At 41.0% G+C, this 143,792-nt stretch overlaps 12 protein-coding genes across 13 annotated transcripts in view; 5 read left to right on the top strand and 7 right to left on the bottom strand.

Moving 5' to 3' along the window:
• helz (helicase with zinc finger) overlaps positions 1-1,048 on the bottom strand; it is a 47,376-nt gene extending 46,328 nt beyond the window's left edge. The window contains exon 1 of one of the 2 annotated variants that reach the window (XM_079159457.1): positions 1,022-1,048. The gene's annotated coding sequence lies outside the window, so the exon portion shown is untranslated. The remainder of the gene's footprint in view (positions 1-1,021) is intronic. The other variant, XM_079159456.1, reaches the window with a different exon arrangement.
• Positions 1,049-4,713: 3,665 nt separating this feature from the next.
• On the bottom strand, positions 4,714-9,874 carry psmd12 (proteasome 26S subunit, non-ATPase 12). The gene is made up of 11 exons (XM_079159464.1): positions 9,676-9,874; positions 9,221-9,280; positions 8,654-8,782; positions 8,201-8,308; positions 7,803-7,907; positions 7,426-7,575; positions 7,151-7,285; positions 6,639-6,751; positions 6,183-6,357; positions 5,292-5,369; positions 4,714-5,150 (listed from the first exon to the last, which is right to left on the bottom strand). The coding sequence occupies exons 1-11, from the start codon at positions 9,781-9,783 to the stop codon at positions 4,941-4,943; spliced, it is 1,371 nt and encodes a 456-aa protein (XP_079015590.1). The 5' UTR covers positions 9,784-9,874; the 3' UTR covers positions 4,714-4,940.
• Positions 9,875-15,654: 5,780 nt separating this feature from the next.
• On the top strand, positions 15,655-71,619 carry LOC306695994 (cytoplasmic phosphatidylinositol transfer protein 1-like). The gene is made up of 9 exons (XM_079159466.1): positions 15,655-15,792; positions 57,800-57,948; positions 60,892-60,980; positions 62,345-62,352; positions 64,022-64,093; positions 68,184-68,279; positions 68,643-68,798; positions 69,155-69,218; positions 71,054-71,619. Exons 1-9 carry the CDS (start codon positions 15,745-15,747, stop codon positions 71,410-71,412), a joined length of 1,041 nt encoding a protein of 346 aa, XP_079015592.1. The 5' UTR covers positions 15,655-15,744; the 3' UTR covers positions 71,413-71,619.
• A 5,078-nt stretch (positions 71,620-76,697) lies between these two features.
• LOC306695999 (tubulin polymerization-promoting protein family member 3-like) lies at positions 76,698-81,315 on the top strand. The gene is made up of 4 exons (XM_079159471.1): positions 76,698-76,806; positions 78,885-79,076; positions 79,946-80,099; positions 80,598-81,315. Exons 2-4 carry the CDS (start codon positions 78,886-78,888, stop codon positions 80,787-80,789), a joined length of 537 nt encoding a protein of 178 aa, XP_079015597.1. The 5' UTR covers positions 76,698-76,806; position 78,885; the 3' UTR covers positions 80,790-81,315.
• Positions 81,316-83,868: 2,553 nt separating this feature from the next.
• Positions 83,869-91,089, bottom strand: vwa10.2 (von Willebrand factor A domain containing 10, tandem duplicate 2; the record flags this gene model as incomplete). Its single annotated transcript, XM_079159458.1, has 17 exons — positions 83,869-84,306; positions 84,703-85,026; positions 85,763-85,927; positions 86,251-86,360; positions 86,489-86,574; positions 86,781-86,940; positions 87,063-87,198; positions 87,287-87,490; positions 87,626-87,742; positions 87,908-88,020; positions 88,242-88,411; positions 88,785-88,971; positions 89,076-89,204; positions 89,726-89,819; positions 89,953-90,038; positions 90,166-90,373; positions 90,901-91,089. The coding sequence occupies 17 exons, from the start codon at positions 91,087-91,089 to the stop codon at positions 83,869-83,871; spliced, it is 2,916 nt and encodes a 971-aa protein (XP_079015584.1).
• Positions 91,090-95,343: 4,254 nt separating this feature from the next.
• LOC306695995 (ecto-ADP-ribosyltransferase 4-like) lies at positions 95,344-97,126 on the bottom strand. The gene is made up of 3 exons (XM_079159467.1): positions 97,094-97,126; positions 96,644-96,788; positions 95,344-96,389 (listed from the first exon to the last, which is right to left on the bottom strand). The coding sequence occupies exons 2-3, from the start codon at positions 96,779-96,781 to the stop codon at positions 95,541-95,543; spliced, it is 987 nt and encodes a 328-aa protein (XP_079015593.1). The 5' UTR covers positions 96,782-96,788; positions 97,094-97,126; the 3' UTR covers positions 95,344-95,540.
• Positions 97,127-97,194: 68 nt separating this feature from the next.
• LOC306695993 (ecto-ADP-ribosyltransferase 4-like) lies at positions 97,195-99,557 on the top strand. The gene is made up of 3 exons (XM_079159465.1): positions 97,195-97,585; positions 97,873-98,012; positions 98,147-99,557. The coding sequence occupies exons 2-3, from the start codon at positions 97,875-97,877 to the stop codon at positions 99,032-99,034; spliced, it is 1,026 nt and encodes a 341-aa protein (XP_079015591.1). The 5' UTR covers positions 97,195-97,585; positions 97,873-97,874; the 3' UTR covers positions 99,035-99,557.
• Positions 99,558-101,181: 1,624 nt separating this feature from the next.
• Positions 101,182-102,102, top strand: LOC306696558 (NAD(P)(+)--arginine ADP-ribosyltransferase 1-like; the record flags this gene model as incomplete). Its single annotated transcript, XM_079160212.1, has 2 exons — positions 101,182-101,247; positions 101,341-102,102. 2 exons carry the CDS (start codon positions 101,182-101,184, stop codon positions 102,100-102,102), a joined length of 828 nt encoding a protein of 275 aa, XP_079016338.1.
• Positions 102,103-110,218: 8,116 nt separating this feature from the next.
• Positions 110,219-111,025, bottom strand: LOC306696557 (P2Y purinoceptor 3-like; the record flags this gene model as incomplete). The annotated part of the gene is made up of 1 exon (XM_079160211.1): positions 110,219-111,025. One exon carries the CDS (start codon positions 111,023-111,025, stop codon positions 110,219-110,221), a length of 807 nt encoding a protein of 268 aa, XP_079016337.1.
• Positions 111,026-115,652: 4,627 nt separating this feature from the next.
• ftr84 (finTRIM family, member 84) lies at positions 115,653-118,547 on the bottom strand (the record flags this gene model as incomplete). The annotated part of the gene is made up of 7 exons (XM_079159463.1): positions 115,653-116,216; positions 116,463-116,516; positions 116,749-116,805; positions 116,906-117,062; positions 117,366-117,599; positions 117,727-117,822; positions 117,975-118,547. The coding sequence occupies 7 exons, from the start codon at positions 118,545-118,547 to the stop codon at positions 115,675-115,677; spliced, it is 1,713 nt and encodes a 570-aa protein (XP_079015589.1). The 3' UTR covers positions 115,653-115,674.
• A 4,044-nt stretch (positions 118,548-122,591) lies between these two features.
• Positions 122,592-124,566, top strand: LOC306696000 (tubulin polymerization-promoting protein family member 3-like; the record flags this gene model as incomplete). The annotated part of the gene is made up of 3 exons (XM_079159472.1): positions 122,592-122,782; positions 123,721-123,874; positions 124,375-124,566. 3 exons carry the CDS (start codon positions 122,592-122,594, stop codon positions 124,564-124,566), a joined length of 537 nt encoding a protein of 178 aa, XP_079015598.1.
• Positions 124,567-131,525: 6,959 nt separating this feature from the next.
• Positions 131,526-133,098, bottom strand: LOC306696556 (ecto-ADP-ribosyltransferase 4-like). The gene is made up of 3 exons (XM_079160210.1): positions 133,070-133,098; positions 132,854-132,965; positions 131,526-132,471 (listed from the first exon to the last, which is right to left on the bottom strand). Exons 2-3 carry the CDS (start codon positions 132,940-132,942, stop codon positions 131,682-131,684), a joined length of 879 nt encoding a protein of 292 aa, XP_079016336.1. The 5' UTR covers positions 132,943-132,965; positions 133,070-133,098; the 3' UTR covers positions 131,526-131,681.
• Positions 133,099-143,792: the final 10,694 nt, after the last annotated feature.

The following is a 143,792-nucleotide window of genomic DNA, read 5'->3' as shown; positions in this document are numbered from 1 at the left end:
GGTCTGTGGCTCGGAAATGGAAAATAGGGTCAAAGATGAAACCAAACATGTGACTGATCTTAACGCAGTACCTTCTCCAATTATCAGAGGTTATTTTAAAACATATGCATGCGTTAACACTGCTAATTTGAACAGTCAGAATAGCTGTTACCTAATGTTGGTGCTTGCAAGCCAGCCACATCATGGGGGCAACAACAAATAGTTTGGCGGGATACAGTGGGTGGACACCTGGCTTGTTTTTTTGTGTCCACTCGTGGGTTTCTACTACAGAGGCTACAGCTTCGCCTGAAGTACAGTGGAGGAGAAAGCGAATTTTATAGCTGGGGATAGTTGTAAAAGAACATCGATTGCTTTAATCCTGACATAACGTCGGCTTGACAGTGTCGTTAGCAGCAACGTGCAGAAAAAACACGGCTATGAAACTTCCACATTTCACAAAGCCCGAAAGGTAAAATCGAGAGAGATCACGCCAATAACCGCAAAGGTTAAAAACGACTCGTTTGGTCTTTCAGTAGGAAACGTTGGAGTTATAACGTTAGCTGTTGTTTGTCTACTGAACTTGACATGACTGTTGCAAGTCAGAGCGATGACGGCAGCGTTACAAAGCCCTGAAAAATGTCCCCACAAATGTTGGTTAACTTGCCGTTCGCGTTTGCACGGGGTAAACAGTGTTGCCACGAACCAGACTATGCGTAGCTAACAGTTAGCTTGCTAGCCAAAACACGGCCTTTCTTGGCACCAAACTGGCAAGCTCACAACAAGAATAGCTGGCTGGTTTGTTAACGTTAGCAAGCTAGCTAGCTAGCTAGCTAGCTTAGCTTCGCCGAAACAAAACGGGCTCGGGCCTGTAATTTTGCCACGGTGTTTAGGCAAATATAATTGATGTGACATCGTGCTGTTATCCTTGCGTGAACTCAAAGCATCCGTCGTTATCATAATGATTTGTGGAGGGGGTTTATGTCAGTGGCTTTACGGTGAAAAAGACAACTGAAAGGGCTGAAAATGGGAAGTCAACACTTACCTAGCTTTACTTTCTACGCCATCTTGGATCCACTTGTCAGACCATCGCAAAGCATAGTGGGATGTACTGATCTGAAGGTTGAGAGGACTGTGTGTTAGTGAGTGCGTGTGTGCGTGCGTGTGTGAGCGTGGCCTCTGATGGCAGGGATCTTCCGTGTCGAAAAGCGTTCGTGTTGAAAGGTTTCTGATATAGTTCCTCTCAAACATACAACTTGTGGTTGATATTTACGGTTAATTCCGATGAATTTAAGTTGAAATGAGACATTTTTGAAATCCCTATAACAGGGAGAATACAAAAAGGCACTTAATGTATACTTATTAACTTGCGTATTTGTATACAGGCATAAAAAACACAAACGTGAGACATTTGGCTCTGAACACGCAGAAATGCAGCAATATATCTTGGGGATAAACCTTGTTTTTGTTTCTGATTCAAAACAACAAAAGGGAATGATACCGTTGACAGTCTTTGCTATCAGGGGGATTTTAATCCATCCAGTCATCATCAGGCCTATCAAACTCCACATATGCCGTCAGCAGTATGTCGTTTGTATTATTTTAGCACAGCTGGAGAGTTTCTGGTGCTGAGGCTGGCATAATTCCAAACTAACTAAATAAATAGCAAGACAATATCTCAGAGCAAATGACAAAAGAGAATCAGTGAGGGTAAATCAAATATTAAGTCTAACTACAATAACTCAATGAGCATGACGATTATGATAGTGTGTCAGGTATGTGTATGCAGGATTAAACTATGTGAGGAATTAGAAATGTTCCGAACAATGAAGATTCAAGCTGCATGTTAAATTGACACATTAAAAACTGTGAAAAAAGAAAGACATCTCAGAAATGTTGGTAATAAAAGCAGGTGTGGCTGTTTCCTTTGGAAAAAGCAAGTGAGGACAGTTTGACCATATTTATCACAGTCTGCTATAATTTAGGAGATCTTACATTGTGATTGATACTCAATCTTTTCCGCTGTCTGCACTAGGGTCCAACAGCGGCTACACTTCCTTCGTAAGCTGAGGGTCTTTGGTGTCAACCAGAAAGTCTTGCTCCTCTTCTACCGCGCCATAGTTGAGAGCGTCCTGCGGTTTGGCATCTCAGCCTGGTTTGGCAACCTCAGTGTACAGCTGAAAGCCCAGATTACCCGGCTAGCACAAAGAGCCATGAAAATCATGGGAGTCAGACAGCATCCCGCACTCCAGGCCGTCTTTGATGAAACTATCATCAGACAGGCCCAGAAGATTATTTCTGACCCCACCCATGTCCGACACCCTGAATACCAGCTTCTTCCCTCAGGCAGACGCTTCAGAGTCCCCCAGTGCAGGCTCAACCGCTTTAAGAACTCCTTTGTCCCCTGTCCATCAAAGGCCTAAATGGCAAGCTAGCCAGAGCCTAACCCCTGTAACACCGATTTTTATTTATTTGTATTATCTTAACTATACACTACAGGTGTGTTGTACAATGGGCAGTGTGAAATGTATTTGTTGGCTGGTGGCAGTCTGTGCATGTACTATAGGTACTGTGTGTGCGACAGTCTGTGTGTGTATGTATGCAATATGTTATTTGTATTGGTTTAACAGCAGACACTGTATGTTTCCAAGACAAATTTCCTTCGGGACAATAAAGTCTATCTTATCTTATCTTACGTTAAGATCCATTGTAGACTTATTTTCAACCTGTCAGCAGGAAAGCCCCGTTGAAACTAATAACATTGATGACCGCTCTATTCCTGTGGTAACGCAAAGCAATACCGAGACCTGGAACTAATCACCTTTTTGGAATACAGGCATTATTAATGTCATGAATTTTTTTAATGAATGTTTAAATTAAGATTCTTGCTTAAGTATGTGCAGGTAGTTGACAGCCCACGGCTATTTTTTTACAGCATTTTTGCCTTTATTTGATAGATCAGTGTATAAATAAAATTGGGAGAGAGGGGGGTGACATGCTACAAACATTGCTGGTCCATCCCAAACTATGGACACCGTGTACTGTACCGTCCATTAAGATCCAAAAAAACCTAAGTTGTTAATATTGCTCAACAATTACAGTACTATTACAATACAACACAGAAGATCATACTATCATACGTTCCATTTAGGGAGTCACAGCCATTCCAGTGAGCCAGCGCACACATAGTACCAGGGTCCTGGCCCAAGTAAAGGGAACAGGGCCATCATTAATGTTATAATTACACCTGTGTTTACCCTGCAATGGCAAGTCAAAAAGGGCTGCTGCGAAAAGGGCCATCACAGTAGCAAAACTTTTAATTTTGAATTTAAGATATATATGCACGGTTTAGATCTGAAAAGAAACCAAGCAGGTAACACGATAGAGTCAAATGCTTTATTTCAAGTTCTTCATACAAAGGAATGTATTTACATTTCAAAAGAGGTTTCATATTTCAACCAACATTTTTGTCAAGCTAGTGATGTCATTTCCTGCCTGGTTTCCTCTTCCGCGTACTGGTCAGTGTTTGCTTTCCCAGAGCATCCTGCTGCCACATCTGCAGATGTGGAGGTTGGAGCTGAGAGACTTTTATGATGACAAGGATCCTTCAAGTAGGCTTTTCCATGTTAATTCTAAACTGTATTGTTTTGTTTCACTTAAATTGTCTTTAGTTGAAGTTCGTACAATAAACTGGGCTATCCATTCTAGATAACATCATAATGCCATCAACGTGTACATCCATTAAAATAGAATTCCATGTGTGTTACTATAGACTGTGAAGCCAGTCATTCTGGCTCCAATTAGTCAGGCAGGAGGCCACGTGTTATGCGGGGCTGTGCAGTAAAAATGTGCAGGTGGGAGCCAAATGAAGGGAAAAACCAACATGAGCCTCCACAAGCTGTCAGAATAAAGTCAGGTAGAACTCTCAATATTACCTAATTAGCTGGCAAAGAAGAAGAGGCGGCTGTTTCAAACCACACGGATGAGCTACGATCCATCACCCCAAAATCACAAGACAATATACAATTTGAAATTGTAGAATATCTTAGCTGCAGACACAAACAATTGTAGCGTCTCGCTTCGTTACTGTAGACCTGTAGTGGATTGTAGCTTCAGTGTAACCTTTGAGCAGAGGTTTTGATGGCGGGGGGGTTTTTCTAAGGTGGATGGAGGAAAATGGAAGAGTTCAAGAACACAAATTAGGGGCAGCAGAGCATGACAATGACAACACCAACTTAAACTGACGGGTAACATTGGGCAAAACTAGTAACAGCATACAAAATAGAAATCGGACTCTCAATATTCTTGCTTTTAACTGTATTGTATTACAACTTGCAAACATCTTGATTCACCATCTCAAGTTTTAGTTGAACAAAATTGAAAAGGGACGTTTCTCTTCGCCACGTCTGGTTATATGCGACTTGACTACCTCACACACCGACACCTGAAAGCTGTCTTCGTTTCACATTCCTGTATTTCCGCTCGTACTTTAATAACTTTATACAGAAAACACGTGAATGATGCGACTCTTATAAGAAGCTCAACATTTGTCGTATTAGATTGTACGCCGTGAAAACCTACATACAATTGTTAAGCACATGTGAGGAGGTTATGGTTTATATTGATAAGGATACAGAGAGTTTTCATACAGCAATGAATTTGAAACTACCGTTTATAATCCATTAAATGGCAAAGAGGAAGCACAATTAGGATCCAGTCACTGACAAGGATGCAAAGAAGAGAGGTGCTCATGTGTTTATTGTCACGGTTTTACTGGATAGTAAAAAAATGAACATAGTTGGGGTGCTGCAGATTTATCTTCAATTATATGACATTGTAATAACGCTGCATTCACAGTCCACTTATGTACTGTTTATTCAAAAACATTCCCACAGCAGAAAAAAACAAAAAAAAAAACGAACAAATATGAACCGAAATGTAAAATAACGCGCTGTGTTATTGTTTCACTGCAGGTTGTGGATCATCTCCTCCTTGGCAATGAGATGTGTGGTCTTGGTGACCAGAGACATGAGGGAGTTGAGTTTGTGCGACCAGTCGTTGAGCAGGTCGTTGGGGTCTTTAGGCCTCTGAAAGTTGATGATGCCGGCCAGCCTGTCCACCTTGGCATAGATGGTCTTGTTTACAACTAGGCTGGAGAGGAACTCCTCGGATTCCTGGTGAAATAGTTGAGCAGACAAGACGACATGTTAGATACCTCTACAGTAAAAATGTGTTTCAGTGAGACCAAATCCTGACAATCAAGTCAAATTATGTTGGCTGAATTATAGACAGCTAATAAGGCAAACGTGGCTTACGTCAATAGAGAGGTCGAGGAGTCCAGCCATCCTCTTCATTGTGATTCTGGTGTAATATTTGGCCATTATTCTGATGTTCTGGGGATAAAGGGAGAGTGTCAGGTTAGAACAGAGGTGCAACGCAAAATATTCACGAGTGAAATCCAACCAGCCATCACTAATCCAATTTGAGTGTACTTTAATATTGCACATAACAATCTGCCACTTTAGCCAATGAATCTGCACAAATATAAAAATCTGAATTTTACTATTTGGCTTGCATTGCACTTCTACTGCTCTCTGGTAATTTGACTCCATTTAATCCAATTTGATGTACATCCACTTAGATGAATCAATTTGAGGAGTTTTAAAAATGTGTCAATAAGTAAACAAAGTTTTATTCTGCGAGGTCCATTAGTTCATTGTTAACCAGACTTACATTTCCTTAATGGAGGATAAAGTGGTGGAATCATCTAGGCCGTAGCCAACATTACATTTAAATATATTTGTTCCGCTTAAATCTGCCGGGGATGAAACATGTAGTTAATTTCAACAGTCACTGATGCATTTAAAACAGACTGCTTTGTAGCACATAAAAGCGCCAACCTAAGAGTTTACCGAGTAACAAACTAATATCTAACCAGGATTTAGATTCTGACAGCAACTCAAGAGCTTTCACTAAACCTGCTTTCTAGACCAGGGCCCAGAGACAAACGGAGTGACGGAGGAGGCGGGTACACGTTACAATGTTAGGGGGAAGCAGCAGAAAGTGAAAGTGCCAGCAGACAATATATCTTGGCATCAGCCCACAGACTGTCATTGTCCTCGATGTTCAAATTCTCATCAAACCCATCCGACTATGTGCGCATCGGTTCCAACTGTGAAGAGCCTCCACTTGACTGTGGGACTTACATGCTCCACCACTCTGTTCTTCAGGTCCTTCCACCTACTCTCCCCCTCTTCTGAACAAGAGAAGACGTCTGTGGCAGGGCTGTCGGTTGAGCCCTCTCTCAGCTCCTTCCCATAATCCTCCACCAGGGCGGCCCAGCGCATCAGCTCCATGGTGGTGAACTGTTTCAGAAGGTCCCTAGGAAGGACAGAGGAGCATAGTGAAAATGCCTGCGTTCACAAAGGTCATCTCGCTACATGCACTGTGTACAGTACGTGTCCACATCTGCAGACACGGAGCGACTGGTATGTTGTACGGCCTTCACTTTGCACATTTTTCTCCTGGAAGCACATCTCTGGCCATTCGCAGTAGCTGAAGTGCTGAAACTGCATTTACAGAGGACGACGTAACTGGCACCCACATCACATTAAGCCTGGAGGCCGTTTGTTTGTTTTCATGGAGCACAAAGTTCGTCTTACTTGTATTTAGGAATTTCTTCCAGTTTCTTGTCCTCGCTGATTCTGTGCACGAGGTCCGACTGCTCGTTGTCGTACGGGGAGAGAATCACGTACAGCACCACACTCTTCAGGGCCTGAAATACAAATGCAACACCCCAATGGCAACAATCAAAGTCAAGTTTTGAAACAGTTTTTATTGTTATTATTGCAAACTATGCTGAGACTGTCAAGGTTGATAGAAATAAGCATAAATCAAAAGTATGTTTATAACCTGGTTAAGAGTAATAGTTATATTTTTATTAACATAATATACTACATAACCGTGGTACTGTGCTCCAGCACTAAGGCAGGAAAACGGTAAGAAAAACCGTACAGCACAATCCCTATTGTTACTGCATTCAATTTCATCTTAAGCATTTAACCAAAAAAAGGAAATATCAGCAGTTAATTGGAAACACACGCAGTAAAATCTAAAAGTATAAACGTAATAGTATAGAATAATATACTGTGGCCACAATAGAAAGCCCATGTACCTGTTGCCACTTGCTGCTGTCCTCCAAGATGCAGGGGGTGTCATAGATGGCCCGGTAGTGTTTGCAGATAGACACGTTGGAGCCCTCGTGCTGGTCTACATGAATCATCAGGTTGTAGTATTTCAGCTTGGCCTCCTGGGTTTGTTATTAGACAAAACGGAAAAGTTAGTGTTCCGGTACACCAACCTGCTCACTTCAGATCTGCCAAAAATAACAGTGCACACAACACATTGTAGCATGTTGCTAGCGCTCAACTCCTGGCTTCCTTATCTTACCTGATTGCTCTCTTCTTGGAAAAATTTGGTGTTTATCTTCTTGCTGATGATCTGGGTGCGAACGTAATCCTTGACGGCAATGCAAAGCCTCATCTGCTCCAAGATAAACTCCACCTTCTCCTTTTTCTCCATGGAGCCATATGTCTCCACCTGAGACGAAATATAAAAAAAAAATACATATTCTAAGGACTTTCCAAACAGCAGGCCAGTCACAGTTTGTGTATTTTTTTCTCCCCCTTTAGAAATGTGGTGACAAAGATATCCCAAATGATCAAATTCTTTCAAACCTCTTAAAGTATTAGACGTGCCACCATTTGTCTCCACAACAACGTTACAAAGTCTTTGTCATCTTAGAACAAAGGCCGTCCATCTCTTACCTGCAGCTCCTGAAGAATGGAAGCTGCTTCTTTGACATCTCCGCTCTGCTCCTTGATATTGGCCAAGGTCTTCGTCAGCCTGGCACGCTCAATCTCTACATAGATCTGTGAGGAGGACATGTTTAGTGTATTAGAGAGGAAACCTTAGTAAATGCCACTGTTTCCTCACTCTGAAGAGTGCCTCAGATAAACAAACAAACAAACTGAACTTCTAGGCTTGTACGTCTGATAATACACAGGTCTCTGGGTGCCTCAGTCATAGTTAACCTGTGACTTTCAAGCTACCCCAACATCTGTCACCAAGTGACGTGCAGTACTTTGACTGCTTAAATCGATACAACTTTCCGTGTGTCTCTAGTATAGAGCTCCGTTTTAACACACATAAACACACTCCAGACCTTGCCAGCAGTCACGGTGCGAAGTGTGTCGATGAGTCTCAGCTTGATCGGCTGATCGGTCACAGCATCCACATACTTGTAGCATTCTTGCACCATCTTGGCGACAGCCTGCAAAACAAAAATAGAGTTAGTCTTCCTTAGAGCTTGACAAAGAACGTCTGCAAGGTGTGCATACCTTCCAAAAAAAAGTGTATTTTCCATTCAAAACAGGAATCCGAGGCTTCAAAATATACTATGGTGTCAATAATGCAGAGTGTACACGGTGTGCTTGATATCTTGACTACAAACAACAGTGTTCGTTAGTGGGTAATTTAACTAGTCAGTAGCGTGCGTGGCTTGCAAGATAACCTCTGGTGGCACACAAACATGAATTTTCAGACTGTTTGGATTTATAAGAATACGTTTGGAGATAACTGGTAGAAAAGGGCCATCGGGGGAAAAGAAGTATTTTACCTGTTTTAGCTGACTCCTCCTTTTGGTGAGCAACATGATGTTTTCATTCAGTGCATCCCAGTCCTTGGCTTCATAACACATCTGGACCACAGCCACAAGGATTCTGGAAGTGGACAACATGTCGGACGCCTGAGCAGGCACATAAGTAAAACAAGACACAAAAACAACATAAATGAATTAGTTATTTCATCAACACAACTACTCTAGAACATCTCAAATGTGCATTTGTTCGATGCAGAGGACACACCCAATATAATTAATCCAGGAAAATCCCATGATTCAGGGTATCAGGAAGCTTGTTTTCCAGGACGTTTTGGTTAATTTGGTATTTTTTTTTCATGTCAGGAAAGCAGAACTCCTGAATGTCATGTATTCCAGAATAAGCCCTTGACACAAGTTTAACAAATCATCTTGTTTTGGGGATGGCTGAGAAATAATGCCAACTCATATCAGGGATGGAATACATTTATGACATTCACATTTGGGGCTCAATATCCCAGATGTTGGATTTACCACAACAGACTGGAAGGGAAGTAAGCTAAATCAGTAGGACTGTGTACAACTTACCGTTCTGGTTTGCTTCTCCAATGACAACAAGCTCTCAATGGCCTCCTGCAGCTTGCCCTCCTGCAACAGAAAAACACGTCCGTTTGGCGTTAGTAACGCTGGTTACTAGTGATACATGTTGATTTCTGTTTTTGTACTAACACTGAATTAAAGGCACTTTGCCTGGCTAACAAGTTAGCTTAGAATGTTGCCAATGACTTGGCCGCTAAGACTACCAGCATGCTAACGTTAGCTAACCTAATATCAAACATATAGCTAAGTGTATGTGACGATAAAAGTGTAGCCGAAATGTGTTAAAGTTAAAAACAAATAAATGTATGAGTAATTTACGCTCAGTATTTTAGTTATAGGAGGTTTCCGGGCAGTGCTAAACAACGTCGATGTTAGCATTGATGCTAACGCACCGATACTGATGCACCATGACTCAGCCGGTCGCTGGCCTCTTTCAGACTTACTTTGGCCATTTTTTCGCATTCCGGGAGACGTTGGTCTACAGTTGAACTGTAGTCAACCTCCATCTTCACAATCTTCCCATCAGATCTTTCAGCTCGGTCGTCAGACATCTTTGTGCTGTTCAGGTTAGGGTAGCGTACGGTACGGTTCTTTTCTTGTGAAACTAGCCTAGCACTATTTTGCTTGTCAAAGGAACGAAAAGGTGAGCAACCAATCAGAGGAGAGTACCAAACTGCTGTCCGAGGCGCCTTAAGGACCCAGTGAGGACCCCCCCTTAATATTTTAGGCAGGCGTTATAAAAGCCAACTTTCTGCTGAGACCGAGGGCCTCTTCGCACGACTCTGATGGTCAGTTTATTTAGGATGCATCATGTAATAAATAAATGTTCTTATTAAAATACTTCTCTATGTAGTTACACAAACAAAACTACGGAAAACAAAGGATTAGCGTTGTTCCTTGATAGCTGTAAAAATATATGAATAGTAAATATAATATTTTAATACATAAACTATAGATCAATAATATTCTGAATTAAATAGTAATATTGGAATAATATAGAAACAATATAGGTTCCTTTTTGGTAGCCGATTCAATTGAACCAAAATATCTTCAATTTCTATTTATCATGTCACGAAATCTGATTGTACCACAGTTATGACGTTCTATTACATACGTACTGAATGAATGAATACCCTTAATTATGACACATATTTTGATACTGGCAGGTTAAAAATGTGCTTAAATCTAGTTTAATGTTCTCTCTAAGTTGTCAGAACTGGACTTAATAACAATTGGCACCCCTCTCCAAAGAACTACTGAAATCCTTCTATTCAGGAAGTCATTTTAATTTGGAGCAGGTGCTATTCTAAAATAAAGTTGTTGTTTTTTAAATGCAGTGCCAAACTAAATGAGTCTATATTTAGCTGGAAATAACTAGGGGTACCTTTATATTGTTCAAGAGGGACACACAATTCTCTTTGACATAATTGTTCAGCCTGCAAGTCTAAAAAGTGACAGAAAAAATACACAAGAAGGCCCAAAAAAGATTGTGTGCTCCTTATAGCAACAACATAGGGAGCTGTGGTAGGCCTACAGGAGTTCATGTCATGTGGAGGGAGTGTGCTGAAGGACTGTTTCCTGCCTGTAGAACAACAACAAAAAGACAAACACAACCATTGGGGGATACTGTCACTTTTAGACTTTCACATTTAATCTTATTGATGACGGAGGTGATTAGGATGACATCCTTGTCATTGGGTGTATGCTTTTTGTCAAATTGAGCTGAGAGCTTTGAGTTCATACATATGACTCCAATGGAATCAAAAATCCAAACGTCAGAGTCGTGTTGGCAATAATGATCGTGACGATGATGAAGGAGGAGGAGGATGACAACAATAAAATAAGTAGAATGATGAAGATAATAACACAAATACATTTTTAAAAGTGTAAAACCTTTCCAATCAAATGGTCCGGGTGAATGAAGATCTTCGTGAATGGACATGAGCACATGAATGGACACTGAGTCCAATGACAGCAGTCCACCAGTAGGTGTCTCTTTAATGACTGCAATCCTGTTCTCACACAGTTCACTGCTTTGAAAGGCTCCAATGACACCTTCAGTGATTTGGGTCAGTGATTTTCCTGCGTGTGGCAGAGAAATTCCTCCTAAGACCTGAGCCAAAATCAGTTTGATCCCAGTGCAGGCTGAGCGCAGACAGCGCGAGTCCAATAAACTGCACATGATGATCCACTGAGAGGGAACAAGAACTCTGATTGCAGAGGCATAGAAAAAAGAATCTGTGTGCTTTGAGCACATGTTTCTGACAGCAAAAACACCCGGAAGAGCTCGGCTGAAGGAGACAGATTGAAGCCTCAAATCAGGATCATCAACATTAACCTCAATATCATAAAGGGTTATCTTATCTTATTTCGTTTTCATCTCATTGATGAATAACAGGCTGTGCCACATATATACATATTAAAGATTCTGAGTAAGCCTTGATTGACTACTTTTAGCTCGGTTGATGTGGACAGACTATCATTCCTAACACCTCCCCTGTTTCTTTGCAACATTGGGGCATTTGGCTATTTCAGAGCTTAGAGATTTGTTTGGTATAATTGACACGACACAGCAGCTCAGATGACATCAGGCTCTAAGCCCCTTTCTAATCATTGCAGACCTTATTGAAATAGTTAGGTTATTAGGTCACGGCTAGCTGGTTCCGCGACACCACTCACATGAAAGCCTGGCCCTGTCCCATGGCCCTCAAGCTAAGCTCCGGGGTTTTATGTAAATATAAACACAGACTGTCCGAAATGAAACACAGGCCTGACATTTTCAAAAGAGATGTTCCTTGTGTTGTGCATCAGATTAAACTGAATGCACAAAGCTATCATCATGCCTTGAGATATCCCAGGACACGAGAGGAACATCTATAAAACAGATTGACAGTTTCATGATCTCTTACTGATGATGTGCAAGGACCTCTCGGCTGGTTTTCCCCCTTTTTATTCCTTTCTTGAAGATGTTTACTCGCTATTTTAAGAACCTGCAGTGTATGTCAGCCTTTTATAAGGCCACACAAACGCCACAGAACTTATGTAGTGTGCGCACAGAAAGCCTTGACTGTACAACAAAGTCATTAGATGTGGTCTAGTAAGCCGTATGTTAGCCTATGTGCATCGTAGGCTATCTATAACTGATATGACAAGATAACTCAATAAATGTATATCACACCGGTTAGCCCATATGCTAACAAGCGATAGCAACTAGATAGCTGTATAAGTCGTCAGGTTTATTATTTCTATTTGATACCATGCTAATTGTTCTGATGCCAAATGAGTGCAGATGCATTTAAATTGAAGGAGCATTTGTTTTCTGGTAAATGTGGCTCTTTAGTGACATTATTTCTGATATGCTTCCTGAGATCTACAATGTACATACTGTGGCGACGGGGTATCATCTAGAATCTAGATGATACCCCGTCATATTAAATACTAAATTAGTCATATTCACAATGAGATAATCTAGATTCTAGATTATCTCATTGTGAATATGACTAATTTAATTCCTAATGCCCATTTAATGTGCTGCTACACATTGTTAGAAGAATACAAATCAGAAAACCTCAATGAGAGGTTAATGAGAGTAATCAATCAGGCCTTTACAACACTTTGCCTGAAGAAATTCACTGTATCTTCGTTAGAGACGCACCCAGAACAACTAATCTAACTAGTCTTCCTTCATAACACTTGCAGATTATGTATTTAATCAAATGTGTCAGTCATTCAGTCTTGTGATTCACCACTAGTATTACAAACATAAACAACTAGTTACATTTGGAGTGATGCCTTATTTCTGTTTACTCTGTATGTCTACACTTGAATACATCCCAGAGTCTGAGTAAAACATGTCGGTGACCCCGCTTTAAGGAGCTGCTCACGCATCAGTTTGGGGATTAAGTGGAGAGTTTAAATTCCAATGGCGTTTTGGACGGCTTGCCACCCTGCATGAATATATTTATTGGGGAAACGCTGAATGCGTGCTGACAGTGCGAAATGCTGGTTGTCAGCATCTTCAATGCAGAATTATGAGCGAGACTTTTGCTGAGCACAGACCCAAGTAAATCACAGGTGTCAATGAGGTCAGCAATGCCACTCCTCCCTTCATTAACAGGGACTGTTAATGAAGTTTGCATGTGTTTGCATAGTTGTTTCTCTCTACTTTTGTCAAGACAAGGAGTAAGTGTGACTAATTCTGAGGGATTTCACCACAGATAGGACTATCTCACTTTTCACCCAGCCGTCCTTTTAAGGACGTATTTGACCTAACAGGCAAGTATTTAAAGGGCATTGGCAAAACAATTCAGCAGACGCCATCTTCATTTGTCACCTTGAGGTGAACGACTGAAAGCAGTAAATAATACAGAGCGGGAATATTTATAACTATACTCACTAACTAGCTCTAACTGAAGGCTTGGCGGGGCTCTGCCAGGCGTGTGTAGCCTACTGGATATTCATCTTGCAAATGTTACAAGGGCTGTTTGCCTTTTCTGATTTTCAGCATAGATTCAGGTCAGGTGACTGATTTGGCTAGTTAAAAACATTTCACAGTTTGTCCATAAAACAAAAACAAAACAGTTTTTCGTGCCATGTCTACGTGTATTTTAGGGATGCTGCATTGTCCTAAAGCTGTGAGAGGACTACAGTGTAAGGCCTATCAAACACTACACGTGTGAACGCCCTCCTATACTGCCCGTACTTTAGATTGTAGCCCTGATAAGAACTATGTGTGTGTGTGTGAAAGGGTGAGCCAGTTGTATTTCCTGCGCTGCGGTCAAGTCGAGACCGATGTTTCCACCAAGTACCGCGTCGTATTTCAGTGGGCCGAGCAGAGGAAGGGGAGAGGGGAGGGGGGCCCGGGGCTACTGTTAACCGCTTACATTTTCCGATGCCTCTGCAAACAGCTTTAAGTAGTAGAAGAGGAACCGGATAAAGCAGAGAGCCTCTTTTCCTCCCACCCAAGGACTCAATTGTTTCGTCCTTACAACTTTGAAGACAACAACCTTGATGTGTGAATCTATTGCGCCGGACGGAGCTCTGCTTTGAAAAGCACATATTTCCTTTATCAGCGAATATGACATGTATTTGTAACGGTACGTTAGTGAAAAAAACACAGAAAAAAGACAGTGTATTGCTACCTGGCATAAGGCAATGTCACATCCGGTCAAACATTTTTCAAAATATTCGTCATTCGTTATTGTAAAAAGACTGAACATGTCAGGCACATAGGCCTACAATAGATAGATAGATAGATAGATAGATAGATAGATAGATAGATAGATAGATAGGAAGAAAGTAGTCATACAAGGACTATGATACCGGAAATGCTCTGTAGACAGTAAACGTAAACCTGCACATTATTTGACATATTTCAAACCAAACAGCAAATAGAACTTCAGAATACATCTGGTGAGATGCAAATCTCTGCATGCTTGGTTAATTGATCACGCCTGAGAAGATGTCATTTTGAAATTGTTGTGAAATCCATTGAGCTACTCCATTAGCCTACGGCAAAATACATAAATTATAAGGAAGGAATGTTATTTTGTCTTTTATTCACTCTTAAAAAACGAATACGGGAAAATTGTAAAGTGAGAATATTTGTCTCTGACACAAATGTTTTAATTTGTTGTGTCAGTCTCATCAACAAACCTGGCAATTAATTTAAAAAAAACTCAAGGACACATCAATGGCTGAATTGACCCACTGGGCAGCAAATATGCATCGCAATTTGCTGTTGAGCCCCTACCTGCCCCACACAAAGCCTACCCTCCGTACTGTTGCCTTCAAATTACAAGAAAGTCCAATGCCTGTCGTACGTGCCGGAATAATACTCAATTTTAGTTTGTGGTAATTTGACCGAAGACAACTAAATTACTGAACGTCTTACATTGTGTGCGCACAGTAAAAAAACAACAATAATAAACCCCCTAAAACTAGGTTTTGACACAGGGCTACCAAACAAATGTACAGTTAATTAAATTACCATACAATAACTGACATGTAGCCTATCTTTTGGGTGCCGCTGGATCTGAGGCCCCCAGGCGACCCATGCCAGCTTCAGTTGGTAATCCAGCCTTGGATACAGGCTATCATTTGGTGATTATCATTGACATATTTTTGTATGACTGTTGATAGACGACAGGGATATCTGCAGGGTATTTTTTCGTTTTTTCTTTAACGTGACAAGTTTTACACTCTTATTTTGAAGCCCTTCATCCTACATGTTCCGGTCCTGTTCGACTCTGTTTGCTGAGCTTGACTCATCAGCGCGTTAGGAGAGGGGACGATCCCAAACCGAGCTCATTAGTGCCCTAATCATTCCCAGCCGGTGAGAGTGTCCGCTGGTTCCAATGAGAGAACTCAGCCGTTACTCGGGACGTGCATTTCATAACCCGGGCTGACCGTCGTCTCCACATGCGCTGACACGTCTCCAGACATTACACACATCCCGTCGGCTGGCGGACACATTGCGAGTACATTCACGAGACGCGCGTACGGAGGGCAAGATGTTGCTGAAAGAGTACAGGATATGCATGCCTCTCACAGTCGAGGAGGTGAGTTTTTTTTCTTCTTTTTTTTATTTCTTTCATTGTTTAGTTTCTTGAGTGTGTCATTTGTTGCCACGACTGAGGTTCGCTATTGTCATAGAGACTCCTGACAGCTAAGCCGTTTGTGTTCGCTGTCCCAGGCATGTGGCGCGTGAGACATGCGTTTAATACAATTCAGATACATTTGAAGCACTTTGTCGGAGCCTTAACTTTTCCCTCACGCTCCGTCTTGAAGACTGGAGTCTGACGTGTTTTTCCACGGAGCTCCACGGAGAAGCGTTAGTCTGTGTACACAGACTAACGCTTCTCCGTGGAGCCCTTTGAACCGTTCCGCTACGCCTAAATGACTACTTTTGTTGGTCCACATGCACCACTTTAAGAAGAGGGGGGGGGGGGAAACTTATCTGAAGCATTTCTCAGAAAGATGCTAAACCAGCATATGCCTACACGCAACTCTTGTGTCACTTTTATCAAATGTTTGTACCGTAGATGTGATAGTTTGTATGATCACCTGTACTGATCACGTGAACTACCCGTAGAAGTTCCAATATGAGACCAAATATCCCCGTTTCTCCCTTTCACTAATTGCATTACATCCATGCTGCCCTATTGGTTGCACATGATTGCACCAACACAATGCAGAGCAGTGGTCTGTGCGCATGCTGGTGTGTTCTCCAGGACCTGTGTGCACGGCTAGATGTCAGACAGACAGGGCCATTGTCTGCATTCAGCCTCAGTGTCTGTCTTATTAGGTCTCAGGACTCGAGTCTAAAATTAGAAGGTGAAGATGATTGCTCTCTTGTCCTGGCAAGCATGCTAAATGGCACTACAGCAGCTTTTTGTTCCTCCCAATTATCACCCATGTCACTGTTGTCTTACTCCTCTCCATGGCTTGTGCTGTGGTGGTTGTTGTTGGGTTTTCTTGCACCCGTAATAATGGTGTGGCTGCAGCGCATCGTCTCCACTGACCTCTTGTCAGCCCAGATCTCAGCATCTATGCTCTTCTCTGGGAGAAACCTCTTTAAAGCCTAAACGAGCTCCGCCTTGGCCAAATAATCATATTATTTTCCTCTTCAAACATAGTTATTCTTAGGAAGGAAAGGGAGCGATGAAGGCCGTCAAAGGACTGATTTCTTTCTAATCTTTTACACATCTTTTCACATGTCACACCAGGTGTGTGTGTGTGTGTGTGCTCATTATTCACAGGAATGTTTAAGGCATTCTAGGAGTTGAGATCAACGTGGAATGAGGCGCGTTGTGTGACAGAGTGGCTACTCGTCTACATGAAACTCTTGCCAAGTGCATGTTCAAAGAACAATAACTTTGTTTTTCCCCTCTGGCCACTGCTAGGCTGCCAGTACAAGCAGTGAAGAAAGGCACTCCACCACACTGACTCAAGCAGAAACCTGTGGTTAAAAGGGAAACGCCATCTTGTAATACAAGGGTGTCATGCAGAGAGTGTCTGTGCAGGGCTTCATGCAAGTCTTCTTAAATACCTTTTTGTGTGTGTGTGGGTGGGTGTTTGCATTTTTCCGTTGAGTAACTCAACCTTGAGCCTTCACCGTCCGTTTATTTAAGCCCAGAGTAGTAGCGGGTGTGTTCGCGTTGAACTTGTGAACAGATGGTTGGCAGGAGTAGTGTCATTTATTTTTTTTAAAGGCTCTATCTGTAATCACAATTCAACACAATTTTTATCTGTTCACCAAAATAAAATGTAAATGCAGCGTTTGACTTCTTTCTTCCATCACCACCTGCTGTATGTATGCAACTTCCTGGTACTGTAAATGACTACAGAGACCAACGCAGGTCAAACCTAAAGCGTGATTATGTCCGTCCAATTACTAGTTAAAGTTGCTTATGGTTTTTTTATCAGCTGGTAGATTTGTTTTACTGGTTCTTGCTTTAAGGCCATGATGAAGGTTCATAAGGATGGGTCAGGAACTCGGGATACTCTTTTTGAGATATGATTAGAAGTGAGGTACATGTACTCGTATTATAACATTTAGAAAGGGAATGGATGCATTAGTGTCACATGGAGCTCATTACTGCCCAGACTGACTCTGCACTTTGCTTCCATTTGTCTTTTTGCTGGGATAAAGCGCTTTTTGGATCAACCCCAGTAGGCAGGGCGTCATTGTTTGTTGACCGGGGGGAAACACAGGAGTTGGTGGTTAGCTCTATTTAGAATTTTTATTTTATTTTTTTCTTATCATGGCTGCACACATTTGAGTGAGTGTCATCTCTCGTCTCCTAAAAGTTGCCTTAAAGTTTCCTGTCCGTCCAAAGGGAGAGGAAGGATGGATGGCGAGTAAGGATAAACTACTTGGTGCTGAGGGCTTTAGGGGATGAAGAGGGGAGGAGTGGGGCTAATGCGGGAAGTTCTGGGAGATATCTTTTTCTTTTGAAATTAGTTCCCCAGGGTCATGCACTACTGGAGGTTTTGTGTGCTTCGAGTCATGGGGACATGCAAGGCCATGTCTCTCTGTGTATTGTCTCTGGGAAGAGATTGCCTCCTGCTGTGTTGCGTCACCACAGTCTTACTACTGCAGCCGTTGGAGAGGCTATCCATGAGGTGTTTATACAAGTTTAACAAACGTCATACTCACGGAGGAAATCATTTAGCAACACCCGAGTGCGAGACCTGTTCTTTGAGCCTCGACTGTCCCTCTGAGTCATCTCTTGTCTGGGTGTGTGTGCCTGGCATGTCACTGCTGCCTCTTCCCTCCATTGTCTTCATTCATACTTCAAATGAAAAATGAGTCTAGCTCAAAGTCTGGAATCAGGGTAAATAAAAATGATTAACTATTAACCTTTCTAAAGCTCTTTAATCTAACATGTTATACTTTAAAAACCACAAGTTGTGGTTTTACGATAATTAATGTTCACATTTTACCAAAATAATATATTGTCCTCCCTGGAACTTCTGAAAAATAGTAAATCTCTGGTCTAGAAGTCACCGCACTTGAAAACATTCGCTGCTCATCAAGTTTACTGTTCACTGTGTCATAAGAAGGGCCAGGATGACTCGGTGTAACCAAATCAAGAAATTCAGGTCTGGATGAAGTCTGTAACTTGGGAGGAGTTCAGTCCCAGTACAGCCTGTGTGTTTATCAGTTTAAAGTTCCATCTCAGACGACATTTAGCTGTAACTCTAACCAGAACCACTTAGCCAAGAAATAATAATTTTCCCTCTTCAGTCCCTCGGGGATAACTCTGTTCTCCTGTGAGCTCGCCATTCATCAGCCACCGTTGCCCATTAGACGGATAGATGTGTTCCTTCTCTCACTGTGTCTGTCCGTTATGTCTTTCTCTGCTGCAGTAGCGCTCACTTGCACCTCTCAGTCTTTGGCTGACATGCCCCTTTTTCAAGCTCCCGAGGAAAAATGCTGACATCGCCCAACCTCTGGCTGACCTGAGTCACTGTGCGACTCCTGCGGTACTCCTGCCGTATTCACTAGTGGTGCAATGGATCATAAATGTCTGGTTATGTTCGTATCACGGATCAGCACAAAAGAAAATGGGGAGTAAATATAACTTTTACAGATCCCTGATCAAGTTTTTATTTTTTTTGCCGCAGATACTAATTGATGATCCATATTGGCAGATACAGATCCCATTTGTTTGTTTATAGCAGCTGGTCTACAAAACTCCAGACTTTTAAAAAAAAAAAAAAATTTTAATTAGAAAATGTTTGCGACTGTCCCAAAAATAATTTCAACCGTTCTGAAGTCGGTGTAAACCATCATGCGTTCTAAATGTTATGCTTTTACTTTTTTTTAATAGTGTTGTGTTTTTATAAAAGGAATTAAAATGATAAAGAAAAAAGATTGTATTTTTATGGAACAAATCTTGTCATTAGTAGTCTTATTGATGTATTATAAGCTGCTTAGAGCTAGTGTAAACGGCTCATAATTTATCTCTAATATCTATTTATGTTCCTGTGAAAACCTCTCGCTCAAACTATTTATTCAGTTCATCATTAACACTACGTTTTACGAGATTACGTTTGAAGGTGCCTTCCCCAATACTAATTTTCACTGAACAGAACCTGAACGAATCATAGTGTGTGTTCGTTGGCCGTTACTGCTGCTAACTTTACTATATCAGTCAGTTTAAACATTATCAGAGGTCAGCGATTAGAAAAGCATAAATATTAATGTCCTGGTTGCATATTTTACTGAATATTGGCAGTGTCAGCAAAACTGTATTTCACACTGTTGGTTAACGTTAAACTGTTTAATTAATCCGCGGTTCACATGTGTGCCGAACCGTGAGGGGGGGGGGGGGGGATCTGCACAGATCGACAGTGGTCCCGTTGAAAGCTTAATTAACTGAACATCCATGTGTTATCCACATTTATATATCCAATTTGATGTGGTCAAGAGACGGTCGTACCCGTTGGCCAAATGGCTTTTTGATGGCGTGTTAGCTCTGGCAATAACTGGAGGATTATGGCAGCATCTTTGATTGTGAATGACTGATATCTGCCAGTGTCATATATATATATATATATATATATATATATATTTTTCACAGTAACCCCAAAAGGTGTGACCATTTTGACCACCATGCTGTCTATTCAAACCAGTGAAGTAGCATGCGGGTACGTTAAATCACCTTTGAGATCCTGAAGTGGCTTTTGCAAAGGGAAGTTGCTTTTTTTTGGTGCTGTTGGCAGCCTGAGAGGATGGATGGTTTGACTCTGGACTGGACGGCCATATAAATGGGAGGATGTGGGGCAGGCTGCTCCAATGAGAGGATGGATGGTCACCTGGGTTGCTGGCTCACGCCGCGGCATTTCGCAAAGCATAAGCGCCTCTAAAAGTAATGGCCTTGCCAGAATTCCTTAAAGAGAAAGAACATCTAATATTTGCCTAAAACCACATGGAGTTCACACCCATCACTAAAGCGTCATTTGGGCTTGCACCGTGTGCTTCAAAGATGCACCATGTGCTTCAAAGATGCACATCTCCAAAGGTCAAAACACGCACAACCATTGGTCTGAAAGCAGCTGGCAGGCAGAAGGGTAGCCTGCACCAGATGTGCTGGTACTGTATAGTAGTGGGCCCACCAAGTACCGTAATAGGATTGGAGCTGCTTTGTCACTCATATTGTGCTTTCACCCACGAAGGATTATGTGCCTCAGATGTACACAGACGTGTCCATGTTGTAGAGACATCAGCTTAGCCCTCAAGCATGACGGTGACAATTTGAACCATTTCACGCACCACTCCCTTCCATGGCTTGAGGCATGGTGTAATAAGTGGATGAAAACTGTTTATTTAAGCCACATTTTCACAAAAGGAAGTAGATTTCATCATTGTTGGCAGTGGTGTCTTTGTCTCCTGGTTACTTCATTCATGTTGGAGAAAAATAACTTTTCGGCCGATTGACCCGCCCCCCCCTCTTTTTTTTTCTTTTTCTTTTCAATAAGGCTCTTTAACAAGATTGGTTGCCTTTGTTCTATCCTGGAGCATGTTTCCGTGACGCCAGCAGTTAATTTCATGTATCCACAGGCTGCTGAGAACAAATGCGCTTTGACTCAGCGACGCTTCGTTCCAGACAAATCAAACTGTTTCTTTAAGGCAAGGTAATAAAAGAAGGCCGGTGGTTCCTCGTTTAGAAAGCGTGATGCAATTAAATGTAATAAAAAAAAAAGTTGTGTTAAGTGAGACTTTGCTGACCGTGTAGTGAAATTCTCCCCTCCCGTTCAGAAGGAGGGCAGGGCTTATGGTAAATTAGGTGAATGTTTGCCAACACGGGGAGATCCACTCTCAGGTTTTCTCTTAGCTCCCTGCTTATTATACCATCTTGCTGCCCTGCATAGCACACCAACCAAGTCTAAATATGACATAAGATCTCTAATAGCCAAGCTAGTAACACAACGTCCATATTTTTCACAGCTACCCATTCATTCAGAAGAGTTTTTTTTCTCTCCGTGTTTAGACTCCTCCCTTCCACTCCAGGGTTTGTTTAGGAAATGGGCAGCCTGTCGGACACTGTTTGTTTCTTTGGTGTCATGGTAAGGCGCAATAGGCTTTCTTTTGCGCCATCTGGTCTACATGTCAGTGCTGTGATTCAATCAACATCCCATTTACTGCCATTTACTCTTCTAGAGGAAACCATCATGGGTTGTGATGGACCATTATCCACGGATGGGGCCCGTTGTCATTTCCTAGATGGCTGTGTGTGCGTTGATGCATCGGTCTGTGCGTATCGCATCAGAAGAGCTACATGAGATCGTTGCGCCATTCTGAAACTCATTTCTCTGCAGAGCATCCGTTTGTCTCTCTCGTACACACCCACACTTTGAGTAGAAGTGTGCTTGTGTCAATGTATTAATAGTAATGTGCATATGCACACCTCATCTTTGTCCTGTAAGATGTTGTGCGACCCTGTTCCCTCGATCTACCACTCCAAAATTGTAATTATTGCAGCAACTGTTCCACTATGGGTAATGGTAATTTTTTTTCAAAGTAAATTAAAGCATGAAACTGCCTTGTGTCACCGTGGATATTCTTCCACCATCTCTCCGCTGCACCAGCGAATCACAGGAGGGATAAGAGGCGTTTTCTACCATCGGTCTGAAGGCGGCTGTTAAATCTGTAACGTGTGGCTGAAAATAGAGATGAAGCGGCTGATTCTTCAGACCAAAGCCACTTCTTTTCTTGCTTTGTTCAATGTGGACATCTTCACGGATGCTCACTGTTGCTACTGCGGGTTCATGTGCTTGTACTGTAGCGCCGGATGCTGATATTAGAATAAAAAAAATGATGTGAGAGATGAAGCTTTGCAGCCTCTTCACAGTGCTTGACATTACAAACATTCATTTGCTGCACTCAGCCAAGCACCTAGAAGTGGACTCAAGCACATTTCTTTGTTTATCAGAGTAGATCTCAGGCTTCGGTTGCACAAAGCAGATGCCATGAATTACATGGAATGTTTTTCCTGCATGTGGACTTTATGTTGCTTCAACGTCCAAAAATGACCAAACACTGTCATTTGACATCAACCACTTCCTATTGGACTGTAGTCTTCTATCCAGACCAGAATGGGACCCTCTTTTAAAGAGGCTTAGGAGAAACATTATCACAAGGTCCACATAAAAACGTTGTGGTGCATAAACGTGATTTAAGGCTTGTAATATCTCCGTTACTGTAGCAAATGTCACATCGATAATGCTGTCACTTGAGCTTGAAAATGGCTTTGAAGTGTTTATTTGGCTACACTATCAGCAGCCAGCCATGTAGTGTGTGTGTCCGTGTGCGTGTGCATGCTCTGACACTGGTCAGGGCTTTGGTTGTATTAACAGTTTGCCTTTTTATTTCTGACGAAGAGTGAGTTGTCTGATTAAATGTAATTTAATGTCCTGGTGGTCCTTTCTAGCCCGCTGTAGTTTGTGTACGTGTTCACAGGCACAGAGCTGATGTATTTTTACAACCTGTACTCGTGCAGTAGCTGCTAGTCCCTGCTTTAACTCCGCAGAGATACTCTTATGATACAAGAGGAGACGGAGCAGTAAAAATGTGCCGCTTTCACTCTCCTCTTATCCCGCTTCTTCTTTTCCCTAAATTAGTCTGTAGAGAGATGAAGGAAAGATTTTACCAAGCCAGGATGAAGGCAGGCAGACAGATGGAGATGGCTAGAGGATCGGCAGATGCTTCCATGCGAGGTTACTGGCTGTAAAATGCATGCAAATAGAAAGACGAGAGGTAGACGGAGGTGGAGAGAAGCTTTGAGTCGCATGAAATATGAACAAGGTGGGAAGAAATGAGAGAGGGAAGTCATCTATGGTTTAATGCAGCCAGTGGTTTCTGAGCAGCTCTTTATTATTGAGGCCGTGTCTTGACAGACGCATTGAAATGATGTTACAGGTCGCCACTGTGGATGTACAGTGCATCCGGAAAGTAGTCACAGCGCTTCACTTTTTCCACATTATGTTACAGCCTTATTCCAAAATGGATTTAATTCATTATTTCTTTCTATTTAGAAAATCTATTAAAAATAAAAAATCCTATTGCAGCCTCAAGTCTTTCTTGAGTCTGATGCTACAAGCTTGGCAAACCTATTTTTGGGCAGTTTCTCCCATTCTTCTTTGCAGGACCTCTCAAGCTCCATCAGGTTGGCTGGGGAGCGTCGGTGCACAGCCATTTTCAGATCTCTCCAGAGATGTTCAATCGGGTTCAAGTCTGGGCTCTGGCTGGGCCACTGAAGGACATTCAGCGTTGTCCCGAAGCCACTGTTTTGTTATCTTGGCTGTGTGCTTAGGGTCGTTGTCCTGCTGGAAAAATGAGGTACGGAGCGCTCTGGAGCAGGTTTTCATCAAGGATGCACTGTAGTTTTTGTGTTTGTTTTACAAAGCTCCTTTTTAATTATTTGGACTGCTAAAGTGAAGCAGGTCGGGCTTAAGTCCTTCGCTGCGTCAGTGCTTACATGTGTGCTATTTAACACAGCATTTATAATACAGGCCGCTTTGTACTTGCTGTGAGAAAGCTTTGCTTCCACTGTGCGTTACTGGCAGATTCTTTTACACTCAGGATAATAATACACTGGTCATCGTGCTGTTCTGCTGTGCCTTCAGCCCACACACGGGTGCAGTGCATCTTTTGGAAGAACTATCTGCTCAGCCCACACACACGCACACATACACTAGGACTGCTATAGATAGCTATATGCTGACAGACTTCATTATCGTTGTTCGTTTCTATGGTAACCAGTGTCATCCATCTCTACCATTACCCCCATAGCGGAGTGGATTATAGTGATTATAGTGTAAGACCATCCCTGGGATAACTGTCAAATAATGAGGCCAGATGATGGAGTCTTGCCTTCCCTGAAGCTTTAGCACCAAGCGCTATTTAACACAACGTACAGCCCCAACGACCTCGTGGAGGCGCTAGAGGAAGGCGTCATAAGGGCACCATGAATGTCTGCACCAAATGTTATGCCGATCCATCCAGTTGATGGTGACCTATTTGACAGGATAAGTGAAAACTGAGCTGCTGGTGATGCTGAAGGAGAAGTCTGGGAATCACCAAAACCAGTATGATGGATCACCAGTGCAAAATTTCACCACAATGTATCCAATAGTTGTTGAGATGTGGGCCAATGCGGTGGACAGACGGAACGGACTGACATTGCCACCTCTTCAGCTGTGCCACTAGCACGACTGAAAATATTCTTAACTATGAATCCATATTTGAGACATTGGCAAAGACATATTTTTTAGATAAACTTCAAATGCAGAACTATAGCCGTCTCTAGCTGTGTCCATTTAAAAGTCGCGTAAGTAGTGCTGTACGTTTCTTTCCCAAGACTCCTGAGAAACAATGAAATATATTTTTCACCCCACTGTGTATTTAAGTCAGGAGAACGACAGGCCAACAAGCCGCGTTGCACACATCTTTTAAGACATTTCAACAAGGCTGTTTTAATTTAAAATATTTCTGCTGGTAGACCTCATATTCTGACCTCTGAAACCCTTTTATTTACGCTAGATGCATTTGTTTTATCATTATTAAACAGCATTCCATCACAAACACTTCTTAGTTTCTCAGCTTTCATCTGTCTTTGACATGAAAGACTTCATGACCTTTGAGTGATTGTGGTGACAAGTTTGACATGTGATATAGTGTGTCCTGTGTTTGCTGAAGGTAACAGCTTGAGTGCATTTTCTTTTCCCAGGCAGAACTATCTAACACACAAACACTGAATAACTCCCACGACGGCCGTTCTGGGGCAGTTGCACAGATTCAGAACTGCGCTGGTGTCAGCTGGAAAATGAGCCAGTTTGTCTCGGTTCCCAGTAGGTAGAGTTCTTGGAAGGAACGGGGTCTTCAAGAGTCAGCGGTGCTCTAAAAGCCTGGGGAAAGATACGGTCAATGTTCCCTCCGTCACCTCCACCTGAAGGAATTGTGATGAAGAAACCGATCATTAGCTCGCTGAATGCTGTTGAAATTACGCTAATAAACTTCACGTCTTATCTTAATGGCAGTGAAGACTGGTGTTCAGGGAGTCTCGGCCCCCGACGGCAGTTTGTGTGTGTCCCTATTTTAGTGTCCTCTGAGTCAGCCCTGACCATGGCTGATTTGTAGTGTGATTTAGAGGATTAGGGAACGAAAATGCCTGCTAAGATGTATTGACTGGGTGAAGTGTGTGCAAAGAGGTTACAGACTAGTGATGTGTTGTTGCAATGGTAAAATCCCCTGACTGAGTAAAACGGTTAGCACATGACATGGTTGTAGCCAGCTGACCCACAGGGACCCCCCATCCCCCCCAGAGTTCCATTATATTAATCCCCTATTAGCCTACATGTTAGAAGGGTTTTACAGAAATATATATTTTTTTTATTTGTCAGTCAGGTTTTAAAGGTAGTTGGCCCAAGTGACTTACTCAACCTTTAGCATGCTTTTTGCTTTGTTTTCAGGGTTAAATGAAACCACCTCTCATAATGCTCATTTTTACTCTAACTTTAGTCCAGCCTTGAGTCTCGTGAGTGCAGCCTTATGATTCCTCTCCAACTGCCACTCTGGCCTGATTCTTGCACACTTGATGACCTCTGGAAGGTGGAAGCCAGACTACTAGAGAAATGTTACCGAGCATTTGACTTGTGACTCTGGGATTTGATGCCAAAGTATTAAAAGTTATCGCGTGAACACATTAATGTGTAATATGAGGTCGCAAGGGATTCTTGTCATATGTGATGGGTTTAAGAACATGCTGCCCCAGACCAGAAACGGAGAATATTCAACATGTGCATGCCAAGATTGACACACATGGACAATTTTAACTTTCATACAGTATGCAGCATTATATAACATGTTGAGGCAGTTTCAGTTCCTGTTTGAGACCAGTAAAGAGTAATGCTTTATTTATTTAAATATTGTGGACCTGACCATATGAACTTGTGTGTTCATGAACAACCACGGGTGAAAGAATGTGAGGCATCAGAATAAGATAAAAAATGTATATTTGATCCGCCTCTTGAAAAGTAACCTGTAGGTTCACATATGCTGTGAATTTTTAAGTTTCTTTTTCCTCTTTATTCTTTCGTTATAAAAAATCAAGCACCGGTTTGGTTGGCGAACACAAGTGTGCTGTGTTGCAGTCGGCTCGTGTTTTCTAGGTATCAAAGTCCTCAGATTTCAAACGGATGCTATTTGGAGCCACTGACGAGCGAAAATGGCATAATACGGCTTTAAGGTGCTTTACTCTGTGCTTCAATTTCACAGATTTTCCATAACAGTGTAATGTTTCTCGACAGGCATCTTAAGAGCACCCAGCTAGAGGAAAGCTTAACATATAGCACTTGAGAAGGTTGATTTGTGTATGTACAATTCCCATTCTGTTCATTTGAAGTCTGTGGCGCAAACAATCTTTGTGTGTATCTCATAAAGACCGTCTCTCCTCTCTTTCATCACGGCTCACCGTCCTTTCACTTTCCAGGTTTTACAGCCCTGGAAAGGCAAACAGGGGGCAGATGTTCCGGCTCTTTAAATAGACCTAAAGAGGTCTTAACAAGCAGCCTGCTCCGTTAAAGTCCGGCTGCTCCTCACAGTCCCTCAGAAATTCCAGAAACCACGTATAATCACTGAGATGTTTTCTCTGGTTCATTTACTTTTGACACGAGGCTATTTCTGTTTTTCGTCGACTGTAGAACTGCTGTTGCCATTACTATGGAAACATCTTCACAAGAGGAGTGCTGGTGCAGGATCCTAACCAGAGTCAGCTCATATACACAAACCAACATGGACTGTATGCAATACTCTCATGCAAATCTTTATTGAATGTGCGCTGCACTTTTAACATTAATTGAACATAGTTAAAGCGTAATATGTGTTTATAGGTAAGGCTTCACATCACTTGGCACCTGTCTATTTCTGCACAGTCAGTTCCTGTTTGTGATGATTGAAGTCTAGTGATTAAGATTCGGAGCCTTTCTTTTTTCACCGACATGATTTTAGCCCATGTTGATCAACCAGTGCATTTATTTTTTACTCTCTTGCTTGTTGCCTTCTGTCTGTTTGGTACTCACACACTGCTGATCACTTCCCACACACATTCCTTTTCTCGGTGTGCATGCTTGGAAGGTTTTTTTTTTTTTTCTTTTCTTTTTTTTTGTGCGCATGAATCACTTTCATCCCACTTCCTTCTCTCCTGAGGCCAAACCTTCTTGAAAAGCCCTGTGCTAAAATCCCAGAATTCACCAGGGGTGAGGGAGGGGAGGCGTACTGAAACCTTTTCTGGTGTGTACAGTGCCTTTATGCAATGTGTTAAAGAGGAACTAGTTGGAGACCAACACACATGCATACAAAAGAAAAGTAACACCCTTTTCCTGCCAAATGGTTAGCTTTTCCTCATCTTGACTGCTGAATTAAATGTGTGCGCTAAATGAGGAACAAGGACAAAAAAAGACAGATTCAAGAGTGAAAGTTTAGTTGAATCCCTTCACCAAATCTCCCGATGGTTGCTGGGCTTTGAGGATCATATACTATATATATATATTTTTTCTCCCTGTCTGCCTGGATCAGTAATCATCACCAGCATCTGTTAATTCTTTTGTTCTGCCAAGGCCATCAAAAGACCAGCAACCGGCTAATGCGAATTATGTATTGTTTTTGTTTTGGAAGCACTGTCACACTGAAGGTTTTGACTCGGTTTGTTACTCAAAAAGGCTCATTAACAAGCAAGACACAGCAAAGTTCATGTGGGATAACTGACGGACGGGAAGGAAGCAGCAGCGGTTGAATACAGAGTGGAGAACAAACGGACAACAACAGTCTTTGAGTGTTTAGATGGACAAACGGCGATGTTGATGCTTTTTGGTGTAGCTCACTCAAAAAAAGTTAATTTAAAACATTTATTTATCATTACAAATTATCAATGTGCTAATGTTAACTCTAAAATAATGATTCACTCAATATAGCATGAAAGGCTCTATCCACTCATCGGTGACAGCTGAAATTGGCAAAGCGTTTTATTTGTTTGTCTTTTCGTTTAAGTAATACTGTGCCACTTTTGAAAGAGGAAATAACACCTTCTGACTTTCCAGAGAAATGGCTGAATTAATAACCAATAAAATACACCTTTGCTCTGCTCAGTACACTCAGGCAAATTATTCTCAGTAACCAATTCATGGAATCAGAACTTCCGGGTCCGTCACGTGATGCAAATTGGGTCCAACCCACTTTTTTTCCATAGACTTGCATTGGTTAAACGTCTGAGCTAAATAAACTTCCCTGTATGGCATTAGTCTTATTTAAATCACTAAGTCCCAAGAGTTGTAAAATCCACTAATAGAAAAATCGAGATATTTCCCAAGGCATAAGGAACCAGTTAATGTGAGTGAGCGGAGGCGGGGTTAAAGGAAACGCCAGTGCGTCTGCTCTGTGGGTCCAGGGATGTGGAAGCAGGTCAAAAGGTCATTTTAATTTAATACTCGCCAGTCGAGCCATTTTGGCTTCATATGCCACTGAACAACTTTTATAGGAATTAACGAGGGCCCCCCCAAAAAAAGAACATATTTTTCCATTTATTGTTATGCGGTGACCTCAAGTGGCCGTAGTTTAGTACCAACATCCTGTAATTGTGTCTTGCTGTCACAATGGCAGCAAGAAAATCTCACAGCTCCAGTACCAGAAACTACCACGCTATCTTGTGAGCGAGTGCTGCTAGTGAGCTAGCACGCGTGGTAAAAAATAAAATGTTCTTGTGCATTGCAATTTTCATTCCACTAAAGTAAATAAGCTGAAAGAATAGCTTCTGGTATGTATATGACCAGCCAATCTATCATATTATAGGTCGACCAAGTCAAACCACCCTGTTTTTATGGGTCGAAAGCTACAATTTGTGCTCACAGGAGTTGAACTGGATCCTAATGGTATTGTGTAAGTCAGCCCTTACTGTTGTGAAAGAGGTTGATGATACACACCCTGCCTCAAACCCCCTGGTGCCTATAGTTTTCCTGAAGAGGATGAAGTTGAGTCATTTTTTCCCAAGGCCTTTCCTTTAATCTGTCACCTCTAATTGTGAGAAACTTTTTCTTTTTTTGTTGCCTTTTTAGAGCAATTTACCTTGTGCTTTGCTGATAGCATTGCAGTCCATTTCCTGCTGAATCTGACCCCAGGAACAATGTAAATGTAACATCCTTCACATGCTGCTGATCGTCACGAGTGTTAATGATGATGCTTCTGATGTTGTGACATTAAATTGAGGTTCGAATAATACATGTAAGTTGCACCTCGATATGCTTGACAGAGAAATGGAAAGAAAAGAACGAGACGGTAGTAAAACTGAGCCAAGCCAACATTTAACCTTTCTCCGAGGCAGGAATGTTTTGCCCGGTAATTAACAAGATATGGCTCTGTCTTGTCTCTGTAGCTCCAAACATTTTCCCCTTCCCCTCCGCTCCCCGAGTGTCGTCACACACACGCACACACACCTAGATCTACACGCTCACACAAGCTGGCCAAGAATCAACAGTGCAGATATTTTGGAAAGAAAAGCTGGGTGATTTCCTCAAAATAAAGGGGGGGGGGGGGGGGGGGGGGGCGGGGGATGCTGGGCTGATTTGGCCTTAATAGGGCTTTGACGTCAGTGAGAGGCAAACTGGACCGTGGTGCATATTTCTGAAAGCCTCACTCGAGAGGCCTTAATAGAGGACCTCTTGCATTCCGTTACTGTGAAGTTGATCACTTGGCGCTCCATCTGGGGCTGTTTATAGGTTTGTGCTTGACAAATCTTGTTCTTCGTGACACATGTAAAGTGTAGAAATCGGAATTGAACGATAACTGTAAAGACTTTTGCTGTTGTAGCTTGAAGACTATATTGTTAGATTCCAGTAGTAATCTTTATTTTTGTTTTTGTCTGAAAACGTATAAAAAAAATTCAACTTTCAGTCATTTTATATCAACCTATTTATTAAAAACATGGTGTTGAATACCATTACATAATTATGTACCAACTTGCATGCCTAGATAACATTACATAGTCAGCTTGATGGATTAATATTGACCTTGTGCTTGTCATTGTGGATTAAAGTACCATATCTGTCTCTGGGAATGACCCTAGTCGTGTGTGTGTGTGTGTGTGTGTGTGTGTGTGTGTGTGTGTGTGTGTTGTAAGCACATTTGCGGTTTGCAGATGGATGACGCAAGCAGCCGGTCAGCAAAGAGGGCTGAACCGTGTGCTTAGGCTGAACGTCAAGTTCCCTTCTCTGTTTGTTTACACCCCCCCCCGCCTCCACTGGGCGGCTTCACTGCTCCCAGTGAAGACATGTGGAGAAGGAAAGGAAATGAGGAGGGGACAAAAAAATAACTTGAGGAAGAAAGTTGGAGGAGGGAATGAGAAAAAAAACGCCGTTCTGACAACGTTGACGGCTAGATGGAAGTAATTTGTTGAAAGCAGAGGCCAAACAGAAAGTTGGCCTCAAATACGGTATATAACACATACACGTGGAGTACATTTGTAGCCTAGAATGTTGGCATGTACAGCTGAAACAAGACGTCTTGTGTTTTCTAGCTGCTGGGTTTTGAGAAAGGGGACGATCATGATATTGAGCAGTATTGGCGTAGTAGTGTTTAGTTCTGCTAAAACATCAGTGTCTCTTGTGCATTACACGAAAAACAAATTAAGATCGGAGAAATAATAAACACGCCTTCAGCAATAATCGTTCAAGTGTGTCTTGTTTTCTGTGAAACCAGAACGGCTTAGAGGCTTTGATGCCCTGTATAGATTTATGAAGCCACAAATTGCTTCAGTGTCATGGAAATGCTCTTATGGGGGCACGCAAGAGGGAGGGTGCTCCCTTTTTTGTTTTAGAACATTTGCACATTATCAACTATAGGACCCAAATGACACTTTCAATTATTAATTTGCGGCAATGGTCGTAACTTCTTTTCAAGACAAAGAATATAGGAATAATTGGAGAAATTATTCAGGGTAACACTCTTACTCTGGAGAGTTCATTTCAACCATGCAACTATGAAAAAACATACAGAGTTGGTAAAAGCGACTTTGACTGCAGACCTCGTGGTGACATCACTACGTATTGTGGCATGCCTTGCTATATTTGGGTTTGAACGAGTCTGGTTTCAAACCTCATATAAACACCATGCTTGCATATCCTGCAACAAACCTTTTTGCAGGAAATCTCACTGTCAAACATGTACACAAAGTAGAGTCTTGGACTCTGTAAGGCTGTTTACTGTCTGAAAACGGAAGGAAACTGCTCGCTGTTTTTGGCTCAATCAACAGACAGTGATGTGATGGGAAAGGACTTTCATCACAAACACTGAGACGGCATGCCATGCCCATATTTTGGAGTTTGTTTGTAGACAATATTCAGTGTTTTGTGCGTGAGTAGTCTGCGTAGGTCTGTTTGTATGTAGTTTGAAACGGTGAGCTTGCTGTTTTTCATTTTTAAGTGAAAAATAATCACCAGGTATTTAGAAAACGGAACATTTATCTCTGCTTCTGTGACACAAAGTGTTTGCCTACAAGTGTCCATATTCCACATGATCTGTTAACATAGTTTGGTCTGCTCACCTGTCTGTTTCTTCTGCGCCTCTCTTCTGCTGTGTGTTTGGCCTTGGATCAATGGTCCCTGTTAGCAACCCTGTTATGGAAACACGATTAGTTTTCCTTTAGCTACAGACAGGACGTTCAGGCTGAAGCTTTTTTAGTCAATCAGCAATTTGTACCAGCAGCTGTTGATTTGACATTTCGGCTGCTGAAGAGTCGGCTTCTAATGCTTGTTGACCAAACAAAGGAGAAACGGCTGGCTGATGCAGGTGTGTTCCTGGAGTGTTTTAAACTAGTTACTGTGAACAATGTATTCTCTTTCTGTCCTCTATTGCCCTTGCAGAAACCAGTCTACTACTTTAACATTTGGTCACCAGTGTCGGTGCTGTGCAAATAGCTTAGCAATCTTAATGCAATCTCTCATTGAGTTCTTTAAATTTGGCCCTCGGGTTAACTGTTTCATTAGTATCTACTACATCTGCTATTCTAATTAGAACCTTCATGGTTTTAATAAAGGCTAACAAATTAAAAAAGCCACCTCACATGTACCAGTGCACATGTACGTCATCATAACTGTTTATCACTTATCCAAGACTGTCAATGTCGTCTCTGCTTTCAGTATGCTGTAGCAGAGGTGACAATCGTGCAAACGTCCAGAACCAGTTGTTCAGCCTCTTCACCTCGCCTTCAAGGGTGGTCTTTGGGATTACTGTTGGGGGGATGCATCGTATGAACTACATTATATACCTCGACTTTGAAGGACCTCACTGTCTGTTTTCAACGCTTGCCTCTCGGCTAGCTTCAGTCTGTCAAGCTGGTGACGACGCTGCTGACCAAGGCCGGGTTCCAAGCTGGATTTTTTGTTATTTTACGAATGTCAATCAGGAGTTCTTACTTCTGGAACATAACCTGGATGTTATCGTGTCTTTATCTTAATAAATACTCAGACAGAATGGCTGCAAGTTAAGTAGGATTCAAGAGTTTGAGTAGTGTCATTGTTTCCAAATTCCTCCACAGCCTGAGCAGTTAATAGCAAAGCATCATGGGTAAGATATTCATCTGAAGAAACAAGTGCTGAGAAAAGCTACTGACTAGTAGAAAGTACCAGCTGGGCTCATATTTTAGATACTTATCTGAGCTGGTCATAAAAAGAGTTCCATATCTCGAGATATTGTGTCTTAAAAACGTCCCAGCTTCTTTTTCACCTGGGGTTGGCTAAACCCATGTTTCCTTTTGTAGAAGTGATCCTGGACTGCCTCTGGCTTTGAACGGAGAGCCAGCCAAAAAGTAATAAATGTCTCCAGTGATTTACAAAGACTGAAATGTCTTGGCTGCCTTTCTGGCCACGCCACCTCTTGCCTCCATCTCTGTCTGCTGATTTCTCCGTACCTCTCTGACTCGGAATGTTCAACATGCACTATTCTACCCTCCCTTTTTAGAAAAAAAAAAAAAAAATGGACTCCTGCCAACCTGTAATGTGACTCTCTTTAGCTGCATCAGTCCATTTGAATCCATTTATGAGCGTAGCTGTCTGCTCTGTGGCAGTGCCCCTTTCCTTTCTCTCTGTCTGCCAGGCTATAAACATATAAACACACACCAGATGAAATGTCACTTTGTGGTCGGTTACACTACAGCAGATGACTGTGAGCAAAGCTACCTGCATTAGCAGAGGTTTGTCTAACAGGCAGCAAATCATCAGCCCAAGCTGACAGACACTGCTACTATCTTACCACCTTATAAAGTTATGGCGCATGCTAATAGCCAATTTTTACATCCAGCAGATATTGAACCAAATTTGCATTTTCATGTGTCAAGACATTTTAAGAGTCATTGTCCTTTTTAATGACATTGTTTACCACTAGCTTAACTTTGTATATCTGTTGTTTAGCCAATGCGGAAGTGCCTTAAACATTCTTGCATTCGTGCATTCTTCAGGCTGCAGAGTCTCCTCTAGTTGCCAAAAGAAGTCGGATTGTATAGAAAATGACCCTACTTCTCACTTGATTCATTACCTCGGTAAACATGACTTTATGGTCTGGGAGTTGTCCGTGTTTTCGTCTTACAACTTTAACCCTTTCACAGTGGGTTTTCAGTTCAAGAAGGTTAATGTTCAAAATGTGTTTTGGTCACCTGAAAAGGTCTTAGTCAGCGTTCGGTTGTACTTAGGTTTATGGAGTCTGCAATTGGGCTTATACTCAAATATAAAAGCTACCCTCTGTTTGACCATCATCTTTATGCCGTTTCAGGGGTTTAGCCACTGAGGATCACTGTTCCACAGGACAGAAGCAGACCGGTGATTTATTTCTTTTGCTACTCTGCACCGTGTTGGCTCTATACTCTGCAATGTCCTGATGTGCCTTAATGGAAATGTCTGAGATTCTTGTTGCATCAGTTTTCACTCCCAGGACAGCTGAGAGAAATGTGTACAGAACAGACACACACACGGAGAAGATCTCTGCCCCGTTCTCACACTCGCACACGTTCGCAGTCATCTCCCCTCAGGGAGCCGCTGTTATGGACACTGGATAAAGAGGACTCTATTGATCTACCTTCAGGTGGTGGGGTAAAGGAGAGCACACACTCTCCTTTGTGCTCTGCAGCCCTCAGCCTGTCCTGTCACACGGCCTGCACGCCACTGCGTGTGATTGACGCAGTGGCTGTTATGACGCAGTGGCTGACTGACTCAACCCACCGTCAAGGTGACCTAAGTTTGGAAGCACTACTTTAAATATAGTCAAGTTCTTCTGTGTTGTCTCTGCGTGAAATGTTACATTTGCTAGAATGAGCAGACGCAATAGAAATCAATGTAAACTTGCCAAATACTAAAAGCTTTTCTTTCTAATGCTGCTTCTGACACTCAAAACCTTTTTGCCAATGACGTTTCAAATGTCAGTCGTTTCAAGGAAATACAGTTTGTGTGAGTAGAAGCAGACAAGCCTCTGGTCATTTAGAAGTGTCTCTAATGCTAATGGATGATGAGAAAGAACCTGGAAAGAAATTGGCAGCTTCATTCATTTCATATTTTCTCTGCCATTTTCATCTTTTTTTTTTTTTTTTTTAACTCTTGAACTGAATGAATAATTGGGGCACGTGCCGTGTTGTGGATTCATTTTACAGCATCATATGTCTAACTTTTGATGGAGTTGACCATAACCCCACATGAGACTAAAGTCTTTGCACATCATGGGGATCATGGGATTCATGTACGGTAGTTTAAGCCAAAAGACACACTTGAGTGTCGGTAGCCTAATGGTAGAGGCCACGCACAAACACTGAGCCCAGTCACAAGTGAGAAAACAGGGAAAGGAGAGAAGGAGTGTGTTAACGTGTTAAACATTCCTAACATACTGAAGCCCTGCTGACTGACATTCAGTTAGTTGGTGAAAGGCCTTTACGTACATGTTTGCTGTAGTGTGCATACCTTTTTTTTATGTCTTATTACTGCTCAAGGTGACAATTTCCTCGAGTAATCTAGTGAGTAAGTAGTCAGTTATCACAATTCTCTGCATCTTCATTGTAACGTTCAGACATGCTTTACGATACGTCTCCTCACCTCTGACCTTAACGCATCACCATGGCAATTGGCATCTACCTCCAAATTGGCCAGTTCCTGGAAAATAGTCTATTCTTTGCTTCCCGGAAAGCTCTGTGGTCTTCCAAAAAGAGAGAGATTTTTAGAAAAGCCTTGGTTCCCATATTGATACAGTGCCAGCTAAGCTTATTTCAATGCTTCCACTGTTCCTGGGACCTCGGGCCTTTTTGTTCCTCTTTGGTTGGTTTGTTGGTGCAGCTAATGCGTTTGTGCCTCTCCTATCCAGGCAGGGGGGTCAGAGGGTTTGTTGCTCAAAAGCTTGTAATGGTTCTGTTGGTTGCCTGTCAAAGTGTAGGTGTTGGAGTAGCAACCAACTAATCCAGAAAACGCACTTGAGTTGAATCATTCTCTGCTTATTTTGGTAAGGGGACATAAATGAAAAGGAGGCTCAAGAGAAATGCATGACCAGAAATGTTAGCAGTAAACGGAGTACTTAGTTTAGGGTTGCAGCTAATTATTACTTATTTTAAATTAATTAATCTGTTTTTCTTCAGTCAATTAATTTAGATTTATGCAGCGAATATGACTATTAATTTACCCCAAATAAATATAAAAAATGTGTCTCATGGATTCATTCAATCACTGTCATAGCAAACGGTATTTTCACTAAGTACTTGACCTAACAGAAAGATATTAAGACGATAACAGGCAAATGTATTTATTTCCATCAGTGTGGGACAAGGCTAACAACTGAAACGATTAGAACAAGAGTTTGCGCAGCAGCACGTTGTTGGGTCGCTGTACTTCCACACTTTAGAGGACCGTAGGCTGTCTCATTAATTCAGATTTGGTTGATTGCATGTTACATGTCAAACGGCTGCAGTGTGTAGTTTCCCGATGTTGGGGTAATTTTCACTTCCATTCAGAGCTCGAACAGCTCTGGTTTTATTTGGGGGTCTCGTTTTAATTAATAAACTGTTCCCCCTGGTAAATATAATGACCTCGGGTGACTCATTTTAATAAAGTAGTGCTGGGATGAGACTGCCTGCACGGTAATTATTGTCCCTGTATAAATCCATCAAACTCTTCATAGTTAAATGAGGATTAAGGAAGTCATTTTCATTAAAACATCTTCAGCGGTTTAACAAAATGTATGCGTGCATGTGTCATCGTCTTGAGTTTATGCTGTGTGCATGTGTCTGGCCTTTCGTGTGGCCTTCAGTGTTACTGTCAGTGTGAACTTTACATCCATTTGACCCACTGCCACCCTGAGACCCCCACCTGTCCCATGTTTTTCAAAGCCCCCCCCCTCAACGCCGATGACTGCTGACATTTCCTTGTTAAATTCCACGGCGAACATCTAAGAGTAAGAGCACATAGCTAAAGAAAGATGGTCTGTGTTGTCGTACGTACGGACCTATTTTTAAACGCCCACCTGCTCTACACTCCCGAAGCAGACTCTGTGCCTTCATTCACAAAGACGCACGCGATGTGTAAAGGTTCACAAAGAGAAACTATAGTGTGATTTTTGCTTCCCCGCAGATGCTCTGTTACACTTTTAGATGCCATCAGTCTGTGAAATATTTGGTTTTGGTTAATAAAGTCTGTAAAACGTCAACAAATTGTGTCTTCACATTGGGATTTTTGGGGTTGTGCAAAACAAGCAGTTGCTTTTCATCCCCCTGGTTTCACGTGTTGACTTGGACGGGCTCTTTACCAGTGAGAACACCATTAGTCTCATGGCTCCATTGCGTTCTGCTCTCGAGGATACTGGCAATCGATGGGGAAGGTATCCATTAATGCGCGTCTCGTATTCTAGTTTACAATCCATTTACTCGTTCAATCCCTTATTCAAACTGCACTTCGCCCAGCATACGTGCAATCATTCTGCAGCCAGTGGATTCACGTTTCCACATTTTCTTTTTTTAATTGTTTTTTTCTTTTGCCAGCAGCCGTTTCATTTCACTCTGTGCCAGTCAGACTGCAGGCTTAAGTCCAATTTTAACAGGATTAAATGCACAGCGGTTGGATCTGTAATTCTAATGATCAATCCATCCACAATTGTAATTCTCTGTGTCAGCCATGTCAACTCTAGTGCAAATTACCTACTGGTTTTCAGTGAACTCAGAAGTCATCTAGTAATAACAATGCAATCAAACTGACATCTCTCTAATGCAGAAATGTGTTGTTTTCATGGTGGCCAGGGTGTCATGTTTTGAGTGTACTGTAGCTTTACCTCTCATAATGGTTGGTAATGTTCATGTTTGTTCTGTAAACCTAAAGCACACATAGCATGGGTGATGAAAAACAGATTGGGTTTGAAGGGTGCCGTGTGAACAGTGCTTCATACACGGGCAAGGAGAAGTGAATGCAGTGTCAACACAGCTTATAAATGACTGCACCCACTTTCCCGTTGTGAGGAAACTGTAACTGTCCAGGGTGCTGAAATGTGTTTGCAGCCCAAGTGGTTGGCCTTGGCACGTCGCCCTCGCTCGCACACACGTGTAGAAATGCTGACATCTACGTTCCAGTGAGCCTCCAGCTAACCGACTGTGTCATGTGAAGTACGTCAATTCAAAGTTTTTTTTTTTTTTTTTTTTTTTTTTTTTCTTCCAGGTTTTTTCTCACTGCAGTCAGAGGTTAATGGTGTGTGCGTGTGAGAGAGAGGGTGCCACATATTTGCCATACCCCTTATTTTCTATTTAGTGGAAAGCATCTGCAGGGCCCATGATGCGGCATTGCAATAAGCACTGATGCGTGCGTGCATATGTTTACAGTAATGTTAACCAGTAAATTAATATCCATGTTAACTCTTAACCCTTAAACTTTGTATGGTTTCCCAAAGGATTCTGTGAGACCAGACCCTCTAGGGGGGGTTTGAGGGCATAACTCCCTGGAATTTGAAAAAATAGTTTTTAAACTTGAAGCACTGAGTCTAAGGCCCCGGAGAGCGGCCAAGTCCGGGCGATGGATGCTCCGGAGACGGTAGCCACTTTCAGCCGGGCTTTTCCACACACTGCTGCCGAGGCCATGCAGCCAGTCCATCCATGGAAGTGTAAACATTTTCGCTACATTATGAATTAAATGTGGCAGGGCAAATAAGATTATGGCGGGCTGCCACAGTGGATGCAATTAATGGGGAATTACTGAGCGCTGTCAGTTTGGCAGCGTTCCCTTTCTGCTTCTCCATTGCCTGTGCTGGATTTATAGACTGCAGTTACCTCAGCTTCAGGCTAGAAGCTGTTTTCAAGGTAGACAACTTGGCACGATGAGTGACAAGTGCTGAAGTGCACATTTGACCAACTCAGGCCGAGAAGTACAGACGGTGTACATCCTGCTTCAAGGCAAAAAAGTTGAATATTTCCTCTTTAATATCAGGCGCTATGGGGTTGTTTTACTGTGTGTGCTGCTCAGGCTTTAACGAGTGAAAATAGGAAGATTCTCTCGATGAATAGCTGCAAATGGCTTAAGAATAAGTTAAAACGGGTACCTTGAAAAGGTAAATCCATGGATTTAGATTTTCAAGAGATGAGATGATGAAAGGCAGGGAGAAAGAAATGCAGTTTCAGAAAATAAAGTTTATTTATAGATATGTGAGCAAATGTTCATCCTTATTAAAAGGCCAAGTAATTGTGCTGAGGCAGAATGCAGTAATTTGAATCTAATAAAACACACAGGATTTTTTTTTGTAACAGGATAGCCTAATTATATATTTAATCGTTGCTTTCGGCTTGCTTTCCATCCTTCTCTGTGGTGCGCTTCAGACCACAAACCACTGAGCAGTATGATTGTTGGCGCAGCACCCAAGGGAATACTTGTGTGAATTCAGCAGCAGAAGCCTGATTGTTGAAATATCTTCACTGAGGGTACCGTTTGTTCTGTCAGTCGGGCCGTTTAATGTGCGTTGTACATCCTCCCGCATATTTTCGGCTTACAGAAATCTGCAGCAGTCAAAGACTTGTTCATTTGTGAAATCATTTTAGTATTTACTCTAGTAGGATGGCAGGGCATAAGGTGCTTTCATTAGAATATAGAAAGATAATGTTGCTGTTTGCGTCACAGAAGCTTGATGTTCTGGTGAAGAACTGGAGTTCTGGTGGAGTGATTGGTTTAAAAAAACTACAACTGGGACACGTGCTGATAATTAGGTACCCATGTCATGGTGGAAACGGATGTAGGTAAATCAGGATTGCTACTAACAAAAACAAAGGCGTACGATGAGGCACATGCACTTTCACGCCTTCATACATATATCATTAAAGCCACTCCCCCCCCCCCCCCCCCCCCCACACACACACACACACACACACACACACACACACACACACACACACACACACACACACACACACACACACACACACACACACACACACACACACACACACACACACACACACACACACACACACACACACACACACACACACACACACACACACACACACACACACACACACACACACACACACACACACACACACACACACCTCTCGAGATAGCATCAGATTGAGCAGGTGTGATATCTGTTGAGACAAAGCCCATAAGGATGTGGATTCCTTGAAGATAACTTGCCCTGCTGCTCACTGTTTGTCCATATGTGTGCCGGAGTCTTCAGCTATAATTAGCTCGTGTTTGGGTTGCCTTGGTAGCGCCACAAAGTGTAAGTGTGTGTGTGTGTACATTTGTGAGTGAATTTGTCTTAACAAGTGTGCAGTGGCATTTTCCCCTTAACGGTCAGCTGCATAGATTTGGCATAAAGGACACATTTAGACAGAGTTACACAAGCATAAAATGCACAGAGGGCTGTTCTCAGATCAGCACACATCGCTCATTTGAACAAGAGTAGAAGCACGCAATTAGATTGCATAGATCCAATGAGAAATGTTTTCAGCAGAGCTAATTTGGCAATAGTAAAAACCGACAGTGTGTTCACATCGGTAATCTTTGTAGCAGTTAATTTGAACCCTGGAGCAGTTCATTTGGAACGGTGGCGATTCATGGCAACAAAGCAAATCGAATGCAACTCGCACTGCACTATATGGCCGTCACAAGGCCGATGTTGAAGCATGAGCAGCAGCCAGCAGTTCCACAGCACGATAAAATAGAGTAAACTGCACTCTGGACTGATGCTCCGCCATTTTATTTGCGTTCCTACCTGGTATGAACACCAAAATAATATAAATGACAAGACAGACGGTTGGGTTTAGTTTAAGTTGGAGTACCTGGAGGCAGATTTGTTTTGATCTCCCCATTTGATGCCAAAATGTCTAACCCGGCAGGAAAACGGGTTGCCAAATTGCTGCCTCATAAATTGACTGCCTGTGAGTTTACGGTATTTATAAATCACCCGTTTACGTTATCTTGGCAGTGTGACTATAAAATGAATTGAGGCGAATACAAAAAACAAAGTTCCACTGTGGTCCAGATCAGGATAAACCAAAATAATTATATTATAATAAAAGAAAATGTAATTAAAGAAAACTTATTTTGGTAAATGGGCAGTTTTCACTTCCTTTTTAAAGTGTTTCAGTTCTTCAAGATCTCGCTCTCGCTCTCGGAGCCGTATCGGCAAATAAGCAGGTCAGGTGTGAAAGGTCAGTGCAGGTGTATCAAAGCGCACCACCTATTTTCATTTTATAGAAGTGCAGCACTGTATGCATCAAGGGTCGGTTAAAGTGGAATATAAAATGGAAGGATGTGGTGATCCTCTTAGCCAGTCACATTACTAATGTTCTACCTGTTTAGCCAGTTGAAGCCGAAAATAGAGCACAAGGTCCAGGCCTCTGAGGAGGAAAACAAATTGCATAATAATAATACACCTGGGCCTGGCCCTCTGTCATCTTTTCTCAGAGTCTTGGTGGCAACATATCCGTTGATTCTTGCTCTATCTAGTCTTTAAACTGGACTCTTTCAGAATTAGATTCCTATCTCAAGACCACTTGGACGTTAGTTACTGGGGATGCATCTCAATCACCTCCATATGTCAAAGCAGCTTAGTATTAGTGACGAGCTTCAGTACACCTGCGTCCATCAAACCAGCTGTCCTGTTTATGGAACTCTGGACAATCTGACTTTGATGGGGGACAGCTGAATTAATTTAGGCGTAGCTGCAACTACTGCTTGCTGTGACAAGGATGCATAATCAGTTGCAGTGATTATGTCCATAGAGCTTAGTTGTTGTGACTCCTTAGTGTTTTTAATTACATTTGTAATAATCCTCTGGTTTGACCTTTTGGATTAAAGGGGGATGGGGACGCACTGTTCACAGACTAATTGGCCAACACGTTGTTTTTTCTTAAGGGACATTGTCCAAGTTGGATACCTTGTGGTCAAAACTGTTACTGTCAAGATGTTTGCAGTCTAATAATTACAGTTGAATGGAATCATTAGCCTTCCCATATCTATCAATGAATCTATTCAAATATTAGTCTTTGGGGATCAATATTTAACCTCGGCCGTACAGCGTTTCTTTTTTTTTTTTTTAAGTCTTAAATTCCTCCTTCCCTTCTTCCCCACTTCCCCAATAATGCCCTATTGATTTCTCTCAGCTTATTATGACAAACCTTTTGTTGTAAACGAACCCGTTTCACACCAGGGTTCATGTGGCTCCCAACTTCAAACAAATCACTTCATAATATTGAATCATCATCATTATACAGCATTAATTGCATTCAACCATACAAAGTGTTTTGAATCTAGGGTTTTATATGTTGTTGTTGTTGTTGTTGTTGTTGTTGTTTGTAGTTCCTAAGGGCTTCATTATCTTTGCTAAAATAACATGCTTGATGCCAGATGTACGATTGTGAGCACGGCTGATGAGACATCGACCTCAGCTGACTACCCGGTGCTGTCGCGCTGCGTCGAGAATCATTAGTGAGTGTAGGATCACACCTCCGTGGACCGTAACACTATCTGAACTGTGATTATGCAATAGCCCAGTGTCCCACTCGCACGTCCGTTGCGTCAGTTATGCACAGGTCATGAGAGGATGACATGGATGGTAAAGGTAAGAGTGACAGATGGGGAGGGGAGAAAAATGGCAAGATGTAAAAGGAGAGTAGCATATATGTATGGTCGGCACACCTGTGTGTTTATTACTGAATAAAGAACGGGGGTCAGGAGTGCTGACGTGAGGGTCAAGAGAGGTGCAGGGAAGGCTGTTTTTCTGTGACTTCGATAGCTAATCATCTGATGGAAGTTGCTGTGTTTATCAATTTTTGACCTGTGAAATACTAATCCATCCCAGTAATACTAACAAAGTAATTTTGTGTTTTTTCTGGAAGCTTCTTTGGGAAGTTAAATGATCTATCCTGCCACTAAATATATAAGATCATACAATGGACTGTACTTGTTGCCGTTTGGTGAATTCAAATAATTTGTAACCATACAGCCATTTCTGTCTGTCTATAGTTTAGTTTGTTTCCAAAGGGATGGGCAGTCTGTTTTTCACGTCACTGGGGCTGAAAGTGGTCGGGCACTAATGGTGGTATCCAACTAAGTCCCAAAATAAACCTTTCCTGCAGGTGTTTGTACAGCTGGTCCAATGAGACACTGCGCAGGATGTGTGTCAAACGCGTGTTTCGTTTGGTGTAGTACGCATTTAGTATTTATACTCTGATTTGGATATTTGGCTAATAAGCATTTTGACACTTATAACTGTGAGACGATTCTAAGGTGTGACACCTCATGAAAAATGAACTGTAAAGCAAGCTAAAAGGATACACTGCCCTTGTGTCATCATGGAACACACAGCAGTTGCTTATAACTATTAATGGTTAATATTGGTGTTCGTGCTTGCTGTCTGACTCCCCTAAATCAAACTCGTTAATTATATTAATTTCAGCTGTGTTCCACCCTGCTGTTACATTTTAGCCGTTTGGAAGGGCGTGTGTAGATCATGTGTACACACTAATTACAAAGAGCTGAAAGAGCACAGGTGTAATTAACGACGTCGTTGATGCCTGCATTCCAGTTGGGCTTACCAGTTTCAGGGCTTTGTTATCGCATAGGCTGACACCCATCTTTAATGTTAAGAGGCCTATTCTGATTGTTAGTGGTTTTAAAAAAGCTCCATGTAAATACAGCTCTTGATTGTCATTTAATTCATAGAGTATCAGACCAGCAGTCTCATCGGGTTCAGTTGGTAATGACGAGGTTGGAAGGTAAGATGGTAAAATCCTTGAACATCTCATGATGTGGTTTCCTGACTGTCAGCATCTGGCGACAGAGGAAACACAGATTGTTAAAAGGAGTGCAGGAAGACAAACGGAGAGGAAAGAGGAGGAGGCAGGGAAATTGACTGTCCTTAGTCCCCAACGGAGAAGTCAAACTTGAACCAACATGGCTAAAAATAGCACAGTAGTGGCCCTGCTGCTACCGCGCACGCACACACACACTCCCAGTAGGGATTCCCATCAAAGCTGCCATCACCCATCCTGACCTTTTCATTTAAATGACTCGCTCTCACGCCACTATTCACAACATCCCTGTGCGGTATAAACCACTCACCTGCACGCCTACACTGAGCCATTAGATGAATTAACACTTTCAAACACACACACTCATTCTCACTACTCTATTCATCTCCCTTTCCTACACGCAGTCAGTTGCTATCACACAACCTGTCTTTACTAGCGAGCCTGTGATTTACATTTTCTGTTAATCCTAAACTCGATTCTTGGCTTTAGCAAAAGTACAAAAAAAGTCCAGTTGACGATACAATTTCTCAGGTTAATTTAGTAGCAGACTGTTTCTTAATGTAATTTACCAAATATGTGCACTTGTGCACTGAACTTCCAGCTCAGTTTGAGTCTCGTGTTTTAAGTCATCTATGGTGCAATAAACAGTGTATGTTGGTGCACAGTGTTTCACCACGGACAGTGCAGGCGACGACGACCACACACCACTGCAGGTGTAACAGAAACGCAGCGAGCTAAAAGCCTAGAGTAATTTCTAGCTGTGTCATCCTGGCAAAATGGAGCGAAGGAGGTGGAAAAGCACACTAAAAGCAGATACAAGTGCAAGCCAATGTGCATAGTGTCAGTCTATGTCCCAGAGCTATCTATCGCTGTTACATTGTCTGTTTCCTGCCTGCTGTGGTCACTCTGCACTTCCTTTTTGTGTGCGTGTGCTGTGTACATGTGTGTTAACACCTCTGAGCAGTGAGCGAGGAGAGAAAGTGCTTTAAGTGACGACCACAGACCAACTTTTTGTTACCTTCCAGAGCTGCATGGGAAAACTAAAATGTCACTTTAAATTTAAACGGAATGATTTGACTATCTAAACGGTGTGAAGAGAAAATCTATTAAGCGTTTTGCCATTAATAAAAAAAAAGGCTTTCAATCTGTCTTCCATTTTCACACTAAGAGCCCTGGAGGATGGCATGGAGGTGAAGGGAAAATTGCACGATGAGCAAAGGAAATTGAGAGAACAAATTAGAGAAGTGACAGAAGACCGATGACACGAGGAGGTAGAATGAGACTTTGAGACGGAGACGGAGAGAACTGAACAGAATGTGGTGTTTGGTTGTGTAAAAGCATATGAAAGTGTTCAGCTCGTGGCTACAGAGGGGACTCTACACAGAGGGTACTTTCATTAGTTTCCCCTCCTTCTTCACCAGGCTTTGTGGCTCTTTAATGGGGTCCACTCACCGCCACTGTCACTGCCTTCCTGTAAAATCACAGGTTATTGTAGTGCTGTCGGTTGGTGGCTTGAATGCCATTGCTTTCTATATACATGCACATGAGACGAGTTTATATCTCATATTTAATAAAATTTTGTTTTTGTCCGTCTCTTAGTGTGTTTCTCAGCATGTGACCAGGCTTTCACTACTATAACTTAATATTTACCGATGTGTCATTGGATTTTTACTGAACTATTGTTGGTTTAGGCCTAAAACGTTGAGTATCGTGCTTCAATTTTTTATGAATGAACTTTCTCTAGTAGGCTTGCACACTGGTTTTGCATGCGTGTATTACGAAGGTGAACATGTCTGCACATTCACACCTGTTTGCATGTGTTGCATGTACAATGCTTCTGTGTGTGTGTGTGTGTGTGTGTGTGTGTGTGTGTGTGTGAGGGGGGGTGGTTGTCCCTCTGGCAGACCAGGGCTAATGGTTTGTTTACATCCTCTCAAGTTTCGTGGGGATTTACAGTCCCTGTGTTGGCCAGCGAGGACAAGGAGGCAGGATCTGAGTCAGGCACCATCCTCTTCCTCCTTGGTTCTTGTCACATAACACCCTTCATGCTTATTCAGTCTCTTTTACTCTTTCACACTCCTTGTCTTGACTCTCCCATCATCTGCTGCATCTCCTTCTTTTCTCTGTTGTATCCTCTCCCCACACACAAGTACTTACCTCCCGTTTGCAACCTTAATGTAGAGTGCCTCTTTATTATTCTCCCATTTTTATTCTCTCCACATTCATTTAGCATTCTAACTTTCTACAGTCCGTCTTTCAAATAGTTTTTCGCTCCATCACTCCTGTCATTTGTCTTGCGTCTCTTCCTCTTCTCTCTTCCATTATCTCCCCCTCTCTTTGACTTCTCTCTGTTTTAGCTTGGTCCCGCCTTCTGCTACATATTACCACCTGTCTCTCCCTCTGCTTGTATCTATTTTTCTTTTTAATGTGCCCAAGGCTCTACTCCTTTTTTTGGGGGGGGGGGGGGGCTTTAAGTCTCCCTATGATATTGAAAGTTTTTAGTTTATTCCACATTTAACATTCCTCTTTAATCATAATTCAAGGCTGTGTCGTAACCTGACATTGGCATCATTGCCCCTCCAATTAGCTTTCAGTTACAATGCTTTTATGAAATGAGTCTATTTGAGAGCTCTTATGAGAGGATTGTGTGCCATCCCACAGTGAGCGTTGCAGCATTTTTTTTTCTTTTTTTTCCCCCAACTTCCCTCATCTTGCGACCCCTCAAAGGTATCTTGCAATCTCTCTATACTCCCAAATTACTGACACTTCTGACCTTCCCTATACATTCCCATTTGTCTGTTTTTTAACAGGTGGTCCTAAAGATAAATGGAAGTGAAACTGTTGATCAGGGATAAAAACTATGAAGCACAGTAAAAATCCAGAGGTCATGAATATAGAAGCAACCGTGTCAGCAGGATATAAGCTTTTCAGCGACTGGCTTAGACTGAACGATTTTCTAAATTCGAAACTGTGAAGAAACATAATTTACTGGTAACTACTCTGGAGGTAAGCGGTAGGTCAATGCAGCCTAATATAACATTCATGTTTCTCCCAAAAGGCTTTCCACATCCCCATTTTTTTTTTTTCAAGCTCATGTGGGCTGTCATAAATGAATTGTTCTGAATGCATACTCTATGATCAGTTAATTAGTACTGTGAAAATGTGCTAAATGATGTGTCATTCAGTGCTGATATAGAATGTCAATACATGTTATCACTCATAAAGTAACTACACACACCACTCTCTTGCGACACACACCGCCGATCTGCAATTCATAGCACACTACCATGACCTTCACCTCAACGCCAACAGCTAACTGGGTTCCAGCCCAGCTCCATTCAGTATTTTTTCAGTCCGGGCAGGTGTAACATCATCTTGACAAGCCGGCATTTGAATTCGCTGTTGAGGGAAATATTAATGTGGAAATATCAGCCAAGCAGTCTGGCATGTCTTGAATGCTTCACCCTCTGCTCTCGGGACAGCACGTTGCCAGTAATAGATTACCTTTTGTACTCCATGTAGATCTGCCAAGCTCCATCCACATGCCTGTGCATACCAATTTAGAGCCATTATCTAGAGCGGTGCCGGAATCTGAAAATAATCCACACTCCTGGCCAATCTGACTCGAGTGTTTCCCGTCGCCGTGGTATAATAACGCAAACCCTTTTAAGTCTTTTATTCACGCGGTTTAACGACGGACTGGCATTAAGTAAAATGTTAGAAATTGCTACAAAAATGATTAACAACCTTAAGACTTCTACCTGGAAAGCTCCCTGATGAAATACACTCTTTTGTCTAAATCGAGGTTTAAACATTTCTCTCGCCAGTACTTTCTTTGACGCATGTTGTCGTGACCAACATGCTCGTCACAGGAAAGCATCCGTCCACCTGTCACTGGCATTGGATTTGTCTGTATAAATGTGTACTGTGCATCATCTGCGTGTGCACAGGCCTGTCTGCACGTGTGATGATGTGATGAATAATAATAATAGTGTCCGAGGGGAGGCGTACGTTCTCTCGGCGTATGCCTCAGCTGGCCGGCACTTTATCCCACATTAGCAGGAACTTGAAGCTGACAGGTATCGGGTTGAGTCACAGGTGGCCACTTCACCACAGCTTTTTTCTTTTTTCACCTAAAGGTCAACGGAGCAGCCGTCACAATCAATATACAACAATTTAAAACATTTTTGAGTGAAAAGGGTCAACTATTGGATTGCCATGAATTTTGAGACACATTCGTGCCCTCCTCCAGAATAAATTATTATTCATCAGCATCATCCAATACTTTGATTTATGCCAAAATTTGTCATAAATAGTTTGTTGCTGACACGGAAAACTAAGGTAAAATACTACTATTGGACATTTAATTATCTCTTATCCAAGAAGACACAAACAGCAGAAACAGCTCATCAGTTGCGAAAGTCGCAAAGGCGTTTCCATAATCTTTTTAGCGCATCAACTTTTTTTTTGACAAAGGCAAAAACCACTGCAAGCGAGCTTAAAACTTTATTCGCAATTGAAGACGTTTCATGGGATTATGCCTTTTCCATAGTTTTTCTAATAGAATACATTTTCTCTCTCACTCAATCGCCATCTTTATCATCTTTTTGTCTTGTTCGTTTGGCCTTTCTGTCTACTCTCTTGCCTTCACACATGCATATATCCATACACTAATTACACTCCTGGTCCACCTACTGACTGTTGAAGGATAATCTTATCTGGAGAAAGCAGCCCAGTGTGCTGCACACTGCCGCCCAGTTGATTAAATGTGCACAAAACGGGGGAAGAAGACGGTGAGTGTGTGAGCGTCTTTGCCATCATAGGTAATGAAATTGCAAAGTGATTGGCCCACAGCGGTAGCACAGCAGCAGTATGGGATTGTGTATGTATTTATGAGTGTGTCTGTGTAATAAATGGATGCATGAAAGCCTGCGAACTAATGCAATCCTAGCTACAAACCTTGGAGCAGAGAAAGAGATTAAAGTGTTTTTTATATCCATTTTCAGGGTGTATATGAAAAACGTGTATCTCGAAATGTATTGATTTGGAAATTTTCAGAAAACTGAACAAAAGTGAAGGATTAAGAGTTCCTTTATAGGTTGAGAGAATTAATTCTACCACTTAAGATAAATTGACAAAATAAACCATCTGAAATGTGCAAAGTGCTGAATACTGAGCTATTTTATGTTTTTCTTATAAAGTAGGGAGAGAGAAACTGGGCGTGTTGAACGTAGGCGTTTGTGGTGAGCGTTTGTTTGGACCTGAGGCTGATTCTTCGAGAGATATTCTGGCCGTTTATTGCCTCACCATAGATCTCACACACTTTTAGCGACACTTGTGGCGGGGTTCCCGGGTAAAGCAACAAATGGTTGAGCTGTTTCAATAAATCACTGTTTCATGGAGCTAACGAGGTCACTCAGTCCCTCAATCCGCTCTAGGATCACCTGAAAGTCACAAGGGACAAATCAAAGCCTGATGTTTTCTTTTTAAGTGATTTCTCTGCCAATTTACATGTCGTCATTTTAGGAGGAATAAACGGTTAATCAGCTGAAGCATGCATTTTAAAATCAGTCTGTGGTGAAACCTGAATGCCAACACAGTGTGTTCCAGCAGTAAGGCTTTATTCCTCTCTTGTTTCCTGATATCGGTCTGGTGTAATGTTGCTCCTCTGTCCACATTCCCACCATAGTCCTTCATTACTCAAGCCACTATTGCCCTGCTAATGCAGCCATCCATCAGTATGAAGGGCTGACTGTTTGTGGGAGTGAGAGAGTGGAGAGCTGATTAGATGAGAGAATAAAGCACCAGGTTTTTTTTTTTTTTTCAATTATTGAATTTTTAAGATTTGACTTACTAATTTGTTTTTGTTAGTGTGCCCTCGACCTGCCCCTGCATCAATCCTGGCCCCATGACACCTTCAGTATGAGAGGCTGATCAAATCATACGGTGTTGTGGCAATGTTACATCTTCAGGTAGAGAAAGGGGAGCAGGAGTTAGGCTTTTATTCTTTTAAGGTGACAGATTCCCCCTAGAGGAGGACATTGTTACAGTTTGAGTCATACCAGTACTGCTTATAGGTACTGGTACTTACGGGCAGCTTTCTAGTTGCATAGGTGGTTGCTAGAGGAGGTATTGGAGCTACAGCTATTGATACTCCAGTAATGACTTGTACATGGCTCATGACTGTGTGGCCTTTTTGTTTTTGAGACAGTGTCTTTAGCGTTGTGCTTGCGGTGCCGCTCATTACAAACTTGAGAACGGCTGCTACAAACAACATGGTAGGCAAGTAAATGGCTACTGAATGAATGAATGAATGAATGAATGAATGAATGAATGAATGATACTCCAATACTGATAAGAGCATCAACTCCCCATGGGCTCATTGAGCCTAATACAAGCTATAAAAAGTAAATAATATCTGCAAAACAAATTGGATTTCAATGGACTGGTCTCAGGCTTGATCCACAAGAGTAATACAAAGGTAGGAGTTGGGTACTTTTACTAAGATGTGGGCTGTCTTCTAGGAAAAAAATCTCTTTTCTTAAGAATTACTATAAATAAAAGTCCACCTTTCTGCTTGCGTTACCACAGGTCGTCAGCGCGTGATCGTAATAGCACTATGTACATACGCGCTTCCCACACACTCATTCACTGGATAACCGAGGAAAGCACACTGAGCTCATTTTCACAAGCTGTGAGTCGTGGATTCTTTTTCTGCTTTCACAGTCCTCTCCGTAGCCGTTCCACTCTTTTCAGGCAGAACATGAGCAAGTAAAATCACATGAGCTCTGCGGCAAGAATGGTTTACATTTTTCAAAGCTACTCTTAGAAGTTGTCCGTGTTTACCTTCCTAGTGCAAACAGGGTCCCTCTGTTGGGCTGCCGCGGTGCTCCCGGAGGGCATTAGCGTGGCCCCTGTACAAGTGGAACACGGTGATTAGAGAAGCTTTTAGTGTGGCTATTAGCCTACTTCACTTCAAATTGAGAGGTGTGCTGTGGTGTTTGGCTGAAGGTTAATTAAGTACTCACTGGCTTCAGAGTCTTTGGCTGATGTTAAAGATTTCTGTATGCTCAAGGTTTTACAATGTAGTATAGAATAGATTACTGGAATATAATAATACATGCTGAATAGAGAGAAATTATCATATGTTAAAGAATGTCTTTTTTTTTTCATAGATTTATTTGGTAAAAAGTTCTTACTGTATCCCTGTGGTGTGAAGCACCATTTTGCTCTATTTGTGTATTCCTCAGACCATGATGGAACTCGATGTGTCTCATTTGATGCAAATTTCATTCCAACCCGTGACACATAATTTGCGCTCAGTCAAATGAACCAATTAGCTGCGTTTGTGAAAACAAAAGTGTATAAGCTAGGAAAACATCTGGCTGAATTTAATACTAGCTTTCAAATTTAGAGCTTTTCACAGTAAAATGTGCATACAATTTCTACTTTCATTAAATGTCTCAATAGTCAGTCTCGAACAGCCACTGAAAGGTTAGCTGCATCTGCAGGATGGGTTGATTACCCTAGATCTAGGAAATGAAATAAAACAAATCGCCTAGCTAAATTAAAATCTCATCTGAGCAACTTAAAAATATTAGTTTATTATTACGGTCCAACAAGTATCTGTAAACCTTCACGCAAGCATTTCAGATTTTCTTAAATTTCACGGTTTTGTGGATTTTGCGCTAGTCATGGTTTAAGTGTTGTGTAATATTGAAACTCACTACCCGGAGAGGTTGGAGGACCTTTCTACAATGCTACTTAAATGTAAAAAAACTATTGCTAGCTCCTAAAGGGTATACTGAATGTTTGCTTTTTAATTATTGTAACGATGGGTGTGGTTTCCACTTCTTTTAAACTTTGCGCACAAAATATCACATTATACATGTCCAATTAAATAGATGTCAACAAAATACCACAGTGGTAAACCAACAAAGACTAGTAAACATGTATTTAGGTTGAATAAAAGATGTGTACCCTCAGTTTACCTCAACGGAGCTAATCCTCAATGATGGTAGACTGAACTCGGGCTTTACTTGCAAAAATGTGTGAATGGTTGGTCTTATCCAAGGTCCCACGTCAACATGCTATTAGAACTTGAAAAACTCCCATCACTGTTTGTCTGAGTGAACCAGTGAAGCGAGCGCTTGAGGCCTCCATAACTTTGACAAGTGAGAGTCTCACAGAATAATAAGAGAGAGATCATCTCTCAATGGACAGAAAATTATTCTCTTATTTTCCATCCATCCTCCTCTCTTGGTTCATTGCTCTCTTTAATTTGAGTACCCCGTCCTTTATACACTGAGCCCTGGCAATGTAGTGATGTGCAGCCTGCTAATCATAACTCCTCCTCCCGGTTTCTTGTCTTCCTCCTATCCCCTCTTCTCTATATCTGCTGATTCCCTATTTTTATCATCCACTGTTTAATCCACTTATTTTATTTTGCTCTTTTCTCTGTTCTCGTCCCCCTCAACAACAGTTCTGTAGCTTTACTGACCACTGCACTTTCTTGTGCTTTAGCATTATCGACTGCACAGAAATGCTGAGGGAGTCCACATAGACCGCATATTGATTGATGCAGCTTAACGCTGCAATGTTGTTTGTTCATATTACGTACGCCTGACAACAAGTCTAGACCTTTTAAAGCCCTTGGAGAAGTGAGCAGTACTACACCGTTTAGTTTTTTTTGTTTAATGAATGGAGCCATTTGTACTTGCAGGCTTTGAGAGATCACAGTGAATTAACCACTTTTTCCTGGTTGGCAAGGCATAGCGTATTGCATAGCAACACTTCAGGTGGGCAGAGATAAATGAGATGAAATTGAAAAATGTAATGAATGGACCACTCAAACAAACAAGGAAGCAGAGGAGAGAGGGGTGTATGACGGGCAACGAAGGTTTAAGTTTGTGTCCAAAGAGACCTGTTGCATCTCATTAACAGCAGCCTGTTGGAAACCTTTAGCGGTGGAGTCGAGACAAACTGGATTTCAGTTTCTTCAACCACATGTACTCATCTTTGCTCCTTGTGAAGTTTAAATACTAAGTCCTTCTGTGAATTCGTGCAATGGTTCAATTTTAGGAAAAATTAAGTATTTGTGATCACACTTCCAAGCAGGACACACGGTTGTAGTTTGTGAATTCACGCCCGTCAGAACGCAGCGGTGGATTTTGGGTTTCACCGACCTAGACCAGAACCCTGTAATAGGGGGTGATGATGACAACGCACTCTCTAGTTTATTGGCACTGATTAATGAGCAGCAACAAACCAGAGTGCCCTGTCATCAGACAAATCGAATAAAGACGAGGCGAGGAGAGTACTGGCCTCTTTGTGCCGGCTGCGTCATGTAGCTAAATGATCGATCACGCTGTGAAGATTCCAGACAAGAGACAGTTGGTACTACTTCAGCGCTGCAGCCCTGTCTGAAGTGACTGCCTGTTTTGCTTCAACGAAGGGGAAAATAACCTGTTTATTCAACCAGCCAATACAAGCTTTTTATTCGTTGTTGTGAAAACCTTCCCTAATACATCTGTGTTGGTCGGTCGAGCACATTCATCATGGTGTCCTCTCACCGGCCCCCCACAAGAGGTTGAGATAATGTATGCACATCCTTGATATTTTTAGAAGTTGATGACCGCTACAGCTCATCGGTGACTAAGTGAATGAAAAAAGGACATCTCGTGCCTAAACTGACATTAAATTAGACTGATGTCACACTTTACTGCCTCTGTAACCATGTATCAACCCTTTATGCCTCTCTGTCCATCTGCACCGCTCACGCATTTTCCGCAACTCGCACAATAGCAAAGGACTCGCGCAACGGCGAAGGACTCGCACGATGGCAAAGGACGCACGCAACTTGCACGATGGCAAAGGACGCACAAAAAATCCTCTTCTGCTGTTCTCCAGCTTGTCCTCTGTCATTAAATCCACCCTACTCACCATCCTCATTTTGTAAGTAGCATGAATAAGAGGGATGGAGGGCATCTGCATTATTTACAGTGGCTCTTAACCTGGCAGGCTCGCGCTCGCCACAGCTATTTTTAGACGCGCTGCCTTTGCTTTCGAGACTTCAGCTCCATTAATAAAAGTTCAGCTTTTCGTTGATGTGGCTACGATTGAGTAGAAAGGGGGCTGAATCGGCCGACGGTGATGCTGAAAGAACACGTTATGCAATTTGTTCTGGCTGATACTCGGTAAAGTACGAGAGTGGTGTTATAATAACGTCAGCTCATATATGCTGCATTAATAAATGAACACACAAATGGGCAGAGACTGAATTGCATATATATATTTTTTTAATGCCATGTTTGGATACATGTTTGAGAGTGTGTACATTTTCACTGCTGACCTTCGTGACATTCCCCATAATGTATTTATTGTGACCGACTCTGAGCAGTCAGCGTGAACACATTGCTGGCAGGCTGTATTAAACTGCTAAGATGCCCAAGTCTGGTCACTAAAACACAGACCGGCTTCCCCGGTTTCATTAAATGTCAGAACGGCGGTACTGACTGTGCTGTACAGAGCCTTACACTGATGCGGGTCATTTCAGAACTGATCCTGCCAACACTCAAAATGTTATAAAACACTTTGGGTGTGCCATTAGTGCTGAAAATGTCCTTTTTTTGCTTGATGCATTTCATAATCTTGCAACATGGCAGCCCTCCACTCTACTGCACTTACTGAACTACTGCTGAACTTTTTAGTGGCTGCTTGAATTTGCTCCACTGCTGATCAAGTTAGTTTTGTGACATTTTAAGCGCAACTTATATAATATGCATCACTGTTTCTCAAACTTTTTTTTTTTTTTTTTTTTTAGTGGACTCACTTATCTATAAATCGTGAGAAGAGCGAATTTGTGCGTAAATAAAGTAATTCTCATTGAAGTGAATAGGCATCGTCTTTGGGTCCGGTACACAGTTCTTATGTTGCAGACGAGAGGAAACCTCTAGCCTGGTTTGGTTCAAAGTCCTAAAACATGTCTACCAGCCAGTGGTTGACTGATGAGGGTTTTTCAATAGCCGATAATTATAAGGGCAGGGCGGCCAAGGGCTGATATGTAGTGCTGATATAGATACACGAGACACAAAAATGCTTAACTTAAATGAACTTTCAGCTTCTGTTTGTCAGTGTGTGAGGAAACATTGTACGTTATTGAGAAGGGGCCAATTAAATATAGTGCGCTTTGAAAGGAGAAGATTTAAATGAACGGTTTTCTCTCTACTCTAAACAATGTACAGCAGCAGACCGAGACAGAGGTCAGCCAAACACTGCGTGTTCGTCTCTGATATCTTAATCTGCTGCTGTGTCTGGCTTTCTATTCGAGGAATGTTGTGCTCAGACAACCTTCTTCAGGCGTGGTGTTCTGTGCGTTTCTAAATGTGTGTCCTTTTTTGACACCGTAATCTTACACGTATACCATTGTGTGGTGAGCGGAGGAAAAGGATACAGAGGTAGTGAGTCATTGCGTTGCTGCCCTTTTGAAGTTTCACAGTGAAACTCGTCCACAGTACCTTTGAGGACACGGAGCCGAGGTGCTGCGGCTTATATTGTGACCTTTTAATGCATAGATTGTGTACATAATAAGGCAGAAGTTTTGGTGACGTATTGCTCAGGAATGTGTGGAAAATTCCGACGAACACCATCGTTGGCTATGAAACTTTTGCCTTATGTACACAATCTATGCATTAAAGGTCACAAAGTCCAGCTGCAGCACCTTTGCTCTGTGTCCTCTGTGGTGCTGAGAGACATTTGTATTGGGTTGATGGTGATTTTCCATGCAACAGTCATTGCTTGTTGATTTTAATATCCCATAGCATTGATTTGATGAGTGGTTGTGAGAGTAAATTTACATAATAAGTTATCTGTGTCTGCATACTTTCAGTTTGACCCTTTCTGACCCAGGTTTAAATGTGCCTGCGTGTCCATGATTAACAGATGGTTTTAGATTACTGCTTCTTTCATTAAATGGCAGGACTTGGACCAACAGGAAAAGGGTGATTTGTGTTGCCTGCACCATATTTGAATTAATCAGCGTTAATCAAAAGCTATTCTAATTCATCACCCTTGTCCTACCCTTGTGGAAGCGTCTTTCCTCTGGTGGGAGCGTCTATTTTCAGATGATTACACTCTTGTCTCCAGCCAATAAAAGCCTGTTTAATTTTTATAATAACCACCTCAACACATTTATTTGTATTGTAAATTATTTTTTTTAGACCATTAGTTATATTAGAAAATGTAAAATGTTACTATGGGTATTGAATGCAAAGCACAACTGACCTTCTTGCATCCACTGACTTGTCATATATTAGAGCAAACATGTTGAAGCATTGCTTTGTTAATGCAGCTGGATATTTTCCTTTGTATTATTCAGCTATATTCATTTGGAAATTAGCTTTTTTTTTTTTTTTTTTTATACAATCTTTTATTTGGATACTTATTCTATTGAATTTAATGAAGCTAGGTGCTGACACCCCCCGGGTTCTATTTTGGGTGAGCGCCTCACATTTTCCCCTGACAGCATTTCGCAGCTCAGCCCAATAGCCGTGGCAGGTAAAGGTCAGGAAAAAAAAGGCAATGTGGAATCCAGGGGAATAGGGTTGATTTAGCGCTCTTTCTGTACCAGTGCCCAACACATCTCACTTCTAAAATGTATCTTTAAAGTGAAGCATGTGTGGAGGACAGGAGCATATGGTGGCTGAGCAGAAAACACCATCACTTGTTCACAGCTTAATAACAGATAAAAGGATTATGAACATCACTGGCCATCATTGAACCATCTTTTTTTTTCTCATCTCAATTTTTCTCGTCTTATTCTCTTACCCACACTCTTTTGTCAAACATGTCCAGTTGTGTTTCTTTTCTGTGTCTTTTATTTAATTTCATCCCCTCCTCATTAAAACTCAAGTTGCCCTCCTTTGATGCTCGTCAGTCGTCACCTTTTCCTCTCTCTGAAATCCTTCATTCATTTCCATATCTTCCCGACTCCTTTCTGGGTCTTTTGTCACCTACAGAAGCTTTAGATTTAGAAGATTAAAGATCAAAAGCAGAAAGAAGTGCTAGTCAATCCACGGTTTATTGCTCGAATAAAGTGATCATGCTGAAGGGTACAAATGCCACAGTCACGATCATTGAAACAGAAGAAGCTCAGCCAGAAACAAACAGGAAGTCTGGCCTTTCATTGAAGAAGCAATATTGCTGACATGACTTTGTTTTGTTTTCTGACATTTTTCTCAGCCAAGTCTGGAATACATAAAGAATGAGTGTTGACTTGGGACCAAGCAGACAGACAATTCATGGTCAAACACATTTTCCATTGCAGAAGAGTACAGTTTCCCACTTTCCGTCGGCCTTAGGGCAGAAATACAGAGAGAAGCGCAGTTGAAGTAGTTTGGAATTTCAAGGAACTGAACCCTGAAATTAAATTTATGAACAAAGACTGCACCATTTAGATTCTCAAATAGTGATGTTATCTCAATGGTTATAAAACCTGATGCATTGCTTCAGATCTTTTGGTATTATCATTACTAGTTATAAACACACTTCTGTTCCGCAACTGAAATGATTCAGATTCTAATATTTTGTGTTGGTGCTTCATTGGCTTTGGATTTAATGTCATGGTTCATACACAAAAAGTATCACTTAAATACTTTCTGATTGTGAGTCCTTTTATCATCGGTGTTTGCATCATTATCTCAGCCTCCAGTTCCTGACGATGGTATGTGAACTTGCCCTGTGGACCATTTTTATCTTGCAGTACCGGATTGGGCAGCTGTACATGATCAGTAAACACAGCCACGAGCAGAGCGATCGAGGGGAAGGAGTGGAGGTTGTCCAGAACGAACCGTTTGAAGACCCGGCGCACGGCCAAGGACAGTTCACCGAGAAAAGAGTCTACCTCAACAGGTCAGTGGAACGTCTCATTTCTACGTTGTCCAACATAAATGAATCGTTTAAGTGTTGCACTCTACCGGCAGTTCATCTGACGCATCTTTGATAGAGCCTGGAGCCAGTTAATCATGCTTTCCAGATTTGATATTTTTCTTTATCTTTTTTTGGGGGGTTTAATACAGGAGGTGGAAAGATGATCATAAGCTGCCATGGCTTAACAGTTTTTAAAAGTTAAAATATAATGAAATTCCAAAACTGCAGAAGAGAAACACTACAGTAATGTGCTTAGTAACAACTGGTACTAAATGATTTCTTCTCTTTCCGTTTTGGCTCACAGCCTTTAAGTCCATCTGGGACTAGATGTCTAGTTCTTTGAGTGAAAGAGTTCAGAAACAAGTCTACAATTTTAATCCACAGACATGACTTTCCCCAAGCTGGAAAAACATGGAGCATATACTCGTGTATATCTGCAGATCAACTGGCTAAGATGACATTTAGACATTTGATAAGGCTGGAAAGGTTTTGAACACACAAATGCGCACACGCTGAACACTGCAGGTTTTTACTGGCACGTTTCCATCGCAGTTATACGTCACCCCATACTGATGCTTCTCACTGTATGACATGCAGATGCGTGTGTGAACCCTGCACGCACACAGTCTGGTTAGACCCACATGAATCAAAGGGAGATGATGGAACATTTGCGAAGAAAAGAAAATGATAGCGGAAGAAAACGGAGAGGGGGAGAATAGAGAGGGGGCCGAGATGCTGTGGACCATTTGTTTAAGCACAAATACCTGTGTCAGCGTTCGCTATGCTAGATAACAATTATGCTGAGTCAGCACAGCTCTGTTCTTCAGAGGAGAGGAGAGGGAGCTTACAGAAATAAGTTGGGCTTCCATTCAGGTATGTTTCAGGCAATTTGCAATGTATATATATATGTATAAATATGAAAGCGCAACTCTTTATTAACAAGTTTCACAAAAACGGCTAGAGTTACATTTGTTGTATGAACTGTTCCGTGACGACTTCCTTAACATGTTAAAACCATTTCACCATCTATGTTTAAGTCTCTATTGTGTCTTTGAGCACTTCAGACCAAAGACACAGCTTGTTTTCTTACAACTCTTTACCCATGAGGAGATTTTAATAGATGTGTTATAAAGAACAAATTCTCAGCATGCATGTCCATTTACATCTGCAGCTTAGTTGGAAATAGACAAAACATTGACCGTTCCAGAGTAGCTGACATTTTAAGTTAAAACGGTCATTTCTCAGGGTGACCAGGAGATGGGGACATGAAGCAGTGGCTCCCTCTCACACACCTGTTCAGGCGTGTCCTGAAAAGTTGTTTGTTATAGACACGTTTTTGCGTTCCGTCAGGGAAGCAAACTAAACATGTTGATGCTGATGAACACAGGACAGTCTCCTACAAACTGTGCTATGAATCAAAAGTCCTCACTCCTGATGACAAAAACGTGTACAAACTTAACAGAAGAGGCAATGTCGATGCTATATTAGATTGTGATTTTACTAACCACTGTACTCAACTGGTCCTCCATCTGGCTCTGCAAAAAACTTATTCCCCAGCATGGAAGTCAATCTGGACTCAATCTGTCACGCTTCAACCTCCCCATTAGCCCTCACAATCTGCCTCGCGCTGTGCTTCACTATTTGGCCACTTCCCATCTGACTTGAACATCGTTTCCAAGCTTTTTCTGATGGTCGGATGGTTTATTATGAGTGAATAAAGTGTTGCCTTCCCTTGGCTGTGTTCAACCAAATTAGGGTGTTTTTTTTTTTAAATGTATTTTTTCCGGCTTTGGCACGAAAACTCCACCGCAGCCACCCACCACGCTTGGCAACGTGGGCCCCCGTCGCAGCAGCTATTGGCAAAGACCTTTTTTAAAAAGAACAAGGATGGAATGGGAGAAATCAACAGATGGAGGTGTAGGAGGAGTGTCAGTCTCTTTTGTTGGGAGGGGGAGAGGGAGGGAGAGAGAGCCTGCCAACATTCACACAATGTGATCATCGATGGCTGTTTTTATTCACAGCCGTCACGACGCAGTGGGCGCCATTTTTGTCCGCCTTTTAGGAAATTGTTTAACATGTCAATCAAAGGGACCGCAGATGAAGGCAGGCTACATGAGAGCTTGTACGTTTCTGTGTTTCACACGTCTCATAAATAACTTCTCAATGCAGCCTCAATTACAGTCTTACCAGAGTTCAGGGTTCAAGATTAGAGAATGTCAAGCATGACCTACAAAGAGCCCTGACTGCACATATTGGCAGTTAACTATATCATCGATGTGTTCACAGAGGTACGGAGAGGTTAACGGTGCCAAAAGGAGCTCAGAGGGAGCTCGGAGAACTCGAGTCTAATTAAAAGGAGTAGTTTGACATTTTGGGAAATGAGCTTATTTGCTTTCTTGCCGAGAGTTTGAGGATTCATACCGGTCTCATTTCTGCATGGTAAATATGAAGAGGCAGATTAACATAAAGAGTAAAAACCAGGGGAAACGGCTAGCCTGGCTCTGTCCAAAGGGGACTAAACTAGCCATCACCTAACGCATTATATCTTGTTTGGCTGGGCGCTGCCTGAAAATAGTCCAAAACATAACTTAGTCCCCCCCACCCACTTATGGTTGGTTGATCTTTAGTTCCAAGTAGGTTCAATAGGCCTTAAAAGTAATTATGTAGAGCAATATGTGTTGGGTCTCCTGTAGCATATTCCTCCGAATTAAAGCCTTTGGAAGCGTTCTTTTCACACCCTCCCTCAGTTTCAATGTTCTTATACTGTGAACAGATTTTCCTTTCACAAGTGGAACAAGTTTCTCGTGATTGCTGAGATAGCGGAAGCAATTTCAGCCCCCGTACCCCCTCACCCTCTGCCTCACTGCTACATGATCACAGTTTCGCTCCTAATCTGTCTCTGTCCGTCTCGATGTCTCTCTGCAGTAAATTACCCAGCTGGGCTCAAGCAGTGGTTCCCAAAATCTTCTACGTGACGGAGAAAGCGTGGAACTACTACCCGTACACCAAAACAGGTGAGCATACGGAGTAATTCTGTTTGTGGTATTGGCAATTACAAAAAAAAAATACAAAAGCTGACAGTCCAACAAACGAGCCTTACACTTTCAAACTCCCATCATATCAAATCCAGTTAGATGCTGTAACAATAACAGAACCCTACTGTAGCACTCTCCCTCGCTTGCTCTTGTGTAGAAATAGAGCCAACAATGGCTCAGGCTGGAATAGTTTAGGACATTACAACACCTTTTTGAAAGGTCAGCTTCTCAACTGGTTTTCAGTTGGCCGAAAGTTACTTTTTCAGTCAAAACACAGTATACTTCACACGTGGTACTAACACTTTACTGGAGGCTTTTATGGAGTTAGAATAGCATGAGTTTTCGAGAAGAATAATTTCTAGCACATGGTCCAAGACTGCTAATCTCCACTGCATTTTTGAACACATATTTAATAGGAAAGGAAAGAGCTTTTCTACCAAAGTCCCTATGCAACTTCTGACGTGTGTTGTATAATTCAGGAAACTCTGATCCTCACTTTTCAGTCAAATGTGATTTCTGAAAGACCTGAGGATTTATTTTTTATCTCCATGGATCCTGAGCAGCGACACTGGAAATACGCGGTTGTGTAGCATTCACAGCAAGATGCAAATTAGATGTGAACAATCTGTGACCTCTGAAGACGGGAAACGTGGATCAATAAAGTTTACCCGTCAACTCTAAAAGCTGATTGTATTGACATGGGACAGTGGCTCTAGACAAAAAAACAACACACACTGTAGATTCACAAGGAGCCTTAATGCTGACGCGCTGATCACACTGTTCAGTTGCACCATTGCAGCTTTCTGTTTGTCAGTGTGCCAGGAAGACATGGTGCGAGAAAGCAGGAAGATGTTGATGTATAAACAAATTGGAGCCGACATGTATTTACAAGATTACAGTTTTGCCGTTATGCAAATGCTTTTTATTCACGCTGACTGCAGCATAAGCTTTGCTTCGTAAATCACTGACATTACAGGCAACCGGTAGTCAGGAGTGCAACGATCAGAGCTGCAGTGCCCAGGACCTGTTTCTGTGATGCTTTAATGATCCTGATCTAAAGGAAGATGTGCTACAAGCTGAGGAGTACAGATGAAAGTGAATTTCTTTGAGAGCAAATTTAGAGAAAGTAGAGGGGGAAAGTCACTACAGAGGGGAAGGTGTGAGGTATCAGATATATGTTGGCCACTATGCAGTCCCTGCAAGTCTCACGCATTTTGTTTTTGTGCATCATGGCCTTCTCATTATGCTGTTAGTTCATTAAAAATGTATTAATAACTAACTCATTCCTGTGCTCTGTCTCTGCCCTGACCCCGATGTCTGTGTCACCCTGCTCCGGTCTGTAGAATATACAGTAAGTATCCTATACGCAACTCTGCATGTCTTTATGGGAGAGTTATGTTGCACCAGTGGCCACATGGAGTGAAAAACACCAAATCAGAAGGAACTCTAGATACAGGCTGTGCCCAGTAAAAACTCATCAGCATTGGGCTTTCTAATGAAAGCTATAGACAATCTTTTCACAATGGAGTACAAAAAAAAAAATACTAAGTAAAACGTCAGTAAGTAAATCTACTGCTTAATCTAGTTGGATATGGTGGCATGAATTATTTTACCCGTGTTGGATTAGAATGAATACGTGTGTTTTTGGCCACTTTATTGCAACATTGACAATTATAGCCTTATTGAAGCAATCGGCCATTTACACATCCAGCAGAGACAGCGCAACCTTTATCTAGAGAATGTAAGTCATGATTTGTGCTCCTTTTTTTAGCTCTGTTTTGGTCTCCCAGCAACTCAACAATTTTAGAGCTTTTCTGCTTAAACGAGCTGCTTGCTGCTGATCAAAACAAGGTTGATAAGAGCGGTGAGCGTTAATCAAAACTGACGTTGCAGTCCATAAATCTAATCCAAAACAATGAGTTAAAAAACACAACATTTCTCTATAGAGGTGAGAAGGGACAGCAAAGTTGGGTTGTCACACTCAAATTGTGGGTTTCTCACTTTGAGTGTGCCCTAGACATCTGACATTGCTAATATACAAATATTGATAAGTACAGCTCTCAGGACCAAATGTGTACAGTGTGTATGGGTTTTAACATTGGGGATTAGAAATCTTAATAAACCCGTTCTCTCTTTTTAGAAAGCTGTAATGTTTGTTTACAGAGATTAATTGGGTCTGCTGCTGTTTGAAGTGCAGACCCATTATATTGCAGAATTTCATCACAAAGGAATTAGGTTTGTCAGTTAAGGGTTGCATCTTGTATGTCCAACACCTCAGTGAGCGTGTCTTTTCTAATGGGCAGAGCTGCCTATGTGACCTGTACTTAACCCTCAAACGCATGAAGCGTTGGCAGAATAAACTGACACATTTTTAAGACCCACGAGCATACGATTAGGCTTAGCTATAGGGCTTCTCTTGTGCAGAGTGAGAAATGTCAACGGCATGAGTCACACCACTTTCGAGTGCAGGGACACGAGAGGAAAGACAACATGTTGCTGCGACAGAATGCTTGATATTGTCTCCGTATATGTGTGGGGGCGTTTTATGTCCATGCATGAGTCAGTGTGGATACACCCATGCCAAGATTAGCTGTGAGGCAAAAGATTCACAAAAGTCTTTTTGGCTTTTGTCAATTTTGACAGGGAGATAGAAATTGACAGAGCGCTTTGCACTAAACAGTGAGCAAGAACATGGAGAGAGATGGAAAGTTCCAACAGCTGCTTTCACAGTCAGTGTAAATAATATAAAAGTGGTTTAAAAGTGCTTTTACATGCTTCTTTTGAAAGAAGTTACAGCACAGCGTATTACTAAGTGGCCCATTTACACAGCTCTATGCATTAAACTAGAGTGAAGACATGAATCAAAACCAAGCAACATTTTCTGCATTACAAGAGGGAAGGAGGATAGAGGAGTCATCTTCTCCACTTCTATATCTACTCTTCAAACGCTTTAAAAGGCAGTAATACAACAATGACGGCTATATTATTTTGTGGTTTAACAGCTGTGCTCTTATCCATAGTGCTCCTTCTTGCCCAAGTTCTCCATCCACATAGAGACAAAATATGAGGACAACAAAGGATGCAATGACAATGTGAGTACACTGTGTCCGTGCGTGCGTGTGTGTGTGTGTGTGTGTGTGTGTGTGTGTGTGTGTGTGTGTGTGTGTGTGTGTGTGTGTGTGTGTGTGTGTGTGTGTGTGTAGAACTTCAAGTAGTGGTTCTGGGGATTTTGGTTCCTTAGTAAAGGAGTGTATGAGTACTATCCAGGAGGAGCGATGGTTCGATTCACCTATACTGATATCTTTGCAATAAGCTTGTCAGCCCATAGGCCTAATCATTGAATCAGTCAGGCTGTAACTCTCATACAAATCTCTCAGCTTAATATACATCTGCTGCCTTATGTCCCTCTGATACAGAACTCTTTACATAAAAATAGGCCAATTTAAAACACAAATGGTCTCATAGCAGACGTTTGGTCAAACTTCTGCAAAGGCTACATGACTAAAACCATCCGGGCAGATTTAGCATCTCACAGACCCTCATTTGCAATCCTGTTGTATCGTAAGGCCAACTATACGATGGGCCCTGAGAGTTTGCCAAGAACGACAGCTCATTTCATTTGGGCTGTTGGCCTCCTCACTTTCTTTCTCTCTATATTTTACTCCACTCTCCAGTTTATAGGAGCATTAGTCATCAAATGAAAGGCTGCCACTGCCTGGACAGTGAGGAAGAAGAACGATGGGGTAGTGTGCCACAGACAAATTGCTTGAAACATACCATGGTGGGCTTCATATTTTAACTTCAAGTTGTCAGTGGTGATTGTTTAAGGGAGGAATGGCTCCCAGCTTCACTCAAGCATCATGTTTCAGAGTACTTCACACATGTACTCATGAAGCGCAGAGGGAGACAGAAATGGACAGACTGTCAGTGAGCGTTAAAGATGTAGTGATGTTTTGGATTGATGCTCGTTTGGTTTGACGCGACAAGGCGACAAATCAAATACTTTTTTTTTATTACATCTAACAGAAATGGCCTACGGCAAATGCACTTTAGATGCCAGAAAGTTTGAGAAATGCGTGCATGTGAGCCGAGATATAAGAGCGGCATCTATAGTCTATATATAAACACACACACACACACACACTCAAATCAATGATTCCATGACACCACTGCACCGTGTCATAAAACATGCAAAGCTTCTTTGTTTGTTTGCCCTGAAGATGTTGATGCACATTGTATAACCAAGTCATGAGTATGTGAGGTCTATTTGCAATAAAGGGTGCTGTGAAATAATGTCTGCTGCTGTGTTTTACATAACGTTCTCTCGGAGTGCCATGTTTTCCCATGTGTGGAGCCTGATGGCATAACATTCTGTACATCTGCGCACTCGGGGTGTCTCGACACTGTGTGTACATCTGGAAAAGCAAGGACTTACTGAGTGGAAAGGTTTCAAAGATGGAGGAATGACGAGGAAAGAATTTAGCAAGTGGGGGGGGGGGAGATCGTTGATATGTGGACAGGAAATGAGTGGGTGTGTGTGAGTGGACATCATGCACTGTTTGGATGGAGGCTGCAGTAACGGTACATGATATGCAGAATTCCACTGTACTATCCAGTGCAGTCGAACACACACGTGAGCACATGCGATCACACTCCTACTCACACACATTAAGCTGTAACATGTGTCCTGAGGCCCATGTTGCTCTTGCAATCTTTCCAAGGACTCCTGAACTACACAGCAGGCACAATGAGAAAACACTTTTTTTTTAATATCTATATATTGGTCGCACATGACCACACATCCATATTCAAAGCCACGCCCAAATTAGAGATGGTTGTGGGCTATCAATACAAAAGGCGGTCATGTTCCAGCCCTACACCTGCACGGGTGCCTGTCTCTTGAAACTAGTGAAGTACACTGAGATCCAATATGACAATCCTTGGAATTGCATGCAAAAGAAACGCGTTCCTCATTAGCCTAGATTTTCTATAAGGCCATTCAAGATCACAACCTCCGAAAGAGCCATTTGTTAAAATAACATCTAACTGAAATGGGAAGGAGTGTCTGTCTGAGAAAATCAAAAAAGGACAACCACTGTACATCCGATCAACTTCACACTTTGTGGGTGTATTGCTGAGGACCCCAGGAAGCACAATGTGTGATGTGAGGTTGTGTGTATGAGTGGGTTTGAAAAAAGCTGCAAGCAGCAATGCTGGAGGTCAATCGGGTTGCTCTGAACGGGCACAATTTGAACTGGCACTGCAGTAGTTTAATTAATGTTAATGAATGAGGACATCATCCTCAACATGTAACATGCTGAATCTCTTCTGTTCATCCAACATCCAAATACAAATGAACGCTTGGGGGAAAAATGTAAATTTAATCCAGTTAATGATGATCTCTGAGGCGTGTCATGGATGAGATTGGTCTGTTATGTTTGTATTTTCCCTTTTGAGGCTAACATATTGCGGTCCAGTCTATTTTTTTGTATTTGGACAGTGATCACTATAAGCCTTCAGGGCCTTAGCTGCAGAGCATTTGAAGACTTAATGTCCTGCAGTGTACTGAAATGATCATACTGTCTACCCTTTCACAGGAAAACTGACAAAATGAATCGCACCAGCAAATGCTGGCATGCACACTAGAATAGTGCACAGCATTAGCGTGTAGCATTGTATTGGGTTGCAGCTCAGGGCATGTAGACTTTGGGATTGCCCAGATTGATACTTTAGTAGTGGGAGAAGTAGGAACAGAGAGGGTAAATGTCTTTTTGTTACGTCATTCTGGCATTTTCAAAATGGCACTAAATGACCTTATTTACTGGTCAAAGCAAGATTATGTGTTACTGATTGGCACTTGTGAACACTATTATCATACGTTGTGTGTATTTAAGTTCATTTTGCATCATAAGAATTGAAAGTTATTTAAGATTTTCCCAGTTGCAGTGTATTATGATCTTTTGTTTAAAGCTGATTTACCTAAAATTTACTTTGAACATTTTTCACTAAACCAGACTCTTCCAAGTCATTCGTACGCTCATGTGTTTATGGTTTGCAAAGTAATGCGGACGTGCTCTTTGTAGATGTTTTTCCTTTCCATTCTCATCTCTAATTAAACACACCCATGTTTCCTCTCTCATCCTATAACCTTTCTTCCCTCCTCGCTTCTCTTTGCAGTCATTTCCACTGTTTCCCCCGCTGCTTCCTCTCTTTTTTCTCTCCCTCCCTGTGACTCCTTCCCTCTACTCTTATTACAGTGTTGCTCCTGCCTCCCCCCCCACCATCACCACCACGGTATCTCCTTTTCATTGTTTCCATTTATCCTCTCATCCACCTCTTCTTCTCTCCCTCGCTCTGCTCATCCAGTCTCCGTTCCTGTCGCTTGGCTGCACTCATCCATGCTGACATATCGCCCTTATTGTGCCAGCAGTGCTCATCCGCAGTGTGAATGACATAATGCACCTTTGGAGGGGAGGAGGAGAAAAGTAGGGAGAGAGAAGGAAGGCAGGAGTATATGTATCTGTGGACAGAAAGTTCACATTCAGTTGAGGCAAAGCTCAGGAAAGAATCTACTAAATAGTTAAAACGGAAGCTGTATAAAACAAGATATTTATGTAAAATACTTAGGAGAACTACAAACAATAATTATGATGTGTTTATGGCCGTGGATGGATTGAATAATTGATACATAGATACACTTTGTAAAATTATTTCTCGATTTAGTCTAGTAAGGTCCATATCATCAACATTGTGACAACTAATGAAGAATAAGAATTGTAAAAACTAAGAAGGTTGCACACCTGTCTTATCAACATATGTCACAGTAATTGCAATCGGCTCTGTCATTTGGCACAGTAACCAATACAACACATAGGCACAGAGCACCACCTAATGGTTATACAAGCAAGTACAACATGTGTTGTTGGTGTTTGGCTGAGCAACGAGGGGACAGAGAGTGACAAGATGCACAGTCAAGTGTTGGTAACAGTATGAACTGTTTCCAGCTTTTGAGTCGAGCCGAAAAGGCGGGTTTGCCAGCCACAAATGTGGTGACGTAACATGGAAAAGACACATTTTGGAGGTGTTTTTTTTTCTTCTTTTTTTTTCTTTGTGAGGAGGCTACTCTGATTGGCAGGCAGAGGCTGCAGTGAGCGTTCGCAAACCCATCTGTTCTGCTTTCAGATCTTTGACAACGAGCTGAAGGAGCAGGAGAGGGAGGTGTGTTTCGTCGACATCGCCTACGATGAGATCCCCGAGCGCTACTATAAGGAGTCTGAGGTGAGCTTGTGGGGGTGCGAGTGTGCAGATGCTCACGGCTACTGGGAGTTAACGCTACTAAAGAGGTGTAAGTGTAGCGTTGGATCTGGAAATGCTCTAGTAAAGCAATGTGATTGAGATGAAACTGTAGGATCATAACATGACACAAATTGTGTCCAACTTGTTTTGCATCCAATCTTTTCCAGTGAGAACGTTCCTCTCTCTCAATGAGCATCTTTAGCTGTATACTTGCATTCAGTCATGCATGTAATTTAAGGGTCCACCTTGCCCTCCTCCGCTGGTGTGCAGAAAAGAGATGCCCGAAGGTTTTGGTTTATTATTGTAATAATAAACGTGCATGTGTTCACTTTTACCACATTGCAGGACTTGCGCTATTTTAAGTCAGAAAAGACGTCGCGGGGGATTCTTCAGGAGGGCTGGAGAGACACCCAGGACCCCATCATGTGCTCGTACAAACTGGTCACCGTCAAGTTTGAGGTGTGGGGTTTGCAGACCCGTGTGGAGCAGTTCGTACACAAGGTGAGAGGTTGCCCATGGGATGAATGTCTTGTTGTTTTTCTCAAACATTTAGTTGAGCCTTGGCTTTAAGTTTCATAAATATATCTTTTTATATCTACTTCTTTGGCCCAGTCCCCCAGACTATTTGGTCATTGTTATTAAAAATACAATTTTCAATGGTGTTCTGAGGCAGCTGGTTAAAGTACTTAAGCTAAATTGTAACTTCAAATCCTAAAGACGAGAGGGTTAGGTATCTTGGTCTCCATGACCTTACTTCTACAGCCTGAATCTTGAATAGTTTGCTTTGAAACCTAATAACATTGATTTATAAAAAGATACTGTGAGTTACTGTTTTCTTACTGTCATCGTTGTTACAGGTGGTTCGGGATGTGCTGCTGCTGGGACATAGACAGGCATTTGCTTGGGTGGATGAGTGGATTGGTAGGTCTCAGTCCTTCTCTATATACTCTATCATTTCAACATTTCAGTCATCAACTATTCACTCGCATTAGGTCATCATGAATGAGTTTCCTAGACATTTCTTATATAAGAATATAGATGAAAGCAATCCCTTTTCATTGACTTATATTGTGATCAACTGCTAGGCAATACATAACTAGTTACATTTTCCATGTATTTGGTTAGACACGACCTTGCTTGAAGTGTTATGTTAATACTATTCTTTGAAATGTTAGCACTTTTGTACCTACTTTGCTTATATAAATCAAAGTTTTGTGATGACTGTTTATTTACCAGTATGCATGAAACGTACACCTGCATCTAACCCTGTCGCTGCCAGTCGCGCTCATTCTCCTACAGCATGGATCCTCCTCTTGGTATCGCCACTAACCCACCAATGACAAACACTGCACTGTCACGTTCGGCCACAGTCGCCGTTTGTTTGAAATTACACTTTCATGTTTGACAAATTCCTATAAATTAGTTTGAGTTGAGAGTAGAAACGCTGCTGGTATACTGTAAGTGTAGTACCGTTTCAATAATTCAAACTATATTTGGCACTATAATTTATATAAAAGCTAAATATTAAGTTGGTAAAAAAAACCTACATCGGTGTGGAATAATGCGCTCACTGAAACATGAAATGTGAGAGTGGTCGCACAGGAGGCAGCCCTGTTTGCAGCCTATTTGGGCTAAGATAACAAGCCAGTTATCCTCTCCTCTTTATAACTACTAACCTTTATACCGCAACTCCAAACAGCCCGGATGCTTGAAATACTTCCTAAATATTTTCACATCTTGAATGATTTTGCCCAGAGAATAGGTGTTGCTTACTTAAGTGTCCAGTCATTCAAACATCTTCTTTGGGTGTGGATTGTTCTTGCTTTCATCTAATCTTGAAACATCCTTGACCTTCCTTTCTCCCTCCCCCCTGGTGTGGCTCTGATTTGTCTAGCTGTCTCCTTTTAAACGCTCTAGGTCATGGGAAGCTACCCCTTTTACCTCCTAAAGCTTTCATTTTAAAAACTTTGAACCATCCTTTAAAGCCGCTTTACTCACCCGCAGAATGCACCTTTGCCAACTTATCCTCTCCTCCCCCACCTGCTTGTCAACCGGAGCCCCGTTATAAAAGAGTAGACAACATTCCGACCCCCAATCCCCCCCCCCCCCCTTCTTTCAGATATGACTTTGGATGACGTGCGGGATTACGAGAAACAAATGCATGAGCAAACAAACATTAAAGTTTGCAATGAGCAGCAAGAGCAGTCCACCCCAAACCCATCTTCACTGGATGACAAAGAGACCCATGAAGGACCAAGCGTATGTGTCGTTTTCATTTTTTCTTGACTCCATTGCCCCAGCTCTGTCTCATACTTGACCTGTTGCGTTGGTGACTGAATAAAGTTGTCAAAGTGGCATATAGCTGTCCCCCTACATCTACTCATTCTGTCCTACACGCGATGCGTACATGAATTGTTGAATTATCATATTCTTTACATATTCAAGTCTTCAAAGATTCTCTAAATGTTTGATAAGCTGTCTATGAAACATAAATCAACACATGAACATGTTGGTAATTTAAATAACAAGCAGATTACATTTTTTAATTTGTTTTTGAATCTGGTCATTTTAAGTGTATATTTTTGACCTTTTTTCTCTGGGCATGCCTGTGGCTCTAATAACTTGGAGTTATGGAAAGCTCCAGTTTCCGCCTCTTGGTGTTTTGCAATTGTCGACAAAGGGTAAAACGAATCTACTTCCCCCAATTCTGCTTCAATTCTCATTGGTCTCAATTTATCTTTTTTTTTTAAATCCAGACATGACGATGGATGAGGTGAGAGAGTTTGAGCGCACCATCCAGGAGGCCACCAACCAGAAGATAGGGATTTTTCCGCCGTCGATCTCCATCAGCGAGACGCCCCTGTCTTCCTGTTCCCTCACCGGCCCTGCCAGCGCCCCCACCACCCCCATGTGCACTGATGCGCCGGAGTCCCTCTCTGTCGCCAAGGACCGGCCCCGCAAAAAGTCTGCTCCAGAAGCCCTCACCCTTCCTGACCCTGCCACAAGTGGTGTTCCCCAGGGCACTCCCATGAGCCCACTTCCCATTTCAAACCACCTCCAATCATCCACACCACCCGCCACCAACACTGATATTGCTGAGATGGACAAGCAGTAGAGGGACCTCGGGATGTGTTCCCCCCCGTGCTTTACTTATTCCCCCAACCCCATTGTCTTAGTATCCCAACGAGACTAGCCTAACCTCCAAACACCAGTGGCCAGACATTCAAGTTATCTAGCCATATCTAATGATTTGCCATAAACCTGGACACACAGCAGTCACGATCACCATTGAAGTCTACGTCGGTGTCACTGATACCTTCCAGGCAGCTGTAGGCTGAGCCACCTTGTTGTGGTTGGCCTGTGAGTCTAGCCAGCCACATGTCTCATCTAATATAACAACCACCTGTGATGTCTAATCAAAACAAAAGTGCATCTTTAGTTATCTTTTTGTTGAGCAGCATATTAATAAATTATTTTGAATGTTTCCTTATGTTTTCTTCAATCAGACAAGCCGATTGCTTTCAAGCTGTTGAACTAAGTAGTTGCCTTAGCACCACAGAGCCGGTGGTGTTTATTAGTTTTGACAATGCGTGCAAATGAATGCCTGACAAACATTTGTCCTTTGTAAAATGGCTGTATTTGCTGAATTAGAACTCGCTGACACAAACTACAGCGGCACAGTAGAACTAATATGTTAGACTAACACGCACCAGAAGGACAGCCAAGTACCCTCAGAACAGAGCCACTTTAGCTGTTTCCTGATCAGGCCTGTGGATCAGATTGCACTCATCCTTTCAATCCCAAACTCCAATTTTACAACAGATGCAAGATCAGTACAATCATAGAGTTTACACCTCAGGTCTCCCAGACTCTGCCTGGCTCACACTAAAGGCAGGGATGTTACTGTACCGTTCTCTCCCTGCTTATTGCCAAACAGCCACATTTTATACCTCCACAGATATTACAATACAGCAACTATTGTTTGTACTGTACCAGTCTACTTAACCCTTGGAATGTTTACACATCAGAAACCTTGGAGCATTTGCATAACAGCAGTAATGTTGTACCTTAAGCTGTTGTTTTATCTGCACTTGCGGTTTTAGCATGACAATGATGATCGGATTCTAAAATAGAATACGTTGGAAGTTTATTACTGCATATATCTTACTCAAGTTGACTGAGAGGTCAGTACAAAGACACCTACAGAAAAATGTTGCCTGAAACTAATGCTGGACAATTTGATCAAAATCAGCAAATTGCGTTATTGTCACATGTAGGAACAAGGCCATTTGGGTAGTTTTTAAACATTTGCTGATCTTTGAGCACATGGAGATTATGACTATCCAAAGCTTGATTTGAGGAGAGGGGCACATGCATCAAGCTGACTTGAGAATGTGCTTTGTTGACGGCATAGCATTTGCAGAACTGCTGATACTTTTTATTTTGCCAGTGCTGGTTGGTTATACTGAGCTGGTGCTTTGGTGGGCGTGGAAAACGATTTGGAAAAGGGGAATTCCTTTGCAGTGCCCGTTTTTTATTTGTGCTAGGCTTGTACTGCTAATTACCATCTAAAACCTTGAGGAGAAACGAATGCATGAGGGCAGCAACTTATTCTTTGAACCCCCTTTTTTCACACGATTACTTAAAGGGTTTTATATGCTGCATGGAATGTTCACAACATATATACATATTGTGTGAAGTATATACTGTAAATGAATGGATTGGTACAGTATATTTGGTGATGCAACTGTTTGGGGGGGGGAAAGTGAATGCCAACTTTGAAAGCTCTTTACTAATTTTGTATAATGGAAAAAGCTTATTTTGAGTGAAACGTAAGCATGCCCAGAGAATATAGGCCTTTTTCAACTCCGTGCCTCTGCATGCAACTGTTGTATCAACTCCTACAAGAGAGTAAACCAAAATCTCTTTCATCTACAGAAACAAAAAATGTCATTGCATACCTTTGCCTGTTTTTGATCTCAAATGATGCATTTAACTAATAATATAAATGAGCTACAGCTCCATAGTACAGTCGCTAAACTACAAGATATTCAGTTCAAATCAATCATATCAAAGTACATCATCAGACTCAAGTATCAGGGTTAACCTCTTTTTTTTTTTTTTTTTGTATTTTAGGAAATTTGAGCTTTTTATTTTTTTTTCCCCATTTCGTATCAAATTACTTCTAACCTTACAGTGCAAATGCATTTTGCACTTTCCAGTCTTTGACACCTTATTAGACCATGAAGAAATGTTGCACAACAGTCTTGTTGGGTTTGTTGGACCAAAGTCCTATAATACAGCATAGTGACTTCGAAGAGAGCAGTTCCAGAAGAGAGTCCTTAGTGGTCTTGCCATAAAAAAATGTTAATATTATGTACAGTTTCTCACTTGCTTTTGTTAAAAAAACAAACTGCTGTAGCTATTTATCTGTAGCTGTAGCTTTTGTCTTTGCTTTTTGAGGATAAAAACGTTCTATACCAGTTATCGGCTCTCTGTATTGATTTATTTTGTATAGATCAAACACAACTCTGAAATGGACCATCTCTTTTGTCAGGAATACAGAGATCCAGGGATATGTTTGATCTACCATTGACTATTAAAAATAATGCACATGATATCCACTTGTGTGACATTAAGCTGTGCTCTGTTTAAAAGAGTAACGTATTGGCTATTGTAAATACTATAGTTCATGACTGATATGGTTTCTTACATTGAAACGTGTTTCAAGTTGCATTACTGATGCTCAAAGATTTCACATAGACAGAGAAGGATATTAAGTGTTTGTGCGATAAGGATGACATCTTCACATGTAAATTAAAAGTTTGTTTGAATCTAGGAACGATGTCTTTATCTATGAAGTCATTGTCGTCTATTGAGGGTACTGAATTTCATCGAGTTTATTCTTGTCAATAGAGTATCAAGAATCCTCATTATAGTGGCGCACTTTTGACTCTCCTGTTGCTTTTGGTGACCGTGCAGGGCTAAATAGTTTGTACACGTAAAAACTAAATGAAGCTTTTCTCTTAGTGGGGTAGCTGCTTTCTCGTTATTTGCCATGGTAATTAAGAGGTGATTCACTTTTCTGTTATTCTTTGTAGTAAATCTGCTGTACTTTAAATTTGTGGTTGCTGTATTGTTTGAAGGAAAATCTTTAATTAGTTTATCATTATTCTTTGGATTAAAGGACCAAGCTTTTTGCTCCCCCTCCCCTCTATTGCAGTTTGCATTTGCACAGGCTGTTCCACTGTCTCCTGATAACTGGGACCTGTCCCACCAACCTGGATCACTGAGTTAGCTGTACTGAACTGCTCTTGAGTGACCGCAGTGTATTTCACTCGGTGTTGTAGATCAGATGCGGTTCTGGCTTTTGCAGCTTTCTACATTAATCCTTCCTCGTGAAACAGGTCCTAAGCGTGCCATTCGTGTTCGGCTGCTGGAAGTCTCTCTATTGTGTTTGTTCTGTTTTTACTTCCCTTTGAGGTTCATTTGGTTCTTTGTTGTAATTATTGTTTACTTTTGCTGAAACAGAAAAATAAACTTTACTAGCTATTACAACAGTGTTATTCTTTCGGTTTACCATAACCCCTTATGTATGTATTATTATGTATGTTTTGTCCAAGAAACCATACTGTGCTGTTTGCAAGGTAACGGTTTCTTAGTACTTCGTGGGGCCTTTTGAAATGTTCTACTGGCCCTCTTTACCAGCAGCTGATGGTGATCTTCACTCAACATGCATCCTGTCCAACCATTTAAAGGATGAATCCACCCTAAACACTAACACTATTTAAAACTCATATCCTCAAGTCATTTCTGCACTTATTTCCTATTTGTGTTGGATAACTGGCTAAAATAAAATGTAAAGTCAATGCTGGAAGAGGAACTAATATATTTTACTCAGGTAAAAGTAGTATACACAAAAAAAACACAAACTCTTAACATGACCCATTCTGTGGACTAATTCAAAGTTTGAGTGTAATAATATATTATCCAGCCGAAGTATAGCTCATTTATATTACTTTTTGTTAATTTCATCTTTAACCAGGCATATTTTATAAGATATGTAAAATCTGAATCTGCAGAGTTGCTAAGGTAGATAAATGAAGTGGAGTATATAGTATGAATATTTTTCTCAGACGTAGTGGCAGTATAGAATGGAATAACATGGTTACACCCAAGTAAAGTACAAATGCATCAAATTTATCAACTAGTATAACTTAACAATTGTTCAAAGATGGAAAAACTACTGCTCCGTTGTTATCACAAGTACTTATTTATAACAATAAGTATGAGACCAAATATGCAACAGTTCAAGTTAATGGAAAAAAAACATCTTCTGGAACAATTAATCAAGAGTTAAAAACTCAACTAATATTCTTCACTGAGTGGTTTGATTAGATATCACTCCTCGTGACCCGGCAACATGTAAGGGACCATCAGGGGTGGAATTTTGAGTTCTTTAAATATGAAGTTATCATAGTTGGAGATTTCACACAAACCTTTTTTAAAAGAAAGTCTTGTATTTAAGGTGATGTATGATGGTGTTTTGATACAGTTCAGGCCATCACATTGATTAAGAAACGTACAAGAACAATGAAGTTGATGCAGTAAAAATGAGTAGAGAGGAGTAAAATGCATTTTTTTTTTTTTTTATGTGAATATGCAACAAAGGATGCAAAAACTCAAAAATACAGCCTCTGTCATCGGAAGACTCAACATCATGTATATACTTAGGGTGTGTGTAGTCAGGCTTCAGTCAAAGACAACTTCTGATAAATATAGATATTCATTGTTGGATTTATTCCTTTTTTTAAATTCTTCAAAAAACACTGTTCTGCTCTGGATTACAAAGCTTCAGAAAGGGACACGATTGCATTGGAGGCAATTTAAAGGGAGTTTCTAGACCGCAGCGTTTCAGAGATACTCTAAAACCAGTTATTATATACGACATCGCCGACCTCAGCAGGTTTTAATATGATAACCATCTGTACCAAGACCTCCTGTGCATTATTGCTTTATTATAATTCACTCACCTCTCCACTTATAATATAGTATGTCGCAAAAAATCATAAAGAAGTCAACGTATACCATGTCGCAAAAAAGTTGAAATAAAGTCATAGTGTAGTATATTTAGAAAAAGTCTTAAAGTCATAGTAGAAGCAAAAGCATACAGGTCTCAATCAAAACATCTCTAATGCAGTCAGACGTTAGCTGCTATCCAAACAAACTAATGTAACAGACTGTCTCATGTTTGTCCTTTCTGGTGTTGAAGATATGTCCCATCAGCGTTGCCGTAGAGAGGGGGCAATTCCCGCCTCTAGGAAAAGAGGCGGGAAACGTAAACGGGAAGACGTTATCGTTTCACCGTAGCACTACCAGCCTAGAAGGAGGAGGGGCAGAGGAGAACGAAGACGAAAAAAGGAGGAGGAAGACGAAGAGGTCAAGCAGTTGTACGCAAATCAGGATCTTCCTGAATATTTTCACAGCATCCTTCCATTTACGGCAGCAGGTACCGTACTCTCTCTTTTTCAGCATCACCGTTTCATGCACTAGCACGCAATCCAACAAAGCAGCCATGGAAATAGCAGCAACAAGAAAACACGTCTTAACTGTTGCGATAACTGGATGTATTATTTCACGCCCCAGTAATGATAAATATTTAGTAGAGCTGTGAAAAATAACGCGTCAACACGTTATGATTAAATTACAGGATTAATTCGTTATTTTTTTTTAACGCATTTAACGTATGCGCAGAATGAGCTTCCAATATACCCACAATTGACCGTTCGCCCCCTTAGTTACTGTTGCTACGTCGACAAAACTCCCAGGACTGTCAACCCAAAAGCATGGCGAGGACGGGGACCAGCGCTATATCTGTCAGTGATACTTTTTGGAGTAATATCTCCGCGATATTCTCCGGATCAAGGCAAAAGGGACTGCAATATGCAGTGGAAGGATATATCCAAAACATTAAGATCACGAAGGTGACACAACAATAATCGAAGCAAAAGCATACAGGTCTCAATCAAAACATCTCTAATGCAGTCAGACGTTAGCTGCTATCCAAACAAACTAATGTAACAGACTGTCTCATGTTTGTCCTTTCTGGTGTTGAAGATATGTCCCATCAGCGTTGCCGTAGAGAGGGGGCAATTCCCGCCTCTAGGAAAAGGGGCGTAAACGGAAAGACGTTATCGTTTCACCGTAGCACTACCAGCCTATAAGGTGCGTTCACACCAAACGCGAGGGACTATTTGTGTTCATTCGCGTGCATCGCGCTGGACGCGCCGAAAAGGGGGCGTGGCTTATCGGCCTGAAAGCTGTTCAACTGTCCGCCATCAACCGTAGAAAAATAGCCTCTATTTCTGCTCAGTACGTGTTGTGGAAGTCCCAGATATCACGGGGAACTAAACGCCGTCATGTCTGGTTTATAACATAGTCCGGAGGAGCTCCGTGGATTTCATCGAGCTCACTGTGTCTAGCGAGCCACACGTCGGCTGTTTACTACAGCTGTATGAACACACTATAAACTGACTTGGCTGTGATTTAACGGAAATAAACCGACAAAAAGGGACTCCGAAATAACTACGTAATGATGCCGATTTGTACTTGTTTTATCAATGAAGCTCGGATCGATCGGTGCTAGGCTATGCTAACATTATAGCAGCTCCATCAACACTCACGATAACGTCATATAGACGTAATTACGGCAGCGTCTATTCATTGTTTGTACCATATGGTTTACACACACACACATGTCTACACATAGTTTGGTCCGGTCTCTACTGATATGAGGTATCGTAGAGCTCTGGGTGAACATGGCGGCTACAGCATTTATTTTCTGATTTAGCAACGGCAGGACTTCACTGATGACGGGGAGAGCAACTCAACGCTGATTGGCTATCGCGCTGGAGCGTCCCGCATTTTTTTTTCAGAAGTTCAAATATTTCAACTTCTGCGTTTGGGGCGTTTCGGCGTTTTGACGCGCCAAACGCGCCGCGCTATTGCGCCATCGCGTCCATCGCGTCATCGCGTCCATCGCGTCTGTACATAGACTTTGTATGTAATCGCGCCGCGTTCATCGCGTTCATCGCGTTTGGTGTGAACGCACCTTAAAGTACCATCTCTACGCGACACATGCGTTGGTCGGTGAGGGGAGTTTAAGTGGAATGCGCCAAACCACCCTCAGTAGAGCAGCCGCTTGGAAATTGAGCTGATTGAATTAAATTGGCCTGAGAGCAGCTTTAGTAAGAGAGACATCATGATGGATGTGAAAGTGTGTATCTGCTTGTGTGTGTGTATGTGTGTGTGAGAGAGAGAGAGTGAGTGAGAGAGAGAAAACGTGACTTGGACTGACCATGATGGCAGCCCTTTCCTGGCAGGCTGACCATCAATCAGCTAATAGAGTCATTATGACGTTCTTTAATTTCACTAAATGTCCTGACAAAGAGATAAAGTTAATGAACAACCAAAGTAAGGGATTGTCATCACTTTTTGAAGGTAAGACATTGCAACTATGTGCAACAATTAAGCTGGTGTGTTGACCATTATCAGTTTTTTACTGTATTCTCTATGTGTATCTGTCAGTATGGCGGAAGGCTCAGTGTCTGTAGCAGAGGTCGAGACCTCCTTCCAGAAGTTTGCGGTCTATGGCGACACTAAAGCCCAAGGAAACGAGATGAACGGCAAGAACTTTGTTAAGATCTGCAAGGACTGCAAAATAATCGACGGCAAGAACGTCACCGCTACAGATGTTGACATAGTTTTCAGCAAAGTCAAGTAAGATTTTAATTCAACTTTTCACAGCAAAAACATTGAAAACACAACAACCCAGTCACAGGGTAACAACAAGCCAAGTAAAGGCGACAAAACCATCAATCATCAATTGGTCTAACAAATGTGTCTATGTTAATAAGCACTAAACATTGTATTTAGTAAAGTACATATTATGCTCATGGGAAGTCATTAGTGTTGCAGGTGTTCGGTCATAAACCAAAGCATGGACATTTTTAAACATTAAATGTTTGCCCTGATCACCCCATGGGATCGCCAAAGTACTTTCATCCTCTGGGAAAATTTCATGGCAATCCAATCCAACATTTCTTGAAACCCCCCACATTTTAACCTCATGGAGGTGCAGAGGAAAAGTCAGGGGGTCACTGAAGACATTTTGATTTGATCTTCTTGGGAACATGAGTGCTTGTACAAATGTTTCATGGCAATACATGTAATTGTGGTTTAGACATTTCAGTCTGGACCAAAGTGATGGACTGACAGATCAACCCTAGAGCCATGACGTCTGCATGGCTAATAAGATTTCAATATTGCCACATATTCTTCTTGGGGCACACAATGACACACAAACACACACCCACACACACACACACAGTGAGTCTTCCAGACTGGCCACTGTTCTCAGAAGTAGCTATCCAATGATGATTTTTCTAGCTTTCTAGAGAAATGTGTTATTTAAAATTGTACGTACTTGCTCTTTAATATAATGTGTAATCACACTGTTATACCCCTTTAGCCGCTCCCTTTGCTAGCCCAATGTCATTACATTGATGTGCAAATAGGAACATGACATTATTTGTATAATTTTGTTACTTGTCTCAGAAAACATTTGGCAACACTGTGTGTTTCCTCAGGGTGAAGTCAGCTCGTGTAATCACATTTGAGCAGTTCAACCAGGCCCTGACAGAGTTGGCTCCCAAACGTTTTAAAGGCAAAAGCAAAGAGGAGTCGCTTCAGCAGCTCTACGGTCTCATTGTTGGTAAGGAGCCTGCCAACATCGGAGTCACTGTGAGTATTTCATCAGTTCTAACCTCAACATACTCACCGTTCACCCCCCTCAGGGACGCAGCATCCAACAATGCTGCGTGCTGCTTACTCGACAACTTAATGCTCTGATTGACCCACCACCACAAAGTACTTAAGTTTAAGGATGTTTGAGGTTGGTTAAGGGTAAGAACCCAGAAGGACTTCTCTCTCTGTTTGAGTGAGATTCACAACAATGTGTTCACATATCTTTTAGACTTATTATCTAGATCTGGTCTATGCGCAATAGCCAAAATAATTATGTGCATTATTGTCTGCCAGTTGCATTCTTCAATTTCTTTGGCTCCAGAAATTTCAAATCCAATGCATTGTGTCTTTTTATTGACGTTTTTTTTAATGGGATAACATATTAATTTAAGTGCTGGAAAAAATGTATATAAATGGTTGAGAGTGAGGGGGAAATAAAGTAAGCAGACAGATGGGATAAGACATGCATGTGTGTGTGTGTATGTATTTTTTTAGAAAGTGACAAAGGCAGCAGCTGTGGACAGACTGACTGATACCACCAAGTACACTGGAGCGCACAAGGAGCGGTTTGACGAGTCAGGCAAAGGAAAAGGAAAAGCCGGGCGCGAGGACCTCGCAGAAAACAGTGGCTATGTCGGAGCTTACAAGGGCAGCGGCACTCATGATGAAAAAGTTAAAGAGGCATAATTCTGCAGACAGATTATGAAAACTTTGATTCAATAACTAGAATTAGGGCTGTTTAAAAAAGATAAAATAAAAAAGATACAATTTAATAATTGGCTATTTTAATTTTTAAGAGAAAACAAATAAACTGTATATGTCTTGTGGGCCTAGCAATACAAACTATATCCATTAAATTTGTGGTTGCTGTATTGTTTGAAGGAAAATCTTTAATTGGTTTATCATTATTCTTTGGATTAAAGGACCAAGCTTTTTGCTCCCCCTCCCCTCTATTGCAGTTTGCATTTGCACAGGCTGTTCCACTGTCTCCTGATAACTGGGACCTGTCCCACCAACCTGGATCACTGAGTTAGCTGTACTGAACTGCTCTTGAGTGACCGCAGTGTATTTCACTCGGTGTTGTAGATCAGATGCGGTTCTGGCTTTTGCAGCTTTCTACATTAATCCTTCCTCGTGAAACAGGTCCTAAGCGTGCCATTCGTGTTCGGCTGCTGGAAGTTTCTCTATTGTGTTTGTTCTGTTTTTACTTCCCTTTGAGGTTCATTTGGTTCTTTGTTGTAATTATTGTTTACTTTTGCTGAAACAGAAAAATAAACTTTACTAGCTATTACAACAGTGTTATTCTTTCGGTTTACCATAACCCCTTATGTATGTATTATTATGTATGTTTTGTCCAAGAAACCATACTGTGCTGTTTGCAAGGTAACGGTTTCTTAGTACTTCGTGGGGCCTTTTGAAATGTTCTACTGGCCCTCTTTACCAGCAGCTGATGGTGATCTTCACTCAACATGCATCCTGTCCAACCATTTAAAGGATGAATCCACCCTAAACACTAACACTATTTAAAACTCATATCCTCAAGTCATTTCTGCACTTATTTCCTATTTGTGTTGGATAACTGGCTAAAATAAAATGTAAAGTCAATGCTGGAAGAGGAACTAATATATTTTACTCAGGTAAAAGTAGTATACACAAAAAAAACACAAACTCTTAACATGACCCATTCTGTGGACTAATTCAAAGTTTGAGTGTAATAATATATTATCCAGCCGAAGTATAGCTCATTTATATTACTTTTTGTTAATTTCATCTTTAACCAGGCATATTTTATAAGATATGTAAAATCTGAATCTGCAGAGTTGCTAAGGTAGATAAATGAAGTGGAGTATATAGTATGAATATTTTTCTCAGACGTAGTGGCAGTATAGAATGGAATAACATGGTTACACCCAAGTAAAGTACAAATGCATCAAATTTATCAACTAGTATAACTTAACAATTGTTCAAAGATGGAAAAACTACTGCTCCGTTGTTATCACAAGTACTTATTTAAAACAATAAGTATGAGACCAAATATGCAACAGTTCAAGTTAATGGAAAAAAAACATCTTCTGGAACTAATAATCAAGAGTTAAAAACTCAACTAATATTCTTCACTGAGTGGTTTGATTAGATATCACTCCTCGTGACCCGGCAACATGTAAGGGACCATCAGGGGTGGAATTTTGAGTTCTTTAAATACGAAGTTGTCATAGTTGGAGATTTCACACAAACCTTTTTTAAAAGAAAGTCTTGTATTTAAGGTGATGTATGATGGTGTTTTGATACAGTTCAGGCCATCACATTGATTAAGAAACGTACAAGAACAATGAAGTTGATGCAGTAAAAATGAGTAGAGAGGAGTAAAATGCATTTTTTTTTTTTATGTGAATATGCAACAAAGGATGCAAAAACTCAAAAATACAGCCTCTGTCATCGGAAGACTCAACATCATGTATATAATTAGGATGTGTGTAGTCAGGCTTCAGCCAAAGACAACTTCTGATAAATATAGATATTCATTGTTGGATTTATTCCTTTTTTTAAATTCTTCAAAAAACACTGTTCTGCTCTGGATTACAAAGCTTCAGAAAGGGACACGATTGCATTGGAGGCAATTTAAAGGGAGTTTCTAGACCGCAGCGTTTCAGAGATACTCTAAAACCAGTTATTATATACGACATCGCCGACCTCAGCAGGTTTTAATATGATAACCATCTGTACCAAGACCTCCTGTGCATTATTGCTTTATTATAATTCACTCACCTCTCCACTTATAATATAGTATGTCGCAAAAAATCATAAAGAAGTCAACGTATACCATGTCGCAAAAAAGTTGAAATAAAGTCATAGTGTAGTATATTTAGAAAAAGTCTTAAAGTCATAGTACGTCATGGTGAAAAAGTGATACAAAAGTCATTCGACCAATATCCGTAACCGCTTATCCTGGTGGGGGGCTGGAGGCGATCCCAGCTGACATGGGCAAAGTCAAGCTCAAATTCACACCTACGGGTCTTTGGACTGTGGGAGGAAGGCAGAGAACCCGAAGAGAACCCACACTGCCACGAGGAGAACGTTCAAACTCCACAAAGGGCCCCACCGTGAAGCCCATATAGTGCCTATAGAATAGTTCTAAATAGTATTAAAAAAAGTTACAGTATAATATGTTGAAAAAAGTCATAAGAAAAAGGTTTTCCGGTCCTTTAATTGAAATAAACAGGGCAGAGAAAGTACTGAAGTTACACCAGTAAAAGAATCACAAAATATCTGTAATACCCTGGACTTCACAAATCAATGCTACATAACGGTGTCAGAATCAAAAGTCCTGTCCCAGTAATAGTGCATGTCTGAACTCGGGCTACGGCCTCTGTAGGGAAGTTTATTATTCACCACCATCAACAAACACTTCTTTTTAAACAGAATATCCCCTTCATGCAACAGTATTCCTCAAATTTGCCACCAAGATTTAATAAGAAGAAATGATGTAACTATCTGCTGAAACCCTAAAAATAAATGTGAGTCTGGTCCATTGAGTTTAGTTTGGCATCTAGCAGCCTTTGCTGTACTCGCAGATTCAGGTGCTTCTACATCAGCATCACTCAGCTATGATGGCTGCAGCAAATCTACACACCGTAAAGAATATAAATAAATGATTGAAGAAACTCAAAGAAATTCAAACACATCTGATGAAATAAATAAAAGCTATGAAAGACTTGATTCACGTGCTATAATTTCACAACGACACTGTAATTCCCATTTATCCCGTTTACTTCCAAAGGAGAGAAACCACAGCACTGATCCAGAGATAGTGTGATAGGCTCGCTGCGTGCCCTCCGGTGGATGTTGTGTTAAGTGCAGCTGCCCCTGTAGTCACAGGGGCAGTCGTGGTAGATTCCCTAGCCTGTCCCACACACGTCCCCACATTACCTACTTTGTCCACAGCAGCCAGCTCTACATTCTGTGAACAGCAGGAGGCTTTGTAGGTAGCCACTGTAATGTTCTCACCCCCTGCTCCAGCCACTGTGCTGGTATTTAGGGTACCGTTCCCTTTGCGGATGGCGACGCTCTCAATGCCAGTTCCATTGATGCCATCGGTGAGATTAGCGATGAATTCCCACTGGGAGGAAGTACAGAGTGATGAAGAGGATGGACAAACGGTGGATGAACTGACCACCTGGCACGCTGGGCGGGTGATATCTGTCACCTGGAGACACAGAAACAGGAAGTGGGAGAGATGAACAAATAAGACGGGAATGGGACATCATCCTTATCTTTAACAACAAGGAAAGGAACCAGAATAAAATGGGATTTTATCCGCAATTTTTCAACAAACCTTTGACACATTACTTTAAATATTACAATAACACCATCAAATCAAAGAAAAGAGATGAAACACAAATCAAACACATGAATATATTATGCATCTGACCATTATTCAATATAAGTGAATTAACTGGGATATATTCATGTTGGAAAATGTTACACATACTGCTCGCCACCTCACTCCAATCTCTTGCTCTTGCAGTAATTGTCACCAAACTGCGACCACATCCTGCTTCCCTTTATTCCACATCCACAGCACATGAGTTTTCCCTCGTACCTTGGCAGCAACAGACAGCCTGAGGACAGCGTAGTTGATGTCGTTGGCAGCTGTATTTTCTGCCTCAATGGTCAGGGTCACGTCTGATCCTGATGCAGCACTGGCTGGTACTGTTAAGGTGACGGTGCCGTTGGCTTTGCCTCCACTGCCAGCCGCTATGGTAACGGTGCTGGGTGAAGTCGAAGTATAGCTGCGGTCGTTGTTTGCTCGAACTGTGAACGTCCCGGTTGCAGAGTCATTAACAACTCCATTGGTGGTTGTGGCGACTGTGAAGGGGATGGAGATGGTGGAGCCTGGTTCAATGTCGGTGTTGTTGGATAGGGCCTGAACAAGTGAGGGGGAAATACAGTCAGACATATCCTGATCTAATGTATGGAATAACAGTATATGTTGTACGCCTGCATCATGGTAGCCTTCAGTGGAAAGAAGACTGAAATATTTCTGTTTTCTATCTATTGGGTGGATTGGCTGCACATTCATGGTTCCATGAGGATGGAGCCTAGTAACTAAGGTGACTTTTCCCTCTAGCGCCACCATGAGGTAGACATTTGTGATTTTGACTGTAACGTCTCGACAACCATTAGATGAATTGCAATATTGAAATATGGTACAAATGTTTATGTCACCCTAAAAATGACTTTTTTTCTCCCTAATGATGACATCTTAGTCAAAAGATTTTTCATTACTTTTTAACAAATGACCCTCCCATCAGCCTCAGCATTTTATGTTTAGTGCTTGCCAATGTTAGCATTCCATTACCAAAATAAGACAATGAACATGGTAAACATTATACTTGCTAAACATCTGCATGTTAGCATTATTGTTATTATCATTATTATTATTATTATCAGCCATGAGCAGTTTGCTCAAAACAGAGACCCCAACATGACTGCAGACTCAGTATTACTTAACTATGACGATATAGGTACTATTTCTGTTAGTTTAAGTATATACCGCTGGTTCTTTCTAGTCCAGCAGTCATGAAGACCTGTCAAGATTATTTACTTTCTAAATGCTGAGTGAAGAACTGAGACGGAAAACTGAACGTGATTGAGCTCACAGTAACAGAGATGCTGGATGTCCTGATCTGTGTGGAGGCTTGTCTCTGGAAGATGCTCTGTGTTGCCCTGGACGTGGAGCTGCTGTCCTCTCCTCTTAGGCGAACCACAAAGTCACCCGCCGGGACTCCACTGAATGTCACCAGGTAGTTACCACTTCCCACCGACTGTGGAGGTAAGAGCATGAGATGGTCAGAATGACAACATTTTGTCTATTTTTCTGCAGTTTTTAAGTACTGTTTGCTTGAAATGTTACTGCTTTACACAAAATATTAAAACAAATCTATACTACACTGGAACCTTTGTCTGTTGCAGACAGCGGCAACAGTGTGGACATTCTAGTATTCAAGATGTGAGGGTCAGCTAACAGAAAGCGTAGTGACATTAACTACAATTACTTCAAAGCAGAAAATACAACATATTTTTATATGGAAATACACTTTAGCTGGGTATGACCCTTTAAGTTCATCAAGTGTAATATGAGACATACCTGCAGGGATCCGTTGACCTCTGTTGGCCCTGAGCTGTCAAACAGAGTGACCTCTGTGACCTTTACTGTGTCACTGCCTGTGACAGAGACCAAGAGGCTGGCATTACCACCTGTTGAGACAAGAGAGAAGGGAAAACCAGATGAGTGTGACTGCTCGATCATTAGACCTGAACAGTGTTTGTAGAGAATTGTACAAACTGTAAAACAAAGATGAAAATAATTATGAAAGTGGTCTGACCTGAAAGAGGACGTCCCTCCTTTAGACTGAAGTCCCCGTGGGCTCCCTTATGAGCTTCCACAAGATTAAAAATGAAGTTCACTGAGCTTTGACCTGATGTACATACACACACACACACACACACACACACACACACACACACACACACACACACACACACACACACACACACACACACACACACACACACCAAAAAGATCAGTAGGGCTACCACAGCTGTAAACAAAGACCTGCTGAGTAAAATCGTTCTCTCATATAACTCTCACAGGTTATAAAGTGACCTCTATCCTACTACTGACCTGTGACCTTAACGGAGTAGGGGTTATTAGAGTTAACTCTAATTTCCCATGAACCGGTTTGATTGTCAGTGTTGAGGCTTAAACGACGTAGGTTTCCTGCTGTGGTGAAAGATGCCAGAGGACCACTGGGCTCACTGGAACTCTGAGACACACCTGGAGGAGAAGAAATGTTAAAATAACACTTTGGTCTACCAGCAAAACCAAGCTAAAGATGTTCTAATGGCAGTCAATGGAGGGAGTTAAGGGAGTTGGAAGCACAATTGCAATAACAACACCTGTAGAGCTGGTGAGATCAAAAGTGAGAGATGGTGTTCCTGTGATGTAGGCAGTCATGTTCCTCAGTGATCCATCAACAGTAAACGTAAAATTATCAGGCCGTCCAGGATTCCTCACGACCTGAAAAACTGTCACCTGAAAGAAGAAGGGACATAAACAGCTAGTTTATACACCGTACAGTAGCATCTTTAATCAGGTTTGATTTTCCTGTTCAACGTCTTACCACAGCAGTGGCTGATGAATCCTTTATTACGCTTGTAACCAGAGAGAGGTCCGACTTGGTGACCTCAATGGCCTGACCTCCGGAGGCTCGGGCTAGGTCCCGGTACAGCTGCGCATCTGATTGGCTCAATGAACGTGAACTCACAACCTGAGAACTTCTGCGGCGGCGTCGACTAGCCAGGACGTCTGTCAACATGAAAGTAACCTAAAGTATTCAGATAGAAAACGGTTATATTGGACCCAGATACATGTCCACAATTGTGTACATACTATTTTATCTTGTCTTTATGGAATGTATTGATATTTAGAGAGCAAGGATGGTTAAAAAGTAAACTCTTACCACAGACTTGGAGCTCTCTATAAGGGCTGTGATGGTGCCTTTCAGGTAATCATCTTTAGCTGGAGCGTCAGTGAAGACAAAGATCTCAGAGGAGGGAGGAGCAGCAGTCAGGGCCAGCTGTCAAGAAAAAACATTATTTGTTCGTAAAAAGTAGTCTTTATTAAATAAACAAAGAACGTGACAAGATTTGATTTCAATGAAAAGTGATTTTATATTAAAAAAAATGTCAATGAAAATAAGGCCGGGCAATAATTCAATTTGAACATTTATCATTCATCACACCTGCAGTCCAGACAAGCACAACTCTGGGATGTCTCCTCCTCCACTTGCAGACAGCTTGTTGATGTTGTCTTTGAAGATGTCTGCATCGGTTGTCATAATCAGAGGCCCGAAATCTGGATATAGAGTAGATAACTGTTACCACGTACCGTCACTCACTTAACCATACATTTTATTTTAATTGGGCTAAAGTGCACACCCACAGTTTACAACAGCAGAAAACAAATTGCAGTTTTGTTCACAGTAGAGCAACCATTCATTTGGAAGCAGCATAAGCTAGTAAATTCTACTTAAACGTGACCAAACGTCACTCATGAATTACAGACTGTGTCTGTACCTGGGTCATTGAAGGGTACCAATATGTAGGCAGAGGGCTCCTGCTGGGTTCCCCTCTTACTGTCAATGATGTCGAAGGAAACTCTCTTAGCCTCGGCTATGTCATCGCGCATACTGCCTGTGGTGTCAATGACAAAACACAGCACAGAGGACTGGGAGAGGCCCATCAATCTGTGTGAACACAAGAGAGACAAAACATTACCTGATACAGCTGATCGAGGGGATTTCATCTGTCATCAATCAATGATTGCCATTTGACCGTACGCACAGAACGTTTTTTAGAGGCAGCCCAGTAAGCGTGTTTTTTTTCTGTATTGCAGGACAAAAGACTCCAACCGTCCTGATTAAAGCTGAGATAGATTGTTTGAAAAGTGCAAGCTTCACAGACATCTGCGAGACATATAATATCATCGACTTTATTTCAATGTGAAGCATTTTATTTGCTTTAATTTGGTGTTAAAGCTCCACCCTACATTCATCCTTCAGTGGCCATTTTTTATTATTTTGTAGGTCTCCAAATGGCTCAGGTGTGGTTGGCCCATACCGCAGGAAGTTCTTGTCTCCGGCAGCTATTCTGATGTCCTCCAGTAGCTCCATAGTGGCAGTCACAGCCAAATCAGCTGCTTTGTGGTGAAGTGAGCCATGGCTGGACCCAACATCATCCTTATTAATGCCTCCCACTGGGTCAGATCTGCTCGTCTCGTCAAATGATCCACCGTGGCTGCATTTACCTTCAAGCAGAGAGAATATGTTTGTTATGTTACGTACACACACATCTGTTCACAAGATCTTATAGTGGAACAGAACAAAAATGTGGATGCTTCCTTGAAGTCACCTGCAGGTTTCTCTGAGGAGAAGATGTTGAAGTACCCTGAAGTGAGAAGCCCCTGCTGCAGCAGGTCAGGCAGGAGGTTGTTCTCACAGTTACCTCCTGTACAGTTTCTACATGTTGGTGTATTTAGGCCTGCAGCAAATACAAGAACAAAACATAAAATAAAAAATAAAACCTGGCACGGTTAACTCATCTGAAAACATGGTATAACAAATTCAAAACAAATCAGTTTTACAAATTGTATTTAAATGTAAGTCTGTTACTAGTATGAATAATTATAATTTATATTACAGATTCAATTGGCAGAGGAAATTCAGAAATCAATCTTGAATGGTGAGTAAATGGCTCTCTGTGACAGTTTGATGTAGTTCAGTTTAAAAAAAAATACAAAGCATGTACTGTGTGGGTACTAAGTTGTAGGCGTGTGTCTTAAGTGAAATATTGAGCACCAATGTACTGATTTTCATGTGTGGATTGCATGATTGAACGCATACCAGGTCAGGGTGGGTATTTGTTATCTGACAGGTGACAAATAAACTGACAATGTGCCTTGTGTGATTTCTCGCTCAAGCGCATCCAGTAAACAGTAACCAGGGAGCAGTTTTGTGGGCAAGAGTTCAATCAGAGAGTTCATGTATAACCATATTTCCTACCTGCCAAGTTCTCGAGAGGTTGGTCTGGTTTGATCAGAGTGCTGTAAGGAGCTTTGTTCCCCAGCTCCACCCAGTTACTGTGGCTGTAGAAGTCCTTGACATACAGAACCAGAGACATCATTCACCACATCACTACTGCTTGTTGTTTTGATCATGCCTCTCACCTTAAAAAACAAAATGACACCACTGTCCCCACAACAATTTGTAACAATGATCTTAAATCTCACCTGTAGGGTATGACAGACTCTTCCAAGAGTCCACCTCCCTGCGACAAAGTTCTCCAGCTTCACACTGGCCTTCACGGCGGACACACCTCAGCAGCAGAATAGAGAACAGAGAGAGTTAGCTGCAAACTGAACCCGCACTTTGCAAGAAGTAACTTTTTTTACAATTGTTGTTTCATGGACTTCTTGAGTGGGAAAGCAATGTTTGATGTGTACCTGCTGTTATGACATCCCGTCCTCCCTGGAAGGTCTCATCATCAAAATGGTGCTCCTCACTCAGCGCAAAAGCCACGTCCACGACTGCGTTGCTGAAGTACATTTTGGCGATGGACGTGCTGAACATGACAGTCGAGAGGAGAGCGGTGGAGGACCCTGTCGAGGAACAGGCCCTTTGCACCTTGTCAGTTGACAGGCTGTCATCAATCTGGAGACAATGACATGACAAATTACTGGGTGCACTTTGTGAAATTGAGTCTTAACACACCGTACTGTTATGTTCCAGCCTCGTGCAGTTTTGCACTGAACAGTTTTTAAGATAATCATTAATACAGACTCATGTATCTCCATCTTTCTGTGGTTTTTCTGAGGGAAAAGCTATGTGAGAGATATGGGCACAGAGAGCTAAGTGGGAGCCAGTGCTCAAAAAGAGACAACAATACCTCCAGGGAAGTCTACCGTGACATTACTGCAGGAGCAAACTATGCACCTGGTTTAGCCGTAAGTAATTCATTTATTCATGATTTGCCATCATTGTATCCAAAGGATTAACCCTAACTTCCTTCGGTCAAACTGCATCTTTGATTGAACGTTTTATTAAAACACCCCACATGGTTTTATGTGGAAAAATTGTCCCCATATCATGTAACAGAAATAAATTAAACGTATAATACATCATCTGGACATTTGAATGTCATTCCAGTTGCTCTGTTTCAGTGTGGCTTTCCGACTCACAGTCAGGCTGAAGTCCCGTCCCTCAGAGGCAGCAATATCTCGGCAGACCTCGGCCGTCTTTCTGAGGACCGCCCTTTGTGTGATGTCACGGTGAGTGGTGGAATTCCCATCAAATGAGAGGAGTGGTTTGAAGCTGTTAATGAGGCCCGGCAGGGAGATGACCAGCGCCACCATGAACAAGACTGCCATGATGGGGAACGAAGTTGGAGAGGAAGAAATCTGAATTGTACTTTCTCTAAACCTTCTCAACTGTCCCAACTCCTCCGTCTACCTGTTTTCTTTCCTTCACGTCTTTGCCCAAAACAAATACAGACGGAGCAGAAGTAGGAGAAAATCTGTTCCACTGTTTGCAGTAACTCCACAATGAGTGGTTACTGGCAGTGAACCAGGTAAAATGAGGGAAGTGAAACCACCTGAGGAAGAAATACAATGTGACAGTCAAGACTGAAAGAAGGGAAAATATATTTTGTTACAACAAATACAGTTTACATTAAACAGATAGCATTGGTGCAACATGATATCATGAGATTACATTAAAACATTTATAAAAGAGCATGCATTTATAAAATATGAGAATCTCTACTTTCATATTTTCAACTTAATTTAAATATATTTTTAAATCATGGTTTGACCTAATCTGAAAGACAGCAACCTCATAGTTTAAATAGGAAAAAGAAAAATGACAATATTACTACTAATACAAATTAAAGTAATACAATAATTAAAACTATAATATGTAAGATTACTCAAGATTACTACCAATTAACTACACACAATTAACAATATACAAATATATTTAACATACTCTTACCCCGCTGCACTCTGCGTTTTAGCAGTCCAGACTTATTCAGGCGTTGGCACCGCTTCAGTCTTCCTTTGTCGGCATTACCTGTTAACACTCTGATACTATTGTGTCAACTGTTAGACCTGCGTTTCCTGTGTTATCTGGAAATTTTAAGAGTGTGCGTGAGTGTGTGCTGAGAGACAGTGAGTGTGTGCACTCATTCTTCCCTCTTATAGTTGCGTCGGTCTTCCGTGACTGAGCGGATGAATAGAACTGCCACACACCTTGCATTTTTTTCTGCGTGTTTGAGTGAAGACACAGTTGTGAATGTGCTTTTCTTTGTATGCAATGCATCCTATTGCACATTATTATTATTTTTTAGAAACCCCGGATCCTGATTGACAACATCCATCAGCTCCGAGCAACAAACCCAATCACATGGCTAAAACATGGAGACAAACAAAATTCACATCTATGGGCAATTTGTGTCCAGTTAAAGAAATACTTAAACATGTTTGAGTGTCAAGTACGGAGCTGGTTACGTTAAGTTTAGCATGAGGACTGGAAGCAGGGGGAAACAGCTAGCCTGGCCTTCTCAAAAATGTAATAACACATCTATTAACACCTTTAAAGCTCACAAACTAAGCCAATGAAATCAACTGAGACCCACTTGGAAATGCTGCCTTGTAGAGTGTTTATGAGAACCAGCCAGCAAAGTAATGTCAGGTCAAAAAGAGTACAGAAGGAAAACACATTCATTGTACGATTAAAGACCCAATAACATCAGTTATCAATGAGGGATGCACTTATCCGACTTTTTCAATCCCCATACTGATACCTGGGCTTTGGGTAATGGCCGATTCCTTCACACACACGCACTCGCACACACACGTACAAAGATACATTAATCAGTAGATTGTCTTTCCCCTGCACTCTCCCAAGACAAGGAGTTCCTGATGCCACCATGAGGACATTCAGTTTTAGCAGCAGAGACATTTTTCATTTTTATGTGCAATAGGAGACGATAATACTACGAACTGACAACTAAGCTCAATCACACGACACTGTGGCCACGTACAGTCTGCAAAGTGTAGTACGATCATTTTTGGATGGAACATTTTTGTCTATAAATTTTGCCCCCTGTGGAATATCTTTATACTACTTCAGGGGGACAAAGCTATTCACCTCTGATAATGAAACCAAGAAGGATGAATTCTTCAGAAAATGAAAACTATTTATCCATTCGATGGGCCACCGTCCCGGAATATTTCACAAGAACCTTGTCAGCGAAATCCCGTGTCACAGCGGCAAAATTTCATTTTCAAGAAACTGATACTTATTAGGCGAGAAGGAATCCACAGAAGGTGGTTTTAGTCTACAAATCTCTAAACCCTTCTGTGATCTGTCCTTTTACAAGTTATGGTGTAAAAAATAATGATACATACATTATTGAAAATGTAAAATCGCTGCACATACATGACATGAACTTGCGTCCATCTGCACAGCATTTTGTTTCATTACTGATCACTTCATTACTGAAATTGATCGGATTGGGATACACACAGTACTTAATCTTAAATTAGAGATACTAGAGAACTTTTACACATACACATACACAGTAGCACCTCTGGTGGATTGCAGGTAAGAATCCTCTCTGCATGTTGGCACAAAACCCTGTTTAACACCATAAGTTGTACCTAACCTTTGTTTGATTTATTCAGTCTGTGTGAGTCTTTGTACACAAACTAAGACAACATAGTCAAGAAGATAAACTTTCTTCTGTGGCCGGGGAGCTTAAGTCGCTGACATGCGTTGACCTCTTCACTCCCTCAACGAGTATGTTGACGTCTTAAAGGAGTCATGTCCTACTTCATCAACAAATCATTGTGAAATCTCAGAGAAGAATGGGACTATTATGATAACAATGATTCACTTGTCAAGTGACATTCTTCAGTTATCCATACAAAATGTGCCAGAAGTTGAGTGACAATCCTTGTGAAAGCCCAGTATTCATGTTACATGATGTTTTGTCGGTATCAGGCTGTGCCGTCATGAAACTACTGAGCCAGGGGGAAACCATTCTCTAGACTGGAACTACTGTATTTTAACTTGGGTGTCACCAATAACGGTGCTGACATACCTGATCATTCAAACACATCCATCATTGTACGTTTCCGCAAACCGCAGATACACTGAATGTCGATGTTTCTGAACAAAAAATGCATTTCATAAATACGTTTCATCATGTTTGCAGAAAGGCACAAAGATTATGGTTTGCGTAAAGCATAAAACAAATGACAACCACTCTTACTTATAACGTTGAGTAGCAAGTGTAACAACGGACGCAACAAGTGTAAGGTGGAGGCTTACTTTTGGTTTGATTCGGGGACACCGACAGCAGTCTTCTGGGTAAAAGTCCTGTGCGTGTCCATCCTTCCCACCTGCCCTTAGTGGACTTTGCTGCTTGTTATACTCATTATTAAAACCACCTAACTTTCAATAACAGTCCCTTTATATGCTATGTCACTTGCTTTGACCCTCTGCATTTGCAGAAACGCACCTAGCAAACATTTTTTCCTGACGATTGGGCTGCTAAAACCAGCTCTGAACCACGAAGTGGCGTCCAACTCACCACACCTCACATCGACGAATATTTGTGAATTACACACCGGCCCACTTTCAATTAGAAAGGCCTCATTTTGCCATTTTCACCTTGGAGCATTACATTGACTGATGCTAGCAACAATAGATGAGAATAAATGGGAGTGCCTCAAATATATTTACCAACCGTAACAGTGTGGCTGGTATTGTTTTCACCTTGTGAGTCTGTATGTGCGTCATCATGGCAAAATGTGTTCCTGGAGACAACTCCTAGGAACTACCACAGAAGCAGTTTGAGTACTTTGTTTGTCTTGTCTGTGAACATAATTTGTTTCCACGATAGCATCACATCCGTACAAGGTGCAGTTACACAACTTTACTGATGTTTAGTTGAGATAAAAATAAAGGCGTTTGAAGATGGGTGTGGCCCGAGTAAGGGCGCCAGAAGTAGGTGGGTAGGAAGTCAGGAAGGGGCCATGAATTTTGTTCTGAAATAACCTTTTCCTGCAATATAAAAGACATCATAAACTTTGGTTGTGACATCTACTATAGTAGTCATAACTCATTTTATGGAACGCCCAAAATTGACAAAATGTAGTCAAGAGGAGAGAAGAGAGAGAGAGACTGGAGATCATCTTATGATGGGATCACACCAGCCGTGATGCCAAATCCTCTGGCTATCTTGCTCGGACCACACCCATCTTCAAACCCACTACATACCTCTAATGTTTCATGAACACATCTTGCGACACACTCGCTTTCAACTTGAAAAACACTCGAACAATCCTTTAAAATGTAAAATGTTTTTAATCAAATGAATGGTGGTAAAGGGGAAATAAACCGTGATTAACAAGCAGACTTACACATTGCTATTCAGATATATTTTGACTTGACTAATACTCTTTTATGACACTATTTTCCATTCCAGGTCTCTAAATGCATGTTCTATTATGTTCTCAGTTAAGCCATTGTATCCCTCAGACCAAAGCAAACGTTGCTGCTAATTGATCGGCAGCAGGCGTGAAACTTTAGCAGATATGAATTGAGTAACAGAGAAAGTGTATTAAAACATGGCAAGTAAGAAATGTAGACCAACACCATTTGCAAATATTACATCATAAAATGATGAACATTTCCTATGTATATATATTCTCTTTTCCTATACATGAGGTTTTAAATCGTGGAACTGTGCCAAAATGTGATCACTAAAGCTAATGGGACCATCTTTTTTTTTTTTTTTATTAAACCTGGGCCTTTAAATGACAACACTACCTGGGTAGTTAGAGTCATTGTGAAAAGATGAGGCACTGTAAACAGCAGTTTTCTTATGGTTTTCTAACACTTTCACAATAACAAAGGGTAGCAGAAGAGACACAATAATCATACAAGCGATGGCAAAAATGAGCCAAAACCCATCCACTGGTAACGCAGATATTGGATGCAACTTATTGCTCTCTCTGTCATAAACGCAGTTCATGTTGCTCCTGAGTCTGTAGATGACTTTACACCTCTGTGTATCCGTCTCCGTTTCTGTGACTTTGAAAACCTCATAGGGAGGAATCAGCACCTGGCTGTTTAGCTTCAGGGCTGAGTAATGCGAGACGTCAGCTCCGAAACATGTGAATACCTCAAAACATGAAGCGTCCCTTCCAAAGCTCCGCCCGTCACACCCTAATACGAAGGTACTGAAGCGAATCAGCTCTTCAGAGATGTTCAGATTTAAAAGTGTCTCTGTTCCGTAATATGTGCGAAGACATGTCACCTGACTGTGCTTCAGAATCTGAACGGCTTCACTTAGGGACAGATAAAGGGAGCGGGGCTCAAAGGTCTCCTTTTGTCGTTTTCCAGTACTTTCTTCTAGGTCTTGCTTGACGGGTTGCAGCATAATATTTGTGTACATGTATATGGCCATTGAGTGACGTTTCTCCATGTACTTGTGTGCGGGCTCTCTGGCTTTTTGCTCTGCATCGCTCCAGGCTTGACTAAAGTTTGTATGCGTTCCCCATTTCTGCATTATGGCTTTATCCGTCACAGCAGTCGCTTTGGATCCGCAGTCGTCGTACATACCGTCCTTCAGGTCACGGGTCTGACCCTGCAGGAAATGCTGAAATGAGAGACTTGCTGTTCAGTATTTATCCAGTAGATGGAGATATACACTACATGAATAATAATAAGATGGAACCTCTTTTGCACAGTCCTTAAAGAAAACAATTACAGTTAATAGCAAGAATTATTTCAAAAGTGCATACTTAAAAACGAGAAATGGATGTCACTATTTGTGATTAATGTAACTACTTTTATGTTTTGCTTAAGTCCTGTAAATGTCAAATGTGTAGTGTTAAATAAGTGGAAAAATACCTCTCCAACGATATCCTGCCAGCTGAGCGTCAGATATACGACAACAAACACCAGCAGTCCCACCAGAAGAACAAGAGAAGTAATGGCACATGCAGATACAGTTTTTCTCTGACATGCTTGCCTCTCCCAGGAAGGCATGGTGCATCTGGAACAAAGGAAATCTGTTGTTTAACCCAGAAGTGCTGCGATCAGAGAGAATGTGAGTTGAACAAAAACCTACAGGGCCCCTATACTGGAACTGAGCACTGCACTGCAACATATATCATTTCATTAAAATAAATACAAATAAAGGCGTGGAACAGCATATTAAAGTTATTTTAACTATTGACTCTCCAATCTGCAAAAAGTTTAAAGTTGTTGCACATAAAAATCAGTATTGGTGGGAACAAAGCATTACATTTTGAAAACAGTAGGAGTCTAAAAAAAATGTGATATGTTCTTATAACTTACCACATCCTGAGCAGCACTATGATGAAGTGTTGTCTTTTATGTGACGAGAGGAGCTGCCATCAGTAGGTTTTGTGTTTTACAAGCCGGTGACATACAATATCTTTGTTTGTTTTAACCTGAGCAAGCTACCAAACTGGATTTACAGGTGTTACCACATGTGGAACCTTCATCTGGCAGTGAAAGCGGTGAAATGACAGGGCCTGTGTGGGGCAAGGCTGTTATTTACACTCGACAAATACATACAGGATATGAGGCTACGCTGCAGCCCAGGAAAAGAGAAAACGCTTGTGTCTCTTCTCACTACTGCATAAACATCACAAGATAGGATCCATTTTTATCTCTGGAGCCTCTGAGCAAAGTTGCAGTAGAATGTATGTGCTGCGTGGTCATACTTGTAAATCCTGTGAGCCGGAACTTCTTTGTTGGCAAACAACCATGCATCTGCACTCTATCAAAGGAATATCTCGCTGCTGAGAAACTCACCTCGGAAAGGTAAGCCAAAAACAATCAGATACCATTCAGTGTTGGTGGAGAATACAAGGATGTGTATTGACGGATCAGTCTACAAGTAAACATTATGTATATCCTTATTATGGATTATGGTTTATCTCCTGCATGTCAGCCACTAGGCTCATATACTTTTACTTGCGGGTTCAAGCATACAAACTGTGTCAATGTGCATGCAAGTAATATGATTATACAACGTCCGATGCATATTCATGGTGTTGAAAGAGTTAGAAAATCTATTTTAGTGAGATGATTTCTTTCTTTTCATTCAGATATGACGTCTGGCAAAGGGCCAGTATGTGAGCTGAAATCAGTGAGGAACTGGGCAACCCTTTGTGTGTTTTTGGCGGTGGTGCTCCTTTTGTATCATGACCCGTCTCTACTATTCTGGTGGCCTCAGAAACCTGCCGAGGTGCGGATTACAGTTCTTTCTTTGACACATTTGAACTGTTACTTGCAGTGGGCTTATTTGCACTGAATATACCAAAACCCTATGCAATTTGTTGTTTTTGCTCACCGTAGCCGTCTCTCATCTGTCATCTGCAGAAAACTGGCTTACCTCTGGACATGGCGACAGATTCCATTGATGACATGTACGATGGTTGCAAGTCTGAAACAGCCTCTGCGATCGACCTGTTCGGCGTGTTTGAGTGGCACTTCAACCAAAACTTCAGCATTGCCTGGGCTTCAGCTGAAGGCGGTGCAAGGAAACCTGTGCACCAGCACCTGAAAGAAGAGCATGCTACAGTCATCTACATGTACACAAAGGTGAAAAACATCCAACAAGACTTCGACCAAGCAGTGAAAACAGGGAAACACAACTACAGCACATACAGATTTAGGTTCCACTATTTCTACTTCCACCTGACTGACGCCATTCAAGTTCTGCGTCAGAAGCAGACATCGTGCGGAACCACCTTTCACAGGACATGGAAACACTTTGACCGCAACGTAATCAACACAAACGTGCGTTTTGGTGCTTTCACCTGGGTGGCTTCAAGCAAGCGGTCGTTTGATTTGAATGGCAACGTGTCTTGTTTTGAGATCTACTCGTGCTTTGGTGCCGATATCACGTATTACTCTGCAACAAACCAAATGGGACAGGTGCTGATTCCTCCCTACGAGGTCTTCAAAATCACCGATGTCCTGACAAACGACCCATGGTGCAGTGTGGTTTACAAGCTACAGAGCACCAAAGTACCGAGGAGGGATTTAAATTGTAAATTGGCTCAAAGGCAAATAAACACGTATTTTGGAGCTTTTTTAACACACTGGCATGCAAGCGGTGTTGGGATGATGTCAGTATGCTCACTGCTGTTGGTCGTCATTTCTTTGGTCCTTGTGAAGCGCAGGCAGAAGCGTTTTGTGGCTGCAGTGCTGGGAGCTCTGCTGGTGCTGCTGGTTATTCTGGGGATATATAGAGTTAGCCATTAATCAAAGAGGGGTGCTGTCGTGGACACTTCGTTATTGTGTTCGTCATCGAGAGAATTCTTAATATGTTTTTAAAAAAGTGATATGAGGAAACAAAAAGCTTCCCTTTGTTAGCTCAGAGTTGGCAGAGATGTAATTTGTGGAACTGTATTTCATATTTTCACATGTGGCCATTCTGGACATTACTGGACACTCAAACAAACTCAATCACATCCCATGCAATGCCTGGACACATGGACTTTGTGGTATTAAAAGTAGCCGACCATTTCAACACATACTCCCCAGCTTCCACACAGTATGCAGTGTGATACAGTAATTCCTCCTCTGAGCAATAATGTATCAGTGTTATTCACGCTTTTTAAAACAAATGTCATTAATGAACAGCATTTATTTTTGTGAAAGATAAACCGCAATTTTGATTAACACATTGCACAGTATTGACTCTCTACATGTCTTTGTATGCTTTATTGTTTATCCTGTGTCTTCATGTCTCGCGATGCCTGTGTAATGTATAGTCCTGCTGTCCCTTCTCCACGTGTAGCCTACTGCTATACATACTGGACTACAAATAAAGAAAGTGATTCCATCTGTTTCAACAATGGTCATTTCACAGTTACTGACATGGAATTTAAACACTCTCAAAGCTGGGTAACATTGGAGAAACCAGCAAAAGTAAGCTAGATTTGAAAAATGCAACTGAAAACTCAACCCAGTGCTGCCAACTCATTTCCTTATAACGTCGCTAACATTAACTCAAAAAGTGGCTAAATGTAGCGAGAAAGTTGCCAGGTTTGCAACACTGGCAGCCCACCTTTTCAGGCTTCCCTCCAAAGTCACTCCCCCAAAATGATCATTATGAAAGTAGACGTATAAAAAAAGAACGCAAAACAGCCAACATGGCTCTATTGTTAGTACTCACAGCTGTTAATAAGCTGTGGCTTGTGGAAAACTCCGGTGACGCGCAGTGTGCACGGTCAGAGCGCGTGCTTGCAGGCAGGGCACGTGGACAGGTAGGTAAACAGGCCGGTAGACAGGAAGGTGCTATTGCTACGGGATATCACGTAAATCCTTCTTCTTCGTTCTGTTTAATTGCGGGTGGCAACTATTAAAATGCCTTTCCGCCACCTACGCTGGAGTGTGAGCCAAAGTTCCCCAAAATAAATAAGCCTAAATAAATGATATTCACTAACCCAGTTTGTTTTACGAACTAAAACGAGTCTTTATATGTTCCCTCCTAAATGCTTTATAAATCTTAAGATTCAACACTCTCAGCTTACAGTTCTTTAATTCGTTCTTTAGGTTTTCTCTATGCGTTTCACTGGCAATTGTTAATTATTCTCTAAGCCACATTCACACCACACAGACCTGATGGATGTTTCGCCACTAATTGCATTGTTTCCTTTAACCCTGTGAGCACTAACCTCAGTCTTGACATGATTGTGTGCTCTGTGTTTTTTCCCCAGTTGTTTTCATTCTTGCCACCTTTTACTTTATTTCATATAGATAACACCTTTTGTTTGTCCATGCCCCTATGAGCAGGAATCCAAAGCATGACTGTTGTACATGATAGTCTGAACAGTGTTTCATACATTTCATACAGTATAACGTGGATTGCAATGATGATCAGCACTGATAACAAGCATTTTTTTTCAGGGTGTTTGATTTATTGATTGCTGTCAGCATGTAAAGATAATTTAAACAAATATAACAAAGCATGTTTCTGTAATACATTAGCTTTGAGGTATTCTTGTCTTAGGTACAAATGCATGATTTTCTGATGCACAGACCCTTATAATCCATTCCAATCAAAGAGGAAATGGGTTGGCCTTGTAGTCCTGCCCCTAATTGCAATGGCCAGCAGCTGGTGAAAGTAAAACAGGAGCTAAGCTTAACAGATAACTTGCAAGTCACCAAAGTAGTGCTACATGTGAGAACTGAGCTGTGGTAAGTGGAACAAAACAAATCTTCTCCAGTGTTTGAGCTAGATTCAAAACAGATATTGTGGAGTCCACGTCGAGGCCCATTTCAATCCATCCAAAGTTAATAATCAAAATAGGATAACTAAAAATGGAATGATTTACACAGAAAATGCCAAAAATGTGTTTACTGAAAGAGGTATTTTTGTGTGCAGGTCTCTATGCTGGCAGACGATGGCAATGAGGGCAGTTTGGGCAGCAGTGCTAATGACATGTGGAGTCTCCGTAGGAATTGCAAAGGTAGGGTATAACCTGGATAGTGGCTTGCTTTAGTGACTATGTTGTACTGTCATTTGTAGGTAAGATTATAACCAAGTAAGATTTTTATTTCAGAGCTCTGCAGAACCTGGGTTAAACGGTCAAGTTCCACTGGATTTGGCGCTGAACGCTGTTGACGACATGTACGCTGGTTGCAGAGACCAGATGGAGTACAGAGTGAAGAAGGAGTTCCTGGGGAATGAGAAACGCAAAGACAAAAATTTCACCCTGGCCTGGGGCGAGGCAGAAAAATACTACAACAAAAAATGGAAGCGCAGGAAGGGAAAGCGACCTTCCACCTCTCTGGGGAAAGAACAGATCATGGCTATTTACGTTTATTCCCTCGACAATCTAAAAATCTATCTTGATTTTAACTACGCAGTTCGAACCCAGAAATCTAAGTACAAGACCACATTTAGATATCACTCACTTCACTTTTTCCTGACTGACGCCCTCCAAACTCTTAGCACTCGCAAACATGTAGAGGAAAGATGTCTCACTGGCTACCGCAGAGTCAACAGCTACTTTAGCCAAGATGTTCTCAACAAGGTGATACGCTTTGGCTCTTTTACCTCCAGCTCGATGGGTTGGTACCCCAGCGCTGAAAGATTTGGAGACAAGTCATGCTTTGAGATTATCACATGCTCAGGAGCAGACGTCTCTCTGTACTCTAAGCTCGGGGAGTCTGAGAGAGAAGCCCTGATTCCTCCTTATGAGGTATTTAAAGTCACAAAGATTGAGAGGAGATCTGGCCAGAAGAGGCTTCCGTGTGAGGTGGTCTATAAACTGAAAAGCGCAGGAAAAACACTTTCAAATTTGAATTGTGCTCTTTTCTGAGATAAAGTCTCATTTAACATGCAAAATAATATATTGGGATTAGGAAACAGAAGGGATTTAAAATTCTCAAAATTCATTTGGATATGATTTAAATGTATGCATATCGTTGGTCTTAATGGGAAATGCCAGTATTTTCATGTTTGAATGATTGACATGTTAAAAGCCAAATAGTCAGAGGTGAAGAGATTGTGAAAACTAGAATTATATTATTTAAAATGTCTATCTGTCATCTGCACTTAGATTCTATTTATCTATCAAAGAAAAACAATTGTACAATCTTGTCATATAATAAAATACTGTTTTACAAATCGTGCTTGTTTGACCCATGTTTTGCTTGCATAATTCATAGAAATTTTTTTTCATTATTGGTAACTGAGGAAGTCAGCAGAGTGAAATATGTTCACCATCAATCAAATGGTCTAGATGGATTACAATGTTTACTGAAAACGTTGAAAAATAAATGTTAACTGTCAGAAAGATGTCTGACTGCACAGATGCTTTAGTCAAGCTCCTATACCTCCAGCTTAATGCATTAATGCTCCGTGGTACGGTCATGTTTATCTTGCACCCAAAACGGTCTCCTTATCGGACACTTCTGAGGCATTTCATTGTGTCTTACACCCAATGTCAGTGAAGACTGCAGAGACAGACTATGCTGTTACATTAAAGCGTGTTTCTGACTCCACATGTTGGCAGAGATTTTTTTCATTTAACAACTGTGTCTCCAGGTTTCTACTTTAATGGAGGGTGGCAGTCTAAGCCGCAGTGCTAAACACTTGCAATATGCTATACAGTATGTAGCGTAAGTGTAACTGCTGTACACTATATCTGGAAGTAAAAATGACAAGATAATGTGTCCTTATGTCAGTTATTTCTTTAAAGCAGTGGGCTAAACCTGGTGCTAAATGGTTGCCTTCAACTGGACGAGGCTTGAAACAGTTCAAAGAAATGAGAAAAACAGAGACTGCAACTTCAAACAAGCCTGGGATGAAGCAGAGAAATTCGAAAACCAAAAATGTTGCCATAGGAATACATGAAGGATGATTCTTTTAAATGTACGGTTGACTTTATACAAGTTATAGTTGTCGTGATATCCACTAATACTATATGCAAATATTTCTGTAGTAGCTTTCTGCTTGACTGCCTCCAACACCTGTACGTTTGCATATAGGACCATGTCTGCGCTTGTTGTCTGTTACAACATGTAAAGCAGTGTTGTACATACCTTTGGATCATTTCTCATGTAAATCATGTGAGGGACCGTCAAAGATAGACTCTTGGTTCTTCTGGGAGTCGCTGTGAAAGTTCTAAATAAGCTAAACACATATCACAGCACAGAAGACACCATACAACATTATTTTAAGAACATTTGAAAATAAAAAGCTAACTGCATTTCATTTCAGATTCTCAAAATAAGACAACCCACGGCAGAGAATTCTTACAAATTAAAGAAATTGGGAAACAGCTGTTTGTATGCTTTTCTGATTGTTGGACTTCTGTGGATTCTACAGGACCAAAGTTGTCACATGCTTCACTTTATTAAGAGATGCAAGAGGGAACAACAGCTCTCTGACATAGTTTTAAAGTGCACAGACTTCGATTCATTCCACATACACAATACATTTTATTTGTATAGCGCTTTCAAAAGGTACTTAAGGCATTTTACATAAGTGACAGAAAAGACAGAAAGAATAAAAGCAACAATATAAACAAGGCACACCACACACATGCTTTAAAGCGTTCACGCAGTCCGTCCACATACTAAGGACACAAATGTGCAAATGATACAGGTGAGTGAGGACTTGTCTGGTATAGAGGTATACAGTACATAAAGTGTACCATGAGTCCTGAATACATGCTGAGGACCGGTTTTGTGTTGTGCATATTTCCTGACTAAATGAACGATTTTGATTTCACTGTGTACTCTTATGCTGGATGCAGCCATGATGGGGAGTGGAACATGTTAACATTCCCTAAATTTCAAATGTTGATCAAGCACATAAGTATAAATAAAATCATGCTTTTCTAGATTATCTAATCTAGGTTAGCATACTCTGATTGTGGAAGCAGCAATCTTCTGGTGTGACTTTTAATATCTGTGAACGTGTATTGATACATCCTCTTATGTGATTAAACATGTTGAGGCCTCAGTTTTTCACAGAACCTGCATTTTTTTAAGCAGCATGTGTGATGAGGGCATTAAGGGGAGAACTGGAAAACAAAACGTCTCCTTGGGAATTGCACTCCAGGAAAAATTGCCTCAAAAATGTATAAGGCAGATACACCGGCAGATACACCTCAAGTGCAACACAGCAATCCTCAAAGCAAAAGCGGTGCAATCTACATTGGCGTGGCGTCCCTGTGCTTTTACTTGCATGCATGAATTGTAGGGACCTCACAACTGGTGCCTAAAGAAATGTAGCACCCTGCTCTGCACTGAAAGAAAGGGAAATACGAAAGAAACAAAACTAAATATATCACCCGATTGGTTTGACAACAATGGGAAAGCAAAACAAACGGGAGAAAAACGGCAAGTGAATCACAATGGTAGACAGGACAACAATGATGCTCCAACACACAATATACTTAGGCAACATATCAGATCAAAGCTGTGACACCAAACACTACCAGCAACAGCAGAGGACAGGGACAAAAACCGAGAGCCTAGCCTAGCAGGTGCCTTCATAATCTGGGCCTAATTAAGGAACTGGTTGTGGAAGGAGTCAAGTCCGGGGCTGCGATCACCAACACAACACATGAAGCTGTGTTCACTTAGGAGAGCATTCCCCACCACACGTGGATATACACCTATTGTCCCCCTGTTACTTATATATATTCTTTATTCTAAGAATAATATATGCTAACATGTGAATGTTGCTGCAACTGACAGATAAAAAAAGAGAAATGTGTGATAATGTGTTGTCTGCATGACAATTTAAATGACAAGTCAGCTAAAAGAAAAGCTTTCCCCATCCAGGCCTTTTCAGTTTTTCAATAGACACTGTGCAGTTTTAACAGTCTATTTATTGTCTTCATCTTTAATAATAATAATAATAATAATCGTGGACGGATACTTTGAGGAAGTATCATTTGCATGTGCCTGGAATGAGGCAAAAGACTGCGCTGAAAATAAAAATGAAACAGAGAAAGGACAAGGCTCTAACCAAAGATCACATACATGTAATCTGTGTTCATACCCTTTAACAATGTGCTCCAGATGTTCCAGGATGTTAAGAACTGTTGAGGTGCTTTTTTGAAAAAATGTTGTGATGATCAAAAGGCAATAAAACAGAAATAATGAATGGTCTGGGTAAACTTGAAGGTTTGGAAGAATGTGTACTACATCAGTGGTTCTTCTGTGCAAAGTGAATTGGAAACTGGTTTTGCTATAATTATTTGAAATAGTTATCGTAAAACTGCATTGCATTGCATGTGCTGATGCATACAATACTCCACCTGCATGGTTGCTGCATACAGGTCTGTCTATTTTAATCTCTGATTACCACAAGAGCTGATGAACACCAAACCCTCTTTAGTCAAATTGTTCACACGCATCTACAGGTTTTGCAAGCCAGCAATTGACTCATGGACATTATTTGGTTACAGGCGAAAACAGGTGTTTTGTAGATGATGTGATTAAAGCTGGAGCTGGACATTTGAAAACACACCTCAACAAACTCAGGGAAAGACAAGGTTGGTGCTTTTAAGTTCCTAGACTGTGTTCAAGTTCTCATGTGAAACAACGAATACATTAAATCATTTTCTAGAGTCATATTTTGGTTTCACATGTTTACATCTCTCTTCTTGTCTCTTTTCTTCACACCTTGTGAGGAAAAGAGTGTTTTCATTTTGTGAATAGTATATTTTATTAATAATCCCTCACGACACCTTTACAGCTTTTAGTTTGAGAAGAAAATGTAGTGATGCACACAGAGAATGAGAACGATGGACAATTTCTGCATTTCTCAAGCTTTTCTTGAGTTGAACAATTGTAAACAACATATTTTGGGGTATCTGCAAATACATGAAGAGAAAATGTCAGTTAATGTATTTTAATATGTCAATTTCATGTATGTAAGTCAGTGACATATCTCACACTTTGCCCCCTTGACAACTAGATGTCTTCTGACCTATTTTACTTGTTAAACAAGGGTTGAGTTGAGTAAGTTGTAGAACATGCAAACCTCCACTCTGCATTTCACTACAGTGTTTTCTCTCCCTGTACTACTTTCCAGAAAACATGCAAAACCTGACGGACGGAGAACAGTGTGGTCTCTGTTTGCACTCTCCTGTATTTTACATTATGATTCTGCCATATGTCTTGATCTCTCTGCCCGCTAATGGCTGGGTGATGTGGCTGATGATATCGTCTCCATTCTTCTGGACAGACAGGATGGAAGTGTTTGAGTTCCACTTGGTCCTCACAGAGATGATTTTTGGAGTCCTGGGGCCACCTTTAATGACCATACAATATTTGTCCGACAATGAACCAGTGGCAGACGCAGTGAATAAACTCATCAACATAATATTCACAGCCAGGGTTCAATTCCAGAGCTGTGTCTGCATAGAACGCTATGTTGCAGTCCTACGCCCAGTGCTGTACCGCAGGTATAAACCCCTTCGGTACAGGATGAGCCTGTGTTGTGTTTTGTGGCTGCTAACCATCCTGGTTGGTACAGTCCAAATGCTATATTGCAGTGAAAGTCAGGAATCAATAGTTGTGTACAAAATCTATTTTTTGATCGTCTTGATTCTCAACTCTTTCTGCTGCTCATCAGTTCTCAGGGCTCTGAAACAGCCCTCTCCAGGGGAGGGAAAGAGGGAGGGATCCAAATTGATCAAGCAAAGGGCTTTCAATATAGTCCTGATGTTCCAGGTGTCTGCGTTTGTAGGCTATGTACCCCTGGTCACGATGTTCTTCCTAGTTGATACAATAGAGCGGAGCACACTGTGTATCTTGCATCCTTTGGCTTACTCTGTAATGGTTTGGCTTGGGGTCAGCTATCCTCTCCTCTACTTCCGCAGGGCAGGTAAACACCTGCTGAGAAATGGTGTATGTGTCAGTTGTTTTCAGGTGTAGCTCCACTTGAAATCATTTACAATACGTGAAGGTAGCTGCTCCTTCTTTTCTCTGCCATTGATAGTTTCAACGGAATTGCATTGCTAGGCAACAGCTTGGGTTCATGTTTACTTCCTGTCATGTTACTTGATGTCATTCATGTACACTGCAGCGGGAAATAAATAATAAATAAACATTTGGAACATGGAGTAGATACCAGCTGTGCTCTGCACTTTACTAGGAAGCTTTGAGCGCTCTACTGCTTTTTTGAAACAGCCTTCAAAATGACAAAGTGGGCAAACAACAGTCCAAAATCAAGATTGCATTACAGCTGTGCGTATAAGATGTCATGTAAAAGTAGCCACAGAATTGTCTTTATTTGTTTGTAACCATTTGGTATCAGATGAGCCAATGTATGTGCACTGCAAGTCGTTTTAAAATAAAGTTAAATATGTCTCTAGTGAAGTTCTGCTTTTTTCTCTTCACCACTAACATTTTGGTAACATTATATTGCATGAAAGTTTGTATTTAAATGCCACATATCATTTTTTATTTATATATATACTGTATATATATATATCATATATATATTTGGAAATTAGTGATAGCGTAGATCAGTTATTTGTGTGTTGAGTCAGATCTATGGAAAGTTCTGGAGCTGTACACTATGGTAGTTTGGGCCGCATTCAATTGTTTATCTAGTATTTGGTCATCTTGAGAAACAACAATATTAGAAACATCTGGCAATACAATGCAATCCATTACAACACAAATTACATCCACAACTGCACAAGTGATTATCTATACACATACATATACATACTGTGCTACATAGAATACAGCATTAATGAATCCCTGCAGTGCAGCTGTTTGTCGGATGGTTCCCGTGATTCTCGGAAATCTCTGAGCTGCTCATCGAGTGGATTACACAAACACACATAATCAAATTAAATCAATTCCAAAACATAATTCAGAGAAGATACATTAATACAAATCAAATGAAGATGATAGAAAGTCTGACCCTTTGACTGGCTATTGGTTACATATAATGTTAAAATAAATATGTATTGTAGATAAAGGAATCAGCTGGTGACTTAACTATGAATCATTCAATTGAAAACATTGCTATACTATGTTGAAATCACTCCAGTTGAAGAATAAAGACCTTTGAGCTCAGACTCACTTCAAGTGTTGCTCCCACTGGTCAGTAATGAACATTCACGCACAGAAGGAAGCTCATCCAGTGCATATCCTCACAGCTTTACTGCAAGAACATTGGCCAGTCCTTTGCAGGTAAAACAGAGGCTGGACAAACCCACTGGCCAAAGTAATGAAAGAGCACGTTTTTGTTAATATTCTCCTATCATGTGATAACCAGCTGCTTAGATTGGAGAGAATAGAGAGACACCAATAGAAGTATGTTCCCACAAACGATCACGACGACAGTGAGAACAGCTTTTCTCTTCATGTTGTTTCTCTTCTTATTGCCCTCCCCTGGCAGAGCCCTTTTTAGAGCCACAAGGACTGATAAGTAGCAGAACAGCATCAATGATATTAAGATCAGACATTCGCTCACAAAAACGGGATGCTTCGCCACGGGAAAGAGTGCGTAAAACACAGAAAGTCCAACGATAAGTGTCCAATCCACCCCAGAGAAGGCCACCTTGTACCTCAGTGGCTCATAAGGAACAGTGCGCAGAGTGAACCACCGCCAGAAACTGCTCTGTACAAATACAGCACTGCAGCACAGGGCGGCCACTCCACAGAAGACCATTTGAGAATGTTGACAGAAATTTCAGTGAGGGGAAGTTAATTGTAAGAAACCTGCCAACAAAAAGCAAGCAGACAATAATCTCAAACACAGCCAGGTTGAGCCGGAGGAACTCTGCCACCAACGTGCCTCCTGCTGCGGTCGCCATAAGCCACACAACGTAGCTGTCGGTTGGCAGACTCAGGACGAGATTGATAGCAGTGGAGGCGATTGTTAAAATGTTGTTTAAATGTGTTCATTTTTCTTGAAATTTCGCTAAAGAGAAAAATGGTTCAGCCTTTCAGAGTCAAGTCTTGACTCTCAATCACACTGAGAGGAGAAACAGAAAAAAAGAGATAATCGCATTATCAATATTAATCATTGAATAAATTAAAAATATCTACAGGAAATTAATAGAAACCACAATTATTTCTGTCCAGCTGGGGCAAAGCTGCTGTACGAGTGATCACATCAGATGTGAAGTCCTCTAACTAAACATGAAAATTACAATGAAATGAATGCAAAAACATCACAGAAGAATAACAACGTTTTGAATGCTATTAAGTCAGTTGCTATTATCAGAGTTACTCACCCACCTGTTTGGTAAGCTGATTTGCCTTTTACCAGCTTATCAGATACCAGATTCATGTATCTACAATTCACTTTAATCTACAGGCTATGAATTATGTTTGTCCTTTGGTCTCCTTTCAAGTTCCTTGAGTCAACACAACCCAACAGTAAGATTTTGTGTTCGCGTTTTGAGTATAAACCTCAGTTTGATCAGCTTTCATAATTTAGTAATACCATTTCAATAGAAGGAGAAATCAAATGAGAGTATATGTTTGCATGAACACAATCTCAGCCCACAATCTATATTATATAATTACAGCCGTATTGTAATTTTGACATCTCAAGATTTACGTCTTATGACAACATTAAGAGCCAATGCAGGTGTGCCCTATGTAGAATCCCGCACACTCATTAAACCTGAATTAAATACATTGAGGTTTCTTTTCATCATTATCACATTATTTGCAAAACATGAACAAAATGAAACACTAAACCCTCTTGAAGGAATGCACACGATTTATTGTACAGTTTATCTGACACAACCAATGAAAAACCTCTTAATTGAATAAATAAATAACTGTTTACATTATTGATCCAACAGTTTTTGAGTCATGGGCATTATTACAGCAGTTTTAATAAGAGCGCTGTGGTATATTTTTGCAAATGTGTGCTTTGCACTGCAGCATGTTTATGTTCTACTACATTTACATACATGAACATGTTGACAGTGATAGTAGCTAGAGCTCCCTGCAGCAGAATAGTTTTCCGGCCCTGTGGAGGTAGAGGAGGGGCTGTAGAAACCCAGTTGCTAAAGCCAAGCTTGTGCTGATGGCGAAGGCAGTGGCAAACTGATCGGTCGTCAAGCAACATTGCAGTGGAATAGCAGCCATATACAAAACGAAATTAGTGGTCAGAGAAATCATGATAAGCAAGATGATTTTAAAGGCCCTCCTCTTCATTGTGTTACTCTTCTTCTTCTTTGTTTCTTTTTCTCCTGGCCCGGGGCGTTTCAAAGCCTTGAGCACCGAGCAGCAGCAGAAAAGTATCACCGAGAAGAAGATAAAATTCTGGATGAAGAACCCATAAAGATACAGAGTATTTTCATAGGTGTATATTGAGTAGATGCAGGAAACCAAGGTATTCACCCAGACAACGCAACAACAGGCCACCCTGTACCTCAGGGGTTTAAACCCAAGATACAACACGGGGTGGACCACCCCAACATAGTACTCCACACAGATGCAACATAGAAAGAGGGGACGGGCTGTAAAGAGGAGGCCAAGTGAGAACATGAAGAATTTCAAACTGAAGTCTAAAACCAACAGTGTATAAACCTGATAGCATATGCAGAATAAAGCAAAAACGATCTCAGATATAGCCAAATTGAGGGAGAAGAAGTCCGAGGCCAAAGTCTCTCTGGCTCCTGCCATTATCAGCCGCATGACATAAACATTCAAAGGAAGACCCAGGATGTTGTTGGCTGTAGCTGAACCCACGCTTAAATCCTTAAGGAGAGATCGAGTTGAGTCTGAAGTGAAGTTCATTCTGTCTGTAAAGAGGAAGAGACAGCTTCAGAGGTTCTAACCTGAATGTAATGAGTCTTTGATTTAGGGATTATTAATACAATGTAAATAATGCACAATAACGGCAATGTCAACAATTCAAGAGGCACAGCAATAAAACAGGGTACATCATTTGACAAATTTACAACTTTAAACGAGAGCTTTACAATTCTTGATTCAAACCTTTTACAGAGCTGAGTGGTGTTCTGGTCAAGCAGCAGTGAAGGGAGGTTTTGAACTGATACTAAACAGCCTTAGCTGCTCTTATTACTTGGTTTTCTGTTGACATAATCAAATACACAAAAACAACAATCAATGAAGAGGCTGTAATGGAAATTTTCTTCCATGACAAAATGAAGTCTCAAAATAGGGCTCACTGCCTATTAATGTTTCCAGGCTGTGCTCTGCCTTTTGCCCTCCGTCTGCCGGTAAAGAGTTCATTCTTTGTTTGTTTTTTTGGTGTAGCCCAATATCACAAATCACAAATTTGCCTCAGAGGGCTTCACAATCTGTACAGCATACGACATCCTCTGCCCTTGGACCCTCGCATTGTAAGAAGGAAAAACAACCCCCCCCAAAAAAAGCTTTAACCGGGAGGAGGAAATTCAGGGAGAGCAACGGAGGAGGAATCCCTCTCACAGGATGTCCAGAAGTGCAATATATGTCATATGTGCAGAATGAACAACACAATAAAATTACAACATAATCAATCCATATGAAAGAAATGATACATATAATGGAAGAAGTAATGGCCGTAGTACTAATAATAGCAGACGTAATAATAGAAGAGAATGATTACTACTAATAATAACAACAGCAGTGGATATGATGTAATAATATTGATAATATAAGCAGTAATAGTAACAGTAATAGTTATACAAATGTGATAATACTAATACGACTACTACTACTAGTATACAAACTACTACCACTAGCATTACTACTACTACTAATACTATTACTACTACTACTACTACTAATAATAATAATAACAATAACAATAATAACAGCCACTGTGACCTTGTAGATGAAAAATAGATGCATAGATGGATGTTTGCCACCTGTCTGTCTACCAGCAGGTTACTGTATATGCATGCAGATGACATGACACATTTCTGCCAATGGTTATATACCACCATATTCAACTGATGTATACATGGTGGTGAAGTTCCAAAATATGTAGCAATGCACAGACAGTGAGGAAGAAGACTGTAAGCTAGTGATGTAAACAATGCTGGATTCAAAACACTTTAACAAATCAGCTTTGCATTCAAGTTTTAGATTCATGCAACCCATTTCTTCGAGCTCCAGGAAACACACGATTGTTTACAAGAAACCTCCACAGGGCACCTTTACATTTTGGTTTACAAATGCAACAGTATTGCTGCTTTAACATTTTACATTCAGTATGTTTGTATAACGTTTTACACAATAGCACATACAGTAGAACAGAATAGAACCGAGAAGAAAATAACTCCATACAATAAATAGCTCCAAGCACATTTAAAATAAGACTTCAATCTCATTATATGTTTGTAGTCCTTTTAACATGTGGATTCCTGCCACAGAAATACATGTCAGCTGATGCTTTTTCATAGTGTTGACTTTCACAAGCTGTGGCTATTGCACTCAATGTGTTCATTGCTGCAGCTGCAAACATTTATTTAGTCATTTTCTGGTTGACAGCCTCAAGCACGTATAAGTTTGCATATAGGACCATGGCCGTGCTTCATCTCTGTTGTGAACATGTAAAGCAGTGTTGCACATAACTTTGGGTCATTTTTCTTGCAAATCATGTCAGCTGAGAGAAAAAAAAATCTCTGAGCTGAAAACATTACAAAGACACAATATAAAGTTGTCAATTACGTTTCAAATGTGACATGAAAGATATTATTATGTGTATAACTAGACAACTAGAGTAGACACCTCATGTCTGTTATGGCAAAAGTGACAGGAGCAGCTCCCAGACATCCCAGCAGCTCTCATCACACACATTCAGTGTACACAAGCCAGCCGATATGGCCGTTTCTTGATATCATGTATGTGTTAAAACACTCTTTTTTTTTTTTTTTGCCAGGAAAGGTCATTAGAGTTGAGTCTAAGGTCAAGTGTCAATTTATTTGTTGATATAGCAAGTACAGTACACAGCGTCCTATTAATATGAAACATGGGATTGCTTAATATCTGTGTTATTGTTATTGTATTATTTTGAAGAGCTGTTGATCCTGTTCTTCAACTTGTTGGGTAGTAAAAAAAATTTGGAGCAGCTTGTTGAAAGTCATGAAGAACGTTAAACTTCATACAAGAGTCTCCATTGAATACTGATGTCTCAGGAGGCACGGGAGAACCAGAACCAGGACTGAGTGAGGCAGACTGTTAGACCCAGTGAAAGAAGAGGTTTTCTAAATGGAATCTGGTACTTGGAAACATTACTGCTTTTGTCCACAGGGACCTCCAAAACCAACACAAGACGAGAGTTGAGGGTGCATCAGTGTGCTTGTCTATGTAGAAGGTCTGTTCAACATGTTAATGTTAAGTGTTTGAATATGTAAAAAAATATGATTCTACCCCAGGTGCTGAAACTATAGCCTCACAGGTGGCTTCAGGACTCACAACCTCCAGGTAGGATATGTTGTATTTCACACTATTCGAATGTTAAATGATGCAGGGTATGTGTAGTTTTAAGTAGTAGAAAAATGACTTGAAGGCTAAATGTAACTCTTTACATGAATAATGGCATTCTGAGTTTGGTAGGTTTTTATAAATGAAAAAAAAATAAGAAAACTTAAACATAACAGCAACAAAAAGCATTTGTATTTTATTTCAGATTGATTGATAAGAAAGTACACGATGCAGCGTGCACAATGCACAATCTTACAAATAAGCAAATTGGGCTTCTGATAATTCCTTTTAAGCTTATTAAATAGTAAGACGATACTATTCTTTTGTGTTTTGTACGAAACAGTATGTGAGCGGTTGCTTATGTTATTTATTGACCTATTAGGACGTATATGTTTACAGTGTGAGATTGACAGTGTGTGCATTACTGTGTACATACATCTATAACAGGAATATGTTCAGCATCCCATGTTCATTAATTTATCTCTTATCAGGATGAACATGAACGTTTGCACCATCAACCACACAGCCATAATTCCACCGTGGATGTCAACTGGGGAAAACTCTGTGCAGGATATTCTGCTTGGACTTGCATATGCGACGAACCTTCTCTTTGGTCTCCCCATCAATGGCTACGTCCTGTGGCTTATAGTTAGTGGACGACAAGAGAAGATAGCTTCTGATTTCATCCCTCTCAACCAGATTGCGGTGGAATCCCTTCTCTGTCTCTCTAGCATTTGGTATTTCCTGAATTACTTCGTCTCACTCCGTATCTTGACAAACATATTTAGTGTCTCGGTTGTCATGTTCGTTATTATGCGTCTCCTGGTGCAGAGCTACATCTGTCTGGAGCAATACCTTGCAATTGTCCATCCTGTGATATTCCTCAGGTTTAAACCTTTGAGGTACAAGGGGGCCGTTTGCTTTGTTTCTTGGCTGACAGCTATTACGCTGTCCGTTGTTTGCATTGCTTTTAATGCCACAAGAGAGTTTTTCTATACGATAGCAGCCTTGGATCTGTTCTTCTTGCTGTCGATGATTTTCTGCTGCTTATCAGTTCTCAGAGCTCTGAAACGCCCTACACCAGGGGAGGGGCTGAGGGACAAACACAGGGGTAGCAGCATGAAGAAAAAGGCTTTTAAGATCATTTTGATTAATTTAGTGTATACAACTTTGTCCCAGCTCCCAATGCCGGTTGTTGTATCCTTGATGGGAACAATACCAGATCCCCTGTTTGTTACTGTTAGCTCAGTAATTATCTACATTTTTGTCATAACAGGTTTTGTCCCATCCATGCTGTATCTTTATAGGATGGGGAAACTGAACAGTAAATGCAATTGCCTGTAAGCAGATATTTGTGTTTTTGTATATTGCCTACAAGATTTCTTCAAGGCATTAAAATATCTGAATTAAACATAAATGAGTCACTAAACAAAGTCTAATTATATACAAATGCAATTGTTAAATTACTTGGTTTAGAATATTTGTCTAAATATGAATTAATAGACTGTTATGATAAACAGTTTGTGTTTGATATGATATACATGCATAATATGTCTTTATGTTGCTTTGTTATAAAATGTAATAACGGTGTTTTTTGGTGTTTTATGTCATCTCTTCCCACCTTAATTGTGAAAGATGCTCTCTCTAAGACAATAAAAACTTGAAAATTTACAGCATGTACATTTTTATTTTTACTGTGCACACAAGCACAGATATATACACTACATAAAACACACAGCGCATGCATATTCTTCGTAATTCATCTGCAGATTGTTTCAGCCACAGCATGCTCATCCCAATTGAATACAGGCCTTCTGTTATTAGAAGATTGCATTGTTACTTCGGGTGTACATCAATATATATTTCTCCCAACAGGAACTTGCATGAAACAAAAACCCTGACATATGTATTCAAAATAATAGCCATAAAATATTATATATAAATATTTGTATGCAGACAATTACTTTACATTGTACTGTTCTGCTGGTATTTAACAGTACCTGTACATCTCAGTAAGGCTTGGGATTCTGCTTCAGCTGGCAGAGGGTAACAGAGGAGCCCACACCAAAGCCAGCATACAAAGGCTCACTGAACTGAGCTTTAAATCTGTGGATAAGCTCCATAGTCTCTGATATTGCGTAAAAGGCCACAGTGTTGCCTGCATAATCCAGGTACACACCGATTCGTGTGGCCCTGGGAGCTTCAGGAAGGTCTCTGTCTACTTTATTGTGCCAGGCAGAGTAGCCCGAGTCGGAGCAGAGGAGACTCCAAGACTTGTCGTTGTAGCCCAGCAGGCTGTGTGAATTCTTCCCCTTGCGGCTGATGCTCTTGTAGGCCAACCCGATGGAAAACTCCCCGCTCCACTCTGCCTCCCAGTAAAATCTGAAACCAGTCAGAGGCTCTTTGCACAGCACCTGGGAGAAGCCGTCAAAGCGTTCTGGGTGATCTGGATGAAACTGGACTGCTTTCCTCCTTGTGACCCTCTGGTTCCCGTCCGACAGGACCAGCTCTTTGTATACTGTGTTTGGATCCAGGGACATCTTGGAGCAGTCTGAGCAAAGACAGCCATACACATTGTTTTTGTTATTCATCTTTAGATATGGAGCATCCCATTGAATATCCATTCATTTTCTCTCCCTCTGTCTGTTTTTCACCCACAACAAAAAATTATCTGAAAACACCGTATTATTAAACAAATATTGCTGTTGCAAGAAAAGACAAATGTGTCAAAGTAGTCTCTTTATTTCTAATAAAGTTTGAGGCACCGAATGGACTGAACTATGAACACTGAACTCACATCTTAAGAAGTCTGTCCTGGTTTTTGGCTCCTGAAAATCAACTCTGGAGGGAACTGTTTGGATATAGAAAAAAATAGAAATGAACACACACTATTTTGTAATACATTTTATCTTGGCGTTTACTTTTGAAAATAATTCAAAAGGTAATTATATAATTACATAAATCAAATGAGGGAAAGTTGAAACACTTTCTATCCACATCTGTCTTGTTCTCTGAAATTAATTCTATACAATTAATATTCATGATAAAGTTGTATATATCTTCACAGATTGACACACAGTTACCTTTGAGTCGTTTCTCTCCATTTCTCGGCAGAAGTATATACACGGGGGTTTCACTAACTGTGAGGATTATACAGCATTAGGTTAGTGGGTTACTGGCTCACTTTATAGTTTTTATAGTACACAAATATTTTGTAAATTTCATCTGCTATACACAAACCTGTCTTTGAGATTTTGCTCAATTCCGTCTTACAGATGTTGTCCAGATGTTCCTTCATCTCGGTGGCCGTCTTGCTCATCTCTCCGAAGGAGAACTGAGGGTTGATGAGCACTTTGGGCACCATGGCCACAGGAGGAACGCTCAGGGTCGGAAAATTCTATTGAACAAGAAATAGGAGCTCCGTAATCCAGTCAACAAGTCAGAAACACAAACAGTGCCCTCGCCTGGCCAAAATAACATCATCAATATTAACAGTTATTGCCCCGTTTCATTCACAATAACAGTTATTATCTGCTGTTCAAAGAGTGCATGGAGCACGCAAACATGAATATTTAAATATATATATTGTTTTTGCTTGTTTTTGTAAAAGTGATTTCGGCCTCGAGACACATTATAAATGTATTGTTGTGTCTAAATAAAATACTTGTATTTCTTGCAGCCCTGTTTGATCTTTCAGCACCTGCAGAAAGTGAATGTTGTCCTCTGTTTCGAGGATTTGCCTTAGCTCTGCATCTCTGCGCTGGAGCTCCAGTATCTCCTGCTCCAGACGGTCCAAGTAGCCCTCAGCCTGAGACATCGCCGACTGCATGTTGGTCGTTATCATCTGATGGATTTCAGCCTTCCAGCGCTCCACCGCCTGCAGCATTTCGTGGAAGGTCTTATCAGTTTCTGCCTGTGCTCGCTGGGCAGCACTCTGAAGGGGAAAACCGGTTTGTCGAGAGGTTTAGGAAAGGTGGGACATTTGATACCTGCATCAGATGACGACTTTCTTTTCATTTATTTTACACAATTATGTTTCATTAGGAAATGTCTGATCTTACTTTGAGAACATCCACATTGTGTTTGAGGTCCTGCAGCTCCTTCATCCTCTCTTGAATGATGTGCTGGACCTCAGTCTGGGTGACCACCAGGACTTTCTGTTGGAACAACAAGCTTTTGTCAACCACAGACACTTGAGAGGTATCATTTTGGATCATTTTTGGATGTTGTGATAATGAATTCACAACTGACACTGTTTTGTTTCGTTTAAATGTCACACATTTTGACATCACAACCAATCCAGACTCACTTGTTTTTCGATGCGCTCTTCCTCCGCTGAGGTAATGTTGTGGCCGCGGTGCTCTCTGACAGTACACAGCACACAGATACACATCTGGTCCGAGCGACAGAACAGCTCCAGGCCTTTCTCATGCTGGGGGCAGATCTTCCTGTCCAGGTGGCCCGTCTCATCCACCAGCTTGTGTCTCTTGAAGGTGGACGACTCGTAGTGTGGCTTGACGTGCGTTTCGCAGTAGTAGGCCAGGCACATGAGGCACGACTTCACGGCCTTGCTGCGACGACCGACGCAGAAGTCGCAGAAGGATTCCCGCTGCATGTATGGGAACGGGGTGAGCTCCGGGAGCTGGCGCCGTGGCTCGTGGCTTACATCGGGCAGATTGCGTCTCAGCACGGGCCGTGGTGTAAAGGTGGAGTGGCACTGCGGGCAGCTGTACACACCCGTGTGGTCAAACTGGTCCCAGTAGATCTTGATGCACTCCAGGCAGTAGGTGTCACCACAGGGGATGGTGACCGGGTCTCTCAGCGAATCCACACACAGTGGGCAGTAATCCTCTGGAGGTAAAGGGAAACTGGACTCAGCCATGATGATGTTGGATGCGTCAAATATTGGACGAACTTAGGATCAGAATCAGAAATGTCTGCCAAATGATAGTCCAGCTGTTAGTCAGTATGCTGTCCAGAGAGTCCAACTTCCTTTCATCCTACAACTCTTTGTCAAACCAGGGACAATGCTGGTCCCTGGCTATATTGAAAGGAAAGCCTTTGTTTCTACTGTAAACACACAGTGATGTCTTTCCTTATCTCTGTCCCAGCATCTGAGTGAAAGATACTGCCGTCTGCCACCATGATGGAACAGCTTAACAAGCAGGAATTTCAGTGAAACTCACACAGTAAGGTCAAGTTGTCAGCAAAATATCATCATTTAAAGAAGTCAACACCTTCCATCATTTGTATTGGTGTTGACCTGAAATGCTCCTTGACACCGTGGTGTGTTTTAGCTTTGACATTTTTTATATTTATAAAACACGGTTCATCTGACCTAATGTCAGCACAGAGTGTTTACAAAACACAAGCGTCTCAGAAACCAGTCAGTGATTTAATATAGTATATAAGTATAAGCGTTAATGGGTTGTTTTACTTTTATTTCACCCTAAAACTACCGTTTAATATATATATATATATAATATATATTTAATACTCTGTTATTCTTATTGTATATATTGTGCATTTGATATTTGCATTTGATTTTTTATATTTGTATTTACCTCTACCATAATTGCTGCTGTAGCGAAAAAATGTCCCCTTGAGGGAATAATAAAGTAACTATCTATCTATCTAGCTCTGTTTATCATGGCTGGAGACTTGGCTGAACTTGTTAGTATTTACAATGGGGGGGATGACACTTTGTCCTTCACACCCTTCAGCTTTCCATTTGACTGAGCAGTACTGAGTTTCATGATGGTGCATGATGTCAAAACAACTTGTTCTGTTTATCCTGTGAACAAAGCACAGAGCATCAGTATCAGTGGGCCTATGTGGGCTCCCACAGGAGCACGCTGAAAGCCTGACAAACAATGCAAGGTTATATATATATATATATATAATTGGGTAGTGTAGAATCTGAGTGAAAATGTATGTGTGTACTGTATATAGAAACAATGCCAGAATAACGTTTAGTATAACGATTGACTGGCATGACAGTATACATGTTCTAAATCCCAGCTGTAGAGTATTGTTTGAGCACTATAGTGCAGTTGAGGTAAAGTGTGTAAAGACGCCCGCTCTTTTTTTTTTGGTCTGATATTCCGTTTGATTGACATGGAGCTGCGAGAGGGATCATTTTTTCTGTAATGTGTCAGCTTTACGCTGTCAGTACTCCTTGTCCTGTGAAGGGCCGCTCTCATCTTTGTCCAGACAAGGGGGCTCTTGTGACAATGACAGTGAGAGAGAACAAAAAGAGATGAGGAAAGAGGGTGGGAGGGCAATGGAGAGCGGGCATGACAGATAGCTGTGAGCTGAGTTTTGTGTTAAAGAGGGGAGAATGGAGAAAATGCTAATCTTTGGTGATGAATCACCTGCCCCAAAACACGGATTACGGAAGAAACATCAGAAGATATGTAACACAAATGAATAGAACATGAGAAATCTTTCCACAGAAGCAAGTCTGTGCACGGCGGCGAGGAGCTAATGAGAGTGAATAGACACAAGAGAGGCTGAGTGCCCATGATGTCATTGACTGTGCTGGTCGGTACTCTCGCCCTCCTCCCTCCCCCTTCCCTCTCTCCTCCTGCGTCTCTGCATCTCTCCATCTCTGTCGTCATTTTGAGAAAGCCTGGGAGTGGCAGGAAGGAGGAGAGGCAGAGGAGAAAGAAGAAGAAGAAGAAGAAAAAAGGAGGAGGAAGACGAAGAGGTCGAGCAGCTGTACGCTAATCAGGATCGTCCTGAATATTTTCACAGCATCCTTCCATTTACGGCAGCAGGTACCGTACTCTCTCTTTTTCAGCATCACCGTTTCATGCACTAGCACGCAATCCAACAAAGCAGCCATGGAAACAGCAGCAACAAGAAAACACGTTAACTGTTGCGATAACTGGATGTATTATTTCACGCCCCAGTAATGATAAATAATTAATAATATTTATGTGGACATTTTTAGATGCAATATATTTCCACATTAGATTTTCTTAATGTTAATCCCCAAAGTGCTTGTAGCCAAACAGAAATGCAACACTGGATCTCCAGTGACATTTACCTACATGCTTTTATGTGCTTCATGTTTTTATGGTTTTTGCCTGGAATCGTTCTCATCCGCTTTATCCCCATGCCCACCAATAAAATGTCCCAACAACAAAAATAAGATTGCTACAAGCGTCCATGAAATGTGCATTTCTGCTATGTAAAAAGAAACAAGTTTTGTAATAATTGTGTTCCTAAACCATTTTCATTTTATTAATTTATACTTATAAATCAGGTTTTTATGTACTAAATGTACATCCTTACTGTTTTTCAGCCAACAGCAGTAACAAGTTATGGACAAGTGTGTGTGTGTGTGTCTGTGGGTGTTTGTGTGTGCGTAAGAGAGATTGAGTGGACCAGGAGAAGAGAAAGAAGAGAAGGAGCATGTTTGTTCATTCACCATTAGATTTAACAGCAGAGCAGCCGCTTGGAAATTGAGCTGATTGAATTAAATTGGCCTGAGAGCAGCTTTAGTAAGAGGGACATAATGATGGATGTGAAAGTGTGTATCTGCTTGTGTGTGTGTGTGTGAGAGAGTGTGTGTGTGTGTGTGTGTGTGTGTGAGAGAGAGTGAGTGAGAGAGAGTGAGAGAGAGAAAACGTTGACTTGGACTGACCATGATGGCAGCCCTTTCCTGGCAGGCTGACCATCGATCAGCTAATAGAGTCATTATGACGTTCTTTAATTTCACTAAATGTCCTGACAAAGAGATAAAGTTAATGAACAACCAAAGTAAGGGTGTCATCACTTTTTGAAGGTAGGACATTGCAACTATGTGCAACAATGTGGTGTGTTGACCATTATCAGTTTTTTACTGTATTCTCTATGTCAGGGGTCACCAATAGGCGGACCGCGGTCCGGATCCGGACCCAGACGCTGTCCTATCCGGACCCGGACGAATAACTGATGGATAATTGAGAATTATACATTTTGGCGGAGCGCTTCTATTTGAACCTGCACAGCTTTTCCAGCCTTTACGGCACTCGTTCAGCAGGCCAGGAAATACACCGACCAATCATATACGTTGTAAATCATCTCACGTGACGCTACTCAGCCAATCGAATATCTGTATTCTGAAACGCATCGTTCGTGAGCCGAGTGAGATTTGCACACAGACACGGGAGACGGAGAGAAGGCGAGAAGTAAGTCGGATAATTTTACATGGCGTGCTCTAAAAAGACCACGAAAACAGAGCTTTTAACAAAGAATGGACGAACTTATTTGTTCATTCTTCCTGCTGGCGCTACTAAACGACTCGTATGTTCAGATACCGTGGCCATTATTAAATGCGCCGATGTGAAACGCCACTACGAGACCAAACACACATCTTTAGACCAAACACTCCAGTCTGAACTGAGGGCAAGATGATGAGACGTGTAGAGATTGTTTATTATAAAGTTCACTGAGACCGTTATGATGTGAAATGGATTTAACGAAAGAGAAGAAAAAAGTTCACTCCAGCCAAACTTTCCTTTTTTCCTTTTCATACATTTTTCTAAAATCGAGCAATTTCTGATGCAAGCTTTTCAAAGATTCATTTTTGTGTATTTTATTTTTAGATGGAGCCCTTATTTTACTTGAAATGAGAGAACAACATTTATTTATGTATTTCTATGTTTTATTATAATCCAGTTAAATTTGAAAACATAATTATATATTAGATTTTAAAATGTAATTGATGTGTACTTTCTTTATTTGATTTGACAGTTGTTGACGACACAGATACTACTACTAGGCTTCTTGAATATATACATATATATATATATATGATACTAAATAGCGCAAGTTAGATATTATTGTAATGTTCCGGACCTTTGCACGAGGAGATTTTCTCAATGTGGACCTTTTGTAATTTTAATTGAATACCCCTGCTCTATGTGTATCTGTCAGTATGGCGGAAGGCTCAGTGTCTGTAGCAGAGGTCGAGACCTCCTTCCAGAAGTTTGCAGTCCATGGCGACACTAAAGCCCGAGGAAAGGAGATGAACGGCAAGAACTTTGTTAAGATCTGCAAGGACTGCAACATAATCGACGGCAAGAACGTCACCACTACAGATGTTGACATAGTTTTCAGCAAAGTCAAGTAAGATTTTAATTCAACTTTTCACAGCAAAAACATTGAAAACACAACAACCCAGTCACAGGGTAACAACAAGCCAAGTAAAGGCGACAAAACCATTAATCATCAATTGGTCTAACAAATGTGTCTATGTTAATAAGCACTAAACATTGTATTTAGTAAAGTACATATTATGCTCATGGGAAGTCATTAGTGTTGCAGGTGTTCGGTCATAAACCAAAGCATGGAAGACATTCAAATTTTGACCCGATCACCCCATGGGATCGCACAAGTACTTTCATCCTCTGGGCAAATTTCATGGCAATCCAATCCAATATTTCTTGAAACCCCCCAAATTTTAACCTCATGGAGGTGCAGAGGAAAAGTCAGGGGGTCACTGAAGATATTTGGATTTGAACATAAGTGCTTGTACAAATGTTTCATGGCAATACATGTAATTGTGGTTTAGACATTTCAGTCTGGACCAAAGTGATGGACTGACAGATCAACCCTAGAGCCATGACGTCTGCATGGCTAATAAGATTTCAATATTGCCACAAATTCTTCTTGGCGCGCGCACACACACACACACACACACACACACACGCACACACACACACACACACACACACACACACACACACACACACACACACACACACACCTACACACACACACACACCTACACACACACACACACACACACACACACACACACACACACACACACACACACACACACACACACACACACACACACAAACACAAGAGAAATGTGTTATTTAAAATTGTACATACTTGCTTTTTAATATAATGTGTAATCACACTGTTATACCCCTTTAGCCGCTCCCTTTGCTAGCCCAATGTCATTACATTGATGTGTAAATAGGAACATGACATTATTTGTATAATTTTGTTACTTGCCTCAGAAAACATTTGGCAACACTTGTGTATTTCCTCAGGGTGAAGTCAGCTCGTGTAATCACATTTGAGCAGTTCAACCAGGCCCTGACAGAGTTGGCTCCCAAACGTTTTAAAGGCAAAAGCAAAGAGGAGTCGCTTCAGCAGCTCTACGGTCTCATTGTTGGTAAGGAGCCTGCCAACATCGGAGTCACTGTGAGTATTTCATCAGTTCTAACCTCAACATACTCACCGTTCACCCTCCTCAGGGACGCAGCATCCAACAATGCTGCGTGCTGCTTACGCGACAACTTAATGCTCTGATTGACCCACCACCACAAAGTACTTAAGTTTAAGGATGTTTGAGGTTGGTTAAGGGTAAGAACCCAGAAGGACTTCTCTCTCTGTTTGAGTTAGATTCACAACAATGTGTTCACATATCTTTTAGACTTATTATCTAGATCTGGTCTATGCGCAATAGCCAAAATAATTATGTGCATTATTGTCTGCCAGTTGCATTCTTCAATTTCTTTGGCTCCAGAAATTTCAAATCCAATGCATTGTGTCTTTTTATTGATGTTTTTTTTAATGGGATAACATATTAATTTAAATGCTGGAAAAAATGTATATAAATGGTTGAGAGTGAGGGGGAAATAAAGTAAGCAGACAGATGGGATAAGACATGCATGTGTGTGTGTGTGTATGTATTTTTTTAGAAAGTGGCAAAGGCAGCAGCAGTGGACAGACTGACTGATACCACCAAGTACACTGGAGCGCACAAGGAGCGGTTTGACGAGTCAGGCAAAGGAAAAGGAAAAGTCGGGCGCGAGGACCTCCCAGACAACAGTGGCTATGTCGGAGCTTACAAGGGCAGCGGCACTTATGAGGAAAAAGTTAAAGAGGCATAATTCTGCAGACAGCTTATGAGAACTTTGATTCAATAACTAGAATTAGGGCTGTTTAAAAAAGATAAAATAAAAAAGATACAATTTAATAATTGGCTATTTTAATTTTTAAGAGAAAACAAATAAACTGTATATGTCTTGTGGGCCTAGCAATACTAACTATATCCATTAAGTAAACACTTAAAGAAAACAAAATCCAAAGATAATGGACATACTTAGCTGCAGTTATACAGAAATGTTTATTGGGTTGTACAGTAGCATGAACAACTGATACTGAATATTTTCAATGATTCAACATGGATCAAAAGATGAAACTGTACTTGCAGCCTAGCATGCTTTATAGAAACTAACTCTGCTTTGTATTAAAGTTTAACACTGTGCCTTCGTATCGATGTAGCCGCTAGCGTGAATGCTATGATATACAGTAATGTGCTGCTAATCTCACTTACCTTGATGCAATGGATGGTACTTCAGCTGGATTCAAGAAATGATGCTGCGTCAGTAGTTACTCCTTCACTCGCTAAATGTAAGACTTTATAGTTGATTGCCTTTTGCTACATGACCAGTCAGTGCCCATAATTATTCTTGTCATGGCATTTAAACATATCATAAATAGATATTTATATTTACGAGTCAAAAAATGAACAAGCAGTGAAGAACACAGAATGATCCTGTATTGATGAAGCTACAGCAGAGCTCATTCTTAACTACTGACAACATTATGCTGTGATTCTTAATGCTCATATAATGTACGCTGTTTCATTTTGTTCCAAGGTTAAATCAATTAAGAATATCACTTTTCCCCCAGAATTAAAGACTGGAAAACACCTTTTAAGAGAAGTGAATGCAATGAGAACGTAATAAAGGTGCACCATCATACATATAATATATATATATATATATATATAATATATATATATATATATATATATATATATATTATAGTATGCATTGTAATCCTCTCAAAACCTAATTGTAGTGTGTTATCAGCAATTGTACAATTTAATCACTGTGTTATAATACATATTGTATATACTTGTTTGTTGCAGCCGTGCTCTGTAAACGTTTAGAAATTAAATGTGAGTTCTAAATCCTAGATGTGAGTACATTTTTTTCAATCACAACGATCTTCATTGAGCTTATACAATAGGCTAAGTGAAAAACGTAAACCAAAAACAGGTGTGAATTTACAGTATAGGAAAATATCAGAAAATAATTTCTCACATATGAGTTGTCATTGAATAACAGTTTAAAGCCATGAAGATTTAAGCTGATAACCAGCCACATTAGACCTGCTGATTTTCAGAAATAGCTGGGATAGAATTTCACAACATAAAGAGCTGTTGTAGAACAATAAACACTCAGCATACACTCCTCCTTCTACCTGAACCCTCCAGGTAATGTGACGCTGATGGCATTTATGGAGGATTCTTAGGGACCATCTTAACAATGCTTGTCATATGTTAAAGGTCAGTTTACCTCCTCCATTATGGGCCTGAGTTGATAAGCGTCGACCTGGATTTAGTGTGGATAGTGTCATTGAATTCCATAACAGCCTGTATTCTCTGCATTGCCATGCTCAACTCATGATTCGCTCTAAATACTTTGATGTCAATACATACAGAATAAATAATCCAACACATTTGTGCGATATAGTAGAACTTTTGTGGAGTGATTATTTTTGCCATTTTTTCATCTATTCCAGTACACAGCTGGTTTTTCATTCTAAAAAGACATTTAATTAAACCTGCATTAAGTCATTTTGGGGCCACAACAAGATGTGAAAAAAATCATTGACATTATGTCATCCTTTAAAGTTAATTTGAAAATCTTTGATTTTATCGAGCTGTATTCACTGTCTAGCAAACCACACGTCGGCTGGTTCACTACAGCTGTATGAACACAAAATAAACAGATTTTGCTTTGATTTAACTGCAATATACGGACAAAAAGGGATGCCGAAATAACTACGTAATAATGCAGATTTGTAAAAAGTTTGAATTCATGTTTTGTTAGTTCTCTCTGCAAGACGACAAGCAAATCACTTTTAAAATACATGTTTTCTGAATGGAGCTCGGATCGATCGGTGCTATTCTATGCTAACATTGTAGCAGCTCCAGCAGATCGGGAATGGTGTGCTATGACTTTTATAAGAGATTCGCCCAGCGGTTTTCCCGAAAATCCCGAAAAACTGAGCAAAATCGCCCCATTGACTTGAATGGGGTTTCGGCGTGAAGAGAGCAAAAAAAACACTGAACTTTGGACCCATATTGACAACCCATACTTTAACGTAGAAAAATGATTTAAAGTTTAAAACGTAGACAAAACGCTGGACGTTATTGAGCCAAATGGACATTTTGATAGCTAGCACAGTTTTCATGAAGTCACAGATTAAGTTTCAGGAAAAGTTTGGGTCCATTTCAGATTTTATAATGGGTGTGTATTGCGCAGCTCGTTAAAGGCTAGAGTGAGGGCATAATTGTCAGAGTGGAGCGGAGCAGGAAAATATTCTGTGATTTCTACAAACAAATTGCTCAGAGTCCCACAATTTTCACTCTTCATGCATTATTTTTTGCAAAAAAGTTAGCTAATCATGTGCTGGTCTAGAGAAATGACTGCGGAATCCAGCACATTTACACATTTTGCACTACAGACCTTAATTGACAGGAAAACCAGCTTTCTGCTCCATTAGACTCCATGTTAAATCTGACCACTCATTTCTCAAAGAAAGCAGACGGTACCACTTTTGTATATTGCTCTGGAGCTCACATTTTTAACACCACAAACATAAAAAACACATCAGCGCGTTCGGCAGAGTCTTATCTTTCTCACGGTATCCATAGTTTGGCACTCAGACTCCTACTTTTTGTTAAAAGGAGGCAGGAGTTTTGTTCAAAATCACTGTTTACTGTAACGTTTCTTAATCAGTCTGCCTCTAACACCAGGTGCGTCCTCACAATGGCAACCAGTTACACACACGCACGCAGGCTCTCTCTGTCTGTCTCTCTACACACACTGTCTGTCTCTCTCTCTCTGTCTGTCTGTCTGTCTGCCTGTCTGTCTGCCTGTCTTTCTCTCTCTCTGTCTGTCTCTCTCTCTCTGTGTCTGTCTTTCTCTCTGTCTGTCTGCCTGCCTGTCTCACTCACTCACTCTGTCTCTCTCTATCTTTCTGTCCCCCCCCCCCCCCATTTCAAAATAAAAGCCCCACAGAGTGAATCCTAACTGGAATACTTGCGTATTCCAAGCGTGAATGCACTCGCCAGGAGTAAAATACTAACATTAGGCTATAAATGAACTACGAAGAGGTCGCATGAACTCGAGTATACACAACAAGACTCTGAAGGCGGACTAGTTGGCGACATTTAGCCACTTATTAGCAACCGCCTTTTTCAGACACTTAAAAGCTTCAAAATTCATTAGAGTTGTCTCTACTGACATTTCTGTTGTAGAACAAAACGTTGAAATCCCCTCAGTATGTGTCAACCACAGACCTTATTACAGACATTGAACCAAAGATCCATTGACTTCAAGACGAGGGAACCGGAAGTGCAAAAGTTGTAGGACTCATTCCTTCACTACTCTATATCTACTGTCAGAACTGAACATGGTGAAGCAGCTTTTAGCTGCTATGCTGCTCAGCTCTTGAACCAACTTCCTCATTGTATTACAGGTGTACCAACTGTAGCCAGCTTAAAATCTAGATTTATAACCCAACTGTTCACACATACTTTTTGTTAACTTGATGTTTGGCATAAAGCGACATACAAACAATGTAGAGTATGATACTGTGTGACATGGAGAGGCTGCTCTATGTTCATGCCTAGTTGTGTACGTCAAATTGCAATAACAGAAATTGCAGTTATGTTCAAAGATATATGTTGAAGGACATTCACCCATTCCTGATGCTAGTATTTATTTGTAATACTTGTTGTATTTGCAGGTGTCCACCTTAAATATGGCAGACCATCTGAAATCGGCTCCTGGGTGGCTTTGACAACAATCTAAAAAGAAGTAAAGGGACATTTTTGTATTGTTTACACAGTCAGCAATTATACATTTTTCTATTTCATTGTAATTATATTTAAAGAACATTGCTCATGGTGTATTTAAATTGTTGCCATAAATACAAATTAATTGTAGCCTGTGTCACATGGTTTTCTTCGTCCTTAAAGTGGAAACTGTCGATGTGTTTGTACGACAACATAGGTACTACTACTTTTACAGAAAGCATTTGCAAGGCCATTAAAATACAGTTGTCGTTAAAAGACGTTCAAAACTGGTTCAAAATTGAAAGTTTCGAACCGACTATTTGAAGACGGTGATTAAACGTTATCATTCAGACATTACTTCATTGGGATTTGCAATACTGGCTTTCAAGTGACACATTCGGATGTGGTCTCTTGCTTGTGCTCCAAAATGAGGATTTGGTAATGGTTCGGCTGTGCCTCGCCTTTATTCCTAGTGTGTCTGCTGTTTTCCCTTTCTCTGTTTGTGTGTGTGTCTATCTGGGTGTGACTCAATCTCTCTCCTGCTGCCTATTAGCCTGCACACCTGTGTCCCATCCTCTCATCAAGCTCCTGCTGTATACCCACCGCGGCTCTAACCTCCAGTCTTTTGCCACATTGTTGAGTTTGCCTAAGTGCTACTAACGCTACGACCACAAAACCAGTTTGGTTGATTTTCCTCCGTCTGTCTGAGCTCAGCTAAACTCATGTTTCCCTGTGTCCCAGGTTCATCATCACTTTGTTTGCTGCCTCATCAGTGTCTTCCAATACCAGCTCAAGCTTTCTCTGCCTGTCAATCTCCGTCTCACCCAGCCGTCTCTCTCTGCCTGCTCCTTCTACCGTGAATAAACTGTTGTTCAAATATCAAGTTGTGTGTCGGAGTCCTACTTTTAGGTCTTACAAATGTTACACAAAGGATATGCTGTTGTTAGCAAATTCCGTAGGTCCCAATCCCAGTACAATATGATCTAAATGTGAACATTCAATAAACATCTTCAAAGCCTGCGAAAGAACTTTCACTTTTTAAACAATTCTTAAAGTTTTTTTTTTACCGGTGAACAAAGTTGTTTATGCTTTTCAACGGAAAGATGTTCACTGGGAACCGTTGAAATGAGCCACAACTTAAACTTGTGTGCTCCTTATATGCACTCGGCACTATCTCAAGGCCTCCATTACTGCTAAAATATAAGAAAAACATGGTGAAAGAGCAGCCGTTTGTCCTTGATGCTCAAGAAACCTCATGAAACATTTATTGTAGGGCTGCAAGGACTGCATTAAGGAAGCTGCTTGGACCTTTTTAGTGAATGAATAAAGGCTACTAACTTTCATTAATCTATGCAAATATCTTTTTTTTACTTTTCTTTTTTCAAAGAGAGGAAACTCTGAACTAAATGTATTATTGCCTACTGTAATCTATTTAAAGGACTCATCAATGTGAAAGGATAGCAGAGGAAATGATCTTGCCAACACACCACCTCCCACGTAGTCTATCTCTTTCACACTCTAACCACACGGATGACGTTCTTCCTTCTGCATCCTCCTTTGTGGTCACACAAGATAGAGACAAGACAAGATAGCCTAGTTTTGTATGATGCTGTAGTATGTTCTGATGGGTGTGTGATGTGTATTGTTAGCATTACACTAATTGTAGTATTGCTGTATTTGCCATTACTGCTGGTGTTATACTGGTGATGTGCAGATTTATGTTATTGTGACGCAGTTAGTTTCTATTGTCATTCAGTTCTGTCCGTGACAGATCTGAGCAGGGCCCTGTTTCAGAGAGCAGGTTTAACAAACTCTGAGCCTAACCCTGAACTCTGAGTTGAGTAACCCTGGGAGGGAAAACTCTGAGTTTTCGGTTCCAGAACAGCTGATCAGAGTTTGTTCAATCAACTCTTGAGTTTATTCACTCTCGGTTAGGTTCCTGCGTGGTAAATGAAAGAAGCCATCATCAATGGAGCTCCACAGTAACAGACCCAGAGTTAAAGTTCCCTGTCTTTCTGAAAACCCAGAGTTTCCCTCATCTCAGGGTTAACTAACTCAGAGTTCTCTGAAACAATGCCCAGGAACTCTGCACTTGCTTACTTTGTACAGTAAATGTCTTAAATTAAACATGTGTTATGTGTTGTTGGATGTGGCTCCAGCATATTCCCTTTATGAATAACGGTCAATTGTCAAAACTGGATATGAGTCCCAATTTGCTTAAAGTGAAGTCCTTGTGTAGGATTTCAAAGTTCTTTCTTTTGGCATCATCTGGTGGTCATATCAATAATTACACTGTGGTAGACAGCAGCTGTGTGGTCACGGTTTTCCTCAGTAGTGCCTTATATACACACAGTTTAGCATAAAGGTGAGGATATTTTTTAGATGAGTTGGTCTGATTTATGTGAAAGAGTAACAAACGATATATCTGAAAGCATTTTCGCCCACACTATTCCACTACATATTTTTAAAACTACACTATATATTGCTATCGGTTGTCATGCTTTTTTACCAACATTAAAAGATTAAAAGACCTTTTTGCAGCCACTGGTTAACCAGTATAATATGAAAGCTATGGCTTGTTGTTGGTTTAGGTTATTCCTCCTTCTTGTGTCATTTAAGTAAAAAAAAGTCTTGTTCTTACAAATATGACTTTTCTGTGTTGCTGTGTTGGTACATTCTGTAATTGCATACGTTGCTGTCTACAGTGTCTCTTTTCAATCTAGCAGGAGGGTTTTTATAATCCTAGACTTATTTTAGGGGTTGTAAATATTTTACGTTGATCCAGAATTTTACACGGAGGCCTTTTAGACAGCAGTTGACCTCTTTGTTGGTAGATTCAATTACTACAGATCAACCTAGAAAACAAAACAAAAGCAAATCCCCATTTTTGCAAATTTTTATTGATATCATAAAGAAAACATTCACACAATAATATATTTGTAACATATAGAGATGCAAATAATGGCACAGATAGATTGGTGAGAGTTGTTACACATTTTGTTGTACAGCATTTTGGATTTATAAACGCATGCCTGCAAAAGCAAAAAACAACAACAACCAAGGGTTAAAGAAATTGCATAGACGTGTGGTAATGAGGTTGGATTTAAGAAGCATCACATGCAGTTTGCATTACCAGACTAAAATGGTTTCACTCCGCTCAACCAGTTGATCAACCATAGGTCTCCCGTAGGCGGCGTTGCAGTTCAGATTGCTGTGAATGCCTGCGCTCTCCAGGATATAGACAACCTCACAGTCAAATAGACCTTCAACATATAGACCCTTCGTTTTCTTAATTATCTTGAACTTCTCATAGGGAGGGATGAGCACCTCTTGCTCTTTTTCTCCAGCATAGGAATAATGTTTCAGGAAAGCACCTGAACAGGTTGTAATTTTAAAGCAGGTCTTTTTACCAAAGTGGTCCAGTGTTGTTTTGTAAGAGCTGGAGGCAAAGACACCAAACCGCATTATTTGATTGACTTTGCCACTAAACTCCAACTTGGTTCTACGGTAAGAAATGTGACAGTTTTTATTATTATTGAGGATCTGTACAGCGGATGTCAGCCAGAAATGTAAGGAGTGATATGGGAAGGAAGTTCCATATGTGCTCATGCCCTTCTGGATTTCATCATTGAACTTCCTATAAAACTTTCGATATTCAGATGTATAAACACAGATTGCTTGCATGTGATCTTTAGTTAGAGCCTCATCCCCTTTATCTCTCTTTTCGAGTCTCTTCTTGGCAATACCTTGGGCTTTTTTCCAGACATTCGCAAATTCTTTAGTGTTCTCTTTTTCAAAGTATTTGTCCTTGATCATTTTTGTCATTGTTTCGTTGCAGCCAAAGTACATATCATCAACAGCCGTTTCAACCATGTTCATTTGGATGCCCAGGTTTGCCTTTGGTAGATCGACGATAAAACTGATCTAGAGGGGGGGGGGGGATGAACAAAATGACAGGAAACTTCAAGAATTAGATGCAGGTTGTACCACTGTACATGAGTGTCTGCGAAGAAAGCCGAGATATAGAAGAACTACATGGACAGACAGATTTTTGTTATCCCCAAAGGTGAAATTTAGTTTCCACAGCATGTGCATTTCATGTGCCCTGAAGATCATTCTGCTACTTCTGAATACTGAAGACACTGCTTTGGGGCCTCGGGGGCACGCCAGATTACTTCCTGCAGGTTATGTGCTTGAGCTTCGAGCGTTGTACTTTGAGCGACATGCGCATGTGAGCGCACTGTGTTAACGTTTGTCAAGTTTTAAGAATTCAATCGCATAGTTTCGATATAAGTGGGTGCAATGTACCGCTCACCTTCATGGAGCATACAGGCAGCATCCAGCAAAGGAGCAAACACAGTGGAGCAAAGATCAGCATGTTACCTCTCATCACTGCGGGTAGGCAAGCAGCCTCTGAATTTACACACACATACACAGAAGACATGAACAATGATAATTAAAAAATTGGCTTGATATATTCTAAATAAAACGTTCAAACTTAATGTGAAATAACTCACCAGTCTTCAGCAGCGCCTTTCAGATGAAAGGTTTTGACCAGACAAAGAGTTGTGAGTGAAGAGTTGTATATAAAGGTTCCAGACAGGTCACCACATACCACATCCTGAGAGACACACACCCCCCCACACACACACACACACACACACACACAAACACACAGACGTACTAAGATACACAATTTGCACATATACACTTTCACACTTGCCATGATTAAATGGACGTGTGAGCGGTTTACTTTTACCAGACAAATGGCACGCTCATGGTGTCATTGTCAGCTCAAGTGGACTCACTAACTGATGTGTTTTAGACTTGAAGCTTCAACTATGATTTCTTGACCATCTATGGTTACAAGGTGCAACTGCCGGTAGTTTGCACAGTAGATCAGTCACGGCAATATACTCCGAGTCAAAGACACGGGATGTAATCCATCTCAATTTAAATGTCAGTTGCAAGTAGGACTATACAGTAGTATACTTTTATGTTTTCAAAGCAAGCCATAGTCAGACCCTGAAATAAAGGTGCAAAAGGGAACAATCTTTCAATTCATCGCAACCTGGACAAACTCTAAATTTCACTTCCTGCAAGATATTAAGTATCTGGATTTAGAGGGATTCAGCATTTTAAATGCCAAAGCAACAGAATTGAGTGAATTGTTTTGTAATATAGTATTAGCTAAAATAAATAGTCAAAAAGCTGAAATATGTCATAGTTATTATTTAGACCCCACTTGTACCAATTGTCACAACTCTGCAATTTAGGTTATTGTTACAATCTAAATTACACATTACAATTCTCACTACATTTTTACATAGTCTAGGTTGGTTTTAATGACCTGCTTTTAGAGTTAATTGCAATAATGTGATCATCAGTTTGTCTTAATTTGACCAGTGCTCTTGCAAATTTCTTCAAAATTCATCCCATGTTCATTTATTCTATGCACTATGAGAACACATGGAAACACAGGCAAAGGATTGGAAAGTTATTCTACACAGATAAAACTATTGGACATGTAAAGTAGAGAAAATGGAAGAATTGTTTTCCCTTTTGGATGATAGTTTACCCTGAATTTGACCGGTGACATTACTGGCCTCTCAACCTCTTATACGTGACTCAATATGCAAGTAAGCAAGTCATTGTCAAATGGTGGGGCAGTTTTGAGCCCCATAACTAACTCCACAGTAAAGGTTTGTACAACAGCCACCGTTGAGCCTGAGTGTGAGAATCAAACTCTGTGGCTGTCACATTGTATGTCTCATTTTTCTTGTTCACCTTCATTTCCTGTTAGAGGCCGCAAGCTGCAAAACCACGTGTGAAATGTGTGGACTCACACAGCTTTGTATAAGTGCTTGTGCAAGGAGGTATGCAAAGACCCTGCCTTTACAAAAAGAAATCTATTCATCAAAGAAACATTCATATTGTGTGTATCTGAAAACTCATCACTGTAAATTCAGAGAGGTTCATATTGAATGTATCGGCAAAATATTCAATGTCAACCAATAAATCATTGGTTTTCCCCACGATATCTGCTTCTTGAAATGAAAATATGATTACAGTTATGATCTTATGGCGCCACAGGGGATGTGTTGACTGCAAGAAAGTAGCACAGGTCAAATATATATATATATATATAGCTATATATAGCTTCTTTTGGTTACCCTTTTGGCTTTATTTGATAGTTAGCAGTAGAGACATACAAAAGAGGGGGAGAGGGAAGACATGCAACAATGGTTCAAGTTTAGAACTGGACCAGAGATGTTGTGATTACATGGTGTGTGCCTTGGACTACTAGGCCACAGGGTTGAATCAACGTAAAAAAAAAAATGTTTTAATAGTTTTGTTCTTCTTTTGTGAGTGGTTCAAAGCAAAGGAATAGAGCTGTCAATTAGCATGCTATTTTAGAAGATATAGTCATCTCCGTGAGTTTCATGTAAAGTGAATGACTCAACTCTTCATTTCCCCTCAGCTCTAAAGAGAATTTTAGCGTCTTTCAGTCCGATGTGGTAAGTAACCAACGTGCGTGCAAGACCCCTGAAGTCCGCTGTAATCTGAAGAAATATGGGTAGGCCCTAATGTCCAACATTGACTATAACATAATAGTTATCTGCTGTATTTCAATTGTAGCCATCAAAATCAATAATGTAGCCAATCTTGTGGAAAATGTTCTTCTATCTACTGTGCTGCGAGTGGCAACCACATTTACAGACATTACATTTGAGCTGGAATGTGATAGTGTCTCTTAGTAGACTTAATAGTGGCAACACAAAACAGTAATGTAATGGTAATGTAGGTTATCCAGTTACCCGGATGGTCCTGAAGATTGTTTCTGCATCCAAAACAACCAAGAAATATTTGTTTACCCGATGCCAAAAAACAGATACACTTTAGTATGGTGCTGTTGAACTCACATCCCGAACTGCTGCATCCTCACATCTACTCATGTAATGATAACCAGCTTGTGATTTGTGGTGTCCTGGATGAAAACATGTAACCATTTTGGCCAGCGAGCCTGCACATTTGCGGTGATCAAAGACAAGGTTTTGTTTTGTTCGCTCACTCGTTATATTCAATCAATCAATCAAAATGTATTGGTATAGCACATTTTAAAATACAACAAAAGTTGCCCAAAGTGCTGCACATACAGTAGATACACAGCCGTACAGACAAAGACTGGATTAATAACAGTAAGTAACACTAAAATCAAGACTAACTGACGCAAATCACACAAAAGTGCCATGTTAAAATCAAAGGTGACAGGCCAGGGAAAATAAATAGGTTTTTAAACGACTTTTAAACATCGGTAAGGTGGATGACAACCTAACGTGAAGGGGAAGGTTGTTCCAGAGCTTAGGGGCAGCAACAGAGAAGTCATTTTTTTTTTCGGAACAACTAAAAGCTGTTGGCCGAGAGATCTTAGTGAGCGAGGTGGGGTATATGGCTGCAGCAGGTCAGACAGATAGACTGGGGCGGCGCCATTTAAACAATTAAAAAACAAATAACATTTTAAAATTAATTCTGTACTCTACAGGTAGCCAATGAAGGGTTTTTAAAATCGGTTAAATGTGTTCACGCCTGCGTGCACCAGTTAGAAGTCTCGCTGCAGAGTTCTGCACCAACTGAGGGCGTGATAGACGTTTTTTGCCTATTCCAGCATATAAAGAATTACAGTAGTCCAGCCTGGAGGTGATGAAAGCATGAATAATTCTCTTCAGGTCTTTTGAGGAGAGAAAGGCTTTGACTTTAGCTGAGAGTCTTGGCTGAAAGAAGCTGACTTTTGACCACGGATATTGTCAGCGCGAGCATGTTAAATGTAATGTCATACGGAGAATGTTCTTGAACCACATTCAGCTAGAAGACTTCATAAAGTCAAAACACTTGAGAGAGACAACAGCAGAGGAAAAGTACTGTATGAATTCATTCGTTTCACAAGTTTCTGATGGCTCATTAACTAAACAGTCATTAGTGCCTAGGAGCACACACACACACACACACACAGGCACACACACACACACACACACTAACTTGAGGCAGAATTTCAAACAACATACTCGTCACGTGAAGCCTGACGAAGCGTTTCCTCTGATCGAATGACTTCACATGAGGACTTTAGGTTGGCAGCACACAAAAAGCTGTTTTTTTTCAAAGAGTATCAACATATTGGAGTTCATTTATTTCATTGTATTTATTTTTATTCTATTATATCCATAATTGTTGAGGTAACATTACAGGTACATTGGTTAATGTGTTTGGGTTGGAGAGGGGAGGCTGCTCATGTTTATGTGACATGAAAACCTCCTGAATATAAGTTAAAACAAGTGTAATTGTACAAAAATCAAGGCATCCTGAGCCAAATAACAAAAAGTAGTAGCACGACAGGAGTTTGGTGCAAGTATCTTACCACAGCATCCTACATCAGACCCACGGGAAGCTTGAAGTGAGCTCTGAGGCAGACTGGCACAAAGACTTCCTGCCCCCAGGTAGCACTGAAAACTGGCCGACCATCTTTACACTCTGCTGACGGCAGCCTGCGGCTTGCCCCACACAGCGAACTAAGCCACACAGTGACCTATCACTGGCAGGACTCAAGAGCGCGACTGAGTCTTCCCCACAGTTCAAACACTCACCGTCAGCATGGCTCCGAGAAGCCAGCTACTACCTGGGGGCAGTTCTGAAAATATGCTGCGGCCTACCTCAGAGCTGTCCAGCTGTCCTCTGTGGAGTTGTTTTTTTTCCATACTATACAACATTTCTACAACTGCAGTTGGCAGAGCGCTACTGAGTCTTCCCCACAGTTCGAACGCTCACCCTCACCTTTGGTTCCGAGAAGCCATGGGCTACTAACCAGAATGTAGTTGTTAACATATACTGCAGGACACTCTCCAAACAGCTCAACACAGTGAGCATGAATCTGCTTACATGAAAGGGCAACACCCGACTGTAATAGGTTGAAAAGCCTCAGCCAACGAGCCGGATGATAGACCTTCACGTCAACAGGGAGCCCCCCAGGAAGCCTGACCACAGTCAAATAAAATAAAACTGTACTATAAATTATGAGCAGTTGTTTTCCCACGGCCTACCTCAGAGCCTCAGAGCCTCAGAGCTGTCCGGCTGTCCTCTGTAAAGTTTTGGAAGATACTGAGTTTAATTTGCATAAGCGCCTGGCTTCATACATAAGATGACACGTCAACATTCTAATTTATTCGAGTCAGAGAACAGTCTGTGTTCCATCCAGCATTCTATTCTATTCTCAAGGGCAGATAATGTCTTCTTTTAGGGATTCACTATTTGCTAGTCCAGCGTTCACTATGTTTTCCATGGCACAGTTTTCACAAAACTCCACACATTATGACCAGTTAGCAGTAATGAAATAACACTGTATATTACAAATAAAATGTGTCTATTGCTTTGCAGAGTCACAAGTCAGAACAAAAGTTTAAGCTGTTGCAAGTAACTCAACAAATTCTCCTTTTAAGTTAAGCTGTCTATGTTTGCAAATTCATATTCAAATGCTAATATATTGCATCCCGTGTACTTGATGGTAACTATAGCAACATCCAATCTCACCTGCTCCTGAGTTTGGGAATTAGTCAGTTGATGGATTTAAGACCTTAAAACTGTTTTGAACTGAAGTATTTGGTGGTTAATAGTTGTTAAGACAAATAATAATAATAAGTCTTTCTATTAATTATTTTTTGTTTGCGTGGCACGTTTCACCGCTCTGATTGGAAGAAAAGATTACCCAATTTACATTTTACTACTATGACTTTTTTGACATAATATAGGCCTACTATGACTTTATTCAATATGCTATACTGTGACTTATTTATTACTTTATTCGACATGCTAAAGCTAAACTATGACATTTTTAGCTTGTGAAGTAATTCATATTTTGCTAGCTACAATGTTAGCGAGCAAGCAAGCTAAGGTTAGCCAGCTAGCTGTAATTTAGCTACACTGCATGGATTTGGCAAAAACATTTTGGACATACTTTATATGACTTTTTTCAATATACAATACTTAAACTTTTTAGACATACTGTAATGTGGCTTTTCTTTGACTTGGTCCATAATATTTTGCGACAAAGGATGTTCTGCTTAATATTTAAAATGTAAAAGGTATTGTGGACTCTCATCTTAGTACAAATATTCATTTTTAATTGAAAGCTTTCTAAAATTCCTCTTTTTGGGGTCCCAGTAAAGGAGGACGATGCTGTAGGATCTCTGAAGTACTTAAACTGCAGGCTTGCTATCTTAGTGAGCGTGCAGTATGAGAAAAACGGAACTGTGATCTCTTTGTATCACCGCTGTGCTTTCTGAAACAAAAGTGGAGTTGGCATGCTTCGAATGGGATGAACATTTATATGGCCTGTGAGACTGCTTCCTGTTAAAGGGTGAAATTAGCCTTGTGTGTTTCTATTTTTTGGAACCTTTATTAAATGCAGTCAGTTGTAACTTTTATTTTCTCACTTTGTTACCATAGACCTTTATGTCTTTTTTTTATTGTATCTGACATCTCTTTGTATCACCGCTGTGCTGTCAGAGTCATGCAGAGATTAGCTGTGAAATATTGTGTAATTTACATAAACACACATGACTGGATGAGATGCAAGACGAGGAGGAGCTTGTTGATGGCAGAGAGGAACCCTCAGAGGGAATTATTGTCCTGTGAATGACTTACTGTTTTCAGCCATAAGATTGTTAAGACTATACTTTCAGGGATCATTTCTATAGTGTTTGACTTGGGAAATGTGTTTCTAAATTGTTTTGTCTCGCTAACCACGATGATGAGATGCAATATTTCCCACTGAGCGTGAAGCGGGCACAGAGAAGTGATTCAGTTCACACACTTTCTGCCATTGATGACAGTTCTTTACTCCCTTGTGGAGTTAAGAGGAGTTATGAGGTGGAGAATATGGACAGAGTGGTTTTCAGAATAAGTAAATGTCAAAAGAACGCGGTTGTTTCACCAATACATGTTAACATACAGCGGAGCTCTAAACAAAAGTGGAGTTGGCATGCTTCGAATGGGATCAACATTTATATGGCCTGTGAGACTGCTTCCTATTAAAGGGTGAAATTAGCCTTGTGTGTTTCTATTTTTTGGAACCTGTATTTAATGCAGTCGGTTGTAACTTGTATTTTCTCACATTGTTACCATGGACCTTTATGTTTTTTTTTATGGTATCTGATATCTCTTTGTATCACCTTAGCTGTGAAATATTGTGTAATTTACATAAACACACATGACTGGATGAGATGCAAGACGAGGAGGAGCTTGTTGATGGCAGAGAGGAACCCTCAGAGGGAATTATTGTCCTGTGAATGACTTACTGTTTTCACCCGTAAGATTGTTAAGACTATACTTTCAGGGATCATTTCTATAGTGTTTGACTTGAGAAATGTGTTTCTAAATTGTTTGGTCTCGCTAACCACGATGATGAGATGCAATATTTCCCACTGAGCGTGAAGCGGGCACAGAGAAGTGATTCAGTTCACACACTTTCTGCCATTGATGACCGTTCTTTACTCTCTTGTGGAGTTAAGAGGTGGGGAATATGGACAGAGTGGTTTTCAAAATTTGTAAATTTAAAAAAAACACGATTGTTTCGCCAATAGATGTTTGAGTCAGAGTCAGAAATTAGCTGTCAGAGTCAGAGATTAGCTGTGAAATATTGTGTAATTGACATAAACACACATGACTGGATGAGATGCAAGACGAGGAGGAGCTTGTTGATGGCAGAGAGGAACCCTCAGAGGGAATTATTGTCCTGTGAATGACTTACTGTTTTCACCCGTAAGATTGTTAAGACTATACTTTCAGGGATCATTTCTATAGTGTTTGACTTGAGAAATGTGTTTCTAAATTGTTTGGTCTCGCTAACCACGATGATGAGATGCAATATTTCCCACTGAGCGTGAAGCGGGCACAGAGAAGTGATTCAGTTCACACACTTTCTGCCATTGATGACCGTTCTTTACTCTCTTGTGGAGTTAAGAGGTGGGGAATATGGACAGAGTGGTTTTCGAAATTTGTAAATTTAAAAAAAACACGATTGTTTCGCCAATAGATGTTTGAGTCAGAGTCAGAAATTAGCTGTCAGAGTCAGAGATTAGCTGTGAAATATTGTGTAATTTACATAAACACACATGACTGGATGGGATGCAAGACGAGGAGGAGCTTGTTGATGGCAGAGAGGAACCCTCAGAGGGAATTATTGTCCTGTGAATGACTTACTGTTTTCACCCGTAAGATTGTTGAGACTATACTTTCAGGGATCATTTCTATAGTGTTTGACTTGAGAAATGTGTTTCTAAATTGTTTGGTCTCGCTAACCACGATGATGAGATGCAATATTTCCCACTGAGCGTGAAGCGGGCACAGAGAAGTGATTCAGTTCACACACTTTCTGCCATTGATGACCGTTCTTTACTCTCTTGTGGAGTTAAGAGGTGGGGAATATGGACAGAGTGGTTTTCAGAATTTGTACATTTAAAAAAAACACGATTGTTTCGCCAATAGATGTTTGAGTCAGAGTCAGAAATTAGCTGTCAGAGTCAGAGATTAGCTGTGAAATATTGTGTAATTTACATAAACACACATGACTGGATGAGATGCAAGACGAGGAGGAGCTTGTTGATGGCAGAGAGGAACCCTCAGAGGGAATTATTGTCCTGTGAATGACTTACTGTTTTCACCCGTAAGATTGTTAAGACTATACTTTCAGGGATCATTTCTATAGTGTTTGACTTGAGAAATGTGTTTCTAAATTGTTTGGTCTCGCTAACCACGATGATGAGATGCAATATTTCCCACTGAGCGTGAAGCGGGCACAGAGAAGTGATTCAGTTCACACACTTTCTGCCATTGATGACCGTTCTTTACTCTCTTATGGAGTTAAGAGGTGGGGAATATGGACAGAGTGGTTTTCAAAATTTGTAAATTTTAAAAAAACACGATTGTTTCGCCAATAGATGTTTGAGTCAGAGTCAGAAATTAGCTGTCAGAGTCAGAGATTAGCTGTGAAATATTGTGTAATTTACATAAACACACATGACTGGATGAGATGCAAGACGAGGAGGAGCTTGTTGATGGCAGAGAGGAACCCTCAGAGGGAATTATTGTCCTGTGAATGACTTACTGTTTTCACCCGTAAGATTGTTAAGACTATACTTTCAGGGATCATTTCTATAGTGTTTGACTTGAGAAATGTGTTTCTAAATTGTTTGGTCTCGCTAACCACGATGATGAGATGCAATATTTCCCACTGAGCGTGAAGCGGGCACAGAGAAGTGATTCAGTTCACACACTTTCTGCCATTGATGACCGTTCTTTACTCTCTTGTGGAGTTAAGAGGTGGGGAATATGGACAGAGTGGTTTTCAAAATTTGTAAATTTAAAAAAAACACGATTGTTTCGCCAATAGATGTTTGAGTCAGAGTCAGAAATTAGCTGTCAGGGTCAGAGATTAGCTGTGAAATATTGTGTAATTTACATAAACACACATGACTGGATGAGATGCAAGACGAGGAGGAGCTTGTTGATGGCAGAGAGGAACCCTCAGAGGGAATTATTGTCCTGTGAATGACTTACTGTTTTCACCCGTAAGATTGTTAAGACTATACTTTCAGGGATCATTTCTATAGTGTTTGACTTGAGAAATGTGTTTCTAAATTGTTTGGTCTCGCTAACCACGATGATGAGATGCAATATTTCCCACTGAGCATGAAGCGGGCACAGAGAAGTGGTTCAGTTCACACACTTTCTGCCATTGATGACCGTTCTTTACTCTCTTGTGGAGTTAAGAGGTGGGGAATATGGACAGAGTGGTTTTCGAAATTTGTAAATTTAAAAAAAACACGATTGTTTCGCCAATAGATGTTTGAGTCAGAGTCAGAAATTAGCTGTCAGAGTCAGAGATTGGCTGTGAAATATTGTGTAATTTACATAAACACACATGACTGGATGAGATGCAAGACGAGGAGGAGCTTGTTGATGGCAGAGAGGAACCCTCAGAGGGAATTATTGTCCTGTGAATGACTTACTGTTTTCACCCGTAAGATTGTTAAGACTATACTTTCAGGGATCATTTCTATAGTGTTTGACTTGAGAAATGTGTTTCTAAATTGTTTGGTCTCGCTAACCACGATGATGAGATGCAATATTTCCCACTGAGCGTGAAGCGGGCACAGAGAAGTGATTCAGTTCACACACTTTCTGCCATTGATGACCGTTCTTTACTCTCTTGTGGAGTTAAGAGGTGGGGAATATGGACAGAGTGGTTTTCAAAATTTGTAAATTTAAAAAAAACACGATTGTTTCGCCAATAGATGTTTGAGTCAGAGTCAGAAATTAGCTGTCAGAGTCAGAGATTAGCTGTGAAATATTGTGTAATTTACATAAACACACATGACTGGATGAGATGCAAGACGAGGAGGAGCTTGTTGATGGCAGAGAGGAACCCTCAGAGGGAATTATTGTCCTGTGAATGACTTACTGTTTTCACCCGTAAGATTGTTAAGACTATACTTTCAGGGATCATTTCTATAGTGTTTGACTTGAGAAATGTGTTTCTAAATTGTTTGGTCTCGCTAACCACGATGATGAGATGCAATATTTCCCACTGAGCGTGAAGCGGGCACAGAGAAGTGATTCAGTTCACACACTTTCTGCCATTGATGACCGTTCTTTACTCTCTTGTGGAGTTAAGAGGTGGGGAATATGGACAGAGTGGTTTTCAAAATTTGTAAATTTAAAAAAAACACGATTGTTTCGCCAATAGATGTTTGAGTCAGAGTCAGAAATTAGCTGTCAGGGTCAGAGATTAGCTGTGAAATATTGTGTAATTTACATAAACACACATGACTGGATGAGATGCAAGACGAGGAGGAGCTTGTTGATGGCAGAGAGGAACCCTCAGAGGGAATTATTGTCCTGTGAATGACTTACTGTTTTCACCCGTAAGATTGTTAAGACTATACTTTCAGGGATCATTTCTATAGTGTTTGACTTGAGAAATGTGTTTCTAAATTGTTTGGTCTCGCTAACCACGATGATGAGATGCAATATTTCCCACTGAGCATGAAGCGGGCACAGAGAAGTGGTTCAGTTCACACACTTTCTGCCATTGATGACCGTTCTTTACTCTCTTGTGGAGTTAAGAGGTGGGGAATATGGACAGAGTGGTTTTCGAAATTTGTAAATTTAAAAAAAACACGATTGTTTCGC

The sequence above is a fragment of the Pholis gunnellus genome, assembly GCF_910591455.1.
Source record: "Pholis gunnellus genome assembly, chromosome: 5".
Taxonomy (NCBI): Eukaryota; Metazoa; Chordata; class Actinopteri; order Perciformes; family Pholidae; genus Pholis; species Pholis gunnellus.
Note: the sequence above shows the minus strand (reverse complement) of the source record. Positions and strands in the feature narration are given on the sequence as shown.

Excerpts from the sequence above, each read along its gene's own strand:
- LOC306695999 (XM_079159471.1), top strand. The coding sequence starts at position 78,886 with ATGGCGGAAGGCTCAGTGTCTGTAGCAGAGGTCGAGACCTCCTTCCAG. Across the intron at positions 79,077-79,945 it reads ATAGTTTTCAGCAAAGTCAA|GGTGAAGTCAGCTCGTGTAA; the intron begins GTAAGATTTTAA and ends GTGTTTCCTCAG. Across the intron at positions 80,100-80,597 it reads CTGCCAACATCGGAGTCACT|AAAGTGACAAAGGCAGCAGC; the intron begins GTGAGTATTTCA and ends GTATTTTTTTAG.
- psmd12 (XM_079159464.1), bottom strand. The coding sequence starts at position 9,783 with ATGTCTGACGACCGAGCTGAAAGATCTGATGGGAAGATTGTGAAGATG. Across the intron at positions 6,752-7,150 it reads ACAGCAGCAAGTGGCAACAG|GCCCTGAAGAGTGTGGTGCT; the intron begins GTACATGGGCTT and ends TTTGTATTTCAG. Across the intron at positions 5,370-6,182 it reads AGAACAGAGTGGTGGAGCAT|AACATCAGAATAATGGCCAA; the intron begins GTAAGTCCCACA and ends CTTTATCCCCAG.
- LOC306695994 (XM_079159466.1), top strand. The coding sequence starts at position 15,745 with ATGTTGCTGAAAGAGTACAGGATATGCATGCCTCTCACAGTCGAGGAG. Across the intron at positions 15,793-57,799 it reads TGCCTCTCACAGTCGAGGAG|TACCGGATTGGGCAGCTGTA; the intron begins GTGAGTTTTTTT and ends TTTATCTTGCAG. Across the intron at positions 64,094-68,183 it reads ACAAAGGATGCAATGACAAT|ATCTTTGACAACGAGCTGAA; the intron begins GTGAGTACACTG and ends TTCTGCTTTCAG.
- LOC306696556 (XM_079160210.1), bottom strand. The coding sequence starts at position 132,942 with ATGAGAGGTAACATGCTGATCTTTGCTCCACTGTGTTTGCTCCTTTGC. Across the intron at positions 132,472-132,853 it reads ATGAAGGTGAGCGGTACATT|TTTTATCGTCGATCTACCAA; the intron begins GCACCCACTTAT and ends CCTCTAGATCAG.
- LOC306695995 (XM_079159467.1), bottom strand. The coding sequence starts at position 96,781 with ATGCCTTCCTGGGAGAGGCAAGCATGTCAGAGAAAAACTGTATCTGCA. Across the intron at positions 96,390-96,643 it reads GGCAGGATATCGTTGGAGAG|CATTTCCTGCAGGGTCAGAC; the intron begins GTATTTTTCCAC and ends CTCTCATTTCAG.
- LOC306695993 (XM_079159465.1), top strand. The coding sequence starts at position 97,875 with ATGACGTCTGGCAAAGGGCCAGTATGTGAGCTGAAATCAGTGAGGAAC. Across the intron at positions 98,013-98,146 it reads GGCCTCAGAAACCTGCCGAG|AAAACTGGCTTACCTCTGGA; the intron begins GTGCGGATTACA and ends TGTCATCTGCAG.